This window comes from Lissotriton helveticus, chromosome 10 (genome assembly GCF_964261635.1).
Source record: "Lissotriton helveticus chromosome 10, aLisHel1.1, whole genome shotgun sequence".
NCBI classification, from domain to species: domain Eukaryota; kingdom Metazoa; phylum Chordata; class Amphibia; order Caudata; family Salamandridae; genus Lissotriton; species Lissotriton helveticus.
Genome location: NC_136071.1, coordinates 196,079,510 through 196,223,688, shown reverse-complemented (window position 1 = coordinate 196,223,688; position 144,179 = coordinate 196,079,510). Strand labels below are relative to the sequence as shown.

Sequence of the window (144,179 nt, the reverse complement as noted above, 5' to 3'; positions counted from 1 at the left end):
AAATCCTTTCAAGATGTACCTCATGTAGTTGTAGTCAAAATGGCCGTGTTTCCCTCTCGTTTTTCATTTATATTTATGTACATAACCAATCAAATGTCAGGAAAAAAAGTAGAAAATGAAAGTAACATTTTAATTGGTTGTAAATCCTAACACGTCAGATGTGTTTTTGTCATGTAATTTACCTCAGGATATTTAGACAGTGCTACAGCTCAAATGGCTCAATGGAATTCCACCAAATTTGGGAAAATGGTAGGGACTGGTATGTAGTATGGCCTATTCTATATTTGGTGAAAGTGTCTCCATTGGTTTTTATGTAAATTAACTTTTGAAATTTTGGGAGCGCTTCCCGGTGCGCGTCCCGGTACGCGTACCGGCAGCGCTACGGGAGTCCTCCATTTTGTGTTTCGGTACATTTGAGTCCGAAAATGGAGGACAAACAACGTTGGGAATGGGTATAAGGGGGCACGGTAGGCACTCCCTGACCCTATAGGTTTTCTGAGGGGGTGTTAGGAGGCCCATATAGGCCAAAAAAAAAGAAAATCATTTTTACATTTTCGCGGGGGGAGCGCCCGGTACGCGCACCGGGGAGCGTACCGGGGAACGTACTTTAGTGAAAAATAGTGAAAAAAGATAGAAAAAGATAATCATTTTGAGTGATCAGAGGTAGGGTAGCTCTGAAAAGAGCTTTTGGGTTCTGTGGCTAATTTAGGTACCTACAAGTAGGTACCAATGCACAGTCTTAAATTCAGAAGGAATATTCTATTCCCCTCATCTGAGAAGTGCACACCATCTCCTCTGTAGATATCTTGCATGTTGTAACGCAAGTTGTTGTTGTATATTGAACCCATTCCATAGTCTCTCATGTAAGCAGAAACAGATTTATTCACATGTTTCCGTGCTTTCTCAAATTGTGGACAAAATTGGTTGGACCACTTCCATTTCTGCCTTTGGCATATATTGGAAAATACCAAGGCAGTTTGAGGAAAAAGTGCCATCAATTGCCCAAAGGTGTCCTTTAAAAGCATTTCCAGACCTACCCCAGTCAAAGTGCCTAAGTCATTTCCACCACAGTGCAGAATTATGAGGTTAGGGTGTGGCAAACGCAAAAAGTTTTTCACCAATGGAATCAATTGGTGACATCTTAATCCTCTCTGGCCAATCCATTTAATGTTCACATTTTGTAAATCAAGGTTGTGAAAATTTCTGGTAGCTGCATACCTTTGAGCCCAGTGGCTATAGCTATGTCCAATAATCCAGACAGAATACATGGTGAGAGGAGATTCTGGTGCAGTCAGATGAAGTGTGGGAAAGGAATGGCAGTTGGAAAAATAGGAGTTTGCAAAAAAAAACTGTAGACTTTCAGTGCTCTTGAATCACAAGCAATGATTGGTAGATTGAGATAGTTGAAAACTGAAAGTTAGGGTGCATGGTTGTGTTCTGTGTAAGAAGTAATTTGAATGGTTAAAAAAAAAGTCATTTAAAGAAACATTGCACCAGATAAGCTGGTGTATTCGCAGGTCAAACATCCTTGCTGAGGTGATTTGCAACATTGTAGAATAAACTTTTAAACCTGAGAGCTCAGTGAGGAGGGAGTTGCTATGGTAACAGGTAGAAAGGGCTGAGGGGGGGAAGGGTGTTGGTTTGAAAATATAGAGGGAAGAGTTTTGATTGGTTACCATGAGCAATATGTGTGTAGAATTAGAGGTTTTCTGTGCCATTAAGGTTTGCAGTGCCTGGAAAACATACCTTTTGCTCTGCTAAAGAAATATTGGTGTGTGTATCTGACACTGTTGTGAATCTCCTAAAGCATTTGTAAAGGTGAGTTATGATTCATTTAATATACATAGAGACTTGTATACTCTATGGAGAAGATTTAGAAGCAAATTGTGGTTTTTCAATGTTACTTTGTGTCATGCTTTTTGATAATGCTTGGTAAAAAGTCTTTACTGTATAGAGGAATTGTATTTTGTAAAATTGTGAAGTTTTAGTAGTGACATGGAATGCTTGTACATAAGACCTGTGCTGTGTTTCCTAAATGTGATATCAAAAACGATTTTGAGGAAAATGAATGGCTTTTACATTTTTGAGTATAATGTGGCGCAGAGGTTTAAAAAGTGACGCATCTACCTACATGCGTCACTTTTTAAATATGGCTCAAAAAGGTACATGTTTGGGCTTTCCTGGGGAGCGTAGGTGGTGAGGCTTGTGTCTAAGAGTGCAGTGGACTAGGCTTCATGAAGCCTATCCCCGACTGCACTCTTAGACACAGGTGTCAATTTGACTCTTTACAATGATGTTACCTGTGTTAACTCAGTGTAGGAAGCATATTGAGTTTGTTTGCATAGAGGAATTGTATTTTGTAAAATTGTGAAGCTCCATGTGAAAGCGTTTGCCTCAGTCTTATCCCTGCTGTGAGGCAGATGCTTGTACATAGGATCTGTGCTATTTTGGGGAAAATGAATGGTTTTTACATCTTTGAGTATATTGTGGCGCAGAGGTTTAAAAAGTGACGCATCTACCTACATGCGTCACTTTTTAAATATGGTGCAAAAAGGTACATGTTTGGGCTTTCCTGGGGAGCGTAGGTGGTGAGGCTTGTGTCTTAATGTGCAGTGGACTAGGCTTCATGAAGCCTATCCCCGACTGCACTCTTAGACACAGGTGTCAATTTGACTCTTTACAATGATGTTACCTATGTTAACTCAGTGTAGGAAGCATATTGAGTTTGTTGCATAGAGGAATTGTATTTTGTAAAATTGTGAAGCTCCATGTGAAAGCTTTTGCCTCAGTCTTATCCCTGCTGTGAGGCAGATGTTTGTACATAGGATCTGTGCTATTTTGGGGAAAATGAATGGTTTTTTAAATTTTTGAGTATAATGTGGTGCAGAGGTTTAAAAAGTGACACATCTAACTACATGCGTCACTTTTTAAATATGGTGCAAAAAGGTACATGTTTGGGCTTTCCTGGGGAGCGTAGGTGGTGAGGCTTGTATCTAAGAGTGCAGTGGACTAGGCTTCATGAAGCCTATCCCCGTCTGCATTTTTAGACACAGGTGTCAATTTGACTCTTTACAATGATGTTACCTGTGTTAACTCAGTGTAGGAAGCATATTGAGTTTGTTTGCATAGAGGAATTGTATTTTGTAAAATTGTGAAGCTCCATGTGAAAGCGTTTGCCTCAGTCTTATCCCTGCTGTGAGGCAGATGTTTGTACATGTGATGTCATAAACTATTTTGGAAAAAAAAAAAAAAGATGCGTCTCTTTTTAAACCTCTGCGCCACATTATACTCACAAATGTAAAAGCCATTCATTTTCCCCAAAATCGTTTTTGACATCACATTTAGGAAACACAGCACAGGTCCTATGTACAAGCATAGGCTTCATGAAGCCTAGTCCACTGCACTCTTAGACACAAGCCTCACCACCTACGCTTCCCAGGAAAGCCCAAACATGTACCTTTTTGCGCCATATTTAAAAAGTGACGCATGTAGGTAGATGCGTCTCTTTTTAAACCTCTGCGCCACATTATACTCAAAAATGTAAAAGCCATTCATTTTACCCAAAATCGTTTTTGACATCACATTTAGGAAACACAGCACAGGTCCTATGTACAAGCATAGGCTTCATGAAGCCTAGTCCACTGCACTCTTAGACACAAGCCTCACCACCTACGCTCCCCCGGAAAGCCCAAACATGTACCTTTTTGCGCCATATTTAAAAAGTGACGAATGTAGGTAGATGCGTCACTTTTTAAACCTCTGCGCCACATTATACTCAAAAATGTAAAAACCATTCATTTTCCCCAAAATCGTTTTTGACATCACATTTAGGAAACACAGCACAGGTCCTATGTACAAGCATTCCATGTCATTACTGAAACGTCACTATTTTACAAAATACAATTCCTCTATGCAAACAAACTGAATATGGTTCCTACACTGAGTTAACACAGGTAACATCATTGTAAAGAGTCAAATTGACGCCTGTGTCTAAGAGTGCAGTCAGGGATATGCTTCATGAAGCCTAGTCCACTGCACTCTTAGACACAAGCTTCACCACCTACGCTCCCCAGGAAAGCCCAAACACGTACCTTTTTGCGCTATTTTTAAAAAGTGACGCATGTAGGTAGATGCGTCTCTTTTTAAACCTCTGCGCCACATTATACTCACAAATGTAAAAGCCATTCATTTTCCCCAAAATCGTTTTTGACATCACATTTAGGAAACACAGCACAGGTCCTATGTACAAGCATAGGCTTCATGAAGCCTAGTCCACTGCACTCTTAGACACAAGCCTCACCACCTACGCTTCCCAGGAAAGCCCAAACATGTACCTTTTTGCGCCATATTTAAAAAGTGACGCATGTAGGTAGATGCGTCTCTTTTTAAACCTCTGCGCCACATTATACTCAAAAATGTAAAAGCCATTCATTTTACCCAAAATCGTTTTTGACATCACATTTAGGAAACACAGCACAGGTCCTATGTACAAGCATAGGCTTCATGAAGCCTAGTCCACTGCACTCTTAGACACAAGCCTCACCACCTACGCTCCCCCGGAAAGCCCAAACATGTACCTTTTTGCGCCATATTTAAAAAGTGACGAATGTAGATAGATGCGTCACTTTTTAAACCTCTGCGCCACATTATACTCAAAAATGTAAAAACCATTCATTTTCCCCAAAATCGTTTTTGACATCACATTTAGGAAACACAGCACAGGTCCTATGTACAAGCATTCCATGTCATTACTGAAACGTCACTATTTTACAAAATACAATTCCTCTATGCAAACAAACTGAATATGGTTCCTACACTGAGTTAACACAGGTAACATCATTGTAAAGAGTCAAATTGACGCCTGTGTCTAAGAGTGCAGTCAGGGATATGCTTCATGAAGCCTAGTCCACTGCACTCTTAGACACAAGCTTCACCACCTACGCTCCCCAGGAAAGCCCAAACACGTACCTTTTTGCGCTATTTTTAAAAAGTGACGCATGTAGGTAGATGCGTCACTTTTTAAACCTCTGCGCCACATTATACTCAAAAATATAAAAGCCATTCATTTTCCTCAAAATCGTGTTTGACATCACATTTAGGAAACACAGCACAGGTCCTATGTACAAGCATTCCATGTCATTACTGAAACCTCACTATTTTACAAAATACAATTCCTCTATGCAAACAAACTCAATATGCTTCCTACACTGAGTTAACACAGGTTACATCATTGTAAAGTACATAACACTTGACAGAGGTATAATGTGGCGCAGAGGTTTAAAAAGTGACGCATCTACCTACATGCGTCACTTTTGAAATATGGTGCAACAAGGCACATGTTTTATGCCGCCAATGCGTCACAAAAAGTGACGCATCAGTAGCGCAAAACTGACGCATGGCTTTATAAATGAGGCTCATCTTTTTCTTGCACACTACTCCAGTTTAGTCCTGTCCACTGCACTCTTGGACACAAGCCTCACGTTTTGTGCTCCCCTGGAGAGTCTTCATCTCATCTGCACTCCTGCTTAGGTGTGAGAATCGTATCACATGGGGAAAGCCCCAATGTGAAAGCGTTTGCCTCAGTCTTATCCCTACTGTGAGGCAGGTGCAAGATTTTGACATAACAGTTTCCTAAAAGTGACGCAGTGAAGTTTTATAGATTTCACTGTGTCATTATTACGAGGCTTTTTGCAGAGAAATGACCCCTCTCTGTACATTACACTTGACAGAGGTATAATGTGGTGCAAAAGGTTTTAAAAATGACGCATCTACCTACATGCGTCACTTTTTAAATATGGTGCAACAAGGCACATATTTTATGATGCCAATGCGTCACAAAAAGTGACGCTTCAGTAGCGCAAAACTGACGCATGGCTTTATAAATGAGGATCAATTATGTCATCTGTGTTACCTGAGATTAGGAAGTAGATTGTGCAGATGAGGTGAGACATGTCCAGAGGGACAGAGGAGGTGAGGTTTATGATCAAGACTGTAGTGGGAGAGAGGGCTTTCCCGGGAAGCATAGGTGGTGAAGCCTGTGTATAAGAGTGCAGTGGACTTAGACACAGGTCTCATCTTCTTTGTACCTGTGGACAGAGCTGTCTTCCACTATACTCTTCAATACAGGCCTCACCTTTTGTGTACCCCTGGAGAATCCTCACCTGATCTGTAACCCTGAATAGATCGTTTGCTTTTTGTCATTGCTTTGTTGTTTGGTAATAGTGGTCTATAATGTGCTATTTTTTTCTTTAACACAGATTGAAATCAAGATTTCAAGAGTAAGCAAACATGCCCACAAGGGAAAGGACAAGAAAACAACGTAACCGAAAAAAATCAAAAACAGCAACGGAATTACAGTACTCTTCCACAACAAATACTTCAAAAAACAGGAACCAAGCTCCTGGTAAGACAACTAAGTCTTTTATTCGGAACATATGTACTTTAAAAAAAAATGATGGACAGCATGTAGAAAAAGAAAATGAGAGAGTAAATTTGAAAAGGAAGGAGAGAACCTCAAAGAATCCTACAACTGGAGCAGGAGAGAATAATATGTATAGGAATAGAAGGCAGAATCAGTTTAGAGACATTCGTAAACGAATGTTTCGCAATAGGGTGGTTTTAAATTTGTTAAAAAACATTAGGAAAGGTAAACAGAGAGCTGCTCTTTATAAGAAAAAGAAAAGTGTAGAGAAGATTGTTGAGGCTTTTGAAGTTAAGAAAAAATTATTTATTTTAATAATCAATAGAATTAGGACACTTAACAAGACAATTGATGTTTTCAAATCAAACAGTAGATGGAAAAGAGTAATTAATCGGACTAATTTTTCTAACGTTTTTTCTGGAGAATGGATGCACAGTTCAAGTTGTAAGCCATTTTTTAATGAGGAGAGTTACTTCCAGGAGAATGATTTAGTGCATGCAGTTGACACCAGTGGTCGAGCGTATGAAGTGAAAGACGGTTGTCCGATTGAAAAAGAGAAACTTGTGCCTAGAGAACCAGAAGAGGTGTTAACTGATGAAGTTTTAGGGAGACGTAATAAGGGTCCAGTGTACACTTGGAAATGTAGTCGTATTTGTAGTGTGCGACAGGAATCAATTGATTTGTTTTGTAATTTCTTACGTACATATAGTAAGAAAAGTCTAAAGCAGAAAGTGAAGTTGTTGCAAGACTTAGATCCTTGCAGAGTGAGAGAAAAGACAGGTTTGCAAGGCCATTCACTGGCTTGTCTTTCTAGAAAAGTCTGTCAGAGTGTTTTTCATCATTTTAGGATGTTAGCAGTGCATCATACCAAAATGAGGAAATTAGTGAGAATGTTGTATTTTGCAAAAAGTCCAGCACTTAAGCTTAAACAATTAAACAGTGCTCTTTTGCACGGAACTGAATATGACGTGAAGAAGATTTGTGAAGAAATTGAGATTTGTTATTTTGATAAAAAAGAGGATAGTGTAGAAATTGACAAAGCAATTCAAGGTAATGTGGAAGACAATGTACAGATTTCAAGTACAGAAATGTTTGAGCAGGAAATTACCAGGTTTAAGGTGAAATCAAGTGAAAGGCCGAATTTTACTTGTGTGTATTGTCGACGAAGTCATTATAAGCAGCAAACTAGATTAGTTGATTTATACGTAAAAAGTGAAAAGATGAATAATTATGAGTGGAAGGATTTTGCAACTTATTTGTGGGTGGAGAATTGTTTTGATTTGAGTTCTGATCAGCGTATTTGTAAATATTGTTATGATAAATTAAATCAAAACAGAATGCCTGCTAGAGCTGTTCATAATAATCTGGAGTTGGTAGACATTCTCCCTGAATTGATGGATTTAAATACATATGAGTCTATTTTGATTCAATGTGTCCACCCTTTTCAGGCAATTGTTCGCATGGAGCCTAAGATAGGGAAATTGCCTCCTACAGATTTGCAGAGAGGATTAAAGGGAAGAGTTGTTTATTTGCCTCTAGATTTAAAAAAAAAATATTGATACAATTGGTATAGAAAAAGTAGAAGAGGAACCTTTAGTTATTCTAGGTAATGGGGTTCCGACAAAGAGTAAAAAAATCTGGCAAGATTTAGTGGATGTTAGGAAAGTCAAAAAGGCAACGTTGTATTTAGTCAAAAACAATGAGTATTATAAACATGTATGTGTTGCAGCAGAGGAAACAGCTGCAGATGAAGACAGTGATTGTTCAGTCGGCCAAATTGAAAAAGTTGATGTCTCTAGAAGTGAAGAAATATATGAACATTATACTGTTCATCCTTTGCATTCCAAAGAAGTAATGGGGAATGCAATTGAATTGTTTCAAATGAAAGCAGCAAAAGGAAGTCCCGTTAGTGTATGGGAAGAAAGTTTGGAAGCTCGTTGTTTTCCACAGCTATTTCCAACAGGTCGAGGTGGACGATATGACGATCGACCACTTCAAATTCCTGCATCTGAATATCGAACTGTAAGATTATATGCTGAAGATCCAAGGTTTCGCCAATGCATTCCCTATTTGTTTCATCTACTGTATGAAAGTGACTTGTCTGGGCTTTCTTATGCAGTAAACCATATACTGAAAAGTGGAGCACATCTGCAAAATGTTTCGGCGAGGGACTTTATGGAGAAAGTGAATCTGCAAGATAATATTTTGGAATCTCATCTAATCAATCTCATGGCATGTCAGCGTGGTACAAACGAGTATTGGTACCGTCATCATGGGGAATTGAAATATATGCTAAGAAACTTAGGAACTCCTACATGGTTCCTCACTCTTAGCTGTGCCGAGTATGCATGGGATGACTTACTTCAATTTCTACGAGAGGCAAATGCAAATATACAAAATATAGAATTCAAAACACCTGGAGAACTGTGTTCTTTGGATCCAGTAAATGTATGCAGATATTTCAATCATAGATTTGAAGCTATGATGTCTTTTATTACCAACAAAAAAAATCCTCCCCTTGGAGAGGTTTTGGATTTCTTTTGGAGAAAGGAGTATCAAGCGAGAGGTGCTCCTCACATACATATGTTGTTGTGGATTAAAGATGCACCCAAATTTGGAACAGATTCGGATGAGACAGTGATGAGCTTTATTGAAGAGTATTCAAAATGTGCTGTTCCGAAAACTACTGAAGAAAACAGTTTAAGGCAACAAGTTTTACGCTTTCAATCTCATCGTTGTGGAAAGTACTGTCGTCGAAAATTCAGAAACAAGGACAAGTTCTACACAAAATGTCGTTTCGCCTTTCCACGACCAGTGATTTCTAAAGGAAGAGTAAATAATTTGATGTCTTCTCTGCGACATACTGTGACGAGGAAATCACCAAAAAATACATACAATTTAAAAAGAAACGAAGAGTCCAAGTACATCAACGACTACAACCCAGTGATTTTTGTCCATGTGGAATGCTAACATGGATATTCAATTTGTTGCTGACAACTCTATTGCTGTGGCTCGATATGTGACGTCTTACATCACAAAAAAAGAAAAGACAGAACTGAAGGAAATGTGGGAGGACATTTCACATGAAAAGAGTCTAAGCAAGAAATTATACAGTTACAGTCTGAAGATGTTGTCGCATCGAGAAATTGGAGCATATGAATGTTCTGATCGATTGTCATCAGCAAGTCTATATGCCAAATCTAGAACCATCATTTGGGTGAGTCTAGGTCTTGCTGCAACACGAAATCGAGTTTTGAAATCTGTACAAGAAATAGAGTATTTGGCGGAGAAAGAACCAGAAAGTACAGATATTTTGAAGACCAACATGTTGGACACGTACTATCCAAATAGAAGTAGTCATCTTGAGAACGTTTGTTTGTTTGAAGTTCTGCAAAACTATATTTATAAGAGAACCATCAGAGAAGATATTAACAATGAAATATATGCTATCATTGGGTGTGAAGGATGTCTAGTGAGACAGAAAAAAGGCCATTTCATTAATCATCAAAAATTGAGTTGCGAAAATCCAGAGAAAAGGGAATTTTACTATTTAGCTCTTTTGCAACTCTTTAAGCCATGGCGTACAGAAGAGGAACTACTTGGAGATTTTCTCTGTTACGAAGATTCTTTTAATGCAACCAAGGATACCATAGAATGTCCTGTTTTTCGAAATTATCTGCAAATGTTGAACGAAGAAATAGAGCAAGAAGCCACAATTGCTGCAGAGATTGCTAGAGACAGTTCTCAAGACAGTCAGAGTTCTGCTTCATTGAGTCAGGATCCATTAGGAGGACCAATTATCCAAAATGAAGCTGCTACTGCCATGGATGAGGTGGAAAGAGCTATGGAACAAGCTCAAGATGATGAAGTTAACTTAGAAGATTTGGTGAAACAACTAAACCTTGAGCAGAAACAGATATATGACGAAGTCACAGAACAGATTGAACATGGATTCAGTCATGAGAAAAAAGAGTGCTCATGTACATCATTTAAGCCTGTCCAACTGTACGTGAGTGGAGAAGTGGGAACTGGAAAAAGTTTTCTGATTAAAGCAATTGCAACTTATCTGCAGAAAAGGACTGAATCCTCGCTGTCTTGTGTTGTTACCGCTCCAACTGGGCTGGCAGCACATAACATTAAAGGGATTACTTTACATCGTTTACTGATGCTGCCAGTGGAGCATGATAACAAATTGGAGTATCACAAGCTATCTGGAGATGCGTGTTCCGAAGTTTCGAGAGTCCTGAAGAAAATGAAACTTCTTATCATTGATGAAGTAAGCATGGTGTCAAATATAATGCTTGCTTTTGTGCATTTGAAAATGCAAGAAATTCTTAGAACAGACTATGATGTCTTATTTGGAGGAAAACATATTATTGTTTTTGGAGATCTTCTGCAGTTGACTCCAGTGAAAGGACAACCTGTGTTCAAAATGCTCACGCATGAAGATACCAGGAAGTGCTTAGGGAGCATTGGAAACGTTAATATATGGTTAAACTTCAAATATGCAGAACTGCTTCAAAATATGCGGCAGGCAAAGGATGAAGATTATAAAAATATTTTACAAGATGTAAGAATCGGAAAACTAAGTGAGCAAGGGAAAGAAGCTTTACATGGACGATTAATTTCAAATTTGTACCCAAATGAAAACATTCTTCCAGAGAATATTTTTAAGAAAATTAACGAGAAGAAATCTGGCATATGTTTGATGCCAACTCTGAAAGAATGTTCCATGTTCAATAACAAAATGTTACAGTTAGAAAATGAAGAGATAGTGAAACTGGAAGCTACAGATAAAATAGAGCATATGGGAGCAACAATTATTTTGTCTGAAAATTGGAAATCAAAATTGAATTCATTAGAGAAGACTATATCTAAAACTGCTGTTTTTGAAAAGACTCTCAATGTGTGTTTAAATTGTCGTATCATTTTGAGAAGGAATTTAAATGTTGAAAGAGGTCTGGTAAATGGAGCAATGGGTCATGTTGTTGGTTTTGTGAATTACAAAAATAGAGATGGAATTGAAATTTTAAAAATTAAATTTGATGGCATTGATGAAATAGAACAAATTTGTCATTGTTCAGCTAGATTTTCGCTCGTGAAAGACTTATATGTTCGCCGAAAACAGTTTCCTATTTGTTTGGCATATGCGGTGACAATTCATAAGTCTCAAGGTTTAAGTGTAGATAGCGCTTTGGTGACAGTGGAAGTTCTGTGTTTAAAGAGGGTATGGCATATGTGGCATTATCACGAGTCAGAACTTTATCAGGATTGTACTTGATTAAGTGTGATGAAACAAAGATTTGTGCAGATCTAGATTGTGTTAAAGAATACAATAGGTTAAGAAGAGAGTATGCTCCACATTTGCCTCAATATCCTCTGATTGAAAAACGTGTGGTAGGCCGAAAAAGAAGAAATGAGAGTAATTGCAGTGAGGTATCAGAAAAAAGGCATAACGTAGATAAAAGTGTAATTGTAAAGAGAAAGAAAAAGGATTCTGTTGAAGATGTTGTTGGATTTCAGTTTGAAAACAGTTCTGGTGTCAACTGCTATGCTAATGTAGTAGTTAATGTTGTTTTTTTCTTCAAAATTTACAAAAACAGATTGTCGAAAATCGGGAACAAACATTGTGCTGTTTATTGAATTCTGTGTTAGAGAAATGTAGTAGTGATAGAGCAAAAATAGAAAGTGTTTCAGAAATTAGAAATCTTCTAGACATATGTTCAGGTCAAAATCAATTTTCACAGAATATTCAGCAGGATTGTCAGGAATTTTTAATGTATATGTTTGATGTATTGCAAGATGAAGGAGTAGATATAAAAAATCTTTTTAACCTTTCTTATCAATGGCAACATGACTGTGATAACTGTGCTTCATCAAGTACTATTAGAATAGACTCTGAAAGATTTATATATTTGACTTTACCAGACTGCAAATCAGTGCCTTTTAATAATCTAGTTAAAGCAGCGGATCACAATATGGTGTGTACCCAATGTAAGTCTGCAATGCTGTCCACATTATTTCTACAAAATTATGGTCACTATGTCATTTTAATGTTCCAACGATGTAGACCTGATGGAACTAAATTGACAACTTCTATTAAAAATTTCGTGGCTTCTCAGTTATCGATATCAGGAAGAACCTTTACAACTGTAGCTATTATTTTTCATGACGGTCCTTCTACAACATCAGGGCATTACACATGCTATTTAAAAACTTCTAAAGGTTGGACCCAATGTAATGACACTTATTTTACTTTCAAACAACGTTTGCCTTTTGGCTTTATAAATTCATACCTAGTGTTTTTACAGCCAAAATTTAGGTAAAGGTAATTGGCCTATGAAGACGGGAGGAGTACTCATATATACTCATACATCTGACACTATTTGGCCAAATGGAAAGGTGCAGGAATGAGTAAACAGTCATGACTGAAAAAAAGGAGTATATGAAAATAATGAAAATATTTCAGATGTTCTTGGAGCTTTTCTTATAGAAAGTCGATGAAATGGATTTTTAAGTGAACAGCAAAGTACTTTGCAACGAGAAATGAACCTCCATGATATACTATTTGGCCTCAAGGAAAAGTAAGTCAATCCAAGATTAGTGTACATTTGTCATTTGTCAGTATCTAAGGTTTTTTTAAAAACACAATCTTTTAGATTGTGTTTTTTTTTCCCGCTGTCATATGATGAGTAATTTGAACTCACTGTTTTAAGTGAAATTCAATATATTCTGAGAACAGCAAAAATAAACTATGTAACATGTTGTACAAGTTATTGTATACTTTGGATTGTGTAAATTAAATTGTATTCCCATTCTCTGACACTCACTTTTCTTTTTCCATCCTCTTTCAGCTCTTTTTACTCACTTATAATGTCTTTCTCTCACTCTCTGTAACCCCCGTTCCTTTACTCCATTTCTTTGACAACCCCTCATTCTCATTTCAACTGTGTGCATCCCCTCTCTCCCTTGCATAACTTTTCAGCTTTCAGTCTCTCTGCTTTACTTCCCTTTTCCGTATTTTACTCCTTTGCTCTTTTAGTAATTCCTCTTTACTCACTCAGCAGTATTGTCGCACTCTATCACTATAAATCACCCACTCTTCCTCGTTTATCTTTGTTTAATCCTTACTTTTGACCTCTTCTCTCTATTTTTCGTTCACTACTTCTATGTCCTCAGTGCCTCACTCTACTTGTCTTATGTTCACTTGTGTTTATCTACCTTCTATCATTTCTTTTAGAACAACTTCACTGCTCTTCTCTCATCGTTCTTCATCCCATTTCTTTTACTCTGATTCTATTACTATCCCTGATTTTCTTTCTTTCAATGTCCTTCTCTTTACTTTCATCACCAAATAATTTTCTCTCAGTACCACTGTTTTAGTCGTCTTCTTCTCTCTTTCCTTTTTTTGCTCCCTTACTCATTTCCTTTTCTCACTCATTGTACTCCACCTCACTCAGTTTTTCTCTTAGTGTGTCTGCCTACTAACTTCCTCAGTCCATTTCCCTCAATCGTTGTATATTATCCTCTCTCCCTTCATCCTTTCACTCTATGACTGTTCTTCACTTACTCTCAGTTATCTTCTATTCCTCATTCTTCTAAATGCATCCTTAATTAGACTGTTTTCTGTCTCAGTCATTATCTTTTTACTTACTACTGTTTCCTGATTTAGTTTTGCTAACTCACATTGTTTTAGTATCTTTCTTCCCTTCAGTTCATTTCTCTGTTCTTCTCTTTCTCTGTGTCAGTGAATATATATGCCTTACTCTTAGTAATTTGCTCTCATTCTATTTCTTTTTTTCTCTTTTTATCCTTCTACCTTACTGTATTTCCCTTTCTGTGTCCTTCACTCTTACTTTATTTCTAAATACAGTGTTTTGATTTTTAACCTCTTCATTTGTATATTTTAATTTAAAATATAAATTTTACTAATTATAACTTATTTTTTCTTCTCTCTTTCACAGATACAAAGTGTAGTAAAAAAAGAATAATTAAAGTTACATTTATTATACGGTAAGAATGACTAAAAAAATGTAGTTTGTCATCACCCTTTGCTTAAAGCTTACTAATATTTTCTCAACCAACCTCACTCCTGTGTCTTTACTCTGCTTCCCTCACTTATTCTTATTCTCCATGTTTACTCCAATTTCCCTATTTCTCATCTCATATTCAACTTCTTCCAATCCCTATTCTTTACTTCACTTACTGTCTGTTCCCTTGCTTTGCTTTTTCATTAATTTTGTTTTTCTTAATTTTTTACCTTACTCCTACACACACATCTCATCCCCCTCTCAACACATACACACACCTCTAACATACACCCCACACATACACAGCACACACACACCTCATACACACAAAAAATCTCCCCCACACACTCTTCACATATACACACAAATCCCATACACACACATACATCACACACATATACACCCCATATCCATACACTCCTCACACATACTTCACATACCCTCACCTCCACCCACACCAAAACACCCCACACAGCCACAACCACAGAAACACCTTACCCACCCACACCCCGACCTACACCCACTAACTCCCTATAACTCACATAAACTGCATTACTTATCTTTGTTTGCTATTTCACTCAAACCCATTCAGGTACTGTTACCTTTATTTTCTCTGTCCTTTGTCTTTGTCACTCCCCATCTCTTATCCTAATTCAATTTTTCTGAGAGCAGGCCCATTGTCATTCCGATTGAGGGTGATTATCCCCTTTCCAATGACAATGCGCCGCCCTCTGCCTGCCGTTAGCATATGCCAGTGAGATCTGCATGAGGTGTCTCTGGTATCTGGGTGCAGGCCATGGCTCTTTGTGCAACAAATATACGATATGGGTCCGCAAATGTTTAGTCAATACTTTAAAACAATCCCGCTGGGGCGGGGCTAGCGTGAGAGGTGCGCTGTGGGCAGTGTAATCTGCTGTTTGGAAAACACAACCCTGACGTCGATGATGCGGAGGAGGCGAGGAAAAGCATTACATTCGATCAAGCTATTTTTTATAGACAGTATACTTGTAAAAACACTTGTGTCTGTCAAAGGCGTGCCGGAGGGTGCTTGCTTCTTCTAATGCGTTTTATGGAATATTTCTTTTGCTGAGTGCTCTAAGCTGTGTTTTTATAAGTGTGTGGTTTGCTGCTCGGTACGTGAAGTATTAAAGGGGAAATCCGGCAAATATTACATTAGTCTCAACACCCAGCAGACGTAATTGAACAAGGGAACATCGTGGGATGCCTATTGTTGGGTATTGTTCGAAATACAGGTCTTGATCAAGAGAACGGGGTTTTCCTTTAAACTGCCAGACCCCTTTAACTGAAGGACAACGTGATCTTAAGCCCTCCTCTGTGATCCTGTGGCCTTTAAGGAGTGAGGCTCAGCTCAGGGGAGAAGCCAGAAAATCAAAATGCCCCGAACTTTGAACTACACTTATAATGGCAAGCAGCACGTGACGAGAGTGTGCTTTGCACTCCCTTAAAGAGCGGCCTTCACTGCTCCATCCAACCAAGGGAGTAGTCAGAAAATTAGAATGCCCCCCATTTTGCAGTAAACCTCTGATGCACACCAAGCAAAATAAGTAAATGTGCCCATCCTCCACTCGAAGAGCTCCCTGGTCTCTTTCATCCAAGCATATATCCATCCATCAAATTACCCACTATCTCACCCTTACATTCTGTCATCCATTCATTCATTTATTCATCATTCAATCCATTCCTATCCCAAACGTTCACCAACTCTGCAACCCATCCATTCACTCTGCCATCCATCCATCATACATTCTTCCACTGTCATCCATTCATTTGTCTTTTTACCCACTCATCTATCAATCCTTTTACTTTGCCATCCTTTCACCTTCCCATCCACCTATCCATTCACTCATCCTCTTACCCACACATCCATCTATCCTCTCATCCATCCTTTCACCCTTCCTTCCATTCAGTATGTTATGTTATGTTAAGATAGTTTGTAAAGCGCACAGCTGCCCCAGCAACGGGTCATCCCGGCGCTGAGCAACAATAACAAAAAATACTGCAAAAGAATCCCACACAGATACGAGAAACAAGGGGGCAGAGACGACAAAAGAGTAGAAAAGGAAAGCTTACTGCGAGAACAAATGGGTTTTTATCGCTCTCTGGAAAGTCAAATAATTATCCATGCTCTGTATATGAGACGGAAGGTCATTCCAGAGCTTGGAAGCCAGTGTGCGAAACGAGCAACCACCAGCACGGGCCCTCTGCACGCATGATATAGAAATCAGGTGTTTACCGGCAGAGCGCAGATGATGCCGGAGAGTGTAGAACGAGTGCGTACCGGGCAGGAGCAGTGACAGGGCAGGAGCAGTGACGGGGCAGGAGCAGTAACGGGTCAGGAACAGTAACGGGGACAGGAGAAGTGACGGAGACAGGAGAAGTGACGGGGACAGGAGAAGTGACGGGACAGGAGAAGTGACGGGACAGGAGAAGGAGAAGTGAAGTGAAGGGACAGGAGAAGGAGAAGTGAAGGGACGGGAGAAGGAGAAGTGACGGGGCAGGAGCAGTGAACGGGGCAGAAGTGAAGGGACAGGAGAAGTGAAGGAACAGGAGAAGTGAAGGGACAGGAGAAGTGAAAGGACAGGAGAAGGAGAAGTGACGGGACAGGAGACAGAGAAGTGACGGGACAGGAGAGGTGACAGGAGAAGTGACAGGACAGGAGAAGTGACGGGACAGGAGAAGTGACGGGGCAGGAGAAGTGACGGGGCAGGAGAAGTGACGGGGACAGGAGAAGTGACAGGGGCAGGAGAAGGAGAAGTTATGGGACAGGAGAAGTAGAAGTGACGGGCGACTCCTATAGAGCGTCATGTGAACAAGGCCAAGGCAGGCCGAAACGCGTCATGGCGGTCATGGTGGAAGAAACGCAATAAACAGAAAAATGTGAACACTTACTTGGTGGTTCGTTTCCGTTTGTTTCCAGCAGGAGCGGCGCTTCCAGCAATGACATTTTGTGGATATATATATATATATATCCACCAAACTTTCGCCCACAAAGGAGAGGCCCAAACAGGATTGGAAATCAGCCGCACTTTAATGGAAGCAGGTTAGGTATACTGGCAGAAATTATTACTTCACCCCAAAGTAGAACATCCAGCCCGACGCGTTTCGTGCAAGTAGCACTTAATCATGGGCTTAGGGCTTATAGCTATGGAACTCTGGCATTTGCAGGCTTTTAGAAGTCACGATGCACACCCCACTGGGCGTGGCCACACAGTGGCTTCATGGTACTTGTAGTGTAATAATAACTCATGTGAGTCGCCTCGGTCAGTGCAAGTCTTTAAAAAGTATTACCCAAGTAAGTGGGTGTTGTTACCATCTTGCTGCACACCCCTCGTAGTACTCTGCATCACCGGCATCCCGTTCCTTATGCGGCGGCGAATTTCAACGCCACAGCGGGACTGCTAACAGCAGCAGGGCTCTCTCCGTGGCCCAGGCATGACCGCTACATATCCACTAAACTTTTGCCCACAAAGGAAAGGCCCAAACAGGATTGGAAATCAGCCGCACTTTAATGGAAGCAGGTTAGGTATGCTGGCAGAAATTACAACTTCACCCCAATATATATATATATATAAACAACTGTTCTTGTACTCATCTGAAAATCAAACAGACGGCGTCACCATGTGGCGTACTGTCATAGGTACCGATGTTGACATTTAAGAACTGGTACAGAGCATCAGAAAACATTGCTCCAATTAAGCACTGCTGTGTGTAATTTATAATGGTAACAGAAGGCTATATGCACCAGTATGAAGTTAAAAAACAGAGTTTAATAATCTACTCATGTGTGGAATTCAAAAACTTGAGAAGTCTGTCTAAAATATATGTATATATTCACTGAAAAAACTGGTTTCAGGGATGTTATATTTAGGAATTAGCATTTTTAAAACCTTAGAAATTCACTGAAAAAAATCAAAGGTTAGAGGGCTGTTATAGTTAGTCTGACATTTCAGTCGTACAAAACCAGAGAAATTCAGCCTTTACAGTTAGGTAAGCTACTATAACTCGTTCCCCAGCAATGCAGTCCTTATGACCTCCCATATTACATAACTCATGACAATGTCAGTGACATCACTGGTGACATCTCAAATGACATCACTGATGACATCAGTGACGACATCATCTAGTAACGTTTATGAGCGTTAAATATATATACCACGGTATGTTGTTGAATTAGTTGGTATATGAGTGACTGTATGGATGATTCAGTGGGTGCGTGACTGACTGTATAACCGAGTGATTAGGTTTTATTATTATTTTTTTTTATTTATTAAGTGCGGCATATTCCCAAAGGCATCTTGGTGCTCCTTGCAAGAAGAAAGAAGAGATAGAAAGGGGATTATAGCGGGAGAGTAAATAGCCAGGTTTTGAGAAGCTTTCCAAAGGCCAAGATGTTGGTGGAATTCCTCAGAGAGATGGACATTGTGTTCCAAAGGCGTGATGTGGAGAGAGAGAAACTTCTCCATTCTCAATTAACTTTAAGAAAGCTGTCAACTGACTAAGTCATGGAATTCATAGACCGCAATAGTCTGTTCGGAATATACCGTGTCAGTTTTTTCCTGAGGACTTTCGGACCGTGAGAGTGCACAGCTTTATGAGCTATGCACAGGACTTTGAAAGCTATTCTTTTATTCTTTTTTAAATTGGCAACCAGTGAAGCTCATTTCTGGCTTTAGTCCCTGATTCCGATTTTCTGATGTTTGTCAAAACCCTGACTGCTGCATTTTGTAATCTCTGAAGTCTATTTAGAATGCCTTGCTGGAAACCTACCAGAAGGGCATTACAATAGTCCAGCTTCGATAGAACTAAGGAGGAGACTACCATTTTTTGTAGCTCCCCTGGTAGAAAGAGGATAATTGTTTGCAGAATTTTCAGTGTATAGAAACAAGATGACTTAAGATGGTTGACATGATACCTAAAAGACCACTTAGTTTCAAATATTGTTCTGAGATTCTTAGATTTAGCCACTGTGCTAGGAAAAGAACCCAAATCCTCAGGCCACCTGGATTGATTCTGGAAAAAAATGTCCAATCCGAAGAGAACCTCGGTCTTTGCTGCATTCAATTTCAGGCAATGGCTTCCCACCCATTGAACTACAGCCGTCATGCATTTTCTGAAGCGCATGGCAATTTCGTCGATGTTATTGGTTATTGGAACAACAATTTGGGTGTCGTCCGCATACAAGATCGTGAAAATGCTGAAGGGTCTGATCAGAATAATAAGAGGGGCCACATAATTGTTAAATAATGGGGGGCTTACGGAGGAGTTTATGAGAGTGTTAGTGGGTACTCAAATGGCTATATGGGCGATTGACTGCTTGTCTGACTATGCCTATAGTTGTTTGAGTGTCTGTGTTTGTGGGTGAGGAGGTGTGTGACTGCCTGAATGGATCAGTGAGTGGGTGAGTCATTGGCTGTATAGGGTACTGTTGTTTGTGTGAGAAGCTGTATGGGTGAGTGAGTGTCTGTATGGCTGTGTCGGTGATTGAGTGCATGTGTCAGTATGGGTGAGTACCTGAGTAGGTGAAAGGAAGTATGCGTGAGTGACGGGGTATAAGAGTGACTGTATGCGTGAGTGAGTGTATGTAAAAGTGGCTATATGAGTACATGCTTCTGCCAGTGACTGTATAGCTGAGTGAGTATGTGTTCCTATATGTATGACTAAGAAAGTGGGTGAGTGTGCAACTGTTTGGGTGAGTAAGTGGCTGTATGATTGACTGTATGGGTGAGTTCCTACGTGTGTGAGTAGTTTTATGGGTGGCTCACTCACTGTCTCAGCCCCTGTATGCCTGTATGAGTGGATATGCCAATGGCTGTATTAGTGAGTGAGTAGGCCTATGAGTGGCAGTATGGGTGAGTGAGTAGATGTGGGTATAGATCAATGAATCAGTGAGTGGGTGTGTAACTACTGATATAGCTCTGTGAATGGGTTTGTGAATGATTGTATGGGAGCGGCAGTGGGTGTACAAAAGATTGTACAGTGGTGTGAATGGGGGCTTCAGAGATGTTGTGGATGATGTCATCAGGGATGTCATTTGAGTTGTCATCAGTAATGTCATCAGTGATGTCACTGACCATGTCATGAGTGATGTAACGTGCGATCATAAGCAGTGCATTCGGGGGCGCAATTATAGTTAGCTCAGCTAACTAGAACAGTTGAATTTCTCTGGTTTTGTATGAGTGAAATGTCAGACCAACTATAACGTCTCTCTAACCTTTGGGTTTATCCGTGGATTTCTAAAGTTTTTAAAATGCTAAATCCTAACTATAACGTCCCTGAAACCTGTGTTTTTCCAGTGAATTTCTGAGGTTTTTAAAATGCTAATTTCAAACTATAACATCCCTGTAACCTTAGTTTTTTCAGTGAATTTCTAAGGTTTTTAAAATGCTAATTCCTAACTATAACGTCCCTGAAACCTGTGGGTTTTTTTCAGTGAATTTCTAAGGTTTTTTAAGTACCAGTCACGTTTACAGAGTGGTAGAGAAAGGGTGCTGGGCTTCCGACAGCTCTCAGGAATTTCACTGTGTAGGACTTATAGGAGGTAGCAGGAGGGCTTCTTGGCCCTTAAAGTCCCTCTGGAGCCAAGGGGACTTTGTCCCTCAACCAAGAGCATGCCAGGAAGAGCATTTGCAAAGTGGTGCAGAAAGGGGTCGTGGACTGCTATCAGAACTCAGCAATTCTTCTGTGAGGGACTTACTAGAGGTATTTGGAGGGGTATTTGGCCCCAATGACGTCCATAGAGGCCAACTACCCCTCCTAATACCTACACTAAGATTGCTGAGTTCTGATAGCAAGCCATGCCCCATTTGTCCACCACTCTATTACGCGCTTCCTGGCGTGCGCTAGGTTGGGGAATGCAGTCCCCTTCACTGCTTGGGGTCCTTAGGGGCCAACAACCCTACCTGTTGCCTCCAGTAAGCCCCACACAGTGGAATTGCTGAGAGGTGGTCACAGGCCACGCCCCCTTTCTCCACTACTCTGGAAGCACACCTCCTGGTGCACTCTTGGTAGGGGGATGAAGTCTCCTTGCCTCTTGAGGATCCCTTGGGGCCAACTAGCCCTCCCGTTACCTCCTGTAAGCCCTACACAGCTGGATTGTTAAGAGGTGGTCCTAGCCATGCCCCCTTTCTCTAACACTCTGCAAACGCGCCTTCTGGAGCACTGCTGCTTGGAGGATGAAGTCCACTTTAGTTCTGATGTCCTCAGGATACAGTGGGACATCATCATCCCACCAGCAGTGCGCCAAAAAACAAGTTGTAAAAAGGGGCGTTGCCTCAGACTACTTCTCAGCAATCCCACTGTGTGGGGCTTACTGGTGGTACCTGGTTGACTAGTTGGCCCCTAAGGACTCTCAGTAGTGACAGGGACTTTATCCCCAACCTAGAGCGCACCAGGAGGCGCGTTTGCAGAGTAGTGGTGAAAGGGGGTGGGGCTTCCGGCAAGGGGCCAGTTCCTCGATTTGTTTTTATTATAGGAATGTTTATGTTTATGTTTATATTTATTGAATTTGTATTGCGCAACAAATACCCGAAGGTGTCTCGGCGCAGAGGATTATACAATGACAAGAAAAAGAAAATGAGATTATTGATCAAAGAGCCATGTTTTCAGTTGTTTTCGGAAAATTAAAAGGGTAGGACTGGTCTTAATGGTGAGAGGGAGAGTATTCCAAAGCCTCGCCGTAGCTACCAAAAAGCGTCTGTCTCCCCAAGCAACTGTTCTAGTGCGAGGAAGAGGAAGAAGGTAGTTGGAATGGGGTCTGTGTGGCCCTCCTGCTCATGGTGCTTTTGGGCCCTGGGGACCCCATCCCCTGGGGCTGGGCCTTTGTTTTTTTAAAGGTGAAGGGGCCAATGCAGCCCCCCTCCTCAGGCCAATTTCGGCCCGGGCATCCCATCCCCCAAGGCCCGGCCATTTTTGTTTACATTTAGTTTTTTTTACTGGAGGGTGGCCGAGTGTCCGCAACTCCCCCAGGCAATTTTCGGGCCCAGGGACCCCTTCCCGCAGGGCTTGGCCAATTATTTGATTTTTTGGGGGGGAAAGGAGAGGGGCCACGCGGCCCCCATCCCCAGGCCAACACCAGCCCAGGGACCCCATTCCCAGAGGCCAGCCTTTAAAAAAAAGGAAGGTGGGGAGCTAGTCGCCACTTTCAACCCCGGGGACCCCATCCCCTGGGACATGGCCACATTGATGGGGACCGTGGGGGAGCCCCAGGGCGAAAAGAAAGATTACTTTATGAATGAATAATGTGGAACTTATACAATTGAAAAAGAATAAAAAGAACACAAACAAAAAAATCTTTCAAGCACCTTTATTAAAGTAACCTAAAGAACATTGTTCTCTCTGAGTGCATTGAAGGGACGCTGCTCCCGCGGGAAACAGCGCTAACCATGTAATTCTCCAACCCTCAGCACAGGGGTTTTTACTTCAACGCACCACCCAACGTACTAACCGTCTGTTCATCTCTATTAAGAAGTATGCGATTTCCACACCCCACCATTTGGAGCCCCAAGGCCCCCACGGTCCATGCCGTATTCATGCCTCCTGCGGGAGCCGGCATTGCTTTTGGACAAAGGGAGCTGCTAACATGCAGCTCCCTTTGTCTAAAAGCAATTCTGCTTCGCTTCATGGAAGCGCGAGCATTTTTCATGCTCTTTCTTCCATGAAGCGAAGCAGAGTTTGCTATGGCTTGGCGGGAGCAGTGCTCCTGCCATGCCATAGCAAACATCAATGTCCCGGGGGTGGGTACCCTGGGACATTTCTGGGGCCGGCCCTTGGGGGTGGCGGTCTCCAGGGCCATGGAGGGCTTTAGCCCCAGGAAGGTGGTGGTCCCCAGGGCTGGGAGTCTGCAACAGACCCCCACATTTTCTTATTTGGTGCCCCAGGGAGATGGTGGTCCCAGGGCTGGGAGTTTGCAACTGATCTCTGCATTTCCTTAATTTGTGCCCCGGGGAGGTAGATGTCCCCAGGGCTGTGTGGCGGGTGCTCAAGCCCTCCTACACTTCATTTTAAAAATGGCCCCCGGGAGGCGGGGCTCCCCGGGGCTGCAGGGAGGGGCTGCGTGCCCCCGAATTAAATGACTATAACCCTGGGAAGGTGGTGGGCCACAGCATATCTATTTCCAATTTTCACCAGGATGTGGCCCACCCGGGGGGGCTTTAAAAAATGAAGCGCAGGAGACAACTCTGCGCTTTAGAAAAAAATGTCTGCCGGATTCAGGCAACGAGCGCGAATCTCGCAGATTTTTCTTTTTAAAATTGCTTATTTGAGCCATCGGAGTCCCTGTGGGTCTTCGAGCAGTCCTAGGGGTTCAGAGTGATTCTAGCCTGCCCATTTTCTTTATTTTTAATGTTTTTGAACCTTTTTCCTTGTGACTCTGTTCACCCGAGTCACAAACTGGCTGCCAACACTACCTGGTTGGAACTGTTGGCAGCCAATCAGATTGCAGGCTCGAGATCGGGAGGGTTTGCGGATCCTCTGCGGCCATATTTGTATATCTGAGAAATGTTTAAATATCTTAGGAACTACTGAACGGATTTACACCATTTAACAAAGAGTGCTTTCTGAACCAAGAGCTACCTTTTTGTCAAATTTGGTGTAATTCTGTTCAGCAGTTCAGGCTATAGCCGTGTCTAAAGTTTCCTATGGAAATTAACATGGAGAAAATGCATTTTGGGATAACCCATTTTTCCTAGCTCCCGCTAGATGAATCTCCCCGAAACTTTAAACACAGCAGCTGAAGTAAGTGGGCCATTAGTTTAAAAACGTTCACGATGATTCATCAAATGGCACCAAAGATATTGGCAAAAGAAAAAAATGCTTTTTGAATAGAAACCAGTTCCTAACTTTAACTACCTAGTGGTGACCGCTACTCTCTGGGGAAAAAAAGTGAACTTACGGTTACGTTTGTCTTTATCACCTTAACATATTTTGGAAAAACTCTGAAATTATTGTAATAAACCACAGTTGAATACAGAGAGGATTATGAATGAAAATTGAAGACACCAAAATTCACAGGTGCTTTTTTTTCCAAACACCTTTTTTTAGGTAGTGTTAGAAAAGAGTGCTCTAGTTGGTAGTGGCTTGCACGCTGTCCAAGGAGGGACCCTTCCTTCTGGTCAGGGTATGGGGATTACACACCCAAGATGACCCCTGCTCACCCCTCGGTAGTTTGGCATGAGCAGTCAGGCTTATCTTAGAGGTAATGTGTAAAGCATCTTTACAAACATACACAGTAACACAGTGAAAACACTACAAATGGACATCACAGCAGTTTAGAAAAATAACCAATTTTTATCTAAGTAAAACAAGACCAAAACAACAAAAATCCAACAAACATAAGTAAAGTTATTGCTCTTAAAAGGTTCAAAACAGTTCAGTTCCTGGAAAACTATGCATGCATCACTTTTAGCACAAAGAACCTGGGATGCATCAAAATCAAAGATGAAAACAGACACATGGGGTGGGGTCAGGCACCGGAAGAGCAAAGCAATGTATAATTTCCTTACTCCCAGGGGAAGTGATGTGTTGGTTCCTCACCACCCAGGGAGGTGATGCATCGGTTCCTTACTGAAGCGCAGAGGAGGTGTTGTGTTGGTTCCTTACTGTCAGGGGGGAACAGCGTTTACAACGCAACTTTTACAACAAAGTACCTTTACGACGCAACCATTACAATGCAACTTTTACAACGACTTGCGCTGGGGGGCGCTCTAGGATAGGGAATAGTTTTAATTTACTATCCAACACCTTCCCTACTATCCCCAGGGACTGGAGTTGGAATAGTAAATTAAATTATTCACTATCCAGCGCCCCCCAACTCAAGTCGTAACGACTTGCGTTGTAAAACTTGCAGGAATGCTTTGTAACGACGTACATCCCTGTCAGGGGAGGTGAGGCCTCGGTTCCTTACTGCTGGGCTGCGTCGAAGAAGAACTGGCGCACTGGTGAGATGCGTCAAAAATCTGGATTTGTGGGTCGATGCAGCAGCGAAACCATTGTTGCATTGATTTTCCAGCTGGGTGACAGGTGATGCGTTGATTTTTTTCAGCCGCACAGCAGGGCCTGCGTCAAAGTGGAGCCTCGGACGTTGGAGACACGTGCTCAGGACTCAGCTGCGGTGATCTTTCAGCTGCACGACAGGCACTGTGTCGATTCTTTGGCCTTGGCGATACATTTGTTTTTCACCCGCACGGCTATTCTGCGTCAGGAAAAACAGGCGCTGAAGGTCGATGCGTGGATTTTCTTCTAATTTTTGCAGCAAAGCCACCTCCAAGGGCCCAGAAGTGGAATTGGCACCACTTGGCAGGACACAACTCCCAGCAGAGGACTTCAGGGGCTGCAGATTAAGTCTTTGATGGCCCTGACACGACTTCTTATCAGGAGGCAAGCACACACAAGCCTTTGGAGAACCTTGGCAAACAGGATACAAAAAGCAAAGTCCAGTCCTGTTACTGCCCAAGACAGAAGCAACAAGCAGTAATCTAGCACAACACAGCAACAAGCAGAGTGGCCAGTTTCTGCCTTTGAAGGGGGCAAGTTTTAAATGATAGTCTTTGTAGTGCACTAGATCCTGCCTTTCCCTGACTTGGCTCCAGACACACAACAGGGGGTGGAGACAGCTTTGTATGAGGGCAGACACAGCCCTATTCAGGTGTTACTCTAGCTCAGGAAGACCCATCGCCTGGTGAAGGGCCATTAGGATATGCATGGCATACCTCAGCTCCCTTTGTGTGACTTTTTTAGAGTGAATGCACACACAGCCCAACTGTCATTCTAAACCAGACGTTGATTCCAGAGACAGGCAGCGACACAAAATGGTAAAGCAAGAACATGCCCACTTTCTAAAAGTGCAAAAACAACAATTGATGGACAGAATGCAGAACATTGTCATACATTCACCCCAGTATAGAGATCTGGGCCTAAATCTATTGTTTTTTTGCTCACCATGCCATTCCAGTTTTGACCCAGCCATATGCAAATCAGTCTTGACCCTGCGCCCAATGGGAACAACCAGCCCGAACTGCCAGGCCAGGTCCTCCCTGGACTGGAAACAAGCATCCTAGGACCGGTTTCGGGTTTTCAGCCCTCAGCAGCCAGGATAGCTTGACTCTAGTGGCATGGAGCGCACAGGACTCACATCTGAGCATACCCGTCCCACTCGGGGTGACAAATGCAAAAAGAACAATTGATGGACAGAATGCAGAACAATGTCATACCTGCCAACTCACACAGTGCCACAGTGTTACACACAATATCAGCTCCCATCACACGGTGAAGAGCCAATATCTCTCTGTGGCAGGAAAAAGAGCAGAAAACCACTGTAAATAGTGGTTTTCCAGCATGTTTTCGAGAGGCTTTGAACTGAGACGTCCATTAAGGGGTGTGAAAACACCCAGGACATCGCCACCAGCCTCAGTAAGCTTTTTTGTGGGGGTGGCAGGCGGGGGCTTGGGGGTGGGGTGGGGTTCAAAATCGCCTCCTAAGTACTTCTCGGCACAAGGACCTGCCCCCCTCCTCACACTGAGATTGTTCTTCAAGATGGCAGGTATGCGAGCACCAGTTACATTAGTGTACATCTCGTTCGTTAGTAAATATGGGAGTGTGTGAAATCCGTGTCGTTTGTTTTTAGGCAATCAAGTGAAATTACATGAAACTATGCAATGGGAAAACAGCATTTAGCACTATATTGTAGTCTAATTGTGTCCTTGCCTCTGTTTTGGAAGCACTGCAAGATTTCATTTTCTTTTTTTTTTAAACACAATGCAACTAACATCAGATGCTCAACTTTTGGTCGTTTGCATTGCTCCCATACTCCTGTGGCAAACAGTTTCTTTTTAGAACATGGCGTAATTTTATTGCATTGCGTAATAGCGTCATTTCATGTGATACGGGTAACATGAAACTTGCTAAATTATATGAGATTACATCGGTTGAACAGAAATTTCGCCAGGGCATAGTAAAGGTGTGTCTAGTTTGAAACAATTGCAGCTGCCCACGGCCCCCGCAGTGGGCCACCTCAGAGGGCGGCCACCCTTAGTTCCATTTGGGCATTTTCCCCACCCCCACTCTCTACTGCGGGACTCCAGGAGGAGTCCCCTTACAGGGCACGCCAGACACGTCCTGTCCGGTGCGCGGGGGATGGGGAGGGTATTTAGTCCTTTGGGCGGTTGTGGGCCTGATTAACCGGGGGCTTGCCTTGCTACGCTCTGCCCTGAAAGGGGCGTGAGTAATAAGAGACCAATGTGTCACGTGATCCAGTAAGGGGATCACCCCTATAGGGTAGCGCTGATTGGGTTTTCCACAGTGCTTGGCTCATCAGGCAGGCAGGGCAGCATAGGTTGGTACAGCTGCCTGTCCTTAGATCACCCGTAAGATAACCCACCGTATTTGCATACTTTTGTATGGAATAAACCTGCAGCAATATTTTCTACAAAAGTGTGTTGTGTATTTATTCATGCATGCCTATTCTGCTGTGGTGTGGGAGTGGTCATACGCATATAATGGAACTATGAATCTAGTTTGGAAGTTTTCCTTATTATTTGCAGTAACAAAGTCTAGTCTGCACCTGCACATCAGCTGTAGATCACAAACAGTAAATCTCCTAACTCTAGTTTTACAAGAAAGTTGCTCTGATGTCCAGGGTGCAGAGTACCCACACTGCAGTCCTTTATAACGAGGAGAGGAACGAATTTAGGGACAACAGTTTATTGTGTTTCATTTGTCCAATGGGTTCATTGTATGTGGGAAGGTTGAATGGTTTGATTTATAAGATTATTTTGGAGTTGTATATGCACATACTGAACAGTGTTTTAGGCTGCTATGTTTTATGGGTGCCTGGTTTCCACGTAATCCATGATATGCGTGACATCATCAGTTGGTTGCATTCTGGGGATTGTAGTCACACTTCATCTATCTGAGCATAGGCTTGAATATCCCACCAGGCATAGTACTGTTAGCTAAAAGCCAGGATAGGATGAAGGCTTCGCACAAGACTTGTGGCTACCTGGTCGCTATGTGGGCATTTTTGTGCCCGCCTATTCCAGGGAGGTGTATTGGAAAGATGCCACAACATCATCCATACTCAGTTTTTAGAAACACCAATCAGCCTTTCTTTTCCACGGTGGTCAACCAGTGACGACAAATAAGACCTAGGTATGTATGGAATGTTCAGAACCTGCTTCCAATAGGGCGTGGCGAGCCGAGGGGTGACAATGTGCCCCGTCAAGTAAGACTACTAGAAGAAGCGAGCGGGGCTGATCGATGTGTTCATAAAAGACAGTAAGTCCGGAACCTTGTAGCTCAGTGGGTTCATGCGCCAGCTTCTGAGTAACAGGTGGGTGAGCCTGATTCGGCTGACTAATTCGGTTTTCATTCTGAGGCCGTTGAGCTCGGTAATAGTAACACTCTTTTATTGACTGTGAAGATTAACCCTAGGCAAAGCACTACGCTACGCTTGCGTAGTTTGCGCTACTTCGCACTACGCGAACTGCACGTAGCACAGTGCAAACACGCGTAGCGTAGTGTAACATAGTGTAGTGCAGCGGTCATTTTTTGCTTGCTCGCGGTCCTCAATGTCAAGTTGGCGACCGCGAGCAAGCAAAATGACATCCCAGGGAGACTTTTGGTTGCTCGCGATCAGCAACATCAAATTGCCGATCGCGGGCGTGGAAAATAAACCTCCCGGCGAGATTCTCAACGCGAGGAGGTCAGGTTTCTCATTGCGAGTGGTCGCGTATGCCCGCGTCTGCTCGCGATGAGAAACTACCAGTCCGCGTTGAAGAAAGCTGCTGCTCGAATAAAAATCTACTTGAGCAGCAGAAAACTACAGCTCGCACTCTGCAAGATGCCGTTTTCAATGATTGCACAGTGCCGGATGCTTGTCCGCAAATTGTGGGATTCCTGATCACGCGTGACCCCTCAAACTGCTGCTCTGCTGCTCAGTGAAGCCCTGGGTGTGCCTAGGGTATGACTGATGCCTTCCATTGGGTCTTTCCAATTTCTAGTCTGAAGGGGGGTAGCCCATACCCTTTCTAATGGAACTAGATGGTTCTGGTTTTATTCGGTTTGAGTTGCATTATCCCCCCTTTTAAATTATGTGTGGTGGTCCTGAGCCGATGGAAAGCCTTTATTGATTGATTTAGGAGTATAAATGCTCTCAAACATGAGTATAGAATGTTTAATATTGGTTATAAATATTGGAACTTGTGTGCACAGCTGGTAGTTTGCCATCACTAGTGGCGTGCCTGTCATGAGCTTTACCCCTTGCTGATCACAAACATCTTAGGCCTAATTCCAATGTCTGATGGACCGGAGTCCATACGACATCGGTTAGGAACTGTAAAGGAACGACCTCCTGTCATTGGTTACAGACCCGCAAGTAGGATACGACCAAACCCTGTTCGGTTGCATGCCTATACCTTTCAATGAAAACATGCATTCTGAACGGAAAGCATGCTCTCATTGAAAGAGCAGTGGTGCAGTTCATCCCTGCACCCCGTGGCAGACAAGCTCAAGGTGCCTGCTACAGAGTGCAGGGATTAACAGGGGGAAACCGTAGGTGCCCCTAGGCCGCCATTCACTGGCCTCGCACCCATGGGGGCCTGCTGGGGGATACCAAAGTCAGTTTCCCACTGCCTTTTTGTGCCAGAAAGACCGACACAAAAAGGCAGTGGGAAACTGTTACTGTACTCCCTTGACCAGAAAGAGCCGGCTGGGGGAGTACTGAAGGTTTTTTTTTGGATGCTGGACATGCTCTCAGAGCCCGTCGTAAGCCATCCGGAAAACCGAGTTGGATTTCTTTCCGACCAAGCCCATCAGAATGGCTCGGTCAGAGAGGAATCTGAACGGCACATTCCATTACGGGCAGGAGGGATCTGACCGGCAGTCGGAGCCCTTCCTGCCCACATCGGAATTGGCCCCTTTGTTGTGTCTAAAAGTTGGTCTCAAGATGAAGAATGGAAACGGTCCACTCCTTCTCTTTTATCTTGAGGACCCATCTGAGTGAAATAAACAAAGTTTCTTGTCAGAGCAAGGCCATGGTGATAATATTCATAGGAAAATGGATTTAAGCAGAGGACGAACACCGTCCATTCTGGGAAGAGTGGAATACATGCTCTTCCCAGATGGTCCTCTGAAAAGGGAAACTCTGCCCTCAACTCGTCGGTTAAAATACTGTACTACAGAAGATGCACTGACCCGCATTGGCAATGATATTGCCTAATAACCAGGTCTAGAACATATAAGCTGGAGCTTACCTCCAGCTTGTTGAACACCTTCTTAACACATTTTCTGAATATTGTTTACAAAAATATTGTTCCAATGGGTGTAGATTTTCTAATATTAACTGGACAATAATATCGCTACAATATTCTGGTATCACTTCCTTCCTTGATGATGTTGGATTGCACATTTTCACTTTGGCATTAATCATCATTTTTAGCATGCTTTGTTAGACAGCTGTAGAAGGCTCGTATTGTGAGGCAGTTCACAATATTGTTTAGACAGACCTGCTGAATTTGGGGCATTCTAGTTTTGCTGAAATGCTTCAATCATTCAGTCATCAGACTGTTTTCATCTCTTCTTCACCATCTGCAGGCACAGTCTGAGACTCCAAGATGCTTTTGTACCTCACTGCACTACTGGGGCTGTACTTTCTCTTTCGCTGGTACAGAGAGCGGAAGAGGGTCCCAAATCTCCCTAATAAGCATGTGCTCATCACTGGCTGCGACTCTGGCTTTGGAAACAAGCTGGCACGACAGCTAGACGAGCAAGGACTGCGGGTGCTGGCAGCGTGCCTGACGCAGAATGGGGCGGAGCAGCTTAAGGAAGCCACCTCCCAGCGGTTGCAAACAGTGATATTGGATGTCACCAACAACACGAGTGTGGCTGCCATGGCACAATGGGTCAAGGAGCAAGTGGGAGACCAAGGTGAGGACAGAAATTTAAATTACTCTTTCATTATTAAAGAGTCTTTGTACCTTTTTGAAACCACAAATTCAGCAATATTGTATTTGCCAGAGTTGTTAGCATGCTATGAGAATAATTCACAATTAACCGTTTCATTGGTCATCCCAGAGAAGAGTTGATAATAATGGCATCAATTCACCAATATTATAGGGCTAAGATAAACGCCATCACTTGCCATTCAACCGTATCCCTGAATTACATGACAGGAAGAGACAGCACATAACTTGTGTCCATGAAAACATCACAGAAAGTGATGTCACAAGATCTCAGAACACAATGGCATGACAGATATAGAAAAGCATATACATACCTGTCAAATTAATGAATGACTACTCAATAAAACAGGTTAACTTATCTTTTAGTTACCATCTATTTATTAACAAATAGTGCAGCCATGAGATGTGAAATGTGCAACCATGAGATGACAATACACTGCCATCAAAAGCCAGGAACTGCCTTCATGTGTCTGGGTACAGCCATCAAATCATCATATATCGTAGTGCGATGTTCGGACAAAATATTAAAAATAAAATATCGAGATGCAGAAATATTGAGTTGTAAATATTGTGATGCACAAATATCATGTGCACAAATATTGTTGACAAGGATATCAATTTTCTAAGGTAAGTAATATCTATGTTAATATCATTAACAAAAATATCTATGTTGTTAATATTGATGTTAAAAATACCTATGTTCATTTTGTTGGCAAAAATATCGTTAATGGGGCGTGGCTTGGAGTGTTAAGATGGCGGTCGCACTTTAAGAGTGCTCCGGACCCCTCCGTCATCCGCTCAAGCCATCCGACACCATTGGCACATCCAGGGAGATCCCACAACTACTGGTTCACTCCCAGTCTTCTGCTCCTTCCTTTAAGGCGAAACGGAACCGTTGGGAGGCCGCTACTACTGCCATCCACTGCGACCCTGTCTGGCAGCCTGCACAAGATGGCACAGAGGCTCTGACATCTGAACCGCAGTGGCCGCTCATTGCCGTGAAGTGCAGCGGGCTGAGGCGCCTGCAATCTGAGTGGTGATCTACTGCCCGCACCGGCTCCCATGCCAGTGAATGCCACGCAGCGACGGGCTGCGGCTGGAGGTGGAGTCCAGTGTCCTGAGCAGACCCGGAGACGCAACTGTGATCCACGGCAGCCCCGCGCTCATTGGCGGCCATCTCTACCGGAGGCAGGAGTGGAACAAAGCCTACAACCGTGGATTTGGAGCTGGGGTCAGACCGGATCTGGGCGTGGCCTGGCGTGGCCTCTCTGGGGCTTGGTGTCTGCTTCCCAGCCCGCAAGACAAGCTAGCCGCTCACCTGCCCGTAGCTGACACTCGGAGGACTTGGCGTAGGCACCGGAGCGGCCCTGAGACCTGGGTGAGGGTGTGGGTGTCCTGTGTGGGACCTGGTATCTGCCCCCTAGAGCGACACCAGTGATTGAGGCTCTCGAGGGCTTCCAGATCTGCTTGCGGCCTGGAGGACGGTGGTGACCTGGGGCGGGCCTGGAATTCTGGTGATCAACCTGCTTGTGGAGGTGAGGTAATTCCTGTACACAGCTACGGGTTGTCCCAAGAAATATCGTAAAATGTGGGGCAAATGGGCGGGAGCGATTGATGACTAAGACTCCCAGGGGCAGTCAGTGACATGGTAGGTGCTTCCTGCTCCCTCTATGCCTGTGAACATTCAAGATGTACTTGTCATATTGTCGTCATGTCTTGAAGTGCAACGTAGCTCCTCTTTGCTGCTGGTCTTATGCTTATGTTTTTCTTCTTGCTTTCTTTATGCTCGTCTTTTCACCAAAATCAATAAAATTGGTTATAAAAAAAATATCGTTAATTATATCATTTTTAAAAATTATTTGTATGTACTTTAGTCAATATTTATTTGTATATGTTATACATTATTTGTATAACTATTGTTTTGTTTTTTAATATAGTTAGTAAATTTGTTGTTGTTTTTAAATGTAATGTAATAGTTTATTGTAATTTATAGTGCTGTAGGGGGTTGTGGGATTTATAGGGGTACAAGATGGGAAGTAAATACATTTGAATTAATATTAATAATTTAATTGATAATTATGTAAATTGTGTAATTAATTTTTTGAAAGTAAGTTATAGCGATGGGTTGTGGGGTTTGTAGGAGTGTAGGACGGGAGTAATTTAATTATAATTAATTAATGATTAACTTTTAATTATTAATGATCTAATTGATCATTCATAATTTTTTATTTTTTTTATCCATATTCGCCACCAATCTCACTTCAAATCACACCCTAGATGTCTGTACTCACACTCAGCAAGCTGAGGAACATAAGATGTTGGAAGTGGAGACCCGCCTTCTAGTACCAGAGCAACTTGGGGATCAACGAAGAAACCAACTGAGATACATCTTCTGCCAAGCTCTAGGAGCTAGATGACTTTCATCTTAGAACTACCAGAGAATCTGGCAATACCCGACTTAGCCTGAAGAGTGTTAGCAGCATAATCATAGGACTCAGGGAGAGAAAAAAAAAAAAACAGCCCCGTCATCTCAGAGCCCCATCTAAGTTGCAGAAGGTTCCAAAATGCTCTCTTCTATTTACTGCCTGATCTGGCAAGATCCAACTTAGAAACTGCCAAAACTGAGATCTGCCAATCTAGAAAAGAGGGGGGGGGGGGTTTCTGTCCATCTTACACACATTTGCCTCCTAGCTAAGAGGATAGTATAGAAAAGCAGAGCTCCAGCAGGACCAATAACTTTATTCGCAGAGCCAAATATAAGTAGGAGTAAATCGATGTTGATAGAAACATTTTGACAAGCACCTTGGGATGTCCTAACACTTTCCCAAAAGGAAGCCAGGGCTGGACATTCCTTAAACATGTGGATGTCAGAAGCAGAAACCTGTCCGCATTTTCTGCAACTCACCGGTGGCCCTTTGGTGATTTTTGACAGTTTATGGGGAGTGAAATAGGCCCTGTGGATGGTAAACAGGCGGTTCCTTTTTAACCAGGCTGGTTTCACAACTTCATGTAAGGTCTTGCAAAAATTCTGCCATAATTGAACACAGTCCTGTGTAGGTAAGGAGCCACCCCACAGTTCCTCAGCAAGATTGAATTTGCCGTTCACTTCTTCAAATAGGGCTTGATACCAAAAAGAGACTTCCTTCCTCCCTGGGGGCTTGGTCACGAGCTGGTGTTCTAAAAAACTACCACAACCCACAGCGTTCTTACAATTTAGTTGTGGGTGGGATTGAACCCAGCTTACCAGTTGATATTTAAATCGGGAAAGACCTACTCCAAGCCTGTCCTCAAGTTGTTTCCATGAAACAAGGGTGCCTCCAGGGAGCATGTCTCCCCAAACCACCAACCCAGCTTCTCTCAAAGGTATTGCCAACCTGTCCTTTAAACACTCTGGAGCCCCTGGGGAATCCCAGAGGGGAGCCAAGCTGGAAAACTAACTAAGCTTCACTGAACCCCTTAATTTGGTCCACGTTTTATCCACCCCCTGGAGAACCTTCAGCTTAACTTTATTGAAAAACTTTGGATCCCGAATTTGAACAGAAAACCCTCTTCTGACAATTTGGCACCTCTAAGCATAGCCCAAAACATCCCCCAGCACCAGTGTTCACAGGCATTCTTAACAACATGCGTGAATGTGAAAGTTGGAAAACCCAGATATACAACTGGAGATCTGGTAAAGCTAAGCCTCCCTTTTCTCTTCTCCGCCTCAGCTTTTTCCAGGCAATACTAGGTGATTTGGATGCCCAAACAAATGAGTTAATTTCCCTCTGCAACTTATCGATAGTAGGTTTTTCCAAAATGAAGGGGAATACAATTAAAAAGAAAAGTGATCTTCGGGAGTATCAACATCTTAATCAGATTGATTCTGCCTAAGATGGATAGGGGAAGTCGGGTCCAAGATTTCATTAGCCTCTGGCAGTCCCTTGCCCACCATGGCCATGTTGGTATCAGCAATCTTAGTGATGTCTTGAAGAACATGGACTCCCAAGTATTGAGGTACTGGGTTTTTAGGAACCGGTACCGAACCGGTAACCCAGCGGTGCCAGGGGATCAACACACCAAAGACCTCGGGTTCTCCTGAGTCAGACCCACAGAAACTTCAGAGTCTTCTAGGTGAAGTCAAAGATTAGTTTATTGGCTGCAACCAAGGTGACAGGGTCCTAGAAGTACAATGCCAGTATATTCAGGAGACTGCACACTTTCACAAAGTTAGGCTTCTATTCTTATACATAACATTTGCCCTTTGGCGAAACATTCCTTGGGTGAGCGGTATTTCATTTATGGTTACTGATTACAAAAGAAAGCAGAGTCATGATGACATGTACATATTTCACGTTGTGATGCCCATAACAAATCATCCGGCAAGGCCCAACATTTCATCAGATATCGCTGGACCCCTAATAAAAAATGGTCACCTCCCCACCATAAAATAAATGAGGAAAAGGAAAGAAGAAAGATGTGAGCGAGATATGGCAGGTGTGCGTGCTGAAATGGCTTTATGGCCGGTTGGGCCTAGATACTATCTTGCTTGGTCACTGGGAGGGAACTGACCTAACGAGCTCGGCCTGGGGCAATGGTTCTAACTTGTACTGGGGTCAGGAAGAAGTCGATTAAGGAGTACGTGTCCTTGTGGAATCAAATTCGACTGGATTAAGGCCTATGAAAAGGGCAACATGCAATTAAGGGTTCAGAAGGTAAATGACGATTTCGAGGTGAAATTGTCACTCGAATATACTGAAAATACATGTGCTTGATGTACTCGTCATTTCCGGTCTTTTGATACCAAATTCGTCCTATTTCGACGAAGTTTTTATTCTCGAGTCCGGTACTGTTACGGATCCATATTTTTCAGAACCACAGACCCTCCTTTTGCCCTTACATAGGCAATTAATCTATCCTTATGTTAATCTGAGTCCAGATCTATATTTCTAAAGTCATTGAGGTGTTGCTGCAACATCATTCTAGTGCTGAGTTCGTGTCTTGACACAGGCTTCCTTACACATGATGTAGCACAGAGGCCACATATTGCAGGAGCACACTGTATGCATAGACAGAACAGGAAAAGAATGGCTAAGACCATCCCAATGACCATCAGAATTTTCCATCCCCAGGCAGATATCAGTCCCCAGAGCCATCCCATTAATGACCAATCTCCGTTATCCACATGAATAGATTCGGAAATCTTATGTAGTTTGGAGATGGCCCCGTACACTGTTGGAGCATTATCTGGAATGAAAATGCAACAACTGGACTGGATCAATTTGCATACTCCACCCCGGTCCGCAAGTATTACATCTAAAGCGACCCGGTTCTGAAGGGTCATCAGTCGATCCGACTGGAGCTCAGCAGTCAGGTTACTAAGGGCACCGGCAGTCTCGATCACAGTGGATTCAACTACCCTTGTCAATTGCCTTATGTTTCTGCTGTTAACCATGGCTCCCCAGAACGGCAGAATACCCATTGCAAAGTCACCAAATTCTTGACCCGCAGTGTCTTCTTTACTCAAAACACCTCGGACTGTCCTTGTCCGATGGTAATCCGCCGCTGCTGTGTAGGTGGGAGGTAACAGGAATGAAACAAAACATGAGCCCGAGAAGTCAGGGGGCAACCATGTATAGGCTCTATCGTGACAGATGAAATAAGTACCCTTTGCGGCTAAAAAGGCGGGGGAAGTCTGAGATCCAAAAACATACGTTTCTGTGCAGACACTCTTCCCTAGCTGAGCTCTGGAATTCCTACCAATACCTTGCAGACACAGGTGCCCTTGATGGGGCACGATCCAGATAGGGGACGATCTCTTAGCTTGCTGTTTCTCACTTAGTGTAGTGCCATATCCGGTCACATTCCAACCTACATATGCAAGTATCTCATCGTCGGGGGTATCTTCGTAAGAAGTCACTTCCTTGATCATGTCAACTATACCCTTCACTAGGGCGCTAGTCTTGAGGTTGTCTTTTACAGAACGTAGGGGTTGGATTTCTCGTGCATATATGAACATTGTCCTATATGCCCATACTGACCCATTGTGACTAAATGGCAGGACAAAATAGGGGATACCTCTGTCCGTGGTGTGGGGCATGAGACCACACACCCAACAGTTGGTTGTGTTCATTACAAGTTGGTGTTGGTGTAATAGCTGAACGAAGGAGTTATTAATGAACTCTAATCTCCTATTTGATTCGTGGTCAGGCAAAGAGTGGAAAGAATGAGAGGAAACAGTAGGGGGAGGTATGGGTGATGTAGTAGGCGTGAATGTCATATGAGAAGAGAATAAAAAATAGCTTATCAAAAACACCATTACGCTAAATATCATAAAAATACACATCATTATAAAAATTTTCTTTCTCATTGTTTTCAAAAGTCTCTGCTTAAAGCTCATTTGTCTGGCAGTTCTCTCCACATCAGGAAACTCCATCCTCTCTAAGGTGCTGCCCGCGGCGGTAGGTTGTTTCTGCTAAGGGATGCTTCCGTCAGTCTAGGGTGGCTCCCTTCGACCAACTGGAACCAGCAACCTATTGTTGTCAGCTGCACCCAAAAGTCTTTAGTCAACCGCGACCCTAGCAGCGGAACCCGGATGGCGGTTCAAAAAAAACAAAAATAAGCAAGTTACCTAGATGGGAGAATCTGCATTTTCAAAATAGCATTTTGGAAGGAAAAAATTCATTATTTTATTAGTCCACAGGTTTTTCTCTCGGATCAAAAATAAATCACTTTTCCTTTAGTCTGTTTTTCTCGGTCGGAAATTATAGCGTCTTTTCCCGGGTGCTGTCTGGTCCGGAAATAGTAGCTCAGGTTCCACAGAGTTCAATTGTTCTGATGGCGGCGTAGTTTCTTGAAAAATGTTCTTACTGTCACAATCACGTTTAGCTTCTTTTACGCGTTCATCAATTGTGCGCTTTGAGTCAGTGCCTCCTGTCCGGACCCATTGGTCATGTGGCAGAGGGAAAGGTATTTTCTTACAATGGATCCCGTGGACCCAATTGGCCTTCCCCTCCACCTTAATAGTTGACCTTGTAGACAGGAGGACGAGGTGAGGTCCGGTCCATCTGGGCTGGTCGTTTCTTGTTCTCTGGAAATTCTTGACCAACACCCAGGTGCCGGGGTCAATGGAGTGACCCGGTGTCTCGGAAACCGGAGGCAAGGTGTTGTGGACCTGTTGATATAAAACACGCAATTTAGCCGTCAATTCATACAGATAGTCGAGCAAAATTGGGTGTTGCAGCTCGCTAAACTTCGTGGGCCTAGGCACTCCCCATATGTTGGCTGGCCGACCAAAGACTATTTCATAGGGGCTGAGTTTCATTCGCGAATGCACAGTCATTCTGGTGGATAGGAGTGCTAAGGGTAGAGCGTCGGGCCATTTAAGACCCGTGCTCGCTTGGATTTTGGCCAATTTAAGTTTAAGCGTGCCATTGTAACATTCCACTAATCCAGCTGATTGGGGGTGATTTGCAGCGTGGAACTTCTGACTAATGCCTAGCCCTTCACACACTCGTTTCATCACACAACCCACAAATTCACTTCCGTTGTCCGACCAGACCATTCTAGGCATTCCGAACCTGGGGAAGAACTCTTTCACAAGGGCTTTCGCTGTGGACAAGGCAGTATTGTCCCTTAGGGGATAGGCTTCTACCCATCTTGAGAAGGCGCAAACAACCACGAGCACATATTTTAAGTTGTTGCACCTCTCCATGTGTATGAAATCTAGCTGCAAAACCTCGAACGGATACGTAGGAGGTGCGAAATGACCAGCTGGAGTTGGGGTTCCCCTACCAGGATTGTGTTTCAGACATACCATGCAATTCTTGACAACATTCTCTGCACACTTGGGGATCCCTGAATTCTTCCACACTGGGGCCAATAACTCGCAAATCCCTTTCGCGCTGATATGGGCCATCCCATGAGCCATTGTAACCACTGCAGGCACATACGCATCGGGTAACAACCATCTTTGTTGCTCTGTCGATTCAATCCAACAACCATTTACATCCATTCTCCCTGTACTTTCTTTCCACATGCTTAACTCTTTCTCCGTGGCCTCAGCTTGGATGGACTTCACACTCTCTATTGTGTCTTCACATATTCCAACATCGCCAGTCCATCTTTCTGGGCTCGCAACATACATTCGGCTCATCACATTCTTTGCCGTTTCTTTAGCAGTTTCATCAGCAAATGCATTTCCACGACCAACATCATCGATCACTTTCTTGTGTGCACTACATTTCACAACTGCTACTTTCAGGGGCAACGTCAGTGATTCAAGAAGCTCATTCACCAACTGACCGTGCTGAATCTTAGCTCCATGCGAAGTCAGGAACCCACGTTCTCTCCACAATCGTCCAAAACTGTGAGCCACTCCAAAAGCATACTGACTGTCGGTATAGACAGTCACTTTCATTCCTTTTGATAACACACATGCTCTCGTAAGTGCCACGAGTTCGGCGGCTTGAGCCGAACCATGTGGTATTCGCGCAGTTTCAACGATTGTGTGCAAAGTTGTGACAGCATACGCTGTAGTCACGTTACCGTGTGGGAGTTTAAAGCATGAACCATCCACCCATAATGTACCATCACATTCGGCGAGAGGAGTATCGGATAGATCAACTCTCCCTTTGGTCTCCTCCTCCGTCCTGAGGAAACAATCGTGCTTTTCTGAAGCATCTGATTCCTCAGCAATTGGTAACAATGTGGCTATGTTCAGGGTACTGCATCTTTTGATGTGCACATGGCTTGCCAGTAGCGTCAATTCGTAACTGGACAGTCGAGCACTAGTTAAGTGCTGTGTCTTGGTCCTATTTAACAATGTGTCTACTGCATGCGGGACCATCACGATTAGTGTATTATTCATTACTAGGCCTGCAGACTGTCGAATAGAAACAGCTGCTGCTGCTGTGGCCCTTAGACAACTTGGCAAAGCTCGTGCTACCGGATCCAAAGTTGACGAAAAATAGGCGCATGGCCGTTGTCTATCTCCGTGTAACTGAGTCAGCACAGACAATGCACAGCCCTCCTTCTCGTGGACATATAATGTGAAGGGCTTACTGTAGTTGGGGTTACCTAACACAGGGGCCGAACATAATGCTGTGCGTAATTCGAGAAAACTTTTCTGACACTCATCGGACCAAGGAATGGGATTGGGTGTATTTGTACACGTTAGTGCCAATAAGGGTTTGGCTAATAACGAAAAATTTGGAATCCACTGTCTACAGTACGATGTAATGCCCAAGAAAGCGCGTACTTCTCTCTGTGTTCTTGGCACATTCAATTTAGCTATTGCCTGAATTCTTTCTGGGGTCAGTTTCCTTCCCTCCTTCGATAAGAGATGACCTAAGTAGGTCACTTCTTGTCGGCAATATTGGAGCTTGGAAAGTGACACCTTGTGATGTAGATCACATAGATGACGCAGTAGTGCCAATGTGGCCAGTTTACATATTTTCTCAGTATCCGCGGCTATGAGCAAATCGTCCACATACTGTACGAGAGTGGAACCTTTGGGCAAAACCATTGCGTCAAGCTGACTTTTCAGAGCTTGACTGTATATTGAGGGGCTCTCACAGTAGCCTTGAGGAGCGCGTTTAAAGCGGAAACTGCGACCACCTAAACTAAAGGAAAAAATATCCCTGCTCTCCTCAGCAATCGGGATACTGAAGAAAGCATTCTTCAGGTCAATCACCGAAAACCATGATGCGGAGGCTGGAATCATAGTCAATAATGTTGTAATGTCGGGGACAACTGGGAATTGTGGCACCACTATCTTATTTACTTCCCTAAGATCAATCACGAATCTATACACAGGTGGCTGAGAAGGGTCAGTTCGTTTTAAAACAGGCAGAACAGGACTATTGCAAACATTGCCTCGTGTTTCTTCAATTACGTCTTTCTCAATCAACTCGTAAACAATCGCTAGCAAAGCTTTTTCGCCCTCATTGGATATTCTGTATTGGGGAATTCGTGGCATTTTGACATTCGACTTCAATGTTACAACGTATGGTGGAATTTCTAAAAGACCCACATCATTCGGACCAGTAGCCCAAAGAATATCTGGAAGAAGTGTCAATTCTGTTGGAAGCGTATTTCTCGACAAATACATGGGAGAAACCACTTTCTTACCTAAAGTCAGTTGTACTCCTGAGGGAGAACAGTACAAAGTCGCATACAATCTTTTTAGCAAATCTAATCCTAGCAAATTTTCACCACAACCTGTTGTCAAAATAAGGGGTGCTTCGAATTCACAAGGACCAACAGAAAGAGATAAAGGGTCAGAAATCGGATTTCTAACCGGGGCGCCAGAAAAACCTACGGAAACGTTCATTTCGCCAGACAAAGGTGCGCCAGGGAGTTTGGAGTGCATAATAGAACTCTTTGTAGCACCAGTATCCAACAGAAAAGGTTCTGACACACCCGATGTAATCACCTCAACGTAAGGTCCACTCTGATCTACTGGAACTGAAACAACTCCCTCTCTTCGTCTAAGGCTGTCCTAGCAATCGTTATTCTCCCACTGCTCATTTTCTGTGTAATACTCATCGACGTAGTATTGAGCTGTCCTGTCAGATACGTTATTTTGCTGGTCAAACCTGTTCATAGAGTTTTGTGGTGGAAGGGGACGTGCGTCCTGAGGGGTGTTTCCACGCCCTCTACCTCTAGGCGCTTGCTGACTACCACGACCTCGTATACCAGAAAACTCGTTCGTACGTTGCGGCAGGGCAGGACAGTCATACTTGTAATGACCTTCTTGTTTGCAGTATAAACACTGATTGGGACCTACGCGGTTTTCATTGTAATCGAATCTCTGCAAGTTTCTCTGCGGTTGCTGAAAAGTGGTCCGGTAGTGATTCGGACCATTATTATTTTTATTACCACCACCACGTGGAGGATATGCTTGCTGTAGCAAAACCTTCGTTTTGAGTTCTCTAGTTTTCTTCTCTACTTTATCTTTCTCATCCTTGTCTCTATTCTCATAGTATTGTGCGGTAGCTAATATCTGGGCTGAAGATGAGACTGCCCAAGAGCTTTCTGAATCTTTCAATTTTCTACACAAGTCTGGAAGCAGATTGTGCACAAATTTATCGACGAACAATCTCTGACCACCTTCTGTAGTCATATCTTGACCGCTGTGGTCAATGAATGTTTCTTCAAATCTGGTGAAGAAATCTGACACAGTTTCTTCTTTCTTTTGCTTGCATGCAGATAACTTATCCCAATTTACACGTATCGCAGGCATTATTGTCTTCATGTAATCTACTATCCTACCAGGTAATTCCGCTATCAGGGGCTCAGGCTTGGCACCACCAACTTGTCGTGCATCTGCAACAGTAATATTAGCCCACGTGTCACCTAATTCCTGGTCATGATCTTCATGACGAATTTTTCCCCATAAAGGCTGTGGAACGACGTTCCCGAATAACATATCGATATCGGCTAAATTCATAATGAATGATCCAGCAGTTTGCGACAATTCTTTATAGTACCCTGCAGGATTTTTACGCGGATCTGGTAGTGTTTGTTTGAGTGCTAAAACTTCAGCTCGCTTCCATGGAACATGTACCCATACTCGGTGAAAGTGGGGCAGGACAGGTGGGACAGCTGTCGCGTCACCCTCTCTCCATTGTGGGGGTACTTCTCTCATAGGGTATTGTCGTGCCTTTTTCCTACTAGATGCACTAGATTCTGATGGTGACCCAGAACTACTCCCCTTACTTCGATGTGATAATAGCATTTCAACTGCTTCTTCCACATCGGGACCTACAATCATACCCAGACTAAAATGAAACCTTATACGACACATCTCTTGTGGGAGGCAATCCTGATCATTGTCTTCTAAATCTTCGCAAAGAAAAACACACATCTGTTCGAACACATATCTCTGTGTCGCTGTTTCCCATTGATGGAAAACTTCCATGACAGACTGTAAATCATATTTTGCAGTGTCCATGACCCATTTCCGAGCTAAATTATTCAGGGAATCTCTCTCTTGATAATCGGGCAGTTGACTTCGCAACTGTCTTTTTCCTATGTTAGGGGTCGTAGCAGGCGACCCGAAAAGTGGTAAAAGAAGATTAGTAACAGTACTGGCCATTTTCTGCCGAAAGGAAGGTGAAACGGAAGAACAAACAGATGAAAGAACGGGGTGAGGTAAAGCGGATGCAGAGATGACAGAAGAGGTATGAGGAATAATCATAGAAGGGGCATTTGTAGAAAGTACAGTAGGCAAGATCGTAGAAAACACAGGAGCAACAGAATTGGCCGGTGGGCCTAGAGGAGGCTGCACCGAAGAAGTAGGAGCCAGTTGAAGAACAGCTGGTGGGTGCTGTGGAAAAGCCAGAGGCGCAGCTTGTGCAACTAAAGGTTGCGGGGGTGCGGTAGCATTCTGCGCATAGGGCGGTGGCGAGGTTAACAATTGCGACATTAATTGGTCTTTTTCATGCTCTTTTACTGTCCCTTGCTGAAGAGACGGCAAAACTGGATAACATTTATCTATTGCCATTTTACGTTGCCTGTGCAATTGTTCATTTATCTGCTCTTCCTCATTATCTTTAAACTGCACGGCAGCTTGTATTACTGAAAGTCCCTCTTCTCTCTTATTTTTCTTAGCTAATTTAATCTCTTTTTGTTTGGCTTCTTTGCGCCATATGCGGAAAGAGTCAAACATCGCCGGCCGGGCTTTCTTTTTGAAGAGTTTAACTTCAAGGTTGTCTAAGATTTCAGAATCAAAGCTACCATATTGGGGCCATTTTAAAACACCGTCTTTCCTAGTGTATTTAATCCATACCTCGTTGTAAACGATGGGGCCTACCCCATGTTTAACGTATAGCTCGTAAGTCGGAGTTCCAACTGGAGGAACCGGACATGAGTCCTCCAATCGGGAGTCCCTATTATTATTACCAAGACAAAACAAATTCCCGAGTCTAAGACTAGGCATCCTTTCTCTCTAGTCTAGTTCCAAAACTTCAAAGGAGTTATCGATTACGATATTGCTCGTGAAAACACGAATCCTTCGGTTATGGTACTTGCAAGAACAAATAAAAACCTTTATGTATCTCTAAGATATCACAAAGTAAGTCCAACTAAGGACTAGGAGACGCTCCACTTATACTTAACTGAAAATTATCGATGGCTTCACCAGAAGACTCGTCTCAGCGTTTCGCTCTACCGAAAATGTCAAGGGTCCAACATCAGTGCGATAGCCAGGGCAGCAGTCCTTGTAGCCGTCGGGAAGCGGGGAACCTCGCAGTAAAGACCTTCGGACCACGTCGACATGCAGGGGTCGATGAGGTGGTGGGCCCTCCTCCGGAATTTTCACACGAAGCTCCTCACGATCTTCAGGCTGATTGGTACCACTGGAATCGCTCCAACGCTGGGCGCCAAATGAGGTACTGGGTTTTTAGGAACCGGTACCGAACCGGTAACCCAGCGGTGCCAGGGGATCAACACACCAAAGACCTCGGGTTCTCCTGAGTCAGACCCACAGAAACTTCAGAGTCTTCTAGGTGAAGTCAAAGATTAGTTTATTGGCTGCAACCAAGGTGACAGGGTCCTAGAAGTACAATGCCAGTATATTCAGGAGACTGCACACTTTCACAAAGTTAGGCTTCTCTTCTTATACATATCATTTGCCCTTTGGCGAAACATTCCTTGGGTGAGCGGTATTTCATTTATGGTTACTGATTACAAAAGAAAGCAGAGTCATGATGACATGTACATATTTCACGTTGTGATGCCCATAACAAATCATCCGGCAAGGCCCAACATTTCATCAGATATCGCTGGACCCCTAATAAAAAATGGTCACCTCCCCACCATAAAATAAATGAGGAAAAGGAAAGAAGAAAGATGTGAGCGAGATATGGCAGGTGTGCGTGCTGAAATGGCTTTATGGCTGGTTGGGCCTAGATACTATCTTGCTTGGTCACTGGGAGGGAACTGACCTAACGAGCTCGGCCTGGGGCAATGGTTCTAACTTGTACTGGGGTCAGGAAGAAGTCGATTAAGGAGTACGTGTCCTTGTGGAATCAAATTCGACTGGATTAAGGCCTATGAAAAGGGCAACATGCAATTAAGGGTTCAGAAGGTAAATGACGATTTCGAGGTGAAATTGTCACTCGAATATACTGAAAATACATGTGCTTGATGTACTCGTCATTTCCGGTCTTTTGATACCAAATTCGTCCTATTTCGACGAAGTTTTTATTCTCGAGTCCGATACTGTTACGGATCCATATTTTTCAGAACCACAGTATCTCATTTTGGAAGTAATCCGGTGCTGGGGTTGAGTCTCTTTATGATTCCAAGTCATGATTTCCGTCTTCGAGGCATTAATTTCATATCCGGAGACAGAACCAAACTCCTGGGCTAGACCGATGACAGCTGAAAAAGCTGACTGTAAGTTAGCAGAAAGAACTAAGATGTCATCAGCGTACAGGGCTACCTTCCTCTCCCACTCCCCATACTTAAAAGGCTGGATATTGGGGTCATCCCTAAGCTGTTGAGCAAATGACTCAATGTAAAGATCAAACAGAAGAGGTGAGAGTGGACAGCCCTGTCTGATCCCTCTTGTGATCTTAAAGGGGTCCCTAAAATTCCTGTTAACCAGGAGTCTAGCAGTTGGATTCTGATAAATCAACTGGACCATTCGGCGAAATCTTTCCCCTAAGTTACACTTCCTCAAGACCTCCGATAGATAGATCCAATTCACTCTGTCGAAGGCCTTGGTGGCTTCCGAGGTCATGGCTGCCAATGGGAGGGAGTACATAGAAGCAAGATCAATTGCGCCGATAAAATCATAGGTGAGGTCCGAAAGCTGCCGGTTGCTGACAAAGCCCTTCTGATCTGAGTGGAGGATATCTCCCACCACAAGACCCAATCTTGCTGCTAAAATTGAAGTAAAAATTCTTTAATCTACATTCAAAAGTGATATAGGTCTATATGACCCACAGCTTGATGGAGATTTCCCAGGTTTCAAAATCAAGATTATTGTAGCGTCATTCCATGAAGTTGGGAGCCCTGGACCAGCCTCTAACACATGATTAAAAAGCAACGTGAGAGTGGGGGTGATCTTATCTCCCAAAATCTTCTAGATCTCCGCTGGGAGGCTGTCGGGGCCCGCTGCTTTCCCGTTCTTACAGCGTTGAATAGCTTCTCTGACCTCCATTTGAGTAAAAACCTGATCTAGATGCTGTTGTTGATCGTGCTTCATGGAGGGAAGGGGGATGTCCCCCAGCAAGCGCTGGGCGCTAAGGATATTTAGGCTTTTATCTTCGCGATAGATGTCCTGAATATAGGTCTGAAAAGCCTGACTAATTTCCCCATCTGCGGAGAAGGTATCATTACCGCTAATAATTTCTTTAATATGATTCCTCAACCGGTCAACTTTGGATTTCCATGCAAGGAGCTTGCCTGCACCCTCCCCATACTCAAAATGGGCACTTTTACTGGCCTCCCATCTACAAATAAGCCTGGAGTGCAAGATATTCTCTAACTGTCCCTTTAAGCTGTCCCACTTAGCTTCCCGTTTTTGCTGGATTTTAGGGGAGGCTTGGGAAAATAATTCGGCCTCTGCATCCTTCAGCTTTCCTTCCATAGGTAATACCTCCTCTTTATATCTTTTAGTTCTAAAGCATGCCCAGCTGGTGATTTGACACTTTCCAATTGGAGGAGTCTTTTTGTTTTCAATTAATTTGTGAAAGATACACCACTGGACACATGTGAAGATTTAGGTTTCATGAAGTTTTTGGCTTGGAATCGTTGTGTCCGACTACCTCCTAGTGTACCACCTAGATTTAATAGGAGGACACTCTTGTAGTACTGTTCTATGGGGTGAAAGATAGGAAGCACTCAACAAAGATAAATATAAAATACATCCCCCTTTTTTGTTATATGTTCTGCTGTATAAAGTGTATATGTTGTTTCACTGTGTATATTTGTTGTATATAGGTATGTACATAGGTATGTTAATTTGCTGTGTATAGTGCATATATTTGCTTTGAGAGGATTTTTCGCTTGTGTTTTGTGATATATATATAAAAGAAATGAGATAACTATACTTTGACTGGATTACAATAAATAGAAATGTGTAATCTTATCCTCCTGTGGGTGTGATGATATTTGAAAACATTTGAATAATTGTACAGTGGACTTCAGCCACAAGACCAATAGGAGAATTTATTGTCATCTATTGTGAAAATTTGTATATATTTGTTCCTCCTTTTGCCAATTTTCCCTTCCCATGCAGCTGGTAATTTGGTCACGCAAAAAAGCTTTTAGAGAGTCCCATACATTAGTCAAAGGAGTTGACCCTAAATTCGTTTCCAGAAAACATTTTGTTTCTTGTCATAAAAAGGACTTCTCTTCTTCCTCCAAGAGTAAGGAACGGTCAAACGAACATGTCCGGGTAGGACCAGATAGTGGACATTCTAGACCCAAAAGGATGCCTGGGTGATCTGAAAGATGGTTGGCTAGGTATGACATTTTGTTGATTCTGCCTCTTAACGAGTTACTTATCAGCACCTAATCTATTCTGGATTGGTGCCGATATTTGTAATTTTGGAACGACACGCCTGGCTGTTGACCTGATCTTGCCCTCATATATCTGAGAAAGTGAATTGTTTCATTGCCTCTAATAGGAAATCCCGAGATTTTGAAGGGACCATGGCTCTACTATTTGGAGTCTTGTCTAATGCAGGGTTCAAGACTACGTTAAAGTCCCTGGCTAGGATTATCGGTTCATGAAAATCTAATAGAAGAGAAAAGATAGTCTTAAAACAGGAGGGGTCATCTTGGTTAGGTCCATAATAACTGACCAGGGTAAACAGAGTCCCCCTTATCATAACTTTAATGATAACCCATCTGCCACCTGGGTCAACCAGTTGCTGTAGAATATGCACTTTGGCTGATTTCTTAAATATAATTAGGACTCCTCTGATATTTGCTGTCTGGCTAGTGCATACGTATGAGCCCACCCACCTTTTATTATAAGTTTCAGTGCTGAGTTAAGGAATTTATCCTTTAAGGTAAAGGTAAGGAAATTAATAATGATCTTTCTGGGTTTGGATCTATTAGGATTTCTTCGGAAAGGATCCCTATGCACCCTCTGTATATCCCGACTTAGTGCTTCCTCAGAGTACTCGAGCTGTAAAGAGGTCTTAAGTGAGGAAACAATATATCGGATATCGGATCCTTCGCTGCCTTCCGAAATGTTCAGTAATTTCTATGTGCGTTGTTCTCTAGCTTTTCCATTCTATGGCTAAGATCCATGCGTTCTGTCTTTAGCAATTTAATGTCCGACTTCGCTCATCTTAGATCTTTTAATTCACTGACAGTATTCTCAAGAGTTACAGTACTGGAATTTAAGAGATCTACTTTTTTTTCCAGAGATTCAGAGAAATTCCTGATTTTTACTTGATTAACTGCGGATACTGCAAAACCTTTTTTTATATCATCGGATAATGTAATAAAAAGAGCTTCCAAGCCTGAGGATGAGGATGAAGATGATGGTAAGGATAGGGAACCCTCCTCTTGTTCCCCTCAAGGGTTACTGTTAGGAGCTGCCAATGACTGTGACTGTGGCAGTTGCAGTAACTGTTGCTGTGGCAGTAGCTGGGGCTGGCTCAAAGAGCAAACCAAGGAGTCAGCACTCTGGCAATTCTCGCCCCCTGAAGTCTCCTCTAGGTTACCCTGGTGGGAGACCACATCTAGTGCTGATTCCATATTGCTATCAATAACCGTAATGGATGGTGATGTTAATGTTGTGGAGGTGTTTAGGCTTACTAAACTCTGCCCTGGGGTTCAGTTTGTGCACTGATAACCAGCACCTCTGGTTGGACCCTGAAATAGGAACGCAGCGACGTGGTCACTCTAACTAAGGTATTGGCGGACTTGCTCTTTTGCCTCTTGGCTTTTATAGATCTTCCTTTAACCTGATATATCTGTAAGGCAGAGTTGCTGCTTAAAGCCGATGTATCAACAGTGGGAGTGGGAGAAAGCTCTGTCCCCCCAGGGTTAACCCCGACAGTGATCAAATCTTGAGATCGCTCTAAGTCATTCCTAAGGCTATCTATTCTGCCAGAGGTATTTTTTATATTCGTTTTAGCCCATCTGCAGCTGCCTGCAACTCCTTTCTTCAGCTTCTTTTGGCCATTCCTGGCATTGGTAGCTGTTTGCGGGGTACTGTTAATAGGAGGAAAAACCTCCTGTGTAGCTAGAGGTGACTAGGAGGTTTGACTGCAGGGGGCAAAACCCCCCTGCGAATGCTGCTCGAGTAAAAAAACTAAGTCACCAGTCTCTGTCTCTGCCCCGGTGCCTAGCTCTGGTATACTGGCAGAGGTCTCGTCGACCTTACCGCTACCTTCCTGCGGGGGTCCTTTGCTCTGCTCAGCTGCTTGACGGAAGAAGCCGCTGATGATGACTCTGCCGTCGTTTCCCCTGATGTGGCCTCGCACGGCCGCCTTGCGTCTTCTCCGAAGCTCCAGGGCGGCTGCCAGGCAGCAGGGCGGCACAGATAGGCGTCTACCCGCCTCTTCTCTGCACATTCTAAAATGCTCAAGCTTGACTCTGCTGATTCAAACCACGCAGCGACCAAAGAAAACAATTTGGCCTCGTGTGCGAAAAAGACACACGCCAATAAGGTAATAGCGGGGGTATTAGGATTTGAGATTCTCTGTCTCCGTCTCGCCGATTCCATGTCTCGATTCAATTCATTGAGTGGCTGAAGCGGGAGCTCCAGGTGCTAGCGGCTACCAATGTGCTGCCACCATGTTCCCCAACCCATTGATCATTCATGTACATTGAATTTTAATTTAATTTTTAATTGATATATTTGGTGCTTGTTGTGGTTTTTGTAGGGGTAAAGGGTGGGAAGAAAATACATTGTAATTATTAATTAATGCTAACTATTAAATATTTATTTGATAATTAGTTATGTAAATGGTATAACTGAAATGTTTTAAAGTTATATATCAGGTGCAGTTTATTGGATTTGTAGGGGTGAAGGGTGTGATGTTAATGAAATATATTCAATATATTAGATAATTATTACCTGTTTAATTGGCAATTAATTACGTAAATTGTGTAATTAAGAGATGTTTTAAGTTGTATATCAGGTGTGGGTTGTTGGGTTTGTAGGGGTATAGGCTAGGATGTTAAATAGAATAAATGTATTTTTAATTATTAGATTAAGTAGTTATGTAAATGATGTAATTAAGATATTTATTAAGTTGTGTATTAGGTGTGGGTGGTAAGGTTTGTATGGGTAAAGGATGGGAAGTTAAATATAAATAATTTATCATTAGCTAATTATTATTAATTGTTTAATTGAATTATCTAAAATATGTAAACATTATATTTTTTAAGATATATTTTAAGTTGGTGTTATTTAGTTTGTAGCAGTACAGGTTGGTCAGTTATTTAAGTAATACATGTAAAACTAGTTATTCATTCATTAAAAATTGTGTTATTTAATATGTTATGTATTAAATGTGTTATGCTTTTCAATTGCAAATAACATTATATTGGTTGGTTGTTATGATTGTGTGAATATAGTGTGGTATTTTAATTATATTAATATTATTTGACTAATATTACATTTTTATTAAATATTGTAATACATATGTTATTTGTTTACCTTTTTTAAATGTACATATCATATTTATATTTAAATATTTATACTTCTTGTTGTTTATTATAGTTGTTAAAAATGTATTTGTTTGAAGTGAACTACTCTCTCTCTACTGTTGCACATACAAGAGAGGAAAATAGTACATTTGACCCCTCTGCAATCCAAAACTTTCCCTACTGTTGCCCTGACTGGAGTGGGAATAGTACATTTTACCGCTCCCGAGTACAGTGTTTTCCCTAATGTTGCACAGACTGGAGTGGGAATAGTAAATGTTACCCCTCCTGAGTCCAACGCTTTCCTTACTGTTGCACAGACTGGAGCAGCAATAGTAAATTATACCCCAAAGCAATCCAACACTTTCCCTACTGTTACAGTGACTGGCATGGGAATAGTAATTTGTATCCTTCCTGAGTTTAAAGCTTTACTGACTGGAATGTAAATATCATTTTGATATTGAATTATTTATATTTCTTGTTCTTTATTATAGTTGTTAAAATGTTTTATTTGTTTGAAGTGAACCACTCTCTCTCTACTGTTGCACATACTAGAGTGGAAAATAGTAAATTTTACCCCTCCGCAATCCAACACCTTCCCTACTGTTGCCCTGACTGGAGTGGGAATAGTACATTTTATCACTCCTGAGTCCAACACTTTCCCTATGGTTGTGCAGACTGGAGTGGGAATAGTGTATGTACTATTCCTACAATTGTATAGTTTTGTTTATTTATTTAAATGTATATTATTATGACGTTTCTGTGTATTTAAAATTATCTAATTTTTAATTAGTCATATTTGTAAAATGTAATATATTTTTAGTAAAATCTAATTTATTTATATTGTTCACTTTTATGTGTAATTAAATTGATCTCTTTTAAAAAACATAATTCCAGATTATTTGTTAGTTTTTTTTATTTATTGTGTATAAATGTGTGTGTGCATGTATATTTATTTGATATATTTTTAAAGTTTACAAAATATTATTAAATTGTAATATAAATTTAAATGCTTATATGGAATAGTTTTTAATTATATGTCTAAATAAACATACATACATATGTATATGCGTGCATGTTTAAAAAAAAGTAACATGTATATATATGTTATTCAAATATATTTAATTTATGGTATATTACTGTTACCTGTTTATATATTTACTATTTTTAAATATATATATGTTAAAAATCAATATTTTTGTAATTGATATTAGTGTACTATCATATTTGTTTTCAATATTTTTGTCATTTACTTTATAAGTTTAGGAAAATAATATTTTTGTGCTCGATATTTTATATACCACGATATTTAGGTTTTAATATTTCGTCAGTAAACCTCCTAGTGCAGCTATTATGTGCCCAGGCACAACTTCCATATGCCCAAAGTGGTCTTTTCATGCTCAAGGAATGCCTCACATGCCCAAGTACAGGATCATATTCTCAGGCACATACATCCTAAGGCATTTGGAATCAAAACATGCCCTGGTATAGCCTCATGTGCCCATGCATATCCATCATAAATCCAGATACAGGTATTATAAAGCTAGTGCAACCATTACATTCACTGGTATAGCCCCATTTGTTTACCCACCATAGGTTCTGAATCTGCCACGATAAGACTGGTGCAGCTTCTTTGACCACATACTGGCACAAAATATCGGGTACGTTCTGTCCAAACTCAGTCTCACACGTATAAGTTCTAGCTCATATAGCAGAAAACAGCTTCATTTCCCAAGGATCTAGATCACATGCCTAGGTACTAGCATGATCAGGTCCAGACTGGGTGTAGCTGGAACCGGGCGTTTACCCGGTGGGCCACCAAGGTGAGGGCCAGCTTTAGACCCCTGGGGGGGGGGGGGAGCGTTTTTGTTACTGGGGTTGGGTTTTGCAACATAGCTGCAATATAAGCCCGCAGCAACAAAAGCGGCACAAATCTCCCCCCCCCCCCTGCCACCCCCGTGGTTGGCCGAGCTCTTTGCCAGGGCCGGTTTCTGTTCCCAGTCCGTCCCTGAGCATAATATAGTAAGTACAACCTTAAATGCCCAAACAAAGCCTCCTATAACCCATTACAGGCTATCATACAAACCTAATTCCATTTTATGGCAATGGCAAACCCACAAGCCTAGGTGTAGCCATCATAACCCCAGCAAATCCTAATATACAGATGTACTGCCCCTGGTATACCTCATGTGCACAAGCACTATCTACACATACCAAAATGCAGCCTTTGTTGCTCGGGCTGTCATCGTGTGCGAAGTACAGCCTTATATACCTAGTTATGTGGCAAATGCAGGTTCATACTCCTTTTGAAGTCATTTATTCCTAAGGTGCTGCATACATGTGTCCTTGAAAAGCATCAGGGCTGACACTAATGCCATACCCTAGTGGACCAGGCCACATTGCATATGGACCTAGTCTGCATTCTTTTAAAACTAATATATTTAGTATCCTGTGTTCTGGTAAGTTGCTCCAAAGCCTTTGGCTAGTGATGAAAAAGCCAGGCCTCCTGCCTTAGTCCCCCTTAGTTAGAACAAGGAGCTCTTTCCCAGGTGAGCACAGAACCCTACATGAGTGATGTAGAAGGATGCTCTTTCTTATATGGCAAATCACCAGATATTGCCTTATATATTAAGGTTTAAACTGTTAACTGTTAACTGTTGGACCACTTCCCGAATTGGTCACCAATGCAGAGAGTGTACCTAGAGGAAAGATTTTTCTAGCGGTGAAAATCACTCCCATGTGGAGCTTGACATTGTTTTTGTTGTTACAATTATTAAGGTACTACTACTAGATAATATTCACCTTGTTCAAGCTTAGCTAGTTTATGGGCATCCTTTGCACAATCCACTCCAAGATCAGATTATGTTGATCAGGCTTCTCGTGTGTGCTTGTGTGGAATTAGGGCTGATTACAACTTTGGCGGTGCGGCACCGGGTCCACCCCGCTTCCACTCTGCCAAAGCTGTGGTCAGGCCACCTGGCTGCCAGATTAGGAGTTTCCTCCTGTCTGGAGAGCTTTGTTTTTGACATTACCACGGCGGTGCCAAGAAAATGGGCACCGCAATGGGAATACCAAAAACGTTCCTCTATGCATGCCAGGGAGCATAGGCATAAGGGGGACCTGTTCCCCCTGTGGATGGTTTTCACGGTGATGGAACTGCCATGAAAACCACGATGGAGAGGAAACTTGTAATATGCTTGGTGGGATTGTTGGTTCCCTGGCGGCAGTGGCATGGCAATGGCCATCTGACTGTCCTAATTGTAATAGGGCAGTCTGGAGACCTCCATAGCCACACCCCTGTGAGTTTAGCGGCCCGTGGAATGTCAGACTCGTAAGCAAGCCCCCAGTGTTTCATCAGTTTAATTATGAAATGACACACCAGATTCACAGAGAATCTCATTAAGGGGGCTGAATATATATAAGAATTAATGATGAAGAACTACATGACCTTGGTGGAATCCATATTGACATGGGCAAACTTTGACTACCCTCCCGTTTTCACTGGAGTATGATTATCCAATAGGACAGGGAGGAAAAAGGTTTTGTAGCCAACTCAGATACTTTTGACACCTAACGCAGCCTGTGCATTAAGGTGCTGTGGTCAAGGGTTATGTAGGCCATCACTGTATCTAATAATATTAGCTGGCCTCATATCTTTTGTCCATTACCTCAAGAACAGTGTTTTGTACAACTAATAAGGTTGTGTATGTTCCTCGAATTAGTCGTTTTTATCACCATGTAGATCGAAACTAGAGACAGATTTACCAAGAACTTGTGTTATCCGTGCGTCACGCAAGTCGACACAAGGCAACACAAGTGATTAAGTGAGATTTACAAAGCTATGCAAATTGATATTTGTGCGGCGTTGCCTCACTTTCAACCCACAAATTAATGCAAGGCAGCGCTTTGCACAGCCTCGTGTAACCCTGCACTGGGAAGGAGTTATAAAGGTGGAGCGTGGACATTCCTGTGCATTTACCCTTATATTTTGACGTAAATCCAGATTCAGAAAAGTCAGTAAATCTGGGTTTGTGTCAAACAGGAGCTCCTTTGTGACCTTGGTGTAACGAAGAGAAACATCTGTATTTCTTCTTGTTACTTGCTGCAATCTGCATCACTGTAGCTCACATACAAAAAGGGATATACCTCTAAGTAATAGTTTTTGTGCAGGAAGAGCTTCAGGTACAAAAACGACCTTGATCACAACACAGGTACCTTGTGGCATGGCACAAGGGTGCCTGCATTGGTGCCAGGCCAACAGAAGTGCGCCAGCGCAAAGACAGAGAAGTACGCCTTATTCTTAGTAAATATTGTGCATTTCTGCTCTCCCCCTTTCATGCGACACAGCGCAATAAGTTCCCTTGCTGTTTTGCATGGCATGAAAGTTTAGTAAATCTGAGCCTAGGTTTTTGTTCGAAGACGTGTAATCTAAGATCTTGTAAGTTCTTTTGACACATAACGTGTTCTAAATGACTCATTACCAAAAAGTGTAAGGCAGGAAACAGTTGCAGGGTGTAACAATACTTAGTAATTGGGCTCCAAATTATGGAGCTGGATCCATATTTTGAACTATTTGTTTCATTTCATCCATGAACACCGACCTAAAGAGAAACTGGTCTTGAACCATTACCAACTCCCCAAGGTCTTTATCTAAGACAATAGTTTTTGCGTTGAAGTCTCCTGCAGTAAAACACAGCTATTAGTTCCACTGTGGCAGTGGTTAATTGGAGCAGGTGGTTTCAGATGCCCACCGATGGCACTTAATGTCACCCCTGGCATTTATAACAATATCCCACATGGAGGCGCTGTTTGTCTAATTTAGTGTTGTGCACAACAACAGCTGTTTATTAATTCAACATGCATTTAAAATGGCTAATATCTGCCTCCCGAACCATTCCTATAGCTTTGGGGGCCTGAAATTATCTGAATTGTCACACTTGTGTGAGTGTGATGGTTATTAGTTATGTTGGTACTGTCATTGGCAGCTCTGGCCGTGGAAATGGGTGGTGGAAACTGCAATGGCCTCCTAATAAGGGCCCTGACACTTATTTGTTTTATTTTTTTACAAACTAAGCATTGCATTGTGGGTGTTGTCTCGTGTACATCTGGGGAGGTCCAGGGCATCATTTATGAACTCTCAGACCACTGGAGGTCTTACATGTTGCATTTTTTAAATCTTTTCTGTGCAGTGCTTTGGGGCCTGGTAAACAATGCTGGGGTTGCGGACACAATAGCTCCCAATGAGTGGCTGTCGGTGGACGACTTCAGGCGGGTGATAAATGTGAACTTGATCGGTATGATCGACGTGACACTTGCCTTACTTCCTCATGTGAGGAAGGCTTGTGGAAGGATCGTCAATGTGTCCAGTGCAGCAGGCAGGCTGTCTCTTTTCGGAGGAGGATACTGCATTTCCAAATTTGGAGTGGAAGCTTTCTCCGACAGCCTGAGGTGAGTTTCTTAAAAATGTTAATTTATCTTTTACTCACTATTGCCTCGGACTATCAACTATGGACTATATCTGGATTAAAATGCGGTTCTCCAGAATGTGAGCATCAAGAGTGGACTGCTACGTCTAATAAAGAGGATGGTATCAGTGACGGCTGGTGAAATTTGAAAGTGGTGAGGTGTAAACTTTCCAGATGTACTCTAAATGAAAACATGCATAACTTTACATTATTCTGCTTTTGATACTCTCATCTGAGCTTAGAGTGCCCATTAAGGACGTGCAAACAGCATTCGGCTGCACTTTTGGTTTTACCTTTTCCTATGAGTGCGTAATTTTCACTTAAAGTAAATCAATGCAGCAACTATAAACCATTAATCAACTTGTGGTGTGCTTGTTGCTGTAGTCATGGGTAGTTTACATTTACTGAATTAGCAGTGTGATAAATACACTAGTGGATTCAGTTGAGATAGAGGGTTGTTTTAAAAGTACATAAATTGATGCTAAATAATAATATCCAGTGCTTAATTTGTTAAAACAAAATTAGTATAGATGCCTAAATCTTTTATTAAGCAGCCACCACTAAAATCTACCACTGGCACCACCCACGTTTGTCTCTGGCACTACCCACTTGCACCGCTGGCACACCGCAAATATGGATTGCAGTGAAAGATCAATCCCATCTACTTACAAGAAGGTAGCTTTGTTGAATTCTGCTTACCATAAAGGTATGGAATTTTACGGTAATCAAGCAAGGGAAAAGGTAATGGGAAGGAAACAGCAAGAAGTGAGGCCTGTAAGAAAACAACGATAATTATCACTAATACAAATCCCTATACTCATTATTTCTAGTAGGTAAGGAAAAATCAATAAATACCTAATATCACACAGTACCCCTTTTAAGAGTCGTAAATGACCCACTACGCAATGTCTGTGCTAAAGGTTCTTTGACAGTGCATGAATCTTAAAAGGAAAAAAGAGCAAAGAGAAAATATTACCATCCACACTTTCTTCCTTGACGCAGATATGCTTTCTTGACTATATGCACAGAAACACTCACACATACCACAAAACTAGGATAGTAAATGCTTAAATAAATACATTCTCCAAGAACCATTGTTAGATTTGGGGTTCTCTAGTTGGCACAGGTAGGTACTTGTGACAAATAGGGACCCTCTCCTTTGGTCAGGACAAGGGGATTACACTCCTAAAATAACCCCTGCTCACCCTCTAGGCTGCGTGGCCCGAGCAGTCAAGGCTTATTTCAGAGGCGTTGTAAGTTAGGCAGTTGTGACCACATACAGTAACCCAGTGACAACACTACAAATAGACACCACACAGGTTTTATATAAAAAATAAGTAGGCTTTATATAAAGTTACCACAAGACCATAAATGACAAAAATACACACTATGATTACTTTAAGATGGTAGATTTAAGCTTAGTTCAGTTCAGTTCTTAAATGCGACACTCTGCGTCAATGTACCTTAAGTTGCGTTGCGTTTCCACAACAAGCAATGTTGCAGCGATGGGAAATGCGGCAAAGTTCAGTGTGGGCTTTGGGTATGGGCGGACCGGAATAACAGGCTTGGAGGCCGTATGTACTGAGCAATTTCTGTAGCTCTGTTTATTAACAGTGACAGTTATAGTACGTAGGGGCAGAGGAAACAGAAGAATGGAGAGGGAATCCGGATGGTAGTCGTCAGGGAGCCGGGATCCGCGGTGAGCAGGTGTGGGGGTCTTCCTTTTCTCCGTCTTTGGTAGTCCGGTGGTCCTCGGAGGTAAAGAGAGACAATGACAGGGCAGTTAGTCCTTGGTCACGAGTACTAACTGGTGACACCAACACCCGGGTTGTGAGGGGATAGAAGAGAGCGTGAGGGGGGGGGTCGGAAGGGTAGAAGATGGAATGGAACTCAAGCAGGAAGGGAAAGGGTGCAAGTTGTGAGGATTCCGGTGGCGGTATGAACTATCTAGGGTGTCTCAGGAAGTGCGCATATATACAGTGCTCCTAGGAGTGCTATACAGTGAGAGGAGTCGATATCTACACTATGATACAAGTCAGCCTGCAATTCAGGAGACAGGGTACTCACATGCCCCGCCGCAACTCTTCTCCGAGTTGCGGCCGCTCTCCAGCCACCTCCACAGGACTCCACCAGTCCTCGCTCCAGATCTCGTCCTCCTCGCCTCCGCTCTCCTCTTCTCCACGCCCTCCGTCCACCACCTTCAGTTCTCGGTTTGCTGTCTCCTGCCACGAGTCCGCCTTCAAGAACTCCGCTTCTTCTCCGTGGCGTCCTTTTCCGTGTTCCGGTCCGGGATCGTGGGCGGGACTTCCGGGGTTGGAGACAGGTACTTCCGGTTCGCCGTCCCTCGTACTCGTTTCCTGCATGGAAAGAGAAAGGGGGATATGCCGGATTGCCAGGGACGCGGTGGGAGTATCGTCGGAGCCCAGGGAAACGGTACTGAGCCACCGCCTGAGAGAGGTAGGGGAGGGGTCTGTTCCACATCCCTTTCCCCTAGCCATCTTTCTACTAGAGTTGGTTGGGGGAGGGCGATATCGGCTGTTTTTCTGGCAAACGGGACATTCCTGACAGTAGCGTTTGATCTGCTGATGAACCCCCGGCCAATAGAATCGGTCAAGGATGGATTGTCCCGTTTTTATATCACCGAAATGTCCCCCTAATAGGTGGCTGTGGGCCAGGAACAACACTTTCTCCCGAAAGGGCCCAGGGATTAACAACTGTGATGCTTGCTGTGGGTTGCCCTTCCTGTACAACAGCCCGTTTCGTTTAAAGAAGTAGGGACCTACATGAAGAGGGTCTTCGTTATCCAAAGCCTGGTTCCAGGCATTCTGTAGCATGGGGTCTTCTTGCTGAGCCGCTCGGAACTCCCTGTCGGTCTCCCATGGGTGGTCGTCCACTTGCACGGGATATGCAGTTGCGTGCTTTCTTTTCTCCTTCTTCTTTTGGCTCTTGGTTTTGTGGGGTTTGTCCGGGAGGCTCGGGTTAGCAGTGGCCTGGGGAAACGGTGCTTCTGCCCACCACTTCTCGAGTGAGTCAGTCGTTTTCTGGAGGAGGTGAGGTAGTCCGCTGTAATCACTGCCCAGTATAATCTGTTCCGGTAAAGTGGGTATCAAACCTACGTTCAGAAGGCTTCCTTGGTCTGCATGGTGTTGTACCCGCACCCTTGCGGTGGGATATGTCTTGGTGTCGCCATGTACGCATTGGATGGCGACAGTACCGGTCACGGGTCCTATGCGAGTGGGCAGTTCTTGAGGGCGCAGTACGCTTTGCCGGCAACCGGAATCTGCTAGAGCGCTCAATGGTTGGCCGTCTATCATCACTGGACAGTGAAAACGAGGGGGTTCCATCTCCGGGGTGTCACACACCAGGTTTCTAACCAGCCCCACCTCCATAGGCTCTTCTCTCTGGGGGCAAACCCTGGCGATGTGGCCATAACCTCCACAATGGTAGCACTGGGGTCCGGGGTTCGGTGGTCGTGGTAGGACAGGGTAAGGAAAAAGGGGAGTTGGTTCGGGTTTTCTTGGCGGGGGAGGTCTTTGGGCTCGGATGTGAGAGGGGTGATGTCCTCGGGTTAGGTGTTCATCCTTAATCCTTTGTGTCTCCTGGGCACGATTGAAAGCACTGGCAATTTCCACGGCCGTTTCTAGTGTTAGGCGTGCGTGCTGGCGTACCCACTTCTGCGTGGAGGGATGCAAGGAAGCCAAAAACTGCTCCAGATATATTTTGGCTAAGATGTCATCTTTGGAGGAGGTGGCGGGTTTCAGCCACCGATTAGCCAAGTCCTGGATACGGAAAGAAAGAGCCCTGGGGTTTTCTTGTGGCCCTTCCTTTACTTGTCTAAGGCGTATTCTATAGGTGTCCTCGTCGATCCCTAGGCGTTCCAGAATGCATGTCTTTATGTCGGCATACGGGGTCTGTCCTTGAACGTTGGCCTGCTGGTAAGCTGCCTGTAGCTCCCCGGTAAGCAAAGGTCCCAAATAGTGACCCCAACGGTCGGCTGGCCATGCAGCAGCCTGGGCCAAGCGCTCAAAATTAGTAAAGAAAAAGTCAGGGTCTTCGCCTGGAACGTACTTTTGTAGCACTACCGACGGAAGGGATGTCACGGGCCTCTGTTGTCCCAACACGTCGGTCAGTTTTCCTAGAGCATGGTCCTGGGCCGTGCCTTGACCCTTCAGGACGTCGTGTAATTGCCCGCGGTCCTCTTCGGCCGTCTTTAGGAACTGTTCCATGATCCTTCCCATCTGCTCCTGGGATTCTGCTAGTTTCTTCACTGCCGCCTCCATGCTTCCGGTGTATCCCACTTCTGACACCACTTGTGGGCTTTGGGTATGGGCGGACCGGAATAACAGGCTTGGAGGCCGTATGTACTGAGCAATTTCTGTAGCTCTGTTTATTAACAGTGACAGTTATAGTACGTAGGGGCAGAGGAAACAGAAGAATGGAGAGGGAATCCGGATGGTAGTCGTCAGGGAGCCGGGATCCGCGGTGAGCAGGTGTGGGGGTCTTCCTTTTCTCCGTCTTTGGTAGTCCGGTGGTCCTCGGAGGTAAAGAGAGACAATGACAGGGCAGTTAGTCCTTGGTCACGAGTACTAACTGGTGACACCAACACCCGGGTTGTGAGGGGATAGAAGAGAGCGTGAGGGGGGGGGTCGGAAGGGTAGAAGATGGAATGGAACTCAAGCAGGAAGGGAAAGGGTGCAAGTTGTGAGGATTCCGGTGGCGGTATGAACTATCTAGGGTGTCTCAGGAAGTGCGCATATATACAGTGCTCCTAGGAGTGCTATACAGTGAGAGGAGTCGATATCTACACTATGATACAAGTCAGCCTGCAATTCAGGAGACAGGGTACTCACATGCCCCGCCGCAACTCTTCTCCGAGTTGCGGCCGCTCTCCAGCCACCTCCACAGGACTCCACCAGTCCTCGCTCCAGATCTCGTCCTCCTCGCCTCCGCTCTCCTCTTCTCCACGCCCTCCGTCCACCACCTTCAGTTCTCGGTTTGCTGTCTCCTGCCACGAGTCCGCCTTCAAGAACTCCGCTTCTTCTCCGTGGCGTCCTTTTCCGTGTTCCGGTCCGGGATCGTGGGCGGGACTTCCGGGGTTGGAGACAGGTACTTCCGGTTCGCCGTCCCTCGTACTCGTTTCCTGCATGGAAAGAGAAAGGGGGATATGCCGGATTGCCAGGGACGCGGTGGGAGTATCGTCGGAGCCCAGGGAAACGGTACTGAGCCACCGCCTGAGAGAGGTAGGGGAGGGGTCTGTTCCACATTCAGATACAAAGAAATAAAGATGTGAAGATCTTTCAGATGCGGCACGCTTCTCGGGGATGCAAGAAGTCCTCGGTTCGATGCGTGGACTGCAGCGGCAACACCCTTACGATGCGACGGCAACAGTTCCAGCGGAGACGCTCTTCTCCACAATGCATGAAGCTTCCGCTCAATGCGACAACTACAGCGGCGGCATCCAAGATGCGATGGCAGCAGCTCCGACAACGGCGCGCTTCTCGGGGATGCAAGGTGCTCTTGGTCAATGCGGTGCAATGCGACAGTTCCAGCGGCGGCACCCTCCTGCTTCGGAGTTGCGACGGCAGGAACAGTGATGGCGACACGCTCCGTCCTTGTTGCGAGATTCTTCTCCCGATGCGGTGCAGTGCGACGACTACAGCGGCGACACCCTCCTTCTTTGGAGTTGCGACGGCAGCAGCAGCGATGGCGACACGCTTCCTCTTCGTTGCGGCACGCTTCTCTCCGATGCGGTGCAGTGCGACAGTTCCAACGGCGACACCCTCCTTCAGAGTTGCGACAGCAGGCACAGCGACGGCGACACGCTTCTTCTCGTTGAGTCGCGCTTCCAGCTCCTTGCGACACGCAGTTCCTCAGAAGACCCAAAACAGCAGCAGGCACTTCCACAATAACTCTGGGGAGCTGGGGGTTGAAGTCTGTTGTCCCTGAGACTTCAGCAGGAGGCAAGCTCTTTTCCAAGCCCTTGGAGATCCTTCACAAGTTTTAGGCAAAGTACACAAAGTTCCCTTCTCCTTCCTTTGGTAGTAAGGCAACCACTGCAGGCCAATCCCCCAAGCAGCACTTCATCTTGGGAATAGTCTCTCCTCAGTTTCTTCAGGTTCCTCTCTTCAGTAAAGGTTTCTTCTTGTAGTCCAAAGTGATCTAATTTCATGGGATCAGGGTCCCAATATTTATACCCCAAAATCCTTTGTTCTCTGAGGGGAGAGGGGCCTTTGCCCAGTCCAAACCAGTTCTGAAGCACTCTGTTTACCAGACTTCTCCTTTCCTTTCACAGTGCAGGGCAGAAACATCAGACGCCCCACAGGAGGTGGAGCCAGCATTGTGGAAGGCAGGCACAGCCCTATTCAAGGTTCAGGGTCAACTCTTCCCTCCCATCTAGATGCAGATCTCTCTATTCACCACTGGGTGACTCAGCCTGTCTCCTGGAATTCCCCAGCCCGGTCACTCACAAAACAAGACATAGGACTACACAACCTAGCAGAAGCAGATTTGAATGGTTAGACAAGCAAATACCTACTTTCTAAAAGTGGTATTTGCAAACACAGAATATTAAAATAAACGTTACTAAAAGATGTATTTTATTATTCTGAGTTCAGGCATACTAAACGCGAATTTCTACCATGTTCTCTGAGACATTCTGGCCTATGGAGAACAGGTAACCTTGCAATAGTGAAACACGAAAATTTCTGTATTTCGCTATTAGGACATGCCACACACACCAGGGCTTGTCCTACCTTATACTTACAATGCACCCTGCCCTTGGGACTACCATAGGGGTCAATGATATGAAGAAAAGGGAAGGTGTAGGGACTGGCAAGTCAGCATGACAGTACCAGACTGCATGCAGGCTCTGCAATGGCAGACCTTAGACACATTTTACCAGGCTGCTTCTGTGGGTGGCACAACCAGTGCTTCAGGCCCACCATAAGCATTTGGATTTACATGCCCCGGGCACACTCAGTGCACTAGACTAGGGTCTGACAAGTAAACCAAATAGCCAAACATGGAACCACTGATTAGTACATCAATTTACAATAGGGAGCACTTGCACTGTGGCACTGGATAACAGTGGCACAGTGCCCAAAGCATACAACACCAGTAAAAATACATGAGGCAACAGCAAAAATGGAAGGGAGACCCACGCCAATGGTGCCAGGTCTAACAACCATTATTTGAGTATGTGTTGATTCTCAGAACTTTGCGAGTGATAATGTACAGCAGCTCCATCAATGCTGAGAAAGGATCTTGATCCATAATAATATAATAAAGAGGGAGCCCAAACCTTTGAGGTGGGTAATCTCATGAACCACAGCACCAATCACAACACCCAATACAGCGCTGGAAAGGGCAGTTGCAGCAGAAATACATAGGCTATGCAGACGCCCACCGTATACATTTAAAAGGTAAAAGAACCATGCCAGCAAAGTAGTCCCTTGTGGGCGGGTCTGCGTTGTGCTGTGGGTGTGTCAAACTCTGGGGGCATGTGGTACGTTCCGCCCTTCATGCCATGACTCATATCGTGTGCTGTGGGCGTGTGCTGGGGGCGTGGGTGTGCGGGGCGCGGGATTACGGAAAAAAAAGCAAGCGTTGTGCCCAATATTTCATTATTTTTTCTTCCAGGTTCTGTACATTCCAGCTCCGGGTGTCCACCCTTCTCCCTTTAAATACTCCTGCACCCCATAATCATAACCCACCCTTACTCCTTAAAATACCCCAACACCCTTAAACACTAACCCATCTTAACCCTATGAATATACCCTGTACCCCAAAACCCAAACCTATCCCTGAACCCTAAAAATACCCCTGTACCTCAAAACCCAAACCTAGCCCTGAACCCTATAAATACCCCTGTACCTCAAAACCCAAACCTAGCCCTGAACCCTAAAAATACCCCTGTACCCCAAAACCCAAACCTAATCCTGAACCCTAAAAATACCCCTGTACCCCAAAACCCAAACCTAGCCCTGAACCATAAAAAACCCTGTACCCCAAAACCCAAACCTACCCCTGAACCCTAAAATACCCCTGTACCCCAAAACCTAAACCTAGCCCTGAACCCTAAAAATACCCCTGTACCCCAAAACCCATACCTATCCCTAAACCCTAAAACTACCCCTGTACCCCATAACCCAAAACTATATCTGAACCCTTAAAATACCCAAACACCCCAAAACATATACCTCAGTACCCCAAAACATATACCCCTATACCCATACTTACCTTATCCAAACATTTAAAAAAACATGCTTTTACAAGTCATGCATTTACAACGAATTTTGTTGTAAATGTATGCATGGTAAAAGCATATAAAATGTAATGCCATGCGTTATAATGGCATTGGGGAGTCATGGTACTTTTGTAATGAAAGTATGCAGAGTGATGGTATGCGGAAAGAAAGTTGCGGAATAATGGGTGTTTACCCTCCCTCGGTAAGTACATTGGTGGCACTGCGGCCCACAACTCCAGCAACATACTCCTATTTTTTCACCACCGATTTGAAAAATGCACAGGTCTCTCTCATTGATGGCCAGCACCGACATACACTTTTAGACACACCTCCCGCCACAAGTTCTAGAATTGCGAACTTTAGAGCTGGGGAGCTACGTTCGAATCTCGGCATCAGATCAACATCCTGTGAATCCAGGCAAATCGCTTTGTCTCCCCGTGCCTACCACAAATGAATGTGTTCTTCTGTAATGTAAATTGTGCTCATGCCATGTTGTCGAGTTTGCGCTATATAATATTGCAAGGAAAAATAAAGTAGGGAAACTCGAGTTCACACACTACTGAACGCACTCTTAAGTGCATCAGCAGTGCACTGTGAATCGGAGCGTCTCACAGGCCTGTCACAGATAAGAAATGCTATCAAAATATAATCCTAGAAAACAATATACTACTGGCCGGCAGCAATTCATACCCGGTCAACGTCGGGACGGGCTGCTAGTTGTATAGAAAAAAGAAAGTTTAGATGGCATTAGCTGCCCTATAGTATATCAGTAATTTAGGTTTAAATCTTTTTATATGAAATCTGCACCTGGAAAACAAGTTAGTCAGCGCAAATGTTGAATAGCCAACAGCAATCATAAACGTGTGAAAGGCAAAGAGAATCCTTAATAGGGTGAGAATAGCAGTCCAATACCCTTCTAACACATGGCAGCATTGACATGCAAGGGGTGTTACATAGTGCCAACCAGGTGGAAACCCCCCCTCCCGCTCCCCAAAGTCCCCCTGCCTTTCCCTCCCCTCGCCCCCCCGTCCAGTGCTCGAATCTGTCCCTTCCAGCTTCCTCTTGCCAGATCTTGATGTATACCTCCTCTGCCCCCCCACTCATGAGGCCTCCTCTTCTGGTCCAGTGAGTCTCAAGAAGGGGAAATACCTTGGGCAGGTAAGTTCTCTGAATTCAGTAACCAATAGTGAGCGGAACGGCTGCCAAAGCTCGTTATATTGATCTATGTCCCCGGCTAAAGTAAGTGACATCTTCTCCATCCCCAACACACACCACAGCCTATGAAGCCAACCTGTAGTGGAGGGGACCGTTGTGGTGCGCCAGTTTATTAGGATATTCTGTATCGCAGAGCCTAGGGCGATGGCCATCTAGCGTCCCCTGCGTGAGCACAGAGGGTTTGTCAGGGGGTTAGGAAGCCCTAGTATGGTGTAGGCAGGAAAGCGAGGCAATTCTGTATGAAAGTGCGTGTCAATGTCGTCTATCACCTGTGTCCAGTACGGTTGTATCAGGGGACAGTCCCACAAGATGTGTAGTAGCGTGTCTGTGTGTCCACAGCCCCTCCAGCAATTTTTATCTTTACTCTGGTCCATCTCATTTACCCGCTCCGGGGTGTAGTACCAGTATGTGGTTACCTTAGTTAATGTCTCTGTAAGTCCGGTGTGGTATGCCGAGTGGCGTGCCCTGTAGGAGATCTGGTCCCATTATTTGTGGCTCAGGGTCCTGCCCAGCTCTCGCTCCCAACGTTCCCTGCCCGGATAATAAAGATGAGCCGGTTGTGGTTGAAGGAATTTGTAAAGATCAGATATTAATTTGGTGTCTGAGTTGCGGGATAGGAGCCATCTCTCGTATGGCTGAAAGTGCCTATCTGTTGTCTCCCTCACCTGCGGCTGGAGTGCCCAGTGGTGGACTTGGAGGTAGCGCATCCGCTTCGTCTCGGGGAAGTTGTATTCCTATCTGAAGAGTGGAAAGGGGAGCACACCATCTGGGCCATAAATGTGACAGAGGCAGCGACATCCCGCCGGTCGCCAATGGGTGTAGGCTCCCTTGGCTATGCCCAGAGTGAAGTCCGGGTTATCGACCAGGGGCGTAAGCGGCGAGGGAAAGGTGGTGAGTTCATGTACGGTGTTAGTGGCATCCCACACTTTTAGTGGAACTCGCGTGACGAATGAAGCGTAAAGATTAGCCGGGCGGGCGGCTTTGCTGAGGAAGGGGATTTCTTGAAGCGGGTGCCCTGCCACTGCTTGATCTTGGAATAGCCAGTGTTTTTCCGACTCCCACTTGCTCCATTCCACCAGATAGCATAGTTGCGCTGCCTGGAAGTACTTGTGCAGGTCCGGTATTCCCAATCCCCCTGCTTCAGGAGCCAAAGTGGTCAGTGCCCTCTTCATCCTCGGCTTCCGACCTTGCCAAATGAAGCGGGCGAGGTCAGTCTGTGTTTGCCGAATCCAACCTGCAGGTGGCTGGAGCGGTAGTGCTCGGAAGAGATACAGGATTTGGGGTAATACAGTCATTTTGACCGCCGCTATTCTGCCCAGCCAAGAGAGGGGGAGGCTTTCCATCGGCCCAGCTCCTCGCGTATTTTCCTTTGAAGTATATTATAGTTAACTGCTGTCATAGTGGGGAGTGTGGGGGTCAACTGGATCCCCAGATAAGGCACCGCATCCGCCGCCCATTGGAGGGGAAAGAGGGTCTGCAGGTATGTCTTGGTAGGGGGTCTCAGGGATAGGTCGAGGGCCATCGATTTGTCAGTATTCATTTTGAATCCGGCCACCGCCGCAAAGGTATCTATTTCCGCCATACATGCAGGCAGGGCCATCCGTGGGTTGTCAAGCGTAAGTATAGCCACCAAACTTTATCCCTGTCGCTGTTTTGTTTTGGCGTATCCTCTGAGCAAACGGCTCCATATATAAAGCAAAGAGTAGGGGCGACAGCGGGCATCCCTGCCTCGTGCCTCTCTCGATGTCAAAGCTCCGCGAGCTATAGCCGTTTACTCAGACCACTGCTGTAGGGAGTTTATAACAATTAAAAATGAAGGTGCAGAATTTCTACCCGATGCCGATTTTCTTCAGGACCATCTCTAGGTACGGCCAGTGAACCTGATCGAACGCCTTCTCGGTGTAGACCGCCAGCATCATACATTCTCCGGGGATTTGGGAAGTCTTTTCTATGAGGTGTGTAACCCTCTTGGTGTGATCTACCGTTTGGCGGTCCGGTATGAATCCCGCCTGATCCGGGTCTATAAGTACAGGTAGGTGGGGCCCCAGTCGAGCCACTAGGATGCTCGTGTACAATTTGAGGTCTACGTTAAGTAATGAGATGGGCCTGTATGATCCACACTTGGTTCTGTCTTTCCCAGGTTTTGGGATGACTGAGAGGGATGCACGCAGAAGGTCATGGGGGATGGCACCGGGTTCCGAGAAGGTGTTAAAAAGATGGGTGAGAATCGGCGCTAATGTTGTGCAGAATGTTTTGTAAAAAAGGGCCGTGAAGCCATCCGGCCCTGGGGCCTTCCCGGGCTTAAGTCTGGCTATGGCAGAGATCACTTCCTCAATGCGGATATCCCTGTCGAGGGACTCCGCCTCAGAGGGCGCTAGAGAGGGAAGTGTGACCGAGTCCAGATATTCGGCCGCTGCCTGGCTGTCTAGAGGGTCACTGGTATAAAGAGTCACATAAAATTCCCGAAACGTTTCCGCGATCTCTGCGTCATCTGTGACCGTAGACCCGTCGGAGCAGGAGAGTTTTTTCACTATCTGTTGCTGGCGTATGACTCGGAGCCTGCTTGCCAATAACCGGCCACATCTGTCCCCTCCCGTGTAATAGGCGTGTCGCAGCCGTAGGGCTGCGTATTCCGCCCGATCCATATCTAGTGCTGTCAGGAGGTGTCTGGCTACTTTAAGTTGTTTCCATATTCTAGGTGCCCCTGTTCGCTGATGCATCTGCTCCTGCTCTTGTACCCTCTGCGTAAGCTCGTCCCGTTTGCGTTGTCTGTCTCTATTCTCTGCCGAAGAGAGGGCTATAAATTCCCCTCGGATCACCGCCTTCATGGATGCCCACTGTGTCGCCCGCGTCGTGTCATCGTTAGCGTTGTGTAATTGATAGTCGTGAATAGTGTCCTGAATGCGTTTTACCACATCTTTTCTGTGCAAAAAGAGTGTCCCGAAGACGCCAGACCCTGGGGGGATATGAGGCAGGTGGTAAGGTGAGGGTTGTGGTAACTGGTGCGTGGTCTGAGAGCGAGAGCACCCCTATCTCCGTCGAGGTGGATAGAGCGCAGACTGGGCCAGTGACCAAGAGATGATCTAGCCTAGCGTAGGTTTTGTGTGCATTGGAGTAATAAGAGTATTCTTTGTCGTGTGGGTGTGTGCGGCGCCAGAGGTCGTGGACGTCCAGCTCTGCTAACCGGTCTGTGCAGCTGGAGGAGAACGCTCCGGTTTGGGGAGCGCGTTGTGCTGACCTATCCAGGACTGTGTCAAACACCATGTTGAGATCTCCCCCCAGTATGATGTGTCTATCAGGCGTGTCTGTGACATCAGTGAGGGCTGAATGTAGAAAGTGTTCTTGGCCGTTGTTAGGACTGTAGATGGACCCGATTGTAAACAATAGGCCTCCCAGGGCAAAGCGGTATGCTAACAGTCTCCCCCTTTGTTCTGCACACTTATTTAGAACCTCTCCTCTAAATGTCCATGCCAGTAAGATCGCGAGTGGAACGGAGCACTGGACAACCCATCCTCTCCCCCACCCTCCCCTGCCCTGCAGATAGAACTCGAACAATCCTTCGGACCTCTACCTTCGCCAGCCCCCCCACCCCTACCCCTCCCACCCTAACCCCAACTAGAAACCCTGAAAAGCAAACCATAGTCCCAGGTCCTGCCCCCCCTCCCATGATCCCCCCCTCCTCCCCTTCCCCCCATTCCCAACAAGCCCCTGCCCCTACTTCCCAACCACACTCTCCCACCACCCCCCTCCTTGCCCCCAACCATTGAAGTCCATTGTCCCAGACCTGTCATTCCTCACAGGACCGTGGCAAAGGTATCTATCGGGTCCGTGTCCAGTGGTGACTCCCTTGGCTCCCCGCCCGCCCCCCTCCCTACTCTGTGAGTATGCAAAAAGTGACCCCCCCATAAGGGTGCTGAACTGATTCTGAGGCTGACGTTTCTCGGGCAAATTCTGCGACTGCCGTGCCCTCTCCTGCGTTATCACATGTGTGTCAGGTTTCGAACGAAGCGTCGGTGATCGCCTACGGCCCATCACCTGCCAGCCCCCTCCGGGGGAGCGCTGTGAAAGTCTCGCCGGTGGCGTACCATCTTCAATAGGTATCCCCAGCAATGAGCAAGTGTCAGTGAGGGAACGCAGCTGATGAAGTGTCCCATTCCACTTAAATATCAGACGGAATGGGTGACCCCAGGAGTATGGGACCTTGTGCTGCCGCAAAAAGTCCGTCGCCACCCTGAAAGCTTTCCGTTTTTGCAGTGTGATGGCTGAAAGATCTTGATAGAGGGCCACGGGATGCCCCTGATACTGAATGGGTTGGGCCCGTCTGGCTTCTCGGAGAATCTGCTCCTTTAGCGGGAAGTCGGGTAGGAAGGCTAGAATGTCCGGGGGTGGGGCTGGTGAGCGCCTGGGGGACCCCGCTCTATGCGCCCTGTCTATTCTCACGATTAATTCAGCGGGCTCCCCTAGAATATCTAGGAAGAGGCTCTGCAGGTAACCAGTAATGTCCGCCCCCTCCGCTTTCTGAGGTACTCCCCGGACCCGTATGTTATTGCGATGGGACCGGTTTTCCATATCTTCTGCGTGGGCCTGCAGGTCCACTTGTTGCTCCTTAAGGCGCAGGACTTCTTGTTGGAGCTGTTCTACCTCGTTGCTCCTGGTCTGGTCAGCCTCCTCAATGGCCACCACTCGTTCCCCCAAGCCATCCACTTCTCTCCTAAGTTCCCTTACTTCGCCGGCCACCTCCTGCTTCAGCGATTTAAAGTCTTCCCGGAGGGAGTTAAACGAGGCTTCTAGGAAGGACTTAGTGATGGGAACCTGGTCCTCTGACATGGCTGGCTGAGATTTCGCGGCCTCGGGTGAGGGTGGACCCTTGTCCGGTTTGAGTTGCGACTTTGCTAACATTTCGGGGAGCGTCTGAGTCCCTTTTTTTCCCCCGTAGGCCTGCCATGGCACGTCTCGCGCACCGTCAAAGTTCTACGGCTGCGGCTCAGGGTCCGGGTGTGTGCGTAGCCGGGGACTACAGGCTCAATTGCAACAGTCTTGAGGGGGCAGGAGATCTGTGTGGGTCACCCCCGCTTCTCCTCCTAGACTCCCAATGGCCCAAGTCGATGGGCAGCCTCCGCCGCTCATGCGTCTACCAGGAATCTGTTTTAGGGCCCACGACAAGGGGACCCACTGTGGGGGCTATCTGTCTATCAGGGAGGGCCGCCGTCGGATCACCACACAGGTCTCCAAGCGGATCACTCAATGGCCCCCTAGCAGCTCCACGTGATCGGGTAGGCAGGAGACGGGGTCCCGACGCTAAGCAGTGTCACCATGAAGCACTGGGCCCGTACACCACCTCACCAGTCTGCTACAGCCTACGGGCCTCTGCCAATCCCACGCCGGGGGCTCGAGTGTGCCCCCTGAGTCGCCACCCCCCACTGCCGATACTCGGCCTCCTCACCTCTACCCGTCACCAGCCGCTGCTTCTCTCTCCCCGGATTCACGCGTCTTCCAGCTCCTGTCCCGATCTGCTGGGGGGTACAGGCCTTGTGTGCTGCACGACCCCGGCCGCCTCTCTCAACTGGGCCGGTGTGGCGGTGGGCCACGTCAGGGCTCCCTCAAATGTCGCTCAGCCCCCGTGTGGGCCCCCAAACAGGGCGCCTCTCTCCTAGGCCGTCCGCCGGATCTAGATTTCCGCGACTCCCGGCCATCTCACTGCCCACTGCTGGGAGGTCGCTGCGCTGCCGCGTGCCCCAGGTGCTGAGTCTGCTCCCCGGGGGTCACCGACTGTCAATGCCTTGGTGCGGGGTTATGCTGGCGCTGCGGTGCCGTATTGTTCCAAAGTTGACGTGCGGGAGCAGGCTCGGGTAGGCCCAGGACCGGGGTCTCAATTTTCACGCCACCCGGCCCGGTCCTCCTCGATCTGCATGGGGTGCCCCGCAGCGGCAAGGAGCACGTCTCACGGCACCGGTGTCAGGACCCAGGACAAGGGAACCCCTGCTCGTGCTCCACCGGCACCTGAATATCGTGTCATCCGTCAGGGGTCCAAGTCGCGTCAGTCACTGTGGCTGGCCATCCGCCATTACACCGCTCCCGCCCTCATCGCCGCCCGGCCCCCAGGCTGTTTCATAGGCTGAATCGGCCCCGCAGCGGCATCCATGATCGGCGATCTGTCTTCCCAGACATGGAGCCGAGGTACTTGGTGCTTAGGGGGGGTCAAACAGCGCTGACAAGGGCTCCGGAGGAGGACAGGGCAGGGAGCCTCAGAGACCCGCGTCTGATCAGGTCTCCATCTTTTTTTTTTTGTCCTCATAACCACCATGTAGACCAGTGCCAAAAGGAATCAACTGAGACTAACTGACTCAGTTTAAACTGGAGGGGACACATATCTTGAAGGCCATCTATCCCACAGTCTTCCACCGTAATCCAAAGAGGCACTAGGTCTTAATTTGCCATCCCGCAGCAAATCTTGGAGTAGTTTTAGCAGCCATATAGGAGCCGGGCATGAACCGGGTAACAGCTGTTCCACTGGTGCTGAACAAAAAGGGCACCTTAGGAGATCAATCATTGGACTCGGGGAAAAAAAAACCACAAAAAAAACCCCAAAAAACCCCGAATACATCACGGAGGCCACTTTAGTAAGTGCCAAAATGCCCTTTTTCTGCAATTACCAGATCTAGCCAAGTCCATGACTGAGGTCCGCAATATAGAGTCTTGCCAGTCTCTAAAGGTAGGAGGTAAGGAGTCCTTCCATTTCCTGCAGATCTCTCTTCTTGCGAGCAGAATGGAATAAAAAACTAGACATCTAGATAGATGTTGTACTCCTTCCAACACTCCAAAAATAATCAGAGACAAATCCATTGTGACAGATCTTCCTAGAGACTCAGTGAGGCAGTTGCTAATATCCTGCCAAAATGCTGTTAGTATCGGGCATTCCAAAAACATATGAGTATCCGAGGCAGCAATTAAACCACATTTTGCACAAGTCACTGTCTGACCTCCTGTAAATTTAGAGAGTCTTGAGGGGGAGTAATACGCCCTATAGAGGGTAAAGATGTGATTTCTGCGAAGCCATGATAGCTTGACGATACTCCACAAGAGCTCGAAAGAGGATTTCCAAAGCGTTTGTAAGTTCACATCCACCAGAGCAGAACCCCATAATGACTCTGGTAAGACAAAGTCTCCATCTACCTCCTCCATAATAGAGTTGTACCATCTAGATATTTCTTTCTTTTCTGGACCTCTGTTTAGTAGGTCGGATATAAAGGGGCTGTGTCCACCAAGTTTGAACTTATTTTTATTAGCAGGAGATGCTTTATAGGCTGCTGTCCAACTATAAATCTGGATATATTTAAAGCGTGAAAAATTAGGGCCAATCTTGGCTTGCAAATGTTCCCATGAGAATAAATCTCCCTCGTAGAAAAGGTCCCCCCAAACCTCCATGCCCGCCTCCCTCAAAGGGACTGCCAGGATGTCATCGAGCCAAACAGGACTTTCAGGCAGGTCCCACAACGGGGTTTTTTCGCAAAAGTAGTTTACTTTTATAGCTTTCATGATTTCTGCCCATGTTCGTGCAAGACCCTGTAGGATCTTCAGTTTAATTTTTTTTAAAAACTTAGGATTTCCAAACTTAAAAAGAAAACTAGAATGATTGATATTTTCCCCCTCCAACATTGCTGCATACATCATACCCACCCCCAAGGAGTCGGGATTCTTCAACAACATCCTTGAGTGGGATATTTGAAAGGCCCAAGCATAGATTTTTAAATCTGGAGCCGCCAGCCCTCCCTTTTCACGTCGCCGTCTTAGTTTTTTCCAGGCGATTCGCGGGAGATGGTTGTGCCAAATAAAAGATGAAACATTTGATTGAAATTTAGCTAAGATATTTTGATCAAAATATAAAGGAATGATATTAAATAAAAAAGAGATTTTTGGCAAAATAGACATTTTGATAAGATTGATCCTACCTATTAATGAGAGGGGGAGATGTGACCAGGATTGAAGAAGCTTACGACAGTCTTTAAGTACTGTGGATAAATTTACTTGGACTATTTTATTTATGTCTTTTACAATTGTTAAACCTAAATAACGCATAGAAGTGCTGGGATGAAGCTCTATAGGTGGATTCTCATCATTCCACATAAGCATTTCGGTTTTGGCTGCGTTTATCTCATACCCCGACACCTGTCCAAAAGCGCTAGCCAGTTTCACTATGGCAGGGAGAGCCGTAACGGCCTCTGATGTTAAGATGAGTACATCGTCGGCATATAATGCCACCTTCCTCGTCCAGCCTTGATAATGAAAAGGTTTAATGGTGGGCTCCTCTCTTAAATATTGCGCAAAAGGCTCGATGTAAAAATAAAAAAGTAAGGGGGAGAGTGGACACCCCTTTCGAGTTCCCCTGGTAATAGAAAAAGGGCTTGATAATTCTCCATTAACGAGAAGAGATGCAGAGGGATTGCTGTACAAGAGACTGATCGCCCTACGAAAACCATCCCCCACCCCAAACTTGGCCAGGGCCTCCGACAGGTAGACCCAATTAACCCTGTCGAAGGCCTTGGTTGCGTCCAGCGTTAGGGCTGCCAATGGGAGCTTATTAGATGTTGCTATATCTATGGCGCCAATTAAATCAAAGGTCAGTTCATATAGTTGTCTGCCCTTTAAGAAGCCCTTTTGATCCCAATGAAGGACAGATGGTGCGATATTGGCCAATCTTGATGATAAAACCGTGGTAAAAATGTTATAGTCCACGTTCAGAATGGATATTGGCCTATACGACCCACATTCTTCCTTCGGTTTACCTGGTTTTAAGATAAGGGTAATAGAGGCACCATCCCAAGATGTTGGAGGGGACATACCTTCAAGGAGAATTCGGTTAAACAACTTTGTAAGAAAAGGAGCAATCTCTGAGTCTAAGAACTTATATAACTCGGCCGGAAGGCCATCGGGGCCCGATGCTTTCCCCTTCTTAGATTTCTTAATAGCTGATATCACTTCACTCTCTGTAATGGGGCTGTCCAAGTATTGGGATGGTTCTAGAGAAATGGAAGGTAAGGTAATATTATCCAACCAGCTCTTGACAGACTCAACCGATATCACTTTGTCTTCTTTATAAATAACCTGAAAGAATTCCCTAAATGCCTCCCTGATATCATCATCTGAAGAGAGATTAGTGGTACCTATTTTTATGGATGCAATGTTGTTCCTGACCTGATCTACTTTGGTCTTCCAAGCCAGAAGTTTGCCTGCACCCTCGCTGTATTCGAAGTGGGCTAACTTGCTGGCTTCCCATCTCTGTTGGATCCTCAAGCTCAGAGTTGATGCCAGGGTCCCTTTCAGGGTCGCCAGTTTGTCATGTAGGGGATCTAATATTGACCTCGAAGATCAGTTGCTTAGGTCCATTTCCTGTTGAACACAAGCCATTTCTGATTCTATAGAAGAAATCGTTTCGTTGTAACTCTTTCTCTGGAACGCTACTTTAGCAACAATCAATCCTCTCAATGTTGCCTTATATGAGTCCCAAATAATTTTATCAGATGCAGTTCCTTCATTAGATGGAAAAAAGTTACGTGTCTCTGTTTTTAAAAACAAAATGTCCTCCTCACTAGTAAGTAGGGAACGATCAAAGGACCAAACAGTCGAGTTTTTTTTGTTACCAAGTCCCATCACCAATTTAACAGCAGAATGATCTGAGAGGTGTGACGGGAGATATTCTATTGTTCTAACTGAATCGACCAGTCTTTGGGTCATTAGAATATAGTCTATCCTTGACTTATGGTGATACTTATAATTCCTATAAGAAACCCCCTGTTGATTTCCTGACCTTTGTCTCCAGACGTCCACAAAACCTTGTTGTCTCATGGCATCTAATAAAAAGGATCTGGTTTTAGACAAAACCCTGGAGCGATTGTTAGGGGATTTATCCAAAATGGGTCCAAAACAATATTAAAGTCACCGGCTAATATAATAGGTCCTGATATTGATAGTAACTGCAAAAAAATTGTTTCCAATGTCGTGGGGTCATCCTGATTCGGACCATAATATCCGACTATTGTAATTGAAACCCCAGCAATAAGAACTGTCGCTATAGCCCACCTACTAGAAGAGTCTACAACCTTTGAGATTAGCTTAGCTTTGGCTCCCTTTTTAAAAATGATTGCAACCCCTCTTGTGTGAGATGTTTGTGTGGTAGTGACCATGAAATTGATCCATCTATTCTTTTTACTTATTACCAACATTTCAGCATGCGTAAGATGGGTTTCCTGCAACACCATGACCTGCACTGCCGATTCTTTCAGATATTGTAGAATTTTATTTGCACAGGGCTTTGTGCGCAGGCCATTAATGTTCCAGGAAAGAAGACCCATACTACTCATCTCTTAACTGATAGAACAACTTAATTGACGTTGCATCAGAAAAAGACGCTTGTAACACTGTTAAATGTTTGTACCCAACAATTATATGTAAGATATGTAAGATGTGTGAGATATATAAAACAAGAATTACCATTCCAAAAATTTGCATACTGGTTATTGAGGACATTTTATATTTTTTCCACCCCTGTGCACTCACCCGCCCGAGGTGAGAGCCCCCCCCCCGTGAAGAACCCTTGCATTATCTAACCGGAACGTAGTCCCAGTAGATAGTGCCCCACCGGTTGATCCCCTACAGAAAGGTCTAACCGCTAACTACAGGTAGGTAGACCTAAATGAATGAGATGATGATTGGTTTTTTTTTTTTTTATTAAATTTTTTTTTTTCTTTTTCCTTCCTTCTTTTCCTTTCCCTCTATTTCCCCCTTTTTTTTCTTTTTTTGCTTACCCTTTCTCTCTCCGTCTCCCTTTAGCCAAACAGAAGAAGGGAGAATAATTTTGTTAAAGCTATACCATTCTTTGACTAACGAATATTAAATGTGTATACCGTGCAATGTAAAGATGTGTGCCTCTGCTCGTTAACCTCAAAATTAAGACTATGACAGAGCAAACATCAAACATATTAAGGCGATTTAGTGCTAAGGAAAGAGGAAGTTATCTAAATTTAAGCCAAGGTTCTTTCCATCCAAACCCTTTTATGGCTCATTACTGGCTTATTCAGATCATTATTATACATTAGCCCTAACAGACTGTTTTACCCAGATCCATTAATAACTCATCTGCCGCTTGCACCGACCTAATGTTATACATCTTGTTATTGTGCATAACTTTAAGAGCTGCCGGAAACATCAGCTGGGCTGTTGCCCCCAATCTTCTGAAAGTATCCAAGCGTTTGCCAAATTCCCATTGTTTTTCAAGCGTTATTCGGGACAGGTCAGATCTTATCAAGAAAGTAAAGCCTTTCCCAGACAAAGACTTTTGCTTCAGGGCCATATTCAAAATGCGTTCCTTCAAAACGTAGGTATGAAAATTAACCAAAATCTTTCGTGGTTTAGAACGCTGAGGATTAAGTCTAAAAGGGTCTCTATGTACCCTCTGGATGTCAACTGACAAGTCTGCGGTAGTGTGTTCTAATGACAATGCTTCCTTCAGTAGTGAGACGATGTATTGCTTTATGTCTGACCCTTCGGAACCTTCTGGGACATTCAAAATGCGGATATTTCCTCTTCTCGCATTAATCTCAAGAGTCTCCATCCTCTCACTAAGAGCCAAATCTTCCTTAGTGAGTTTAACTATATCCTGCCTTGCCTGATCCAGATACACAGAGTGGACACCTACTGTTTCTTCTAATACTCCCGTTCTTATAGTGAGGCCTTCGATTTTACTGTCAAGGGATTCACAATAGTTTTTGAACTCTTGTTGATTAGCAGAAGACTCAGCAAATCCTTTCCTTATCTCCTCAGTGAGGGTTGAGAACATCTCTAGTACAGAGGCTGCCGTCAATGGGGCTTGAGGGATCAAGGGAGGGACCAGTAGGGAATTAATCTCGGGTCGAGCTGGATTTACTGAATCATCCTCAAGTGGCCCCCCCGCTGCACCACCAACACCACCCAAATCGGTAAAATCTGATTCTTCTGCCTCTTCAACATAAACTGTGGTGGGAGCTTGAAGTTCACTCAATTGTTGCTCCAAAGACGACTGTGACTGTAACTGAAGTTGGTCTGGCTCTCTTCCTGAATCTGGTGATCTTCGCGAACTAACCTCTACACCAGAGGATACATCAGTAGCTACAACCAAGTCTATTGCTTGATCAGGGTGTTTTCCGGCTTGAACCAACTCTTCGGATAGCACTGTATCCATTGATATGAGTGATTTAACAACTGATATAGTATTGCACTCCGATGTCGACGCCATGTCTTGACTATCTAAGCCTTCAGAAAGGTGTAGAATCTGTGGAATGGTTTTAAAATAGGCGCGGAGTGAGGGTGTTAGTTTAGAACCTGCAGGGAGCGATACTTTAGTGTCCTTGGTCTTGATTTTTGCTTTTATTTTGGACCTCACACTTGGGTCTTTAGACTTAAATTCAGTGTTTAAATATGAAGAAGATTTTGCCTTGGATGATATTTTGTTTACTTCTCCTGCTTCTATCCCCCCTTCTAAGGTACCGACCTTATTTAACTCTGCCTTCTTTTTTTGTCGGCGACCTCGACCAGACTTAGCCCCACTTTTGGGAGTATTAAGTAAGCCGCTAGTTGCGTCAAATATACCAGATGTGACTGAAGTATTCTTATCAAGGGGGGTCTGTGCGTGCTCACCTACCCTGACAGCATTAATGCCAAAATCAGCCAAAGTGGGAGTGATATCTACCAGTGCCTGGTCAATAGAACTGACGTTAACCAATTCCTCCCCAAGGGACCCCTCCACTGTTGAAACAAAAAAGGGAGCTTGTGGATATTGGGGCACTTCGTAAGTGTTACCCTTAGAAGGTGAAACCACGCTTATTTCAACATCTGTGGCAGTGCGACTTTCAGACTCCAAAGCTGTCTTTGAACCCTTGGGGGGAGAAAAAAAAAAGATTCCTAAATCTTTTCCCTTTTCTAAGCTCCAGGGCGGCTATGCAGATCCTCGGACTAAATGAAGAGCCCGGTGTATTTAAACCCTTCTCAGCAGGAGTTGAAGGAGTTGAAGGAGGTATTAAGATGTTGCTTAATCCTGACTGTTGAGGAGTGCAAATGTCTTCAAAATCTCCTCTACCCAGATCAATGCCACTCTGACTGCAGCAGATCTCAAAGTTCCAAGCAGAAAAAAGCAACTTACTTGTGGCTAATGAGACCTCACCGTCACCCCCGCAACACCCGCTACCTCTGCCGCCGCACCAGCAGCCGTCCTCATCGCTGCATACACTCCAACCGAGATCGAGAGTGAGGGAGCATGGAGACAGAGAGAGGACTCCCGCACTGCACCAACCGCTTTGCCAGGCAACCACCATCGGAGCAAAAAATGAAAACAGGACCCGTCACAAAAGTAAGCAAGGATTTTTCAATGAGCGTTGCCACTCATGAACAAAAAACATGCCTCATTCAGGTCCTCCATAGTCGCGTAATCATCTACTCAGCGGGACAGTCCCGCGGGGGATCAACCTGAAGCACCGCGGCGAGCTAGTGCGCCGCCGCCATGTTCTTCCCGTCCCGATCAGGTCTCCATCTTGGCCACGCCCCCGATATCAGTAATTTAACCCACATTTTATTCCATATATGTATTTAAAAAGATGTATTTGGTCAGATTCCATTGCAGTTCCACATCTGTTTCCTCTCGGATCTTCTGGAAAAGTAGTTAGTTTATTAAATATTTGGGATGCTGAGGGAGAGGCTAACAATAGGGTGGGGTTAGGGGCAGGAGAAATAAGAGATATTATCTTGGAGATGATCATACACCACAGATATTAATGATATATATATTTAGGATAATATGAGGATGGCAAGGAAAAGTATGATTGAGCTAGTGCAAAAAGAAGACAAGAATCAATATCAAAGAGTTGATGAATCATCTTAGACCTTTTTCATGCCAAGTGTTACAAAAAATAGTTTTATTATTTATTTTAACATGTTTAATGCCAAATTGAGGATTGGAGAAATTGTTCTCTGATATACTGATGGGAGACAAAAATAAGGCAGAGAATTTTACATGCACTTTTTGGAAGAGAGAGAGATAAGGATTGACATTTCTGATTAAAAGATAAACAGGAAAAGGGTGAAGAATGTTTTATTCAATATCGCCCTAGAGGGGAGGAATAATAGATTCCTCTTCGATAAGTGAAAACGAAGCTTGTTTAAGAAAAAATGCTGTGTGGTAAGGACGAAAATTGGGAAAATGAACTCCTTCCATATGTTTGGAGCATTTACATTTTTGAAGAGACATGCAAAATTTGTTGTTGTTCCATAAAAATGTGGAAAAAATAGAGTAAATTCTTTTAAAATTAAGGCAGGGAATATTTAAAGGAATATTAGAAAGGCAGAAAAGCATTATCGGTAGTAGAATCATCTTTATCATATATTAACGTCCTCACCAAGATAAGAATAGAGAATTTCATCTAGATGTAAGAGATGTTAGGGTTGTGAGAACCCCTTTCAGATTCAGATAAACTGTCTTTTTTAAAGAAACATTAAACCATAGACCAAGGTATTTAATTTTATCTTGATATCAAAGAAACTGAGAAGAAGCTAAATCGGCATGAAAAAACTTTATTTAAAGGGAGAATTTCGCATTTGTCAACATTTTATTTATATCCTGAAAGAGAAGCAAAGTTTGTAACTTCATTCAAAAATACTGGTAGAGAAGTTTGTGGATGTGCAATGAAGTAAAGAATATTGTCTGCATATACTGAAAAGTTCCAAAACTGTTTTATTAATTTTGTGCGCACATCATACAGTCTCAGTTCTCCAATCAACCCTCTCATGTTCCATATCTATCTGTCCCTCCCGCACATTCCCCATCAACAGATCCTAGTCATGATATCCCCCCTCCCCCTCTACCGCCACCCCCCCTTGTCAATGTGCCTCTACGCCCCCATTACAGCTTGTCATATCCAACCTTTCTGCTGCAGGCATCAATCCCTTTCGTCCGCTGCCCACATCAAAGTTCAGGTATGGTCCAGCACTGCCCAGGCCCTCCACTCCATCCCCAAAGTTCGGTGACTCATGCGGCCTGCCTCCTCCCTGCTTCCGGACTCCTAGCCTATGTCCCCTCCCCCGCCCCTGCAACCTCCTCCTCTCCCCGCCCCGAGTCCCTTTCCACATTTGCCGGTTCACCAGCCTCCCCACCATCATCAGCCTCCAGAAGTAATTGCAAATCTGTCACAAGCGCGCTCCATGCCCTCGCAGTCTCTAGCGCTTTATCGTTTGCTGCTCGCATAGCTAATTGCAACCGAAGAGAACCTTCACACGAGGCCCATTGCAGGAAGCACCTCCGCCATCTCAGGAAATAAGGTCCCCCTCTAGACTTCCAGTGGAGTGTAAGTTCCCTTTTAGCCATTATGAACCCCAAATCATAAAACTTACTGGTGATCTTTGTGGCAGGAGTATGGGGAAACCAGAGTAGTAGGCATGCACCTGCGTCCGCATCAATACTCCGACCCGTGACCGCGTTCAGGCATGCAAAAACCTCAATCCAGTACGTGCCAAGCCCTATACACGACCAGAACATATGCTCAAAGTCAGCGTCCTCTGCAGCACAACGCGGGCAGAGCGTTTGCGCGCCTCCAAATATCCGGTGAATCCTGGCAGGCGTCCAGTACGCCCTATGGAGTGTGTAATACTGGACCAGTTGGAACCGAACATTACGGGTGCCCTTCCAGGCTCTACGCACAAGCTGGGGCCAGGTCGTCTCCGGGATCTGCCGACCAAGGTCAGCCTCGCAGCGCTCCCGCAGCCCAGCAAGAGGAGTGGGATCAGCTAGTGCCAACCTCCTGTACAGCACGTGATGGCCTTATAGGTGCCAGCTGCCATCACTACATATTGGCAGCCCGGTGACGTGGGCGGTTCCACCAGCCCCATTCTCCATCGCCTCTGAATCCCGGCAACCAAGGCCGCATGTAACAGGAAGTCACCCCTCGGCAGCCCGAAGGCCTCCTGTAGATCGCCGAACGGCATCAAAGCTCCGTCCCGGTATACGTCCCCTAGCATGTGAACCCCGAGTTCCTCCCAGCCGGCAAGCGCCGACCAGTCCCCGCCATGCGGGATGGCAGTACACATACCCAGGGGAATCTCCGGTGCATACGGTGCACGACACCCCACCCGTCTGTGGCTACGCAGCCAACACTTGCGAAGAGTGCGCTCTTCGAGAGTCAGCCGCTCCAGCCGAATCTCCTGTTGGAGCACAATAAAGGACAGAACATGGCGCTGTATTAGCCGACCCTGCGGGCCGTCCGGTCCTCTAAATTCCCGCGCCACCGCCTGTGTGAGCCACTGAAGCTGTGCGGCCAAGTAATACCATCCAAAGTCTGGCACGGCCAGGCCGCCCTCCTCCCGGGACCTAAGTAAAGTATTCAGGGCTACGCGACGCCTTCCAGTACCCCAGATAAAGCCTATCACCACAGACCTCAGAGTCCGGAAGAAAGAGGATGGGATCCACACCGGTAGCGTGCGGAAAAAATAAAGCAATCGCGGTAGGACCACCATTTTCAGCAAGGCTATCCGTCCTGCTACAGATAACGGGAGGACGCGCCAGAACCTCATACTACCTCTAATGCCCCTCATGGCTCTTCCCACATTCCCTTCATATAGGAGCGAGTGGGTGTGATATATATGAACTCCGAGGTACTGCAAACAATCCGGTTCCCAGCGCAGACCATCCAACACCGCTGGTTGAACGCCGCAGGGAGTTAAGGGGAACAGGCAGGTCTTAGACCAGTTAACCCGAAGGCCCGATAGGTCCCCAAATTCCCGAAGCAAAGCACGTGCTCCCATCACGGACGCATCCACATCTGCCAGGAACAGCAGGAGATCGTCGGCATACAAGGAGATATAATGCACGTCACCTCGGGACAATACCCCAGCAAAGGACTGTCCCCGTTCAGCCTGCGCCGCCAACGGCTCAATTGCCAAAGCGAAAAGGAGCAACCCTGTCTGGTGCCCCGACCAACCCGGCATGCCGCCGATACAGAGCGGCCCGTTCGAACCCTAGCAGTAGCCGACTCATAAAGCAACCTCGTCCAACGGACAAAGCCATCTCCCAGCCCGAACCGATGGAGGACGCGGAACAGATAAGGCCATTCCACACTGTCGAAGGCCTTTTCAATGTCCACTGACAGCACAGCCGCCCTCGCGGGGCCCTCCCCTTCAACCTCCATGACTCTTATCAGGCGCCGTATGCACGTCGAGGTGTTCCTAGTGGGAATAAAGCCCGACTGGTCCGGGTGAACCAGCGAGCACATATGGGCAGTCAGCCTCGTTGCTAAAATTCTGCTCAGCACCTTGTAGTCCACCGTGAGCATCGATAGCGGACGGTACGCCGTTCTAGCTGTGGGGTCGCCGCCCTTTTTCAACAGCGGGATTACAATCGCCTCACGCGTCGACGCCGGCAGTTTACCCTGCTCCCAGGCCTCCCCATAGATCTGGTGGAGGCGAGGTGTCAGCAGATCCACATACGCCGCGTAAAACTCAACGGGGAGGCCATCCCCCCCGGAGTCTTCTTCCTGGCCATATGCTTAATCGCCGCCCTAATCTCCCCCTGTGTGATAGCCGCCCCAAGCGAGGCTCCCTGCTCCGGATCTAGCCGTGGCAGCTGAGCCTCTTCTAGAAAGGCGTCCAGCATCGCAGGACACTCCGCCATCCGACTCCGATAAAGTTCCGCATAATAATCCCGGAACTGGGTGTTAATCTCCAGCTGTGAATGGACCACTCCCCCAGCCGATGTAGCCAACGATAAAATCGGCGTGCCTCTAGTATCCGGGGCCGCCAACCATGCTAGCAGCGAGCCGACCCGGTCCCGCTCCGCATGCGCCCGGACCATGTACTCCCGGTAGTCATGGCAACGGAGCCTCTCCACCTGGGCGGCCACCCGTTCCCGGGCTTCCATCACTTCGTCTCTATTGCCGCCCGCTTCGTGACTGTTCCTCTCCGCCTGCCGCAGTACAATCTCCTCCCGTGTGACATCGGCCAGCAACGTACGGCGAACCCCCGACGAAGACGAGAGGCACGCGCCCCTCACCACCACCTTGAAGGCATCCCATTCAATTGCTCGGGTGGACGCAGTCCCCGAGTTCTCCAGGAAGTAACGCTCAATGCAATCCTGCAGTTCAGCTCGGAAAACTGGGTCCTCCAACGTCAGCGGGCTCAGCCGCCAAGTAGGGACCGGCTGCCGCTGCCTGGTCCAGAGGACCGTAAGCAGGCAAGGGTTATGGTCCGATATGGTCCGTGCTAGATACTCGCAATCCTGCGTGAGCTCCTGTGCCTCACCTGAGCAGAGGAAAGTGTCGAGACGCACATGTAAGTAATGCGGTACCGAATGGAACGAATAATCCCTATCTGCAGGGTGGCACGTCCGCCACGCGTCCCGGAGTCTCCAGCGGTCCTGCCAGTCCCTTCGAGCCTTGGCCACTCTATGCACCACCGACCCCACCAGCGGGGGATGGGAACGGTCCATCTCAACATCTGCCACCGAGTTAAAATCCCCTCCTATGTACACCGTGTTGACGAGCACATCCGGTAGGCGGCTTGACAAGACAGAGAAAAACGCAGCCTGATCAAAGTTGGGGGCGTACACACTGCAAAACGCCACATCCCGGCCATCCAGCCGCCCCGACACCGCCACAAATCTCCCTTCCTGATCCACTCTGGTGTCCAATGGCTGAAAGGGGACACCCGCCCGCACCCAAATAAGCACCCCTCTAGCATGCGCAGAGTAAGTAGTATAGAAGAGTTGCCCTCTCCATCGCCGCTGCAGCGCCTGTCCCTCCGCCAGAGTTAAATGCGTCTCCTGTAAGAAAGCCACCTGGACCCCCCTCCGGACTAAGTATGCATGTACCTTATACCTCTTCCTCATGGAGTTGAGCCCCCGCACATTCCAGGTAATGCACTTCAGTTCCAAACTAGCCGCCATCTATGGGCACATAGCAGAGTCCAAGCCCCCAGAGTCCCATCGGCACACTGACAATTCCCAGAAGTTCAACAATCCCAAAACATCCCCAACCAACTCCCCACCCACCCTCCCCCAGAACAGGTATCAAACAGTTGCCACCCATCCAAACCCTACCCCCGAGTACGAGGGAAACTCTGGTAAATACCAGAGACTCACAAATTACGTGAGGTCGAGGAGGTGACCACCCGCCAGCCAGCCGGACATCCAAAACCCGTCCCACCATGAAGGTCAATCCCGGCTAAGAGGAATCCTCCCCCATCCCCCCCGGCGGCACCACCCCTTATCAACAAAGCCCAGGACCCCGCACCCCCCAGAAGGAGCAGAGCACAGCCACCGTTCCATCCACCCAAAGAACAGGGCTCCACTGGTCCTTAATTTGTCCACCCCTCTGGGCCAGCAGACCCCCTTACTGTCAATCTCATAGCGTCCCGTATTCACTCATCCAGTAGGCCATCCGCCGTCTGCGGCGTAATCCGAGGCCGCCCCTCCGTGTCCTTGTCCGATGCCTCATCCGATCCTCCCGGTTCCGCCTCATCCGAGCCCAATCTCGAACCCGACTCCGCCATCTGAGTCTCAGGCACCACTCCGGAAATGTCCGACACCGCTCGCAGGGCATCCCTCCTCTCCTGCGCAGTCTGAGATGCCGAAGTAGACCTCCTGCCCTGCTCTCTCCGCCGATTACGCCTGCTCCTGCGCGGTCTCGGCCGGGTCTCAGCGGTCTCCGTCCAGGTACCCGAGCCATCCCTGCCCGCTCTGTACCGCTCCAACCACTGCCAGGCATCATCCGGGGAATCACAGAACGTCGCCACTCCGTCCACCAACACCTTCAGGCGGGCAGGAAACAGCAGAGAGTATTGGACCCCTTCGTCGCGGAGAGCTCTCTTGATGGCGACAAAGGAAAAACGGCTGCGCTGAACCTCCTGGGAATAGTCTGGAAAGATCGACACAGAGGCGTTGTCCACCTTGTAAGGACCAGCCAGTCTAGCCCGCCGTAGTATAAGGTCCCGGTCTCTGAAGTGGAGCAGCCTAGCTATTACCGGCCGCGGGGGACGGCCCGGGGCCAGGGGACGAGCCGGGACCCTGTGAGCCCTTTCCAAAGTGTAGAAGTGCGTCAGGCCCTCTGGGACCACCACTGCCCGCAGCCAGTTCTCCAGGTACGCAACCATGTCGTCCCCCTCGATATTTTCGGGTAGGCCCACCACGCGGATATTGTTGCGTCTGTTGCGCCCTTCTGCGTCAGCCGCCCTCCGCTCCAACTGCTGCACCCTGCGAGTTAAGTCCCCCAGTGCGACATCCGACGCCTTCTGGGCCGGTTCCAATGTCTCTATCGCTAGTTCAGTGGCCTTGACACGGTCCGCAAGCTTGCCATGATCCGCCTTCAAAAGGCCAAGGCTCGTAGAGACCTGGGCGATGTCCTGGCGCAGCGCCTCCCTCGTGTCCCCAATAGCCTTAAGAATCTGGTCCATCTGTCGCTGTTGCAGCCCTGCCGTCCCCACATCCAGTGCTTGCTGCTGGTCAAGGGGGTCAAGGGAGTCCTCCATCTGGCCCGGTGGTGCTGCGCCCACTCCCTTCCGTGGCTTCCCCATGAAGGCCAGCCGGCGTCTGCGTCGCCACCAAACACCACAACGCCACCCCAAGAAGTTCCTCAACTAGGGCCAAAGATACTGGCCCGCCGATAAGTCTAATAGGGTGGCAGGGCCCAACTCGGTGACGAGAAAGAAAGAAGGGTGGGCAAGCAGCCGGCACAGCTATACCTCGGCACACTCTACCTCCAATGCGACTCCCTCCACTCCGGGCCTCCACAGTCCACAGTTAGAGCCGCCAGGAAACCTCACGCCCTGACCAGGCCGCTTCCGCCGGCAGCTCCCGATTGGGGGGTCCGTGATGGGGCTCGAACGGACCCGGGCTCCCTTCAACGCCAAATGGACACCCCAATGCATCCGCAGGGACCGGGACGCTGCCGCCAAAGTCTGCTGCCGGGCCTCAAGGGGCTCCTCCAGGTACTCCCAGGCCCCCCCAGTGATTGCGGCCGCCAGTCCCGTCACCTCGCCGCCTGGGCCCAACAGCTTCGTCTCCAGGGCAGGGCTCCCGGGCACCAGGCCGGCAGCGCCGCTCTGACGCCACCACAGAATCAAGGTGCCAGTCGGCAGCAGCGACGCCCGCCGCCGTCGGGCACCTCCGCACTCCGCCCCCTCTCTAGGCCTCCTCACCGCTCCGGTCTCCAGGCGTCCTCCGCTCCGGCGCCCGGTCTGCCGGGACTTGGTTGTCGGGCCCCCAAGGGGCGGCCGCCCGCTCACAGGGTCAGGGTGATTGCCAGTGCCAGCCTCCAGCCACCCACGGCGGGTCCGATCTCGACGGCCCTCCGGCAATCTAGGCCGGGGATCAGCCGCAATGCGCAGGCCCAGGCAAGATGGCCGGCAGTCGCCTCTGTAGCTCCCGCCGAGGGGCGCGATCCTCAGCACCCTCGGGACCCAGCTCACTCCCGTTCGGCACCAGGGCGACCCGCGGCTCTCAGCAGTCGAGCCCGGGTGTCGGCGCCGCCAGGGGGGGTCTTTTAACAGGATAATGCCCGAGACCGACCCGGAGCTCAGGGCTCAGACGTCCATGCTCGTCGGCTCCGTGGCCACGCCCCCCATATACTGAAAAGTTTAGCTGTTTTCTCCGTTTTTAAGACCCTTAATGCTGAGTTCATACAAATTGTTAGCAAAAAGGGCTCTAGGCCAAGACTAAGTAATAGGGAAGAGAGAGGGCATCCTTAATGAACATCACAATGAAGTGAAAAGGACAGATAAGTAAGACCATTGACAATGATGAATGCCTTGGGAGAAGAATATAGCAAGGAGATAAGATTAATTAAACTAAAGTCGAAGCAAAAGAGTAGAAAAAAATAAAAGGTCAACTAACTCAGTCAAACATGTTTTTGGCATCCAGAAAAATATCTGCTAAAGAATATTTATAATATTTGGACTTACTAAAAACATTTTTAAAAGTGTTATCGCAAATATGTCAACCTTTAATAACGCCAGACTGGTAACTTCCTATTAAGTTAAGCAGTAAAAAGTCAAGACAAGGAAAACGGGTCTGTAATTTTTACATAGTGTTGGAGCTTTGTTTTCTTTGAGAAAAAGGCATATTGAAAGGAACTTCCAGCAGAGTTAGAGGATATAAAGTGAGCAGAATGTTGATATAATTTAGAAATGAGAGGTTTGGAGAAACACAGATAAAATTCTGTAGTGAATCCATCAGGTCCATGGGCTTTTACCTTTTTGATGGATTGATAGCAATGAAAATGGCAGCAATTAGAATGTCTTCATCTAGTGAGGAAAAATATATATCAGGATAGCTAGTTACCGGAAACTGTCCAATAGCATTAAGCAATATTTGAGCAAATCTATTAATTTTAACACTCTTAAACGAAGCAGTGCCCCATGGTACAATGAGGATTGTAGATTAGCAAAGCCTAACTTAACAGAAGCAGTAAAGCAAGGAGTTCAAGAGGCCATCATGAATAGTAGAAAGTTGCACAAGAGGGCATGGGCTGAAGCAAAAAAGACCTGGGAGGCCAATAACTAGCGTACATTGGTTGAGACAAAAAGATAGTAAAACATTTTGGCACCTTCTTGCTAAAGGTTCTGTTAGGTAAGTCAGTAAAGATGACTTTTATATTCAGCCACAGGTTTTGGAAGATTATTTTAGAAAACTCTATAATATAGAGCCCTCTCCCTACTTTAGAAGAAGAAATTATGGTAGCCGTAGGTGAAGTCAGCTTGGCGCCAATAAAGGGAATTACTAAAGGGTTTTCCCTATAAGAAATCATAGCAGCAATTAACTTACTCCAGGCAGGAAAAGCTCCTAGCTTGGACAGACTCCCAGGGGACTTGTATAAAGCTGAGTCGAATATTTGGGACCCTCTGTTTCAATAGGCTTTTAATGCCATCCAGTGAGGGAGGAGATATTTCCCCAGACTTAGAAAGGAGCAGATAATACCAATCTTTAAAAAAGGACAGAAAATGGGACCCCTCAAATTATAGACCGATAAGTCTTATAGATGTCTCCCAAAAACTCTTTTGTAAAGTCATTTTGCTCCGTATCCAACATTGAACGGAAGAGAATAATATTATCTCCCACCTGCAAGTTGGCTTTAGGTCACCCACAAGCACTCTAGACCAAGCATTTAGATTTCTGTTATTAATTTGGAAGGAAGTTAAGCTCCTAAAGGGTCATTTATCTGTTGTTTTCGTAGACCTTAAAACAGCCTTTAACTCTATCGATCATAACAACTTGTGGGCCGCATTGAGGAAACTAGAGCTATTAAATAATCTTCTCCAGCTACTGGTTCGCCTGCATGATGGTAATTATGCAAGAATCAGGTGGAAGTCAGATGGCAGCCTTTCAAATAGCATTGCAATCTCCAAGGGGGTGCATGCTTGCCCCAACTTTATTCACCCTGTACATGAATGGGTAGATCCAAGAGTTATATAATTGCGGAGGCGATCCTACTAGACTAGCTGGTAGTATCTTACCCTCCTTGTTGTTTGCAGACAACACACTCCTTATTTCTAAGACTTCAAAGGGTATCCAAAATACCTTAAATAAGTTCACAGTAGCCTGCAAAGACTGGGGCCTCGAAATTAATTGCACAAAAACAAAATATATGGCCTTTAACCCCTACAAACGTACAAAGAGGAAGTTGATATTGGGAATCCAACAATTAGAACAGGTTAAGCTCTTTGAATACCTGGGTGTCAGAATTAGTGACAACCTTGCATGGACTCCTCAAATTCAAGAGTGAGTTGCCACTCCAATTAGTGGACTGCGCAATAGCAAGGAGGCTAAGATGTTCAACCTATCGTCCAATCTCTCCTGCACTGGAGATACACAGGGCTAAAGGACTAGGTGCAGCTCTGCATGGTGCCGAATTGTGGGGTTTGGAAAACACTAAAAAGTTAGAGGTAGTGGAAAATAAATTCCTTAGGTCAATACTTAACGTCCCGATAAATACCCCAGTTTTACCACTGCGCCTCGATTTAGGAGTTAAATCTGTCTCACACTTTGCTGTCCTTAGAGCACTGATGTTTTTTGGTGGAATTATTAACCCTGCAAAGACAGAAAGGTGAATTGCATTGGTTCAAGAGGGTTAGAGAATGGTTGTATCGCCTGGGCCTGGATATGATGTGGGAGGCCCCTGGTTCTATCACAAAAAGAATGACTCCCTTGCTAAAGAAGAGATACTGGGATTTTATTAACTCCTGTAGCAATGAAACCGTAGCACGTGGCACTTTAACCTTGCAATTTTTAAATGTTAAGAGCTGTTTTAACTTTGACATGTTCATGGATGAAATTGAACCACCACAGGCACAAGCACTTTATATTCAGTTCAGGCTTGGAACCTTACTGTTAAATGGTTGGAAAAACAAATGGGCTAATGTTGCAAACATGCCTATGTGCCCAATATGTCAGTCTGCACAAGAGACAATTGAGCACTTCTTTTTTCTTTGTCCTGCCTACAGTAACATAAGGAAAACATGGATCATCCCAGCCTGCCGATTGTTTTCCTTTTCACGCCTATCGGAAGCACTACGTATATTTCGATCGGACACAACACAATGGCTCGTCTTTGCAATTACAAGATATCTGTTATATGCCTGGTGGCAGGGATCGAAAACCCTGCTGTGAAATATTGCGAGGATGGATCCATTTAAACATGTCTTTTTATGCCTGTATAGATATTTTAGAAATGTAGATACTACATTTTTTATAATATTGAATTTGGTTTAGTCAGGATTTCAAAACCACAACTTGATGAAATGTTTATGTACTGTGGGACAATGTGTATTAGTATTTTGTTTTATGCTGTTTTCATGATCATGCTATTGTTTGATTAATGAACTAACTATATCAGGATCTGGGGTGGATTGATAGATGATAAACATCGAAGAGTATCTTTCTGATTAGCATTATATTCTGGAGTATAGAAATTCAGGCAGAAGTTATTAAGTTCAGATAGTATATCTTCGTTTTTATGAACAGTACGGTTAGAGGTGGAAAAATTGGAGTCTACTTTAGTCCAATCTTTTTTCATTTTGAGATAATTAGCAAGAAGTTTCCCAGCTTTATTCTTTCCTCCATAATACTTGGTGCCAGATTTTTGGGACATATGAAGTGGCATTCTCTGTGGAAATATTATTAAAGGCAAATTTTCTTTGACTCCATTCCTCCAGGCAGGTTTTAGATTTAGAAAGGTAATAAGTGTGTTCTAATTGTTTAATATGATTCAGAATTTGAATTACCTTCACAAACACCTGGGTTCAGGTGAAACTAGTAGGAGGCACCCACGTGTCCACGAAAATACCCACAACAAAAGACCTAAAACAGGGTTGTGTGCTCGCACCAACCCTGTTTAATCTGTACATGGCCGACCTCCCAAAGGTACTAGATGCCTGCAACTCACACTCACCAAGGATAGGTGCTAAAACACTGACTAATCTTATGTACGCAGACGACGTAGTTCAACTAAGTCATACTTACGTCGGCCTACAGCATCTACTGACTGCAATGCAGAATTACGCCACAGGAAGCAATTTAAAAATAATTCTACAAAAGACACGCACAATGTCAATATACAACAACAAAAAGAAATGTCAGAGAAACTGGTTCCTTGGTGACACAAAAATCGAGTCAGCTGAGGAATACAAGTACCTAGGAGTCACATTCGACAACGGGGGGACGTTCAAATCCCAGATGGAGGAAACAAGAAGAAAGGGTGTGTTGATGGCTCTAACAGTGAAAAATCTTTTACCAACAAACTATGTTATGTTATGTTATTCTAGCTTGTATCGCGCGCGAATCACCGGGGGGCATCTCAGCGCTTTTTTCTCATGCGCAGTCATAAGAGGCATAGCAGGACAACTAGAACTGGTACAAGTGGGCTTTAAGATATTTCCTAAAAGATTGGTAGGAGGGGATGTCTCGAAGGGTCACAGGGAGACTATTCCAATACCAGGTAAGAGAAGGCCCTGCCCCCAGTCCTACTTCGTTTGATGCGAGGGACGTGCAGAAGATGCCGCGAACTGGACCTCAGTGGGCGATTGGGCATATATTTTTCCAGCTTTAGTTGGAGATACAGTGGTCCGCGGCCCTGGAGAGCCGTGAAGGTCAGGCAGCAAACTTTAAAAAAGGAACTTTGCTTCACTGGAAGCCAGTGTAGGATTCTCAGTAGAGGCAAAGATGGAGTGCCCGCAGGTTGGTTGGGCCGACTCTGACTCCTCTACTAAAGGTAGTCCAGGCCAAACTACTGCCTTCAATTGCATATGATAGCGAAGCCATGCGGGGCAGAGATGCAAAGGAATTGGACAACACACAGGTTAAAGCCTACAGACAAATGCTTTGCCTTCCGAATTACACCTCCCCAGCCCAAATAAGGCTGGAGTTTGGGCTTCTACGACAAGATCTTGCAAGGTATGGAGTATATATCATCCGCTGGTTTAAGATCAAAAGCGCCCCCACTCACCTGCTTAACCATCTGCTGTGGCATGATGTACAACACAGGGCTATCATAACTTCAAAAAACTGGTCTGAAAGACCATCAAACAAATCTCATTGGTGGAAGAAAAGGCAACCTTTTCAAACAGGGCTCATGCATGGATGACTCTCAACACATATAAAGCATTCGGTCCTCAAACATACTTCAATCAGGGGTACCCAAAGGTAATAAAAATGAGATTTATGAGGCACAGACTGGGAATTCTGCCTTGTGCTCAGCACCTTCCACCATGGCAAAGGCAAGCATCACAAAACACCTGCAGTCTGTGCAATGCTAAATCAGGCGACATACTACATTTAATTTGCCTATGCAAAGGAATGCTTCAAGCACGGTGCAATTTCCTAAAAAAACTATTCAATCAAAAAGGCATTCGCACCAGGAGGCAAGCTGTGTTAGCCTGTCTAAATCCAGAAAATATCCAGCTAAATTGTCGTCTAGTAAAATTCCTAACGATAGCCGAACAAAAACTGCTTAAGACCACGTAAGACAAACAAGGCTTAGCCTCTACGTTCTACCTATCTCTGGGAATATGTCCCAAAAAAAGATCATCCTCTCGGATTCATCTCTAATCACACTGGGACCATGCATGCTGTATGTAAACGCACTTCAAAGTAAACTATTATTAAGATCTGGGTTCCGGCCGATGTGTGTTATGATGCTAAAGTCACTGCAGGTTACCTCTAAAGAACATACAATAATTTTAAGACCGACTGTACAGAACCTTTTTCGTATAAGACTTTTAATCGCAGGACCTTTTGTACAAACCTAGAAACGCTCCGACAAATGTTAAAAATGCTAAGGGCTTTAGAGCCGGACTGAGATGCTCATAATTTTATCTTTTATATCTTTTATTCTGTGTATTTGACTTGGTTTTACTGTAAGCAATGGTTTTAATGAACTATGCAAAAATAAACTTACTTACTCTTGGAGAAAGATTCTTCTTGTGGGCTACAAAAGTAAAGATGACATCTCTAGAGGCAGCTTTAAAGGTATCCCAGATAGTCTGAGGGTAATAACTGGTATCTCATTATCAATAAAAAAGTATTTTGTAAAACTCCCAAAGTTGTGTGTAAAATTAGGATCCTGGAGAAGAGAATTGTTAAATCTCCATTGTTTAGTGCCAGGAGTATCTAAATCTAGAGTGAAAGGGGCATAATCAGAAATTAATATGGAAACAATTTCTGTTGTGCAAGAGACTTTGAGACAAATAGATAGTCAATTCTAGATTGTGAGAAATGAGCAGGGGAGAAAAAGTGTATTCTTGTAAGGTATGTAACAGAGTATCCAAGCATTGATTAGATCTCTTGTTTATAGTAGATGTAAATTGTGAATCCAAGGGTGATTGGGTAAATTTGGAATTTGAGTGACGATCAGTGAAGGAGTCCATAACAAGTTGCAATTACCATCAAAAATTAAATTATTGACATTTTAAGCCCTCAATTTAGATAAAACATCAGGCCAGAAATATCTATCTAAATGCGTGGAGGCTAAGATATTGAAAATGGTTACAGGTATTTTAGTTATGGATTCAATAACCCACCTGCCCGTGGAATCTAAGTCCTGGGAGATAACTTGAATATCTAAGGATTTATTTCATATTAGAACATTGGAATGTGGAACACTCCATTGAATACAATGGAGTGCTCCGTGCTTCTACGGGCCGGTAAAAGCCTACAGAGCAATATTCCAATGTTGCATTTGTTCACAGCTGTTGCTGTGAACAGAGGCCTCCTGGACCATGAGGGGATTTAAACCCCCTTGGGCTCCGAAAGGCCTTTGCTTTATTTGTTAGAACATTCTGCCCTCAAGTGGCAGAATGTTCTAATAGCCTTATAGCCCTTTGTAGCTGGGCTATACTGCCCATTAAAGTCCCGCTCTCTTGTTAATGCTGGAGCAAGCCTTTAATGGCCGGTATAGCTATATGGCTATAGTATAGCCACTCCATTACATTTCCCTGTAACTGAGGAACCAAATATTTGACCAACCCATTATTTTTAAGTTTAAAAGTTATTTTTTCAGATAAATGAGTTTCTTGCAGCAATACAATATCATCTTTTAGTTTGGAAATGTGTGCCTAAATCTTTAATAATCTATGAAACAATACCTAAGGCCATTTAGGAAATAGCAAGAATCTTGGAATATTTGATATTTAACGATAACAGTGAAAAAGCAGTAAGAGATACATAAATAATTCAAAAAGTAAGCAATGAAACAACAGCATAAAAGAATAATATAAGAAAAGCTGGATTTAAGAATGAAGAATAAAAAAAGAACAAGTAGGAAAAAAGAAAATAGACGGCAAACATACTTATGAGAATAAGAAAAGTGACATACAAAAATTTGAGAGTTGTAGGGCCATGCAAATGTGGGTTACACAACCAAACTGAACGACTGGCAAAGAAGGGGAAACCTAACCACACAAAACAAAATTTGTGTAATTTTGAAGAGATATGAAACATACCTAAAAGAAGGAATCCAGGTAACAAATAAGGACATATATGATACGAGAAACATGGGGCATAATAGATAACTGACATTTAAAAGTCTAATGGCAAGGAAGTTATTAGAATATTTTCCATAAAATTAGGTAACCGTACATTTGGGAGTATCCATCGCCTCTCCCCTGCAGCTAGCAATTCATTTTATTTGAAGGGAGGGGTGTTCATAAGTAATAGTTTTGCTATTGTATGTTACTTTGAATGAACAAGGGTGGAATAAAACAAATCTGATAGTGAGAGAATAGAGAGCTGGTCTGATATTGAGAAATGTCTTCGGTCTGTCTGTATAGATTTGGTAAAGTCCTGCGCCAAAAATAGGTTGGATCCAGACAATGAAATACGACCTTTGGCTTTTTTGATAACTTTGAGTTGTTCCAAATACTGAAAAATAAATGATTACTCCTCTGGGTTTCTGTGTAGTTGAGGCAGAGTGAGGAGAATGCCCAAGTCTGTGTACCCTTTGTATATTCAAAAGAGGGGAGGTATGCAAGTCTAAGACTTTGAGAACAAAGGATTGCAGGAAAGATGTGGGATCGAAGCCCTCCACTCCTTCAGCCAAACAATAAATGCATAGATTAATTCTTCTGTTTCGATTTCCTATGTCTTCAGCATGCGTTTTAAGTACTAGACTTAAGATTACAACATCTTTACAATGAGCACAAAATCATAGTGTACCATAACCCTTCATTCCATCTGATTAACTCTCTGCTCCTCGTAAGTTAATTTTCATGCATTGTTTGAAGTAGCATATTAGTTTCCTCCATGTAAGGTTTGAGTGCCCGGATTTCCTCAAGCAAAAACTCCATTGAGATTGTAATTAACCCTGGGCAAAGCACTACGCTACGCTCGCGGAGTTTGCGAAGTTTTCTCAACTTCGCACTACGCGAGCTGCACATAGCACAGTGCGAACATGCGTAGTGCAGCGTAGCGTAGTGCAGCGGTCATTTTTTGCTTGTTCGCGGTCCTGAACGTCATGTTCGCGACCGCGAGCAAGCAAAATGACATCCCGGCGAGATGCTCAACGCGAGGAGGTCAGGTTTCTCATTGTGAGTGGTTGCGCATGCTCGCGACCGCTCTCAATGAGAAACTACCTGTTCGCGTTGAGAAAGCTGCCGCTCGAGTAATAATCTACTCGAGCAGCAGAAAACTACAGCTCGCACTGTGCAAGATGCCGTTTTCAATGCTTGCATAGTGCCGGATGCTTGTCCGCACTGTGCAATCATTGAAAATGCATCTTGCACAGTGCGAACATGCTACTACGCAGCTCGCGTAGTGCTACGTGAAGTTCGCGTAGTGCGAAGTGCACTTCTCGTAGCTTCGTGTAGCGCTACTTCGCGAACTACGCCCACCCTTAAATTTGTAATAGGGTATTTTATGTGTGAGGGAGTGTCCTTTTTTAATTCTTTTATGTGTTGAGATATTAGAATTGTATGCAGTTTAGAGGACATTTTGGTCATAGAGGTGGAGGTGGAGTCAGGTTAGAGGACGACGAGGAATATTCTTGATAAGCACTCCAATTGTCATCCATATCCTCCACAACAGAGAAAGGACTAAGAAATAGTAACTTTGGTGCTATTCTTGGTGGTAGGGGGTTTACTGGTGCGGAGTTGAAGGTTCCTGGCCCTACACTTATGTAGTTCAAATAGTCAGTCAACCAAAGGGGCACAGTAGCAAATAAAAGGTGGCAGGCAGATATAGTGGAAACATATTGTCAGAGTCTCTGCCAAAATCGAGAAGTATTATTGAAGACACCGGAAGCATTATAGGGAAAGTATTACTGCAGATGCTCCATTGTATTTATATGAAAATCAGCGGAATTCTGAGGCAGCAGAAAACGAGCATGACATTGTGGGGCATAAAAGGAAAAACAAAATGCAGACACAACTTTCTCGTCAGCACGGCCACCAAGTTCTGTTAAAATTAGGCAGAAACATCTCTGCAAGGAACCTGCCTCAATGTGAGGTTCCCAGGCAAGCCAGTAAAGGAATGTGTTCCATCAAGAATGCGACCCATCTCCCCGCCGCTGCCATCACTGAACTCACGGAAAGGCAACCCTCCTATATCAGCAGCAAGTCATGACCCCCATGTCAGGGGCTATGTTAATGCAAATCTTCTACAGATTGAGGAGAATACATTTATTAAAACTCTTTTGGCTGTTCATGTCAGTAGCTCCTCTTATATTTGCCATCAGGAATTGGGGTCGCCCTTTCTTGAAGACAGTCTAGTGCTAGCACCACTTCTTCTTCTGTGGCACACTATTTGGACAAAACGAATGAGGCTTCAAATAGGGAGATGGTAAAGGAATCTCTCTTAAGCCAAAGGTCTCCAAGCTTACAGTCTCTTGCTTTTCCATTCTGAAATGGCTCAAGAAAATCCTCTGGCTGATTCCTCTAAGTACCCAGAGAACAGTGCTACAGGCCTTGGTAATGTCCAGATTGGACTGTGTGAATGTTTTGTATCTGGGTGCTGATAAAGCCTTGATTCATCGCTTGCTGATCATCCAGAACGCGTCCGCCCGCCTTCTTTTCCGGCTGCCGACATATGCTTCCATCTCTCCCTTGCTCCACAAATTACATTGGCTGAAGGTTGATAAACTGATTAAATTCAAGGCCTTATGTTACATGTTTCAAGCTAGATATGGTCTTGCCCCTTCTTATATTCAAGATCTGGTGTCTCCGTATGCCCCTTCCCGATCTCTGAGATGAGCTAACCTCGCACTGTTTATCACACCTAGGCTTTGTAGAGCTCGTATTAAGGGGCGCTCCTTCTCCTTTTCAGGACCAAAACTTTGGAATTCTCTTCTGGTAGCTCTCAGGAACTGTAACTCATTGCTTACCTTCCGTAAGAACCTAAAAACCATGTTCTTCAACTGCCCTGACTGAGCCCTTTTGTCACCTGGTTATGTTGCTGTGTCTCTTGCTTGATTTAGCATCTCTGCTTACTGTCTGCCTCTAGCGCCGGGAGACCCTTTTAGGTAGCTGCACACTCTATAAGCTTCTTAAATAAATGAATAATAAATAGGCCTAGATTCAGCAAGAGATATCCCATTACTGGAGTACATCAAGAAGGTTTGCCAAGAGATGAGTGTGAGCAAGCGTTTTGATGACCCAGACCCCTCCAGTCAATTAGCAGGCATACCTAAAAGATCTTTTTACCCAATATAAAAGTAATAAAAAAAGTACCTGTGAGGAGAAAAAGTCGACTGTCCTCAGCCACACTGGACTGTTAACCGGCTGTTGCTCAACTTGATAACAACCCCGCAGCATAGGAATCTCTTAACGCGATGTACTGTCAACATTTTTCATTTTCTTGTTTCTTTTCCTTTGAAACAAACTGTCCTGTTTCTTTACCCCCTCTCCTTTATGATCTTGTTTCCAAAAAAAGCACCTTACATATAGTATTTTTTTGTAGGTAGAAAGCTATTCCTATGAAGCATTTTATTTTACCTTTGATAAAAGGTTTGAACTTTGCACAATGTCTTCCAGCTCTTAGGTATTTACAATTACTCTAAACTGAGATAATCTGTGTTTCTATTGCTAGATCATTTTCTTTGTGCTTTTTGATGAATTGAATTGATCCTTTATGTCTATTGTATTTTTATCCACTTTTGTATTTATATTTGCTATTTGATCTATTTTCACACTGATGATTAATTGATTTGATGTATTATTGTGTATTCTCTCTATCATATGAAAGTAACACATAAGGTTTCTATGAGCAGTACCATTTTGTGATCCACAGTAAAGCAGACTCTGGCAACGTTACCAGCATTGCATGGATCAGCCACTCCCTGCTGCACAGTTTTGTAACACCTAAAAACAAACTTGACAGTGTCTTAAGTTAATGAAAGCACTACACCTTCCCTTCTTTTACATCGGTTTCTCCCTAGAGTTATTTGTATAATCTGTATAAGACTTCTATAGAGTAGTGAAATTAGAGCCCTGCAATCTACACTAGAGTTTCTTAAATATGTAGAGTGACATCCTTCTGGGTAAGTCTATCATGGGACTTTTTGGTGGGCCAGGTCAGTAAATAAATGTATTCTACATAGTGCCAATTAACTTCAAATTGTGGTAAATTTGAATAGTGGGATTTCTCCATTAGCAGACTGGGTATCATAAAAACTAGGGTCACATCAATTAAAAAGTTTAGATACATGTTCCGAGGTACTTTGATGATCTGTGCCAGAGGCTCCAGACCCCACAGGATGGTTGACACAGGCTAAAATATAATTTTGAACAGCTCATTAAATAATTAAAAGAATGTTTGATGGCCCCTGGAGATAAAGCATCCTCAATGTTACATTACCAGCTGTGCCATTTCTTGGGAGAAAGGTCATTGACGCTGATACTAATTGTGTTGCTGCAGGCGTGACCTGTCTTCCTTTGGAGTGAAAGTGTCCATCATCGAACCCGGGGGCTTCAAAACTGAAATTTTAAATCTAGAGGTCCTCAAAAAGGGGCTAGAAAATATTTGGAGACGTCTTCCGTCTGAGGTGAAGGAGAGCTACGGAGAGGACTGCTACCAGAAGCGTGAGTTATTGACTCTTTCATGCAACTTGTTCTGCCAGCATTTGTTTTTTTAGGTTTCCTGAGAGCAGACGAGTCTTTACTATACTAGTGTGAGTAATTACTTGTGATGATGTATCTAATATTGTCTGCATCCAAACGGCAGTGCCAAGATTTTATTGCAGCTTCTTCTTCTGTCATCTAGGGTCATACTGGTCTATAGTACAATCAGGCAGTGCCCCATGGGCTGGTATCAATCAATCAATCAATCAATCAGAGTACTTGTAAAGAGCGCTACTTACCCGTGAGGGTCTCAAGGCACTGAGGGGAGGGGGGGGGGTGCTGGTACTGTTGGAAGAGCCATCTCTTGAGGAGTGATCTGAAGGCGAGTAGATCTTCGGTCTGCCGTATATGGGTAGGGAGGGTGTTCCAGGTCTTGGCGGCAAGGTAGGAGAAGGATCTGCCTCCGTAGGTCGTACGTTGGATGCAGGGGACAGCAGAGAGAGTGAGGCTGGCAGGGCGGAACTGGCGGGTGGGGGTGTGGAAACTGAGTCTGCTGTTCAGGTCGTCTGGTCCGACGATAAGGAGTGCTTTGTGTGCGTGGGTGAGGAGCTTGAAGATGATCCTCTTGTCGACGGGGAGCCAGTGTAGGTCTCCCAGGTGGGGGGGGTGATGTGGCTGTGGCAGGGGACGTTGACGATCAGTCGGGCGGAAGCGTTTTGGACGCGTTGTAGTCGTCGTAGGTGTTTGACTGGGATTCCTGCGTAGAGTGCGTTGCCGTAGTCCAGTCTGCTGCTGACAAGGGCCTGTGTCACCGTTCTTCTTGTTTCGGTCGGGATCCACTTGTAGATCCTGCGGAGCATGTGGAGGGTATTGTAGCAGGAGGAGGAGACGGCATTGACCTGCTTAGACATGGAGAGGGAGCAGTCAAGGATGAATCCTAGGTTGCGTGCTTGGTCGGTGGGTGTTGGTGCTGTTTCCAGTGTGGTAGGCCACCAGGAGTCGTCCCAGGCTGAGGGGGTGGGTACGAGGATGAGGACCTCCGTCTTGTCCGAGTTCAGCTTCAGACGGCTGCTCCTCATTCAGTCGGCGATGGCCTTTATTCCCTCGTGGAGGTTGGTTTTGGCGGTGTGTGGGTCCTTTGTGAGGGAGAGGATGAGCTGGGTGTCGTCGGCGTAGGAGATGATGTTGAGGTCGTGTTGGCAAGCCACTTGTGCGAGGGGGGCGATGTAGACGTTGAACAGTGTCAGGCTGAGGGATGAGCCCTGGGGGACGCCGCAGATGATGTTGGTGGCTTCGGATCAGAAGGGTGGGAGGCGGACTCTCTGGGTTCTGCCTGAGAGGAAGGATGTGGTCCAGTCAAGGGCCTTCTCTTGGATTCCGGCTTTTAGGAGGCGTATCTTTAGAGTGCAATGGCAGATGGTGTCGAAGGCAGCTGACAGGTCCAGGAGGATGAGGGCTGATGTTTCGCCGTTGTCTAGTTGGCGCCTAATGTCGTCTGTGGCAGCGATGAGGGCTGTCTCGGTGCTGTGGTTGCGTCTGAATCCAGACTGGAACGGGTCCAAGATGTTGTTGTCTTCCAGGTGGCGGGCCAATTGCATGTTGACGATTTTCTCGATGACCTTTGCCGGGAACGGGAGCAGGGAGATGGGCCGGAAGTAAGTTCTTGAGGTCCTTGGGGTCCGCTTTGGGCTTCTTGAGGAGGGCTTTGATTTCAGCATGTTTCCAGCTTTCCGGTAATGTTGCTGTTTCGAAGGAGATGTTGATGAACTTCAGTAGTTGGGGTGCGATGGCTGCGTCTGCTTTGTTGAATATGTGGTGTGGGCACAGGTCTGATGGAGATCCTGAGTGGATGGAGTTCATGACCTTGCATGTCTCGTCGTCGTTGACGTTGGACCAGGAGGTCAGGCGGTTGGCGCTGGTGATGTTCACAGGGGAGGTGGAGTCTGGCGTAGTCAAGGCGATCGTGGTGTTGAAGCTGTCGTGGATGTCCACGATCTTGCGGTGGAAGAAGATGGCTAGTGAGTCGCACAGTTCTTGTGAGGGCGGAATGTCGTTGGCGTTGGCGCTGGGTTTGGAGAGTTCCTTTATGATGCTGAAGAGCCCTTTGCTGTTTTGTGCGTTGTTATCCAAGCGGTCTTTGAAGGAGGATCTCTTGGCTAATCTGATGAGGTGGTGATGTCTGCGGGTGGCGTCCTTGTGGGCTGCGTGGTTGTCCGGTGTGCGTTCATGGAGCCATATCTTCTCCAGTTTCCGGCATGTGCATTTGGAGGTCTGGAGCTCGACGGTGAACCAATTGGCTCTCTTGCTGGTGTGGCTGTTGGAGGGTTTCTTTCGCGGGCGAGGGTGTTGGCGTAGTTGTTGATCCACTGTCTGAGGTTGCGGCGTCTGGGTTGGTGGGGTCGGTGGGTGGGTTCTGGGCGAGGGTGGTTATCAGCTGGTCTTCGGTGACTTTTCTCCAGCAGCGGCGAGGCAGCTGTTGGGTGCGGTGGTGTGTGGTTGTTTTCTTGAAGGTGAAATGGATGCAGCGGTGGTCGGTCCAGTGGAGTTCGGTGGTGTGGTCGAAGGTGACGTGGGAGCCTGTGGAGAAGACTGGGTCCAGGATGTGGCTGGCGGCGTGGGTGGGTGCGGTGACGAGTTGTCTGAGGCCAAGGTTGGCGAGGTTGTCGATCAGGGTGGCGCAGTTGGCGTTGTTGTTGTTTTCAAGGTGGAAGTTCAGGTCCCCGAGGAGGATGTAGTCCGTGGAGGCGAGTGCGTGGGTGCTGGCGAGGTCGGCGATGGAGTTGCTGAACTGAGCCCAGGGTCCGGGGGGGTCTGTAGATGAGTGTTCCTCTGAGGGTGGTGTTGGGTCGGTGTGGATCCGGAAGTGCAGGGGTTCGGCGGTGTTGAGGGTGTCGTCTGTGTGGGTGGCGACCTTGAGGGTGGACTTGTGGACGATGGCTATTCCTCCTCCGATGAGAGGCAAGTGTGCAGGCTGTTTTTGTTTAGCAAATTGTGGGCCTGTCTTATGTCCAGGTGGGCCAGGTTTACAGTTGATTCCCCTGATGTTACCTCAAACATTGTCTGCAGCAAACAAAAGAGCATTATGGGCTAGATGTAGGTAAATCTATTTTACCACTTCTTAAATACCGAATTTTACCGATTCGGTATTTAAGAAGTGGTAAAATAGAGGGGGGAGTATGTAGGTGTTTCAGAATCGGTAAATACCGAATCGTTAAGATTCGGTATTTACCGATTCTGTAAATACCGATTCGGTATTTACCGATTCTGTAAATACCGATTCGGTAATGCCCATTGATTCCTATGGGCCTTGAAACCCATAGGAATCAATGGGCAATACCGAATCGGTATTTACCGATTCGGTAAATACCGATTTCAGCAAGGGTTCAGGGGGTGTCACTTTGACACCCTCCTGCACCCAAAAGACGGGCATGTGTGCCATGTGGCACACAGACATGCCCTAAGGGCATGTCTGTCTGTCACATGGCTAGGTGTGCATGCACACATGTGCATGCACACCTGGATTCAGTATTTTACCACCCAATTGGATTGGGTGGTAAAATACCGAATCTGTAAGGCTTTAGGGACTCTGAAGAGTCCCACCTACATCTGGCCGTTACCGAATCGGTAAAAATACCGATTCGGTATTTTACAGAATCGGTAAATTTACCGATTCGGTAAATTTACCGAATCTGTAAAATGATGCCCCTACATGCCAATTCTTGAATACCGGTCGGTAACGGCCGAAATCGGCTGTTACCGACCGGTATTTAGGCTCCTACATCTGGCCCTAAGTCTCCAATACCTTGCAAAATACCTATTCAGTGTATCTTTACAAGTCCAAAACTGGTCTGATTTGCAATTGTCGGCCACTTTACAGATGTTTAAATCCCTATTGGGAGCCAGTTTTATTTTGGACCCAGACCTATTTTCTGTCCCCAGTCCGACCCTGCTGTTATTCCATCTTCTCTCTCAGCTCCCGGCTCTGTCAACCCAGCTCTTCTTTACCAGCGTCCTGCTATCACGTCCCCTTGTTGCTCTAATAATGTCTTTGACTAATCCTGTCTTCCGTTTTTAGGTTGCACTTCTGAAAGGGGAGACTTCATGTTACCAACACTTTAAAAACAGTATCTGTAAGAAGTAGCTCAGAGATGGAATACTAGGTCAGCCAATGCCCGTCATTGGTTTTCATTCATCTGTCATAGTTTGCAATTGTTTAGATGGATTGTCAATCAAGGCCATGGCATTTTGAGGATGGCTAAATTGCCCCATTTGTTTTCCAATTGGTGATTATGTTATGTTATGTTATGTGCGTACTCTTTTATAGCGCACGGCTACCCAAACGGGTGTCCCGGCGCTTTAGCAAAGAGATCGGAGACCAGTAAATCCAGGCAGCAACTCAGAAAGTCATGGCGATCACGCAGAAAAGAGCCACGTCTTTAGCTCCTTTCTAAACGTCAGGAGACTATTGGCTTTCCGTAAAGAGATCGGAAGCCCATTCCAATGGAGGGCCGCTAGATAGCGGAAGGACCGACCACCCATCCGAGCACGTTTAATAGACGGGACCACAATCGTGGCAGATGAAGCTGATCGCAGCACCCTCCTTGGACATTAAAAAGGCCAGTCTCTTCTTGATGTACATAGGGCCTATAGAGTGCAGGGCTTTAAAAGCCAGAGTCAGAGTTTTAAAAATAACTCTTTTAGAAATCGGTAGCCAATGTAGCTCCTTAAGCAAACCAGAGGCTCTGGCTCTGCGTGGAAGGCCAAAGATTGCCCTTGCAGCAGAGTTTTGGACTATCTGCAATCTTGCCAACAAATATTTCGGCAGGCCCGCATAAAGTGCATTAGCATAGTCAAAACGTGATCCAACTAATGCCTGCACTACAATTTTCTTGTATTGCAGTGACAGCAATGGTAAAAAATTTCTAAGCATCCGCAGGATGCTAAAGCATTTCCCTGATAGTGCATTAATCTGGGATCTAAATGACAGATCAACGTCACAGATCACACCCAGATTTTTGGCCTGCATTGACACCGTTTCTGGAGGAAACATGTCTCGAGGCCACCAGGATTTCCAGCATGGGTCCGGAGCACAGCCAAAAAAGAGCAACTCAGACTTGTCTGAGTTGCATTTAAGGCTATGTTGTTGGAACCACGAAAAAACGGAGCCAAGGCAGTCCCTGATTCTTGCCCCATCAAACGCCTCTCCCTTCCTGCAAGTAAACAGGAGCTGGGTGTCGTCAGCGTAGGATATGACCTGGGCACCAAAAGCCTCCGCCACCGCCGCCAGAGGGGCCATATAGATATTAAAAAGGGTGGGGCTCAGAATGGATCCTTGAGGAACCACCACCCCTAGCGACGGCATTTCAGCGGAGAACGGTGGTGCCCAGATCACCTGTCGGCGGTCAGATAAAAAAGATCTAAACCAGTCCAACATTGTCCCGCGGAACCCGATCTCCTGGAGTCTTAAAAGGAGACCATCATGCGGGGCGGTGTCGAAAGCCGCCGACAGATCCAGCATGACTAGTACAGCCTTACCTCCAAGATCGAGCGTCTCCCTGATAGCTTCTGTGACCTCCAGAAGGGCTGTCTCTGTGCTATAGTTAGCACGAAACCCCGACTGTGTGTCATGAAGAAGGTTGTTGCTCTCGATGTAGTTGTGTTCAAGTAGTCCTTGCGCTAGACTTCCGAGGCAGCATAATGATATTGGGCTATTAGTTCTACTGGATGCAAGTCCTGCATAAGTAAAAGGTCCCAGATTGTCACCTAACTAGAAATCAAGTGCCACATTCCAACACTTGATTTTTCGGGGTAACAAAGCAGAGCATTACAAGGCCTACTCAGTGAAGGTGATGTGGGCTAGTAACCTCCATCTGCTGGTATGCAATAACAACACTCAATAAATTAACGTCCAGTCAGTGTGTTTTCTTTGAAAACAGAAATGTACACTTATTACACAAGCACATGCTCACACACACAGTGAAATTCTATGTATTAATTTATAAATATATATAGTAGTTAGATGAAAATATGTTTGGTGACACCTTTATATCATGTCATCTCTGGTGGGTGCTCACCCTAATCACAATACCCCCCCCACCCCCTCACCTATACTAGATGCAACATCACAATATAAAGCTGACCTATTGGCTTTGTCAAGGTGGTCTCCATATCCATGTATAAGAGAAGCATTTTGGCTTTCTCAAGGGTTCACCAAATCATAATATACTACAAGCCTTTTGACTTTGTCAAGGGGGTCACCATATTATAATGGCAATCATCACAGATTAAAAATCACTATCATATGTGGAATTGATAACCATATATAGATTCAATCATTAGCGTTAATACAATCTTTTCTATATTTCTCAATAATCCTACTCAATAACATATGTTAAATAAAGCATTACAAATCAAATGGACATGGGTCAGCATCTTTCTTTTACTGTACCCAGGCCACGAATGCAGCCATAGGAGCAACCACATGCGGTCCCTGCACTCCTGAGCTGCAGAATAAGGGATCCAGGAGTACTTAAAAGCCAATGAAACTTCACCTGGGGTCAAGAATTCAATGACTAAGGAGACTTTGGGTTGCTGTTTAAATAACATACCTGGGGGGCTGCTGCATTCCCTGCACCACCCCAAAATACTGCCAGTATGATGATGGCACCCCTGCCTTTTCTCAGGGCGCCATGAAAGGAAAAGAACATGCAAATTGGGGCCTACAAAGTATTTTGCCGTGCTCCCGTGCTGGGAAAATGAATAGGTAAGTAGCAGTTCTCCTGCTTTTTTTATGCACCCTCATACAGTGTTTTATTTTTATGATGTGTTCTTGGCCGGCTCCCTTGCTCCTGGCCAATCCCTCAAGCCAGTGTGAAACCAACAACTCCTCTTTCTGTCTGCATGGAGCATGGGCTTGTTGTTGACTATGGTAAGCCCCCAGACATGGGCACTGGGTGTCACACCTCATCGCTCCATTCTTGTCCCTAGGATAGGGTCCTGTGGCATATCAAATGTGGCAGAGTGTGGCTCACTGGTTAGAGGAGGCAGACCTGGAAGCAGAGGTCAGCCCGGGACCAGGGTTCAATTCCCGGCTCGGCGGGGTCTTGAGTCCTAACATGTCCATGGACTCGACAATTCTCGCTCCGGTGCCTACTCGATTCACGGGTTAACACTCTGCGACTCTGGGCAATAGCTTGCTTAATCTCCACAACGGCCCCTCGTGGCGGGATGCCTGGCTTTCACCTTGCGGATACCCTCCCGGGGTTATCTCACAGGGGAATACCAGGACGGGTTCCCTAAGCAAGCGCTTAGAAACCGCTCGGTGATTTGCGCTATATAAATTCCTGTACATTTACATTTACATTCACCTCCTCAACAGTTCCTCTTGTGCCAGCTCCCCAGACAAATGGTGCATGGGGGCTTGTACATAACATATAATGAAAATAAATCAGTATTGTATAATTTACATGATAAATATCAATCAAATAACTGAATAAAATGTATTATATCATTCATAATTATTTCCTAATTAATTTCCCACACTATCACCCTACAAGCCCAGCAACCCACTATGACACTATGAATTGCTATTAAAAATTAAATAAACAATTCTCAATCACTAAAAAGTACAAGTAATACTTAAAAAAAACACAGTTATGCAAACAATAGTGACACATAAAATTAATATATCAATTGTAACACATTCAAATAATTAAAAAACAATATTTTCACCACTATGTTAGTGAAAGCGATATTAAAATCATCAATAATATGTAAAACAATGGGGTATCATTACGATGTCTGTCAGACTCTCGTCCAACCAGCACCATAGCAGAAGAGGGACCACTTGACAGGGAGTCGGCTGTCTCCTTGCCCTCACTACAATATGACCGCCTTTGCGGCGGTTGCAAAGTGTATATTTTCTATTGTGACTTGTGCTGTGGGCCGCAGGACAAGCCGCAATATAAAATATACAGTTTAAAAGCACCCCTGCCCCATGTGGCAGGTACCATGCTGTGCCTGCCACACGGTGCAGGGATGTTTAAGGGGCACCATAGGTGCACCCCAGGCCCCATAGCGGAGGGCCAAGGGGGAGGGGGGCCTGCTAAGGACCCCCAAAGTCACTTTTTGCCTGCCTTTTCATGTCTGGCAAACCGCCATGAAAGGGCAGGCGGAAATGGTCATTGTAATCTCTACAGCGGTGCCTGAGAAGGCACCACCCTTATTTTAGGGATTGTTGACTCTCCGATGGTCTGACGGGCAGCATCGGACTGTCCCTCTCCCTGCTGTCTCCGACTGCATGCATTGAAATGTGTCGGTCGGATCGCAGCAGTAAAAGGCAGTCTAACCGCATCTGATGAGCCATCGGATGCAGTCCGACAGCCATTAGAATGACCCCCTTAATCTCTTACCTCAAACAACTATATACTTGTAAACGACATTTGTGCATCACAATATCTATGTGTCACAATATTTAATTTCTGATATGTCTGTCTTTTAATATTTTTAACTCGATATTTTATCCAAACATCCTCCGTCCCTTTATCCGGCCTGCACTCCATCATGGTTGGCATGAGCTTGTGACTTTGTCCAGGTATAAGCGCAACCAGATAACCACAGTTGGTGCTTTGTGCTTCTAGGCACTATTTTCACTTAAATCTTTAAAATTACTTCTCTCCGGATCTAGTTTTAGTTTCACATAATGTATTACATTTCACTCTATGTTTCCAAATTTGCGTGGGACATTTCTTGTGTTGTGTTTTCACTTTATTAGTGTTTGAAGTGCTGTAAAAAATGCAGGGAGGTGGTTTTATTGACTCCCTGTGCCATTCCATTCTTTTGCTCTCCTGGTTCGTGGTAATCCTTCTCCTATTAGCCCACAGAGCACCCTCCTGCTCACACCCCTCGCCCAAAGCCCCCTGGCTATCTTGCAAGGCACTTGTAGTGGCAATGGAGTCCAGATCTTCCTCCAACTGGTCCCAAAGGTCATAACGGGGTCAGTGCCACGGGGCCCGGAGAGACCCATGTAGTCCTGGGGTCAGCTGCAGACAGAGTCCTCAGTCCATCAAGGGCATCGGGTAGCTTCTACATCTAGTTGTCCATTTAAATGAGAAGCCCTCCTCTCTGGTCACCATAAACCAGTTCTGGGACAGCTCCCTCTCCCACTGGGAAGGGAGCAAGCCTAACTAGAAGGACAATAGAGGGGCCACTGAGGTTAGCTACCTCTGCCTATGACAGGAAAAGCCCCTTTGAAGTTAATCAATTTACTGCATATATCCCCCAGGCCATCCTGTTAAGGAAATGCCAACTCCACTTACACACCAAAGGCCCTTTGTTCCCTTTCCTGGGAGCAATTCACATCTCATTACAGGGATCCAATTATCTGCAGGGTGACGGTTGGTTGCTTACAGAAAGTCCTCCAGAGGCTATAAACAGAAAAATTGTGACTTTTTAAAAGTTCTTGTTGCTTAATAGTTAAACAAAATGTGATTTTACCATTAAATTTGATTATGAATAACTATAGAAATTAGTCCTTGAATTTCACTAGGTGCTACCAACCCACATTTAGCATTTATTAAATGCAACAACGCAGTCCAGTGTTTCCCTATAGAAGCAGCCAGCCTTGCTACAGTGAGCATAGGTCTTGGGGAAATTTAACTGTGAGGACATGTTCAACATTAACGTTTACATGTCCTACGATTAAATAACAATGCACCAATGCACCCTGACTTTAAGGACAATAAAGCCTACTTATTGGCTAAATTAATAAGTAAAAGGAAGATTTTGGCTTGTCAAAAGGGGTTATTTTGGCATGTTACCTGTGTGTAGCGCCCCGGCTGTGCACAATGGCAGCCTCTTGTGTGCAGCCTGCACCAGTGCGCACATGCGTGCACATGTATAACCAGCCCAGTGTCTAGCAGTGCTGTAGCAGCCTTATCTTAAAAGGCACACACTGATGGTGAACATACTCTGTCTAATTACCAAGCAATTACTATGAGTGAGACTAACAAAGTGAGGCTCACTCATAGTAAAGGTCCAAAAACTGACTGGGTAATCAAAAGCAAAAAAATCCTTGCAGACTAAATGGGTGGAACCCATTTCCAACTATATGCAGCTTGTAATTCAATAAATCACAATTGATTGGAGGAATGCTTGAAATACGTCTACCCCAGGTGGCTCCAGCAGCTCAATCACAAGCTACCAGTAGCTCGCAGCAGGCCTTTGAGTAGTTCGCACATAACTGTCTGTCAGACGAATTGATAATATACAGCTGCCATTTGTAAGGCAGCACTTAACATTGTTTGCCCTCCATCATCATTTATTTTTTCTGTCCTCTTTCATGCTTCCTCTCCTTTCTTGTATCTTTCTCTCTTTCTGTCTTTCTCTACTTTTCCTTCATTCCCTTTTCCTTTCTTTCTTTTTCTTGCTGTCGCTTTTCTTTATCTGCTGTTTTGTTTCTTCTCCTTTCTTCCTCTACTTTTCTTGTTTCTTTCTATATTTTCTCCCTTTTCCTTTCTACTTTCTTTTCTTTGTCACTTTCCTTTGCTGTGCTTTGTAAAGGACTTGTAAAGCGCACAGCTGCCCGTAAGCGTCCCGGCGCTTGCTTAGGGAACCCGTCCTGGTATTCCCCTGTGAGAAACCCCGGCAGGGTGTCCACAAGATGAAAGCCAGGCATCCCGCCGCGAGGGCCGTAGTGCTTGTTTTCTTTTCTTCTTCCTTGCCTTTCTCTCACACCATCCTTTTTTCTTTTTTGCACATCTTGCATTTCTTTCTTTTTTGATTCTTTCATTTTCTTTCCTTCTTTCCATTCCCATTTTTGACCTTTTTCTTTTTTACTTCCTTTCTCATTTTCTTTTTCTATTTTTGTATATTCAATTTTTTTTCTTTCTCCTCTTGTTATTTTCTTTTTTTCTGTTTCATTTTTCCATTTTATCTGCTTTTTTCGTTCTTTTTACTTTCTTTCTGCCTTTCCTTCTTTTTCTGCTTCTTTTTTCTTTCTTTTATCTGCTTCTTTCCTTTTCTTCTTTTCTCATTTGTCTCCTTTTTTCCTTCCTTCCTTTTTCTGTGATCATATCCTTTTGTTTTCATTTCTCCCCCAACTTCCTCTACTTCCTTTTCATTTCCTCTGTTTTCTTTTTTCAGTCTTTTTCTTTCTTTCTTTCTTTCTTTCTTTCTTGCTTTCTCTTCTTTTATTCTGTTTTCTTTGTCTTCCTTTCTTCCATGTACATTCCTTCCTTTTTTTCTTCCATCCTTTCCATTCTTCCATACTTCCTTTTAATTTATTTCTTTCATTTTTCTTTTTTTCTTTCTTGCTTTTTTCCCTTCTTTGCCCCTTTAGCCAATGGTCCTAGTTCAGTATGCAGTCTATATGCTAAAAAACTATGTTTTGGTGTTTTGGTTTGTTTATTTGCGGACACCTACCAATGAACCTCAGGACAATTAGGGAGTTAGTGAAAACGTTCCGGACCATGGCTGTCAAATGAGAGCAGGAGGATCATATGTATTTTATGACATAGAGACAACAAGCCCTTAGGAAACACTCACCTCACAGAAATGGGCAAAACTGATCCTTTGGGACCCCAAACATAACCCATTTGTGATACAGCTCTTGTGACAATAGTATATGCTGACTGGAGCAGAACTGAGGGTACTTGTATGGTGGTGTTTAGGTTGTGTACCCTTTTCAAATGTTGGGCAGTAGCTCAAGAAGGTTTTCAGATGTCAGAAGTAGCTCTCACTCTAGAAGAGGTTGGAGACCCCTGGTCTAACCACTGGCCATCGCTCTGGGTAGCATTCCAACCCATCTTTCTTTTGCTCACTATGCTTCCTCAGTTTTTTCCCAGCCATATATAGTTCCGTCCTAACCTGTAGTGTAGTTCCTATACCCCTTATAGGCTCTGCGCATTGGAATAATATACACTATAGTTTTGACATAGGACTGAGGTCAGTATGTCCCTATCGAGTACATTAAACTTAATTACTTGTGTGTGCCTGCTAGCTCAGAGGTCACTAGAAACTTCTTGAATGAACAAGAAGGGATTAGTCTCTGACAACTGCATAAACATGACAACTTAGTTTCCCTTAGAATCGGAACAGTTCTTCTCAGAATTGCGGAAACAATAGATAACAGTTTCACTCCCTCAATCGTGCATTCTTCGTTTCTACAGAGTTACACAGAAATAGGTAGACGGGCGTTTCAATAAAAAGGGTATATTGAACAGTCTTATTTCTTGAGCAAGAGAAATGAGCTGCTACATAAGACAGATTGTGACGTATAATACGTACAGCGTTAGCAGTAAGATAAAATAATACTGCAATAGCATGGTTTTTAGCTTTGACATATATTCATAAAAATACATACATAAATAACACAGGCTAAAATGTAACACTCATCTGGTGCTTCTAAATAGTTCTACCCAGTGCACCTAACCTAAGTGTAGTACGAATGTAAGAAGTAGGTGCTGTTTTCTAAAAGTATAGCTGGCTATAGTTTAGATTTGCCAAGAGTTGCCAAGAGTCCCTCTAGGCTCCAGTCTGCTCAATACCTGAGAATGAGAGAGGTTGGAATCTCTTTCCGGGTCTCGATCTCTAACACCCCGCAAGGGGAGTCAGAAACACTGGAGCAGGATTTTATGGGAGGAGGATGACAGCGTCTGGTCAGTGCGTTAGGCGGGGACTCTAATTCCTTCTGAACTTGCCGTGGCGAGCCGCGTAGCCGAGCCGTGCAAGTATGCTGCTGAACAGTGGTTTGCCATGGCAAGTGAAGGTATATTTATACCTTGAAGGTGTTTAGAAATGCCAGTATTGATGTAAAAGTCGGGCAGAGGAACGTCATGAATGAACCCCTAAGGAAAAGATGTTCATGCATAATAAATGAGTTCTTGGAGAAAGCAATAATCCAAGGTCTGGTTTTCCAAGAACTCGTTGTGACGTGCATGGACGGATGTAGGTGACCATGCCTGTATTTGGTTAGCATGGGTAATGCCTAAATAAGGGTTGGATTTCTATGCCTTAATAAGGGCAATGTGAATTGTCCCTATAAAAGGGCATACACCGGGAAACTTATATAGGGTATCTAAATCAACACACAACAAACCCTGCTCCAATAGGACCAGCCCAGTCTGAGTTGTAGGCCAGGTCTTCCCTGAACCAGAACACAAGCAACCAAAGACTGTTTTCACCCTATTTGGGGCTCAACAGTCAGGTGTAACATGATCTTGGTGGAACAGTAGGCATAGCACCCACGTGTGGGCGTACACTCAGGGGTGTAGCTTGAGGGGGGTAATACCCCCCAAATAAATGTATTGTCTAAAAAGAAGTTGGGTGCAGGTGTTTTTAGTCCGTTATTATGAGGTATCTGTCAGATTTCAACTGGGATTTTTACATACACACACATACAAAAACACAGACATGCACGCTCTCTCTGGTCTCTGTTTTGAAGGTCTTAAAAATATTGCTTATTTTTCAGAATATTATGTTTTAAATACCTTACTCCTGTCCCTCTTCCCTGCCTCTTAAGTCACCCTCATTCCCTGCTTCTCATATGATAGGCTAGCATGATAGTTAGAAAATCTGATGTTCATTGTGTATTGACTACTTGAATCCCCACAGGTAGGTACTCTGAACAATAAACACTTTTTTGAAGCTGCAAATATGATATTTTATGAAGACATAGTTGTGGGCCTGGTTTTTCTGTTATTACTATTGAATGTTTATTGATCCTTGCTTAATGTATGTTTTTCCATAACTGATCGAATTGCTACTGTTCCACATGGAGCCTTTGTTGCTCATACTTCTACAGAATATTGTCAATCGGGTGAGAAAGATTTGGAAAAGCAGAGACGGTGGTCACGAAATGTAGTCAGGCCCATAAGTATGGATGAGTGACCCACTAAGTTTGGTCCTCCATCGAGTAGGGTCAGAGCAGGTGCAAGAAAGATAACAAGGAAAATGCTGCGATTTGGTCCAGTGATAACAAGATGATCTGTCTGTCTGTGTTATATTTTTTATCTAGATGCAGGCTGAAATTAGCAGACAAAAGGCAATACAATTAAACGTTGTTCTATAGTTGGGGTCTAAACATCTGTCTGGACAAGGTCCCCAACAATTCTCATTATGTCAATGACCAAGTAGACTTGTCTAGTGGCCATACCATGCTGTGCATCTAAACATACCCTCAGCAGGACAGGATATAGGTAGCTAGAATATATTGCTGGTTGGCAAGAATTATTATTACTGTAAGGATGGTTGTGAAATACTGTTCAAGAGTAAATCAGGGAAACATTCACACATGATGGAACGAAATCTCCTCACCTTCAATGACTTAAGTGCAACATTTCATCTCCTAGCTTTGCCAATCTGAGGTTGTGCTGGGCTTCACTGTGTAGCCTCTTCCCCAGGCAACCACTTGCATCCTCTCCCCATCTTCAAGCCAGATTGAAACACAACATGTAAATTATTGGAAGTAATAGATCCAGTCTCTAATTCCTAATATGCTAACATAGTCTTCCAAAGACCAACAATTTCCACACAGTGTGTTACAATGGGGAAAATGTGAAATGTAAAATATAAACAAAAAGCATGTCTGTAATCTAATTTGATGCATATGTTTATTTTTTATTCTTGCAGTTTACAATAGATGGGATGGCGTAGAAAAGATGAATACCAACCTCTCACTGGTCACAGAATGCATGGAGCACGGGTTGACAGCTGTCTACCCACGAACCCGCTACACAGCTGGCTGGGACGCCAAACTTCTCTTTGTGCCACTCTCTTACTTTCCCACTATATTGGCGGATACCATTATCGCCAAACTTAAATAGATTTACATTTTAGAGGGTCAGCAGGAGAAAGTTAGTATTTCAGTTTCAGACCTCACTCTTTTGTGGGACTGGCTACGGTGCAGGTCATTCCTTTCTCTCACTTTCACTATGTACACAATGGTGCTAGAACAATTTTCAGATTGGGGAGGTGCTGCCATTAATGTTATATCACTGAAGTCATAGGGATTGTGAAAACTCCAAGTATCACACAATAAAAACGAGTGTAGCAAATGTGCCACACCATGCAGCTCGAGAGTGGTAAGGGCATTGTATGCAGCTGGTCGTGCATTTTGGAGCACTGGTGAGGTAGAGTACTGTCATTCACAGAAACGCACATTTTCTCTTGAAAAGGCCATTAAATGTACATAGAATTTTACAGGTAAAAACTATACAGCGCACAAACGAAAATGCATGGAAATTGGGTTTCAGCAAATAGGTGTCATTTGTGCATCAGCAAATGAAGTGTGTTGGTTTGGTTTTATCCTAATAAAATGTGTTTCATTTGTGCTTTCCTAATTGCTAATATATGTTTAATTATGTGTGTAGATCATTTACGGGTAGTTTACTGCTGTTGATACTATGTAGAATGCTTCACATACGTCGATCTTGCTATATAATGCCAATCTTATCTTTATTCAGGACTTCATGTAACACAATGTGATCACAGCTGTTCCATAACCCTCCACACCACAGTCCCCAAAACCTAACCTATCAAAGCCTTTGTTTAACAGTGGATTGTGAGATCAAAGAAATATCCATACCTAGTGAAAAGGTGAGTTTCAAACTATCTATGACAAAAGAATCAGGAGCAAGATTTAGAGTAATCTTTTTGACAAATTGTCTTTTTGTGGAACTCTCTTCTGTGGGGTAACGATCTGTCGGCATCTGGATACTGCTGTCCCATCGATAGTGGTCTGGAAATCTGAAGTGACAGGACGAATTTTCGTTATCTCTATTTCTTGCTTATTTACAAGTCATGCTTTACCCCCTTGTCATGCTTTATCCCGTTAACTCTCGCAGCGCCAAGAAAACAACCGGTGTACGAGCGCTTTACAAATCCTTGATAGCATAACATAACATAACATACCTTACTTCTGTTGCCTGGTAACAAGTTACAAACATTCTTTTTCTTTAAAGGACACAATGTTTAAGGTTACATGAATTAAATTTTCGTTAAATGTTTGAGTGATGGTCGTTTCCCAAACTCTGATAATCACAAAAATCAATTACTGTACCTAGTCTGTTATTTCTTCCTCTCCCAAAGTGACCTCATCCTTTCCTAGTAAGTCTCTCTCTCACTCATCTGCCATCAAAAATACCATTCTCTTGATTTATTCCTTAAATTATACTCACATGAAGATTTCAGTGTCTTTCCCAAGTTATTCATGGATAACTCTAAAGAACTAAGGACCTGATTACGCCTTTCACTGTGCTGCATCGGTTTTCCGCTGGCACAGAACCGCAAAAACCATGCAAGTGCCGCCAGCCTGATTACGAGCTCAACTCGTGCAGGTGGACGGACCTTTCGACTTGCCCATGGGACCACAACGGGAATGGAAAAAATGTTCCAGCATGGCATGGACTGCGAAGTTCATGCCTTGCTGAAACTGGGGATGCAGGCAGACAGAGGGCACATGTTGTGCCCCCCTGAATGCATCCTCATGGCTGGGGATACTGGGGGTTCTGTAGGGCCCGCTTTGTTCCGTCATTGCCAGCATTTTCGTGGCTGGCTCACCGCCATGAAAAGGCTGGTGGTGGAGGAACTCGTAATATGCGCAACCAGACTCCACCAGTCCCGCTGAGCATATTGCATTGCCCCTCTACCGGGCCATTGCCAGGGAACGACAGCTCCCTGGTTCAACCGGTGGTCCACTGCTGTAACATAATCCGGCAGACGGACCACTGCTACCGCGAGTCTGGCGGTCCATTGCCTACCAGACTCGTAATCAGGCTCTTAGCCTTTTATGAGAATTCTAGTACAATCCATCTCCCCATAATGGAAAGAACTATTTTGTTTCTTTCCTTACAGACTGTTATTTTAGGATATCCAATCTCTGGATAAACAAAACATATTTCACGTATATTTCCTTTCAGTCACCGACATACAAGCCACTTCATTTCAGAAAAAGATCTTATTGCTTCAGTTTGCATTCATACCTTTTGTTAAGTCCTTTTGTGGTATTTACCACTTAAAAAGTATGTGATTTTAATATTTTCTATGACTACCAACTGAGCCAACTCATTTTAGCTAAGTTGACCCTAGAATCCCAGTGAGGTTGACTTCACCTGAAATCTTCCTGAAGGTCAGTAAAGTGAGTACCCTGAGTGGGTGAGTGAGCAAGTTATTTACAGGCTGTGAAACTCCAGACGTCTGGTATGGACTGCTATATGAAAACACATTATTGTTATTATTGTGTTGATCACTTTAACCTTTTGTGCTTAATCTCACTCTTCCCTTTGACAATCTTTCTCCTGGTTGGGTAACATTTTGTAGTTCGGTTCCCTCAGCAGTTTACTTGTTAAACCAGTTGTATTCTTCATTAAACATTCTTCTCTTTCATTGACCAATCTTCTATCATTTTAACTAGTTTGCTCTATGATCACATAAACACTCTTTTATTCAACTACTTATTCTGTTTGCCCACACATTCTTATATTTCCTCAATCAGTCTTCTCTATTTCATCCAGACCTTTTCTTTGTTCAACGATTATACATTTTAGTATACAGGCCTTAATTTGGTTGATACGTCCAACCTAGGTTTGCTACACTAATATTCTCTTTGTTCAAACTGCCTTCTCATCCATAGAGCAGGCCTGCATTTGACCAATGAACCATCTATTTGATTGGGTATGTGCATCTCTGACTTTATTGAAGGGAGCAAGCATCTTGCAAATGTATTATCGATTAATTGATTTGTCCAACCAGTTCTTTGTGTTAAGCAACTTTCTCTTTGCTCAATACATCATCACTTTGATCATTCAGCCTTCACCTTTAGTAAACCAGTATTATCTTTGATTACCAGTGACCTCTTTGTTCAGCCAGCCTCATCTTTGTTCAACCAGTCTTATCTTTGTTCAACCAGTCTTACCTTTGTGCAACCAGACTTATCCTTGTAAACGTCTTGTGTTAACCTTTTAGTGGTTCAGTCAGAGTATTTTTATTTGTAATAGTTCTTCTTTTTGTTCAAACAATCTTCCCTTCGTCCAACCACTCTCGTTTTTGTCCCTCCCACCCTTCCATTCTACTTGTTTCCCAACTTTTTGTTTGGTGTTAACAGTCTTCTCTTTGTTGAACACAAATTCTTTTGAATCAGTCACTGTTAGCTTTTTTCAACCAGTCTTGTCTTTGAAAACCAACATTCTGTTTTTCTCAACTCATCTTTGCTTTTTTAACCCATCTTTGCTTTGTTCAACTCATCTCTGCTTTCTTCAACCCATCTCAGCTTTTTTCAACATGTTTCTTCCTGGTTCAACCTGTCTCCCCTTTGTTAATCAGACATATCTTTGTTCACTCTGCCTTTTATTTGACCAACCAGTCTGATTCCTGTCTTTATCCTACCCTTTTCTCTTTGTTAATCAACCGTCACTTTTTTAAATCATGTGTTTCTTTTTTTGTGAAGGCCTTCTCTGCATGCAGCAGGTTTTCTCTTTGACCAGCTTCATGTGTCTTTGAAGAGTATTTTCCTACATAAGCAACCTATTGTTCATTGTGTTTTGAAGGAGAACACTGAGAGTACATGTTGAATAAGAGGGATGAGGTATCCGTTGCAGACTCCCGGCCCTGTAGTGCATCCTCTGCAGCTCCGGGGACCTCCACCTCTCTGAGGCTTAAATACAATAATTAGGGGGTCTGTTGCAGACCCCCGGCTTTGAGGGCCACCACCTCCCTGGGGGCAAATATGAACAAAAGAGGGGGGCTGCGCTGCCCCCTTCTAGGAACCCTACAAGGCCCTAGGGACCTCCACCTCCCAGGGCCGGCTCCAGCAATGTAACGGGATGCCCACCCCTGGGACATTGCAGTTTGCTATGGCTTGGCTGGAGCAACTCTCCCACCAAGCCATAGCAAACACTGCTCCACTTCGTCGAAGTGAGAGCAGTGAAAATGCTCTCGGTTCTATGAAGCGGAGCAGAATTGTTTTTGGGCAGAGTGAACTGCATGTTAACAGCTCCCTCTGTTCAAAAGCAATGCTGTTTCCTGCAGAGGCGGGAAGCTGGCTGGGAATGTTGGTGCCTTGAGGTTCCCCCAACAATCCCCAGTGGATGCGGTCCCGGGGCCGAAGTTTGCCGAAGTTGGCCCAAGCAGAGGGACTGCGGTCCCCCTCCCCATTTAAAAACAAAAAAGAAAATTATGAAGGCCTGACCCCTGGGGATGGGGAGGGGGGACACGCAGCTCCCCTCCCCTTTAAAAAAATGTATAATGGCTTGGCGTATGGGATGGGGTCCGTAGGGCCAAAATTGGCCTGGGAAGGGGCTGCGCGGCCCCCTCCCATTCTATTTTGTTAGAAAATTAAAAGATTAGTCAGGCCCCGGGGATGGGGTTCCTAGGGCCCAAAATGTTCCAGGGAAGGGGGGACACATGGCCCCCTCTTCCTATAAAAAGAAAGCCTGCAACTCGTGGGAGGCCCTGCCCCCTTATTCCACTACTCTGCAAACGCATCTTCTGGCACACTCCTGGTTGGGGGTTGAAGTACCCTTGGCTGCTGATGGTTCTTAGGGGCCAACAGGTCCCCCTGTTTATTTATTTTATTTGCGGGTTTGTATCGCGCTTGAATCAACTCCCGGAGGAGTATCTCTGCGCCCAAGGAAACACAGCAAAGCACAATCAGAGAGAGAGAGACCAGAAGGAGAATTAGTTTTGGAACAGAAAGGTTTTGAGTTTCTTTCTGAACAGCAGATGTTCTGAGCACTGTCTGAGAGCTAGAGGGAGCTTATTCCATAGCGATGGACCGGCCACAGAAAGAGCTCTGCCTCCGTGCCTGGCCTTCTTTGCGCGGGGCATAACTAGTAGGAATTGGTTGCTTGACCTAAGGGAACGTACAGGGGTGTAGGGTATAAATTTGTTCTTCAGGTATGCAGTACCTAGTCCGTTTAAGCTTTTGTGGATTAGACAACATGTCTTAAACTTCGTCCTCTGCCGGACAGACAACCAATGTAATTTGTCTAGCAGAGGTTTGGACGCTGTCCAGGGTGGGGGGGGCGTTTAAGACCAGGCGAGCCGCGGTATTCTGAATCACTTGGAGTTTTGCTAATACTCCCTCGTTTACAGATAGTAACAGGCCGTTACAATAATCAATGCGGCTAAGAACCAAAGCCTGTACCAACGTTCTCCTAACGGAGTCTGGGAGAATAGGGAAGATTTTACGTAACAGGCTGATTACGTGGAAGCATGAGCCCACAATGTAGTTGCTATGTTGTTTCAGTGAGAGTTCCTGATCTAGTCGGACTCCTAGGTTCTTTACGATCTGTTTGGGTTCGGGGACTGGACCCAGATCATGTGGCCACCAATCTGGGGTCCAGAGGATCTTAGCCTCCCCAAACAACATAACTTCGGTCTTGCTTACATTACACTGCAGACAGTTTGATGACATCCACTGAGCCACAGCTCTCATGCTCTGAGAAAAGGAGTTCTTTACCTCGGTGGTCATAGATTTAAAGGGAAAGAGGATCTGTGTGTCATCCGCGTATGACACAGGGACAAACCCATATGCTCGCATAATTCCAGCCAGGGGTGCCACATAGATGTTAAAAAGGGTTGGGTTCAAACAGAAGCCCTGTGGCACCCCTTTGGAAATCTCTACCTCCACCGAGCGATAGGCACCAATGGTGACGCCTTGGGTGCGGTTGGATAAGAAGCTTTTTAGCCAGGTTAGAGCTTTGTCCTTTAGACCGATGTTTTCCAGTCGGCGTGTCAAGATGTTGTGTGACACCATGTCAAACACCGCCGACAAGTCTAATAGTACCAGGATGACAGAATGGCCCCTATCCTGATACATATGTAGGTCTTCTGTGACTGACATCAGAGTTGACTCCGTGCTATGTTTAGGCCTAAAGCCGGATTGTGAATAATCCAGCCCTCCTGCCTGTTCAACGTACATGGATAGATGGCGATTCACATGTTTTTCAATGAGTTTTCCCAGGAATGGAAGCAGGGATATAGGCCTAAGATTGGACAGATCTGTCCAAGGAATTGTGGGTTTTTTCCTAATGGGTCTGACCAGAGCCTTCTTCCATCCTCTGGGGACCTCACCTGTGTTCAGGGAAAGATTTACCAGCCTCTGAATTCCAGGCCCTAGTTCCGTACCAATCATAGGCATAATTCTTGCTGGGATAGTGTCATCTGGGCATCCGCTCTTGATTAGCGAGGTTAGAGATATAACATTCTCTAGTGTGATAGAGGGAAATATGACTAGGGTGTGCATAATGGGGAGGGGATCCTCCTTGCTTTGTGGAGGACAGATGTTTCCACAAAAAGACAGGTTGGCACTAATGATTTTCTCATAAATGTTGTCTATTTTATTGGTGAAAAACAGTGAGATATCATCACACAGTTGCTGAGATGCAAACTCTGAGCTCTCGCAGGCCACCGGTTTAACGAAAGATAGTAGGATTTGATATAATACCCTAGGAGTGCTTCCAGCAGCTTCGATTTGGGACGCAATACCTCCAGTAAGCCTGACACAGTGGGATTTCTGAGAGGGGATGGGAAGCCATGCCCCCTTTCTCCACCACTCAAGCAGCAGTGGTGGAGAAAGGGGGTGTGGCCACCAAAAGCCAATCCGCAAACCCACTGTGTGGGACTAGCTGGACTTAACAGGAGGGATAGTTGGCTCCTAAGGATCCTAAATAGACAAGGGGCTTTATCCTCCTTCTAGTAGTGTGCCAGGAGGAGCGTTTGCAGGGTGGTAGGGAAAGGGAAAGGGGTCATGGTCTCCAGCCAGGTCTCAGGAATCCTGCCCTGTGGACTTACTGAAGGTAACAGTAGGTGTTGTTGGCCTCCAAGGATGTCCTTGGGGGCCAACTATCCCCCCTGTTACCTCCAGAAAGTCCGACAAAGCAGGATTGCTAAGAGGTCTTCGGAGGTCATGGCCCCTTTATCCACCACTCTGCAACTGCAGCGTGTGGTGCACTACTGTTTTGGGGATGAAGATCCACTTTACTCCTGAGGGACCCTGGGGGACATGAAGCCATCCTCCACACAGCGGGATTCCTGAGAGCTGGTTGGAGGCCCAGTCCCCTTTCTCCACCAATCTGAAAACGTGATTACTAGTAAAAAAAACTTAGAAATTCACAGAAATAACTAAAGGTTACAGGGACATTATAGATAGGGTCAGATTTCACTTGTAAAACAAATTCAGCACTTATAGGTACCTGAGCTAACTATAACTTACGCCCCTGCAATGCACTGTTTATGACCTCACATATTACATCACTCATGACGTGGTCAGTGACATCACTGACAGACCCACACAGCCACTCACACACATACTCACACACACACTCACACCACATACACACTCACACAACCACATACACACCCATGCAGCCACTCACACACCCACTTACATACCCACTAAACCACTCACACACCCACACAACCACTCATACACCCACACAGCTACTCACACATCCATATAGCTACTCACACACCATCACAGTCACTCACACAGTCACTCACACGCCTACACACAGGCAGTGATACACTTATAGAAATTGCAATAGCATATGTTTGTATTAAATGTGTTGTTGTTTTAGTATTGAATGTGTGCAATATAACCGTAGACCCCATATTTGGTAAGCCTTTTTTTTTTGGGGGGGGGGAGGCTTAGGGACAGGGTGGGGTTCAAAGGTGCCTCCTCTGTGCTTCTTGGCATGAGGCCCCACCCCCTCCTAACACTGAGATTGTTCTTCAAGTTGGCAGGTATGCGAGCACCAGTTACATTAGTGTACTTTTCGTTTGTTAGTAAAAATAGGAATATGTGCAATTTGTGTGATTTGTTTTTGTGCAATGTTACATAAAGCTACGTAAAATGGGAACCCAGCATTTAGCGCTATATTGTAGTTTATTTGCGTCCTCGCCTCTGTTTTGGATGCACTGCAAGCTTTAAAAAAATAAAAATAATAAATCACAAGCGCAACTAACTTCAGCTGCTCAAGTTCTGGTCGTTTGCGTTGTTCCCATGCTTCTGTGCCAAACAGGTTTTTTTGCGAACACGGCGTAATTTTGGGATTTCATGTGATAAGTGTAACATGCAAATTGCTAAATTATATGAGATTACATCGGTTTAACAGAAATTTCGCCAGGGCCTAGTAAAGATATGTCTACTGTGAAACAATTGGCTCTAGTTTGGACGTTTTCCCTATGATTTGCAGTACCACAGTCTGCACATCAGCTGTAGATCACAAACAGTACATTTCCTCTCTCTAGTTTTACAAGTGTTGATCTCCGTTCCACCCAGGGTGCACAGTACCCACGCTGCACTCCTTTATAACGAGCAGAGAACTTTGGGACAAACGTTTATTGTTTCATTTGTCAAATGGGTTCAATGTATGTGGGAAGGTTAGGTGGTTTGACTTTATACGATCATATTGGAGTTTTCTATGCACATATTTAGCAGTGTTTTATGTTGCTATGTTTTATGGGTTCCTGGCAGCCACGTGATCTATGACATGCATGACATCAACAGCCAGTTGCATTCTGGGGCTTGTAGTCGCACTTCATCTATCTGAGCATAGGCTCGAATATTTTACCAGACATAGTACTGTTGGCTAAAAGCCAGGATAGGGTGAAGGGCCGCACAAGGACTTGTGGCTATCTAGCAACTATGCGGGCATCTTTGTGCTCGCCTATTCCAGTGAGGTGTATTGGAAGGGTGCCAGAACACCGTCCATACTCAGTTTTTTAAAACACCAATCAGCCTTTGTTTTCCACATAGCTGAACCTGGTTTGGTATGTACGTATGGAATGAGCAATAGGGCGTGGCGAACCAAGAGGTGACAATGTGCCCAATCAAGTAAGAATACTAAAGAAACGAGCCTGCTGAGCGGACAGGGCTCATTTGCGACAAAAGCGGTCCTGCCGGTGAAACAACACTCTGCAAACCGGTAAGCGTGCACACCACTGCTGGGGCTGATCGATTTCTTCATAAAAGACAGTAAGTCCGGATCTTTGTAGCTCAGCTGGTTCATGCGTCTGCTTCTGAGTAACAGGTGGGTAAACTTGATGGGACTGACTCCTTCGGTTGTCATAACCCTTGCACTCTGCCCCACTCTACATGCATGCATCATCTTTACCCCTTCGGTTGTTTCCCCTCCCGCCAAGAAAAGCCACTACACTTCTTGTCTTGTGGTGGTCATTTGTTGGCTGCAGTTTATTAGGGTTACAAGGAAACAGTTATATTTGTACTTTTCATGTTATATCATTCTACATTTCCTTGTGATCATCTCTTGGCCCCTTTGGGCCGGTTCTTTGGTAGGTTGGATTTTTCTTTGCGCCTCGTTTGCGCAGGGAAGGGGGTAGCCTTTGTCCCCAGAGTTAGGCCGCCTCGCTACCTTGTCCGACTTTGTTGTGCCCTGCCATCCGGCGGGGGCTGGGCTGCGAGGGCCGTCTCTGCTTGCTACCCCTTCCCTTTTGTAGCAACGAATCCCAGCCGTGAGGCATCCCAAGGTCGCTTTCCTTAGTCCACCCCACCCAGCCGTGCTGCATCTGAAGGTGAGTGGACCTATTCTGGCACACCGTCCTCCAGTGTGCCTCCGTACCAACCGTCTCAGCGTAGCCCTTCGCCACGCCGCCAGGGATGCTGCCGTCTGCCTGCGGCTCCCCACCCTACGTCCTGCTTTTTACTGACATCCCGCCAGTACCATGGCGCCCCACAGGTTGGCCCAGAAGATTCTCATGCCCTCCTCAGAGAGGTGCACCCCATCACTGGCGTAGTACTCTGGGCGGCCCATGTGTATCAACCCGTGCCTGACCGATCCCAGGCCGTTAAACCTGCAAAACTTGCTCGCTGCGAGATTCAGCTTTTTTCTGGAGTTTTCCACCCCTTTGTAGGATTCTGCTCCTCGCCATTCCCTTCTACTGATTAGCTCAGACGTACTATTGTTGTGCGCCCAAAAACCCTGGACGTCTCGATTAGGTCTTTTTGTATCCCGAGGAGCAGCGCTCTCCGCCCCATCCCGGCTAGGTCGCTCCCTCACCAGGTGTATGATTAAGACGTCTGGGAGCCGACCTGCGTCCTTGCGTAAGCCTTTCAGGGCTGCCGCCAATTGTTCGCAACAGTTTAACAGAAATTTCGCCAGGGCCTAGTAAAGATATGTCTACTGTGAAACAATTGGCTCTAGTTTGGACGTTTTCCCTATGATTTGCAGTACCACAGTCTGCACATCAGCTGTAGATCACAAACAGTACATTTCCTCTCTCTAGTTTTACAAGTGTTGATCTCCGTTCCACCCAGGGTGCACAGTACCCACGCTGCAGTCCTTTATAACGAGCAGAGAACTTTGGGACAAACGTTTATTGTTTCATTTGTCAAATGGGTTCAATGTATGTGGGAAGGTTAGGTGGTTTGACTTTATACGATCATATTGGAGTTTTCTATGCACATATTTAGCAGTGTTTTATGTTGCTATGTTGTATGGGTTCCTGGCTGCCATGTAATCTATGACATGCATGACATCAACAGCCAGTTGCATTCTGGGGCTTGTAGTCGCACTTCATCTATCTGAGCATAGGCTCGAATATTTTACCAGGCATAGTACTGTTGGCTAAAAGCCAGGATAGGGTGAAGGGCCGCACAAGGACTTGTGGCTATCTAGCAGCTATGCGGGCATCTTTGTGCCCGCCTATTCCAGTGAGGTGTATTGGAAGGGTGCCAGAACACCGTCCATACTCAGTTTTTTAAAACACCAATCAGCCTTTGTTTTCCACATAGCTCAACCTGGTTTGGTATGTACATATGGAATGAGCAATAGGGCGTTGAGAGCCGAGAGGTGACAATATGCCCAGTCAAGTAAGAATACTAAAGAAACGAGCCTGCTGGGTGGACAGGGCTCATTTGCGGCAAAAGCGGTCCTGCCGGTGAAACGACACTTTGCAAACCGGTAAGCGTGCACACCACTGCTGGAGCTGATCGATTTCTTCATAAAAGACAGTAAGTCCGGATCTTTGTAGCTCAGCGGGTTCATGCATCTGCTTCTGAGTAACAGGTGGGTAAACTTGATGGGGCTGACTCCTTCGGTTGTCATTCTGAAGCCATTGAGCTCGGTAATAGTAACAACCTTTTGTTAACTGTCAAGATGCTAAAAAAATAGTGGTGGGAAGCAATAATTCTAAGGAGGTTAATTAAATATTATTGAAAGTATCACAGAAATGAGCAGTGTCACCTTGAGATGAGAGGTGATGGTTTGCCCACAGGTATTTTCCTATGGATTTAGGATGATAGGACAACAGCACAGCACGAGGAGAGTTCCCATATAAAATGCCAAATAAGGAATAACTGGGAAAACTTCCTGAAACAAGTGGGTTTGGAATCAAAAGGTGACTCCTCCCCACGGCTTTCTAATTTAAAGGTAGACAAGTGCGATGGGCATTTCAATGCTTTAGTTTAGCCGGTTGTTGTAAGTGGGCGCCACTGGCGCTCCATTTAAGGGACTGGCCGTCAGTGGTGACCGGAACCTATAGCAGGGAGGGGGGCGGAAGGGACACACACATTGAGAAAAAAATAAATAAAATATATATATATATATATTCACTGAAAAAACCATAGGTTATAGACCATATATAGTTAGGAATTAGCATTTACAAAACCTTGAAAATTCACTGAAAAAACCATAGGTTATAGACCATATATAGTTAGGAATTAGCATTTACAAAACCTTATTTTGTAAATTTGTGTTTAACTGTATAGTTAAGGAAATGGAGGTGTGATTGATTGTTTGCATGACTGTCTAGGTGTGTGTGTAACTTCATGGATGAGTGACAATCTGTGAGTCTGTGTTTACACTGAGTGTATCTAAGGTTATATTAGAGTCTGAAGAGGTTCATCGTATTATCACATGAATGATTTTATCAGTGATGTCATCAGTAATGTCATTTGAGATGTCATCAGTGATGTCATCAGTGATGTCATTTGAGATGTCATCAGTGATGTCATCAGTGATGTCATTTGAGATGTCATCAGTGATGTCATCAGTGATGTCACTGACCATGTCATGAATGATGTAATATGTGACATCATCAGCAGTGGATTGCGGGTGCGCGATATATAGTTAGTGCAACTAACTATATATGGAATTTCAATGGTTTTGTGTGAGTAAAATAAGGTTTTGTAAATGCTAATTCCTAACTATATATGGTCTATAACCTATGGTTTTTTCAGTGAATTTTCAAGGTTTTGTAAATGCTAATTCCTAACTATATATGGTCTATAACCTATGGTTTTTTCAGTGAATTTCATTGGTTTTTTAACAGCTAATATCTGTAGCTGTAAAATTTATTCTTCTTTAAATCCAAAAATATATTTTATATGTTTATGAATAATTATTTTTTTAAATATTTTTTTTTCTTCGTTCCCGCTTCGCGAATCGGGAACCTTACAGTAAAAAAATGTTCAGAAAAATAAAAAAAAAAGTTCTTTTCAGAACTACCTCCCCGTTATTAAAAAATTGGTACAATATTTGGAACTGTGCCAACCTCTATTTCTCTTAGTTCGCTTCCTAGTTCGCTCGCTGGTACACGAACTGGAAGCGAACCAAAAACAGTAAGTATAAGGGAAGGAAACACACACTTATGTTAAAAGAAAGACAGCTATAGGGGAGTAAACTAGAGATACTATTACCCATAATCCACTACTGATGATGTCACATATTACATCATTCATGACATGCTCAGTGACATCATCAGCAGAGGATTGCGGGTTTTTTGGCAACATGCCTTATCCACGGTTTAATAACGCTGCCTTTTGCTTTATATAAGTTTTCAAATTGTATGAAATATATACCAATAGGTCTTTATGAACCTTTAGGTAGTGCTTTTGTTCATGAGGTCTGGTCGCTTCCATACACATACAGATGTTTCAAAGATGATCAAGAAGTTTATCTGAATGGAGAGGAATGCACTGAGACGCCAGATCATTCACTAATGTGTAGGCACATACAGTTACACGATTCATGCAACAAACACCGACCAAATATGGCTTGCGTGTTGCAAGGCACGCCAGTTCCTGCTATCATCCCCACGTTCAAGTTGTTGGAAAATGGTAGTTATTTGATGCTCAATAATGAAGATTGTTCTGAGTTAATTAAAAGTATTCCTTTTATCGTAACAGTAAGTGAACGGGTTATTTGCTGCAGAAATGTTCTATTTCCTCCCACACATGAACATAGGGAGTTTTCAATCTGGCCACAAATACCAACCTTGGGACACGTTTCAACGGCATGACAAGAATAAGAGCTCTTTTGTCTCACAGAGAGGTGGCCTTGAGTTCGGCCCGTGAAACTTTCGTACTTCACATAGCGAACACCCGTACACAGGTTTGCCTTTCAATTTCAGCAACATGTTTCCGACTATCTTTAACGCATCCTCCACAAAATCCCTGGCACACTTTTTTAAAGTTGTTACCAGTGGTCTCGTGACTTCATTTGAGAAAATCTTTGGAGTCATCCCTGCTCCCTTTCATTCCATTTTCTCCACTCTGGTTCGTGGATTGCATTTTTACTTGCATTACCAGCGGACGCTCTTGTGCTTTTTTACATTTTTAAATATGGATGTCCCTCCTATGCAACCTCCGACCCTGCAGCTGCTGACACTGTTCCGCAATCGCATGCTAGAATATTATGGCACAATGCCGTTGGCGATATTAAGCACGGCATATGGATTATCTTTTCGGTTCTCCTACTTCACCTGTGTCCAGCCTGTATTTCACTGCCTGACCTGTGATTTCGATTGGGCCATTGATTTGTGTCTCTGCGGACCGGTTTCTCCTGACGTCGACTTTAATCAGCTGATGACTCCTATCATTACTCACGAGTTGATTTGTCCTGGCGAAAGGATTATGGCTGTGGCATTGATGCATGGACTACTTGGTCCCTGGAATTTACTGGCGGCAGCACAGTCTTTCTTGGAACACAGCTTTCTTGAAAACCCACCGAGCTGTCCTCTGATGGTGATAGAGGATCCGGTGCTGGGAGAGCACGTATGTTCTTTTCCGCTTTTAAATTGGATGGCTGAACTGTTTTCGGATGAAGACGGTGACTTCCTGTTGGAGGCTGTTGCAGCTTATTTTGCATACACAGTTATGTCATAGACCTTTTTCATGTTTCATATGCTGAGTACTAGCATTTCATTGACAATTCATTGACTTAATTGTCAAGTTTTTATTATTTACCTTGCCTATTGGCTTAAGACTCGATAAAGTACTTGGCTGTTTTATTTTTCTTTAGCATTGAATTTTCCTAGTTTTTAATGCTTTACCTTGCGGACCGTCCACATATAAACTTGCAATCTGCTCTCATGAGATGGCACTTCTATTATCTTATTCAGTTCGTTTCCGGATCATGAGGAGGTGTCATCTAGGTCCTGGATATCTTTACACCGTGTTAAGTTAGCATGGGCTCATTACCGGTTTAAACGCCATTTTTCCTTTTTTGCAACTTCTGCACACGACATTTAGTTGTTGCTTTAGCTTTCCACCTAGTAGTTCATCGTGGTTTACATGAGAATAATATGTTATTGGTCTACTATCTGCTTTACTTGTTAAACTATATCTGTACAGCGAGTGCTAAAGTTTCAAGAACAACACGATACAGAATTGTTATGAGGTCTGATCTCCACGACTTCATACTCATAACATAAGTGCAACTTCTGCCAATTCTGGGCATGAGGCGGGTTTTATATTGCTTTGCCGAACACACATACACAACAGTTGATGCGGTTCACATGAAGAGAGAGCTGGTGTATGCTGATGTGATTCCTTCAAATCTAAGACACTAAAGTATGGGCACGCCCTAAACCAACACAAAGAGACCTTCTTAGCAAATAATATAATATGTGTATTAGGGAGGGTGAGATATAAGCAGCCGCGGGCCGTGGAGGGAGTTACGGTGAGGCAGGGAGGCGGGGAGGGGGAGAAGCAGGGTGGAGCCCTCTCTACCTTGCCCCTCCCCCTCCCCGCCTCCCTGCCCCACCGTAACTCCCTCCACGGCCCGCGGCTGCTTATAAGTGTTGCTAACTCTTATTCATTTACAGCATGTTAACATACTGTCACCATTCGCTTTTTATGTACTAGTAACTATGCTGGTAATTTTGCTACTGATAATATGTGTACTTGTATTCTCCACCCTGCTTCTCCCCCTCCCCGCCTCCCTGCCTCACCGTAACTCCCTCCACGGCCCGCGGCTGCTTATAAGTGTTGCTAACTCTTATTCATTTACAGCATGTTAACATACTATCACCATTCACTTTTTATGTACTAGTAACTATGCTGGTAATTTTGCTACTGATAATATGTGTACTTTTATTATCTAAGGTACTACGCCTGAGAAGACGGCATTAGTAAATAAACATTTCAAATACACATGTGTTCTTCTTAACTCCATGTTCTGGTTTCTAAGAAATATATAACGACCGACTGTTCATGAGTTCCACGTATCCTGAGGTACTATAAGTTCATATTCTGGATTGTCTAAACATTGAGAGTTTGTTATATCCAATGTGACACTGTACCTAGCTTGCTAAGGAGTTTTTGATTACTAACGTGAGTTTTGGGACACCCTAATTCGCCGAGGTTCCAATCCTCTGTCCACAGTTCTGTGTGAGAACAGAAACCCTGCGACAGCGGCACCCCCGACCCTTGCTGGAGCTTCATCACACTTGCGATACAACTCCAGCAATGCGCCACCTTTACGGCACAGATACATCACGCATCTGTGCTGTTTTTGCCCCATGATGCGCCGCATTGTAAATGCAGCACACCATAGGTGACGGAACAGCGGCACAGAATGACTAACACATCCCTGGTGATGCGCCAGTCATCATAAATGTATCCCTATGCTTCTTATCTTGTTAGAGATGAACCGCCATATGTATCATCAAAGTTTTTTGCATTTCCTAAATAGCGAACTTTAAGGAATAAATAGCGATTCTTTACCATTCCTAGTTTGCGATGAGCTATTTGCTAATTAGCCGAATGTAGCCCAATGAAGCCCAATGTAGCCCAAAGATGGCCGCCAGACACACAAAAAAACAAATGTAGCCCAAATATCAGCCAGATGTAGCCCAACTATAGCCCAGTGACAGAATGACCAATCAGCTTCGCAAACCTCCGTTACGCGAAGCGGAGCGCTGTTACAGATATATATCATTTTTTGGACGTTAATTTCTCAAAATCCACTGGAGCACATATATTGAGACCTAGCAAAGGCACATCGGGCTACCAGTCCCTAATATTTTGCCAAGTTTCGTGCATATCCATTCAGCCGTTCAATTATTATTATTATTATTTTTTTTTGCCCCGCGGGGCCCTTTTAAAACCTCCACATCAAACCTAGGGGGTCAGCGAGGATCTACTATGCCCCCTTATAGTTATTTCCCCCTTTGTTTTGACCTCCTCTTGTCTCTCGATCCTACCGAGAGACAAGATGGCGGCCGCTACGGACTGTTTGGAATGTTGACAGACGCCGGAGAACCAATCAGCTTCGCTTCACAAAGCTCCGTTGCGCGAAAGGTCCGCGAACCAGAGCGCTAACCGGTCCGCTGTTACAGATATATATCTTTTTTTAAACGTTAATTTCTCAAAATCCACTGGAGCACATATATTGAGACCTACAAAAGGCACATCGGGCTACCAGTCCCTACAATTTTGCCAAGTTTCGTGCAAATCCATTCAGCCGTTCGGGCTAAAAGTGAGGCCAACCGCCCTATGGAAAACTCAATGTTAAAAACACGTTTTGGGACCCCCCTTTTTTCTCGGCCCCCACTGGACGAACCCCCCCCAAATTTTCAAGGGCTGCTCAGAAACAAAATGTGCCATTTTCCTGAAAATTTCAGCCGATTCCGTCCACAAACGCCAAAGTTATTAGACATAGAATTTTCAAAAAACCCATAGAGAAAAAATCCTAACTATATATACCTACTGGCGACCGCCAGTAGGTAATATATATATATATATATATATATATATATATATATATATATATATATATATATATATATTACCTACTGGCGGTCGCCAGTAGGTAGTTATAGTTAGGATTGATTTCCATAGGGAAATCGCAACATTCTATTTGGAATAACTTTGGTGCCGGTTGAGGAATCGGCCTGAATTTGTCAGCAACTTTGCCTCGCGGCGCTCCGCTCCTTCTGTGAAAGTTTGGGGGGGATTCGTCAAGTGGGGGCCGAGATAAAAGGGGGTCCCAAAACGTGTTTTCCCCATGTTAATTTCCATAGGGCGGTCGGTCGCACTTTTAGCTCGAACGGCTGAATGGATTTTCACCAAACTTGGCAAAATTGTAGGGACTGGTAGCCCGATGTGCCTTTGCTATGTCTCAAGATATGTGCTCCAGAGGATTTTGAGTAATTTAGGTTCAAAAAAATTTATATATCTAGAGCCGCGCCCCGGGGAGCGCTCCGGGCGCGCCACGCGACTTGCGCACGGGAAGCTGATTGGCTCTCGGGTGTCTGTAAACATTCGAAACAGTCCGGAGCGGCCGCCATCTTGTGTCTCGGTAGGACCGAGACACAAGAGGTGGCTAAAAACAAAAGGGGGAAATGACCAAAAGGGGGCAGGGTACACCCCCCTGACCCCCTAGGTTTGATGTGGGGGCCATAAAAGGGTCCCGCGGGACAACATTTTTTTTAAATTTTGTTTTCGATTTTCACGGGGGGAGCGCCCGGTACGCGCACCGGGCAGCGTACCGGGGAGCGTACTATGGAGAAAAAAGAATGACAGAGTTTTTAAAAAATGTAGCATTTTTTTATAAATTGGAGGTAGTTCTGAAAAGAACTTTTTTTAAAATTTTTATTTTTTTTATTTTTTTTTAATACTTTTTTAAAACGGTTTTATATTTTTTTGGGATTTTTTTCAGGGGAAAATCAAAAACAGGGATTCCAAAACTGCTCAACAGGAGCAAAAAATTGTGAAAAATTAGGAACGGGGAGGGCAGCGGTGTTCCTGTCTCTTTATAGCAATTAGTTCAACGCTCTGCTCCCCATAACAGAGCAGTTCATCACAGTCCACGCATAGAAATTTTATGCCTGCAAACACCGGCTGCACGTTAGGGACCATTCTTCCACGTGGTGTTCCTGAAGGTGTTGCTCCACCAGTGGAGGTGCTGCTGCCATCTCTTGGTAATTTCTGTGTCAGGTCCCTCACACTCTCCCTGGCATAGTTTTTTGGGGGTCTTCTCTGGACATGCCTAATTAAATTGGCATTTCCAAAGCTATATTTTTTATTAGGATTGCCTCTGGATAAAATACTGCCACATATCTTGCAGGTTACCTTAGAAGCATTAACCTTTTTTTTTCCTTCAGGGATGTCATAAAATTTCCAAATGAAGTGGTCCTTTGTTTTATGGTGAGGAGGGTCCTCACGCAAAAAACCATCAGAATCACTGCTGGATGACTTGCAGCCATTGCTGTAGATCAGGACACTTTGAGAAGCAGATAATGCAAAGAACACCTCTTGCTCTCTCTAAGTACAAAGCAATAGTGAGAGAAATGGGTGGGTTTCTCAATATTTTGAAAAAAATATGTTCTGAACCAATGAAAAGTGTTATTTTAAAGTCACATGGCTTGACGCGCTTACGCTACGTGCCCTGGGGCGCGTCCCGGGGTGCGTAGCGTAAGCGCGTCGGGGCGCTTATGTTGCGCGATCGTATGCGATCGCGTGCTTCCGGGTGCGCTTACGCAGTGCGTCATATGACGCATCACGCGGCTACGCGATACGTCACAATGTTGTTTTCGTTCGCGGGAATAGCGCTAACGGGACGCTCCCCGGTACGCGCCCCGGGGCGCCCCGTAACATTGCGCTTACCCGTGCGTTCACCGGTACGTGCCCGGGAGCGCACAAGGCAAAAAATAGGCAAAAAATATTTTAAAAGAATAAATAAATAAAAAATTACATAATTATACAATATAAAATTCATTATCATACCTATAGAGAAAAAAACATAGGTTTCACACCAGTTATAGTTAGGAATTAGCATTTAAAAAACCTATTACATTCACTGAAAAAACCATAGGTTTTACACCAGTTATAGTTAGCTGGGAATTTTACTCGCATAAAACCATAAAACCATTGAAATTCCCACGTTATAGTTAGTTGGACTCACTATAACTTGGGCGTGCAATGCACTGCTGATGACGTCACATATTACATCACTCATGACATGGTCAGTGACATCATTCATGACATCACTCATGACACCATCCTTGTGACAGAGTGACAGACCTCCTTTCACTGTAATGTAACCCTTGAAACACATATTCAAAAATAGAAACAAAAATTTTCAAAAAAGTGGAGATACCCATACCAGTTACAACAACAAATTCAGTAATTCCACCATCTATAAACTCATTCACCAACAGTTCTATGTAGTCAGTCATACATATACTCACTCATCATATGCAGTGATACACCTATACATCCTGTTACACACCGACAGTCATCCAAAAGATACTGTCACACATACTCACACATGCAAATAAACTATTGAACATCCATTTATTTGCATATACAGTTATACACACACTACCACTTTACTTTTAAGGAAACTTACACATACTTACTCTCTTAAACAATCACTTATAGAAACACATACTAATTTAAAAAGGAACTCTTACAATCCCTCACTCTCACATATACTCACTTATATACATCAATATTCACATATACTACATTAAAACATATGTAGTTACTGATAAAGACACTAGTGAGACAGTCATTCACTCACTAACATACACATATACACACTCATCCACCCATACAGTCCTGCACATGTGCTGTATTGAAAACACATACAAACAGAGAGTCAGTCATTCATGCATCTATGTGCTAAGTAATACCCCCACCAAACCATACAAACACTTATACTGATACTAAGAAAAACATCTAATAACCCATATACCTACACATGTAGCTACACACCAACCCATGCAGCCACTTATACACAAAGTGTTACATTAATACAAATATTTAAATATTTAAACATTACTCACTATTATTTATTTTTCAGAAAGACACACATTCACTGGATGGTGTCATCAGTGATGTCATGAGTGATGTCACTGACCATGTCATGAGTGATGTAATATGTGACGTCATCAGCAGTGCATTGCACGCGCAAGTTATAGTGAGTCCAACTAACTATAACGTGGGAATTTCAATGGTTTTATGCGAGTAAAATTCCCAGCTAACTATAACTGGTGTAAAACCTATGTTTTTTTCAGTGAATTTAATAGGTTTTTTAAATGCTAATTCCTAACTATAACTGGTTTGAAACCTATGGTTTTTTCAGTGAATATATATATATATATATATAGCTTTAAGTGGGCTGGGTCTGTCAGTTATTTTCAGGGGGCCTCGAAACGGGTCTCTATCGGGCTCTATTTTCTGGCCTCACAGAGGTAGTCCGTTTTCTTTTTTTTTTTTTCTTGCACCAAACTTATTGTGCTCTAGCTGGAATTGCCAGGCTGGATCCTGAAGCCACATACCTTTGTGCAGGCTGTAGACCAGGCGCACAACGCCCATTGGACTGAAAGTGCTTCAGCCTTCCCCCCTCCCTCTTGTGTGTCAGCCTGGGCTGAGACACCTTCCCAGGCACACACACACAGCCCCACGCCGGAGTACTTCACATGTCTTTAAAAGACCATTTATATGTAAACGAGGCTTTGTTGTTTTGAAGTCTTGCTTTTCTTGGTATTTTGAGGATTAGTCTGTACTTGTTTCCTGTGTATCGTTTCACATACATGAGGTACAGTTTTTTCTTTCAAGTAGGAGGGTAAACTTTGCTCCTTTTTTGAGCTCTAGTTCTTACTTATACATATAAAAGTTCCACACAACAGGCTGTTTCTTTATGGTGCTTATAATGTACCGCTGTTTGTCCTAAAGACAAAACCATCGTCAATATATGTGTTGCGTAAATCGAAAACTCTTAGAGCCACAGTAGAAAGGGTAATGTGTCAATAGTTCTATGGTGTGTGTAAAGTTCACATGCAACTCCTCTCCGTAAAAGGCCAACGTTACCCACTTGTACTTCCTCAAATACTAAATGTGTTATGTTCAACCTTGATCTTAATTGCCCCGTAGTGCGTACTTTGTGGCAGGCTGACAGGACTTGATTGCCTTCACAAGGGATTTATTATATAGATGTGGAAGATAGCAGGTGCCATCGTTAGGAGCGTTGCCACTCCTTTTAAGAGTTCTGCGGTTCAGTAAAGCTTGATTGAGTGGAATAATTTTCAGCACCAGAAACCACACTCTGGATACTATTCCAACTGATAGTCTCAAAACTGTCTACTGAGTACCTTTGGAAAATTCTTACAAATCTGTATTCTGAAATGGAGTATCCAACGATTGGTGTACTGGAGTATCTGTGTGCTGCTGCCTTTCCAACTCACCAATGCAGACAGTGCCTTTGGGGCGTGGTGAGATGCCAGAGGCAGGACACCCCGCTGATGACCTCTGGGATTATACAATGTCGTCTTAAATAGACCAGAGTGTTATGGTCTGCTTGATGCCTTGTGTGTGTTGTTGTTTGTCACTGTGTTCAAAATACATGTATGAAGGTGTATTTAAAGGTTTGTTTTTAGAAATTGCGGTAAGCAGAGAATAATAAGCATAGTAGTATTTAAATGATCATTGTTTTTGTGTTTTCTTAAAATAGTTTTTACAACTAGTCTTCACTGCCACCCCATAAAAAGCGTTCATAGCTTCCAAGGTTTCAGATTGCTTATGGGTGACATTTTCATAGTTTCAGTTTACTTGGGAGTGACATTCAACGTCTATGAGTGACACTTTCCAGCGAGCAAAATCAAGCAATGAAGTCCTTTGAAACAGTTAAATATTAGAAGTTACACCCATTTGAGTAACGAGAAACTAAGATCTTGAAACTGCGGCAAAGGAGTTGAAATGGAAGGGCACTAGGTTTGTTCATTGTAATATAAAACAATTGTGTAACCATAATATTAAACAATAAACGTGTCTTTCGGAGGCAGTACTTTATTTACACTCTTTGCAGATTAATAAAAAAAATATTACTGGATGTAAGAGATTATCACTCCCATTATAAAATAAGCAATGTACCATGGTCAGCGCTTTTCTCTTGGAAAAGTGGCAGCCCTACTGGCAGATGTGTGTTACCATGCACTTGTAAGTGTGCACCCGTGCCAGCCCAAACCCACTGCACATTGTGCGAGGTCAGGGCACACTTACTCGAAAGTGGTTGACACATAAGTGTCAACAACCTAATGAATAAGTCACCATCAGACTCACAAATGGTAAATGTCTGGGATGAGGAGTTTCTTGGGCCCAGGAGCATGATGCGCCCACCAAAAAGCATCTGTGGCGTGCCACTAAGGATAATAAAAAAACTTGTAATTTCATAGATTTAGCACCCTATTTTTGGTAAGCGTTAAATTGCGATCCTGCAACCAGCCTGCAAACATACACAGCAGCACCCGAGTACTTCACAGGTCTTTAAAAGACAATTTGCTTGTGAATGAGGCTTTGTTGTTTTTCACCCCTTTGTAGTGCCCCTGCAGCTCCACTCTGCCTATTGCTTGAAGAACTACCCCCCCCCAAAATGTTTTCTTAGCCCCCCTACCCCTCGAAATTTGGCTCTACGTGCGCCTCTGGGGAGGGTGTATGGCATTATCCATGCACATCTTTATTTAGACCACGCCCCTACTTGTATAGGCCACACACCTGTAAGAGGTTTGCCCCGCCCCTATTAGAGCACCTCCAGTTTTTTTCTCAACTTAAAGACCTATATATATATATATATATATATATATATATATATATATATATATATATTCACTGAAAAAACCATAGGTTAGAGTCCATATATAGTTAGCTGGACATTTTATTGACATAAAACCAATGAAATTCCATATATAGTTAGTTGCACTAACTATATATCGCGCACCCGCAATCCACTGCTGATGATGTCACATATTACATCATTCATGACATGGTCAGTGACATCACTGATGACATCACTGATGACATCTCAAATGACATCACTGATGACATCACTGATGACATCTCAAATGACATCACTGATGACATCATCTAGTGTCTGTGTGTTTTTGTAAAGTTTAAATATGTTTTACATATTGAAGAATGAGTGGATGTATGGAAGACTGAGTGTGTGTGTGGCTGGCTGGGAGGTGTGTGACTCTGTGCATATCAATGTGTACTTGTATCAGTGATGTAAGAGAGTAAGTATGTGTTAGTATATGTGTGAAAAGTATGGTGTTCTGTGTTTAACTGTATAGATGAGGAAATCGAAGTGTGATTGATTCTTCACAGGACTGACTAGGTGTATGAGTGCATATGATAGTGTTGTAATAATGAGTGACTGTATGTATGAGTGATTGTATGGGTGAATGAGTGAATGTGTGTGTAGACGTAGGAATCAGTGAGTGCGTATGTAGTAACTGGTATTGGTGTGTCATGATGTCATCAGTGATGTCTTTTGAGATGTCATCAGTGATGTCATTTGAGATGTCATCAGTGATGTCATCAGTGATGTCACTGAAGTATGGTGTTCTGTGTTTAACTGTATAGATGAGGAAATGGAAGTGTGATTGATTCTTTACAGGACTGACTAGGTGTGTGAGTAACTCCATGGATGAGTGGCAGTGTGTAAGTGTCTGCATAGGTGTATGAGTGCATATGATAGTGTTGTAATAATGAGTGACTGTATGTATGAGTGATTGTATGGGTGAATGAGTGAATGTGTGTGTAGACGGAGGAATCAGTGAGTGCGTATGTAGTAACTGGTATTGGTGTGTCATGATGTCATCAGTGATGTCATTTGAGATGTCATCAGTGATGTCATCAGTGATGTCATTTGAGATGTCATCAGTGATGTCATCAGTGATGTCACTGACCATGTCATGAATGATGTAATATGTGACATCATCAGCAGTGGATTGCGGGTGCGCGATATATAGTTAGTGCAACTAACTATATATGGAATTTCATTGGTTTTATGTCAATAAAATGTCCAGCTAACTATATATGGTCTCTAACCTATGGTTTTTTCAGTGAATTTTCAAGGTTTTGTAAATGCAAATTCCTAACTATATATGGTCTATAACCTATGGTTTTTTCAGTGAATTTCATTGGTTTTTTAAAAGCTAATATCTATAGCTGTAAAATATATTCTTTATTACGTGACGTATCACGTAGCCACGTGAGACGCCTCATGACGCGTGGCATAACCGTGACGTATCGGCTCTGCAGCGCAAACAAAACCCGTAACGTAAGCGTGCCGGAGCACGCTTACAGATATATATATTTTTTTTAACCTTAATTAGACAAAATCCACACGTGCACATATCTTGAGGCCTTGCAAAGGCACATCAAACAAACAGTCCCTACAATTTTGCCAAGTTTGCTGGAAATCTATTCCCTTAATTTTTTTTTTACTGTTTCTCTTGGTTTTCCCCTTGTTACGCTTACCGGGACGCTACCCGGTACGCAAACCGGACGCTCCAAAAACACAAGATGGCGGACTCCCGTTACGCTGCCGGTTAGCTGCCCGGTTCGCGTACCGGGAAGCGCCTCTACCGCGAAAAATCGCAGGGGACTTTAATATCCCCCTCATCAATCCTAGGGGGTCAGGAGGGGTTTACCTTGCCCCCTTTCCTTCATTTCCCCCTTCTTTTTTCACCACATCTTGTCTCTCGAACCTACCGAGAGACAGGATGGCGGCCGCTCCGGACTGTTTACAATGTTGACAGCTACGCTGCCGGTTAGCTGCCCGGTTAGCTGCCCGGTGAGCTGCCCGGTGAGCTGCCCGGTTCGCGTACCGGGACGCGCCTCTACGGCGTAAAATCGCAAAAAAATATATTTTTTTTTTTTTGCCCAGCGGGGCACTTTAATATCCCCCTCATCAATCCTAGGGGGTCAGGAGTGGTCTACCTTGCCCCCTTTCCTTCATTTCCCCCTTCGTTTTTCACCACATCTTGTCTCTCGATCGTACAGAGAGACAAGATGGCGGCCGTTCCGGACTGTTTAGAATGTTGACAGACACCGGAGAGCCAATCAGCTTCGCTTCGCGAAGTTCCGTTACGCGTCAGGTACGCGAACCGGGGCGCTAACCGGAGCGCTGTCACAGATATATATATTTTTTTAAACGTTAATTTCTCAAAATCCACTGGAGCACATATATTGAGACATAGCAAAGGCACGTCGGGCAAACCATATCTACAATTTTGCCAAGTTTCATGTAAATCTATTCAGCCGTTCGAGCTAAAAGTGGGTCCAACCGCCCTATGGAAAAATGAATGGGAAAAATGCGTTTTGGGACCCCCCTTTTTTCTCGGCCCCCCCTTAACGAAACCCCCCCAAATTTTCAGGGGCTGCTCCGAAACAAAATGTGCCATTTTCCTGAAAATTACAGCCAATTCCGTCCACAAACACCAAAGTTATTAGACATAGAATTTTCAGAAATCCCATAGAGAAAAAATCCTAACCATATATACCCACTGGCTTTCGCCAGTAGGTAATATACATATATAAACATATATCATCTGCATATCTATATAAATATAAATGCATGCATACATATACATATATGCATACATATGCATGTTATTTACATGAAAGTTTTAAAAACACTAATAAAAGCAAAGCTAAAAAGCCACCTCATTACAAACAGAATGGCTTTAACTTAAACGAGGGCGAGATCTATTGCATTTTCAATGCTTGTTTACTTTGGTTCTATCAAGAAGGCATTCAGATGTGTCACACATTTGCCATAAATTCTGAATGTTAGCACTCTAGTTGCTCATTAGATCACTGTAGTAAAGCTAGTGCTCACCAGGGAAGTCTGCTGCTAATCATGGTTTGCAGCCATTTTCCCGCATTTTTTATCCCGCAGACTTTCAGTCCGCATACCATTATCCCGCAAGGTCATTGACCTCGCATACCATTATCCCGCATTTTATCAAAACGCATGTGCATTTATCGCGCATGCCTTTACAAAGAATTACGTTTTAAAGGCATGTATGGTAAATGCATTTGCGTTGTGAAAACCACGATGACGAGAGAGGTAAGTGGGTTTGTGTTAATTTTTTCGTGGGTTAGTGATTGTGTAGTGTAGTGTAGTGTTGTGTAGTGTAGTGTTGTGTTAGTGTAGTGTAGAGTTGTGGTGGTTGTTTAGTGTAGGGTCATGCTGGGGGTAGTGTTTTAGGGTTTAGGGTTGTGTTGTAGTGTTTGCGTAGTGTAGGGTCATGCTGGGGGTAGTGTTTTAGGGTTTAGGGTAGTGTTGTAGTGTTTGCGTAGTGTAGGGTCATGCTGGGGGTAGTGTTTTAGGGTTTAGGGTTGTGTTGTAGTGTTTGCGTAGTGTAGGGTCATGCTGGGGCTAGTGTTTTAGGGTTTAGGGTAGTGTTGTAGTGTTTGCGTAGTGTAGGGTCATGCTGGGCGTAGTGTTTTAGGGTTTAGGATAGTGTTGTAGTGTTTGCGTAGTGTAGGGTCATGCTGGGGGTAGTGTTTTAGGGTTTTGGGTAGTGTTGTAGTGTTTGCGTAGTGTAGGGTCATGCTGGGGGTAGTGTTTTAGGGTTTTGGGTAGTGTTGTAGTGTTTGCGTAGTGTAGGGTCATGCTGGGGTGTAGTGTTTTAGGGTTTTGGGTAGTGTTGTAGTGTTTGCGTAGTGTAGGGTCATGCTGGGGTGTAGTGTTTTAGGGTTTTGGGTAGTGTTGTAGTGTTTGCGTAGTGTAGGGTCATGCTGGGGGTAGTGTTTTAGGGTTTTGGGTAGTGTTGTAGTGTTTGCGTAGTGTAGGGTCATGCTGGGGGTAGTGTTTTAGGGTTTTGGGTAGTGTTGTAGTGTTTGCGTAGTGTAGGGTCATGCTGGGGGGTAGTGTTTTAGGGTTTTGGGTAGTGTTGTAGTGTTTGCGTAGTGTAGGGTCATGCTGGGGGTAGTGTTTTAGGGTTTTGGGTAGTGTTGTAGTGTTTGCGTAGTGTGGGGTCATGCTGGGGGTAGTGTTTTAGGGTTTTGGGTAGTGTTGTAGTGTTTGCGTAGTGTAGGGTCATGCTGGGGGTAGTGTTTTAGGGTTTAGGGTAGTGTTGTAGTGTTTGCGTAGTGTAGGGTCATGCTGGGGGTAGTGTTTTAGGGTTTAGGGTAGTGTTGTAGTGTTTGCGTAGTGTAGGGTCATGCTGGGGTGTAGTGTTTTAGGGTTTTGGGTAGTGTTGTAGTGTTTGCGTAGTGTAGGGTCATGCTGGGGGTAGTGTTTTAGGGTTTAGGGTAGTGTTGTAGTGTTTGCGTAGTGTAGGGTCATGCTGGGGTGTAGTGTTTTAGGGTTTTGGGTAGTGTTGTAGTGTTTGCGTAGTGTAGGGTCATGCTGGGGGTAGTGTTTTAGGGTTTAGGGTAGTGTTGTAGTGTTTGCGTAGTGTAGGGTCATGCTGGGGGTAGTGTTTTAGGGTTTAGGGTTGTGTTGTAGTGTTTGCGTAGTGTAGGGTCATGCTGGGGGTAGTGTTTTAGGGTTTAGGGTTGTGTTGTAGTGTTTGCGTAGTGTAGGGTCATGCTGGGGGTAGTGTTTTAGGGTTTAGGGTAGTGTTGTAGTGTTTGCGTAGTGTAGGGTCATGCTGGGGTGTAGTGTTTTAGGGTTTTGGGTAGTGTTGTAGTGTTTGCGTAGTGTAGGGTCATGCTGGGGGTAGTGTTTTAGGGTTTAGGGTAGTGTTGTAGTGTTTGCGTAGTGTAGGGTCATGCTGGGGTGTAGTGTTTTAGGGTTTTGGGTAGTGTTGTAGTGTTTGCGTAGTGTAGGGTCATGCTGGGGGTAGTGTTTTAGGGTTTAGGGTAGTGTTGTAGTGTTTGCGTAGTGTAGGGTCATGCTGGGGGTAGTGTTTTAGGGTTTAGGGTTGTGTTGTAGTGTTTGCGTAGTGTAGGGTCATGCTCGGGGTAGTGTTTTAGGGTTTAGGGTTGTGTTGTAGTGTTTGCGTAGTGTAGGGTCATGCTGGGGTGTAGTGTTTTAGGGTTTTGGGTAGTGTTGTAGTGTTTGCGTAGTGTAGGGTCATGCTGGGGGTAGTGTTTTAGGGTTTAGGGTAGTGTTGTAGTGTTTGTGTAGTGTAGGGTCATGCTGGGGGTAGTGTTTTAGGGTTTAGGGTAGTGTTGTACTGTTTGTGTAGTGTAGGGTCATGCTGGGGGTAGTGTTTTAGGGTTTAGGGTAGTGTTGTACTGTTTGTGTAGTGTAGGGTCATGCTGGGGGTAGTGTTTTAGGGTTTAGGGTAGTTTAGTTGTTTAGTGTATGCTAAAGGCATATTTGTTCTAAAAGTTTTCGTTATTTTAATTTGCGGCCTAATAGTACATGCGGGATTTTTTTTGCGGACTGATGGTATGCGGGATTTCGTCATATATTCGCTAATCATACTTTCTATGGCAAAATGAACCCCCTCATTTTGTTACTTTTTAAATTAAATGTTTTAAGAATTACCACTTTATTCCAATCAAGATGGCTTCAGGTGTGCCATACCTTTGCAATAAGTAGGACTGTTAGCACTCTAGTTGTTCTTTAGAACACTCTGGGACATTCTGTCATTGGGCTATAGTTGGGCTACATCTGGCTGATATTTGGGCTACATTTGTTTTTTTTGTCTCTGGTGGCCATCTTTGGGCTACATTGGGCTACATTGGTCTACATTGGGCTACATTGGGCTACATTTGGGCTCAACATATATATAGCCCAATATATATTTTTCAAAGTTAATTTTCGTAAAAACCACTGGAGCCTATTTCTTGAGACATAGCAAAGGCACATCGGGCTACCAGTCCCTACAATTTTGCCAAGTTTGGTGTAAATCCATTCAGCCGTTCAGGCTAAAAGTGAGGCCAACCGCCCTATGGAAAATTGCATGGGAAAAACACGTTTTGGGACCCCCCTTTTTTCTCGGCCCCCCCTTGACGAAACCCCCCCAACTTTTAAGGGGCTGCTCAGAAACAAAATGTTCCATTTGCCTGAAAATTTCAGCCAATTCTGTCCTCAAACGCCAAAGTTATTCGACATAGAATTTTCAAAAATCCCATAGGAAAAAAATCCTAACTATATATACCTACTGGCTATCGCCAGTAGGTAATATATATATATATATATATATATATATATCAGGCTCCAATTTTCCTTTAGTTTGTAGTAAGGAAAGAAATAGCACTCGCGAGGGTTCCTTGGCTCAGCAGTAGTTTATTTATCGACAAACACGTTTCGGATTTACATCCTTCGTCAGTGTCGCAGTTTCGAAACTTTTTACTGGCCGCCATTTTTTTATTAAAACAAACAATGTCACGTGTTGTGTATGGTAAACAACGGACTAAGCAGGCCCTCAACATAAACGGGCGCCATCTTGGAACAGTAAATACTGCCAGAATGTCATATCTTTTGTCAAAACACTGGTTATATATACCAATACATTGATTAATTCATGAGCATAATTAATAATAACATATATTTCATGTTTATCAAAATATCGCCGTGGATCGGCAATGCAAAAAGTTTAGAAACTGCGATACTGAAGAAGGATGTAAATCCGAAACGCGTTTGTCGATAAATAAACTACTGCTGAGCCAAGGAACCCTCGCGAGTGCTATTTCTTTCCTTACTACAAACTAAAGGAAAATTGGAGCCTGGTATTTTATCGCGGTGCGCC

The 144,179-nt window shown here is 44.6% G+C and overlaps 1 protein-coding gene across 1 annotated transcript; it reads left to right on the top strand.

The window, feature by feature from the left end:
- The first annotated feature begins 31,055 nt into the window (after positions 1–31,055).
- Positions 31,056–115,085, top strand: LOC144786129 (retinol dehydrogenase 7-like). The gene is made up of 4 exons (XM_078665095.1): positions 31,056–31,389; positions 56,219–56,477; positions 99,355–99,518; positions 114,126–115,085. Exons 1-4 carry the CDS (start codon positions 31,077–31,079, stop codon positions 114,317–114,319), a joined length of 930 nt encoding a protein of 309 aa, XP_078521221.1. The 5' UTR covers positions 31,056–31,076; the 3' UTR covers positions 114,320–115,085.
- The last annotated feature ends 29,094 nt before the right edge of the window (positions 115,086–144,179 follow it).

What these genes read in the sequence shown, in the direction of transcription:
- LOC144786129 (XM_078665095.1), top strand. Translation starts at nt 31,077, where the DNA reads ATGCTTTTGTACCTCACTGCACTACTGGGGCTGTACTTTCTCTTTCGC. An exon ending in GGAGCAAGTGGGAGACCAAG is followed by an intron (nt 31,390 to 56,218) that starts GTGAGGACAGAA and finishes TTTTCTGTGCAG; the next exon opens with TGCTTTGGGGCCTGGTAAAC. An exon ending in AGAGGACTGCTACCAGAAGC is followed by an intron (nt 99,519 to 114,125) that starts GTGAGTTATTGA and finishes TTATTCTTGCAG; the next exon opens with TTTACAATAGATGGGATGGC.